The 103,836-nt window shown below is 40.6% G+C and overlaps 4 protein-coding genes across 4 annotated transcripts; 1 reads left to right on the forward strand and 3 right to left on the reverse strand.

Annotated features, from left to right (window-relative positions):
• The first annotated feature begins 11,191 nt into the window (after positions 1 to 11,191).
• On the forward strand, positions 11,192 to 26,375 carry LOC110984895 (mitochondrial substrate carrier family protein ucpB-like). Its single transcript, XM_022245512.2, has 6 exons — positions 11,192 to 11,400; positions 13,096 to 13,261; positions 13,725 to 13,864; positions 16,964 to 17,169; positions 19,311 to 19,476; positions 20,933 to 26,375. Exons 1-6 carry the CDS (start codon positions 11,310 to 11,312, stop codon positions 21,118 to 21,120), a joined length of 957 nt encoding a protein of 318 aa, XP_022101204.2. The 5' UTR covers positions 11,192 to 11,309; the 3' UTR covers positions 21,121 to 26,375.
• LOC110984894 (uncharacterized) lies at positions 25,809 to 62,192 on the reverse strand. The gene is made up of 16 exons (XM_022245510.2): positions 62,053 to 62,192; positions 61,066 to 61,182; positions 49,713 to 49,886; positions 47,137 to 48,126; positions 46,046 to 46,243; positions 44,057 to 44,149; positions 42,474 to 42,602; positions 41,552 to 41,788; positions 40,325 to 40,447; positions 37,890 to 37,998; positions 37,398 to 37,533; positions 35,392 to 35,440; positions 34,258 to 34,370; positions 32,274 to 32,420; positions 31,127 to 31,226; positions 25,809 to 29,778 (listed from the first exon to the last, which is right to left on the reverse strand). Exons 2-16 carry the CDS (start codon positions 61,180 to 61,182, stop codon positions 29,632 to 29,634), a joined length of 2,862 nt encoding a protein of 953 aa, XP_022101202.1. The 5' UTR covers positions 62,053 to 62,192; the 3' UTR covers positions 25,809 to 29,631.
• Positions 62,193 to 63,492: 1,300 nt separating this feature from the next.
• LOC110984915 (uncharacterized) lies at positions 63,493 to 76,628 on the reverse strand. The gene is made up of 7 exons (XM_022245549.2): positions 76,443 to 76,628; positions 74,223 to 74,304; positions 73,053 to 73,223; positions 72,372 to 72,465; positions 71,555 to 72,065; positions 68,766 to 68,918; positions 63,493 to 67,740 (listed from the first exon to the last, which is right to left on the reverse strand). The coding sequence occupies exons 1-7, from the start codon at positions 76,504 to 76,506 to the stop codon at positions 67,397 to 67,399; spliced, it is 1,419 nt and encodes a 472-aa protein (XP_022101241.2). The 5' UTR covers positions 76,507 to 76,628; the 3' UTR covers positions 63,493 to 67,396.
• Positions 76,629 to 83,612: 6,984 nt separating this feature from the next.
• Positions 83,613 to 96,525, reverse strand: LOC110984907 (uncharacterized). The gene is made up of 17 exons (XM_087136369.1): positions 96,128 to 96,525; positions 95,408 to 95,493; positions 95,164 to 95,257; positions 94,483 to 94,557; positions 93,668 to 93,830; positions 91,597 to 91,673; positions 90,862 to 90,945; positions 90,330 to 90,400; positions 90,038 to 90,115; positions 89,393 to 89,453; positions 89,023 to 89,098; positions 88,426 to 88,697; positions 88,101 to 88,122; positions 87,860 to 87,927; positions 85,795 to 85,875; positions 85,548 to 85,682; positions 83,613 to 85,226 (listed from the first exon to the last, which is right to left on the reverse strand). The coding sequence occupies exons 1-17, from the start codon at positions 96,509 to 96,511 to the stop codon at positions 85,077 to 85,079; spliced, it is 1,977 nt and encodes a 658-aa protein (XP_086992495.1). The 5' UTR covers positions 96,512 to 96,525; the 3' UTR covers positions 83,613 to 85,076.
• Positions 96,526 to 103,836: the final 7,311 nt, after the last annotated feature.

The following is a 103,836-nucleotide window of genomic DNA, read 5'->3' on the forward strand; positions in this document are numbered from 1 at the left end:
AGAAAACCAAACACATGTACTAACAAAGATAAGCAAACAACTAAATAACTGATTATATAGTCCTAGTCAGGGAAGAAAAGACTACTCCACTGCATATGTAAGCAATCATCACCACCTGACCATTTCACGATTAAGAAAGAGAAACCAAGCCACATCACGGATTGTTCATGAGGAGGGACTTATTTCACTCCATTGATGTACAGGTTGCCTTGCTTGAAGATTGATTGCTTCCCCTCATCATATAACCAAGTGTACAGGTATTCCCCACACCCATCATATAGGATTGATCCCAGCTTTTTTCTGAGATACTCAGAGGATGAAATTGATGATAGTGTGTGGATCTATTCATAGCCAGTGAGGAATGAAGCCTTTGGACAAACCCAACCATCCTTCCTGAGTTCACCGTCTTGATCAGACTGTCTAGACCATTCCAATACCTGCTGTTGCTTTTCGGGATGTTTGTAACATTAAAAAAAAGTGAAATTAAAAACGCACACCAGAAAACACACATCTGAAAGCTGGTGCCCCCCATATGATGCTAGTGCCCCCAGTACAATCCTAGCTATGCCACTGGTGCCCTCAGAATTTAAAATGAACTAACGGCAATTTTTAAAGATGCCTCTTTAGAAATATCATTGGAAAATGCCCTCTTCCTTGTTTTCTTCAACATGACAGCTTGCCTGGAAGAATTGTTCCAAAACGATAACTATCAGACTGGAGTATTACCATAGTTTGGATGACCTGTTACATCACAAATCTTGGACAATCTGATCAATCACAGGGCTTGCTCTAGGTAGCCTGCAATGGATTGTATGGGTGTTTCCATGTTACGGCGTGCTTTTCTTAAACGTTACAGCAAATCAAACAAAAAACTAGTGAAAAAATTCATTTGCAACAATTGGATGGGCTATGCATAAAAACCTGACTACAGACATAAAGTAGAAGTTTTAAAACACGTTTGTACTGATGAGATTTAAAATTTGACATTGCCAACTTGAGATATTTGAAATTGAATTTGGACAAAAATTGCTGTATCCATAGGGAAAGGTTACTATATGGAATTCTGGACCTTCCACCATCCAGCCATGGTTGAAAATTGTGTGTTTGGTATTGTAATAATTATGTTGGAACCTAACAGTAGGCCCTAAGTTCTCAAAGTATACTAAGAATATTGAATTGGGAAGAGGGCTGGTGACCAATACCCAGCTGGAAATGACAGATGCATCATTCCAAATCTTTCGGGGTTTTTTACCTGGCAGTAAACTGCCTCCATAAATTCCACCCCCCCCCAAAAAAAATTCTGAAACAAAGAACAACTTTTATTTAATCAGCTGTGGATGAAAATGAAATAAAAATATTGTATTTGTATCCAAAGGATTGGAAACGCAATCTGTGAAATATCTTTGTAACTCAGGAGTCACAGTGCTCTTAACAAGAAACTAAGGTTGAATGTACTACACATGCCTGAATCTCCCTTTAAAACATGCCTTCAAAGGAATCATGCCAACTGCACTTTATTCTTGCAGGACAAGCAACCCATTTCCTTTCTTTCTCTCTCCCTGAAGTTCCACAGCAATCCTACAAAATGATTACAACATATCAGTCTATTATTGTCAACAACCATATCTTGTCAAGAGGACATTTTTGACCAAACATGTGTCTTGCAACCGAATACGAGAATATCCAATATTATTTCAGGTTGAATGTTCCAATAATTGTCATAGCTTGCCAATTTGTCATAACTCTGGATTGGTTAATTTTTTTTACCAATCTGAGCAAAGCCACAACTGACACTTTCTGTAATGTCCACTGACAACATCACTGGATTCACTTACTTAATCGCATGTTTTCTTTACCTTTCCAGTTTTAGGGTTTCAGGATTCAAGCAACACACCAAGCAGTCATGTTAGTATTGAGACTGAGTATAGTCAGAGGGTACCTGGTCACTTCGGCACCATGCAAGCGCATCACCCACCAAATCAGGACCTAGCCAACTTGGCATCCCGCCAACTTATCCCTCCCCTCGGGCCTAGGCCCGTTGCCTTACCAGAGACGGGGGGGGGCTTCGTCAAACCCAAAAGTTGAATTTCTGGCACTGTGAACGCATATTTTTATACAAAGGCCTATCATAATGTGCTTTAGAGCACAACATTGAACAAGTTCCATATTTGTCGCGAACTGAAGGATGCATGTAAGACTTGTATAGGCCCCCCTCCTTCAGTTTTCAATATTCACGGCGTATTGTAAAGTGGTCTGGTAATGAATTTGCTCTTCACCCTGCACCTCGAATCAGGCGCTGAATCGAGCGAATGATATGAACATTATTATTAAAAAAATCTCAGAAAATCCCACAAAAATACAGAAGTTCTAAAAAAGTGATACATTCTAGTAAATCATTATAACCTCCACTCACCTAACTACAGATGGTAAAAAAGAATACTATAGGGCGCATTTCATTTTGCACTTCGAAAAAAATTTGGAGAATCGGACCAAATTAACATGTCATTGGAACTTTGTAGCGGGTATATGAAATCGACTTTTATGAATCAAAAAATTTAGAGTTTGATTAAATTTCACCTTTTGTGAAATTCGAGATAAAATATTGCTCCATACACAAACGTTAGAGGTGAAATTTCAAAGTGCCCATAGGTATGAGGGGCGAATCGTGTCAGTGAAGCGCGAAACACAATACCCAATCATAGTTCGGCAAAGGCTGGGAAGCGCGTAAGGAAATGACCTACCTGCATTTACAGCTGATTTAGAAACGAAGTTCGCATTGATGTACATGTATCTACAGGCGACGTTAGACCCTTGCTGTATGGTCAGACACACATTCTTCACGCTATACAAAGGTACGCAAAATAAAATAGCCTAGGGTATGTGGCAGCGCGCAAAAGTGCTGCGCAACAGTGAGACTAGGTGTTTGTAGGCGCACAGTGCGCAAGTGTTCTGCGAGGCGGTCACCAGGGGGCGACGCTTGGTCCCTCCGATGCACATGTACAGTTTACCACAGCGACGACATGTAATGCAATAAACCACGTTACTAGTAATGCATATATGATCCCTGCACATTCTGTAACTACCGCGGGGGCCGACGACCGATGTAAAACCTGCCCCTACATAGTTAACAGCCCATGATGTATAATGTGAGTTGCCGATATCGGTACTAGGCACTTCCTCTAGCTGCATGGCTCTTGCTGATGATGTCCTGTAGAAAGGTGGCGCAGTCAGAGTGATACGTAGAATTTTTCTTGAAGTGAGCCTTGAGAAGGTCAAAGCGTTGCACTGCCATCAATATGTTATTCTGGAAATCCCGCTCTGGCCCATGGAATAGTAAGGGGATTTCATAGTCACCATCCTTTCGTTGATGATCTTTGATGAGTGTTAAGGAACTGCATGCCATTCTGTGACAGGTTGGTTTCGTCTGGTTTCTTCTCAGGGAAGTTTAACTTCAGCATCTGTGAAAATTCAGTGATTTCCTTCACCTTCTTCTTGTCAGTGAGAAGACCACATGTTTACTTGTTTACTGATCATCTTCCAACAAATGATGCACCTTGCAGGTAACTGTCTTATGGCTGATGCGAAAAATTGACCATCACGTGCCACGGCGTGGCACGTGGGCAGAGCAGTTGCACCCAATTAGGAGATCTATTTCATAATTTGCTGTAGACATCAAGTTATTCGCTATTCCTTCAAGGTAACGCCATTTTCTGGCGATAGGCGTAGTTGGGATATGGCTACTATTAGCTGGTATGGCTTCTCTGCTTGATCTCACTGCTGTATCCTCTCACGAGCAGTCCATTAATCTTGTGGCTTGATACCTTTTGCTCCTTTGCAGTCATGGTAGGGAGCAGAAGTTGAACCTTCGGTCCATCCACACCAAGGGCATCGCATTTGTCTCCTAGGATAGGCCTAAATGTTTATGGGATATCTAATAAAGGCATAAATGTAGACTAGCCGCACATGCTCTGGTCGATCAAAATGGGAAATCAATACAGGAACAGTCATCGAGCTCTCGGGTTGCAATCCGTGATTTCGCCGAGGAGGTCCATTCGAGTGTTTGAGTTGACTGACTTGTGTTTGTGTTGGTGTCCTGAACCAGCGTTCCCAGTTCCCACTGGGCCTAACTCGAGCTTCCTTCTTAGTTTCGCCAAGGATGTAAGATGATGTTTGGAGCAGTTTCTGCGGGTCAGCCTTTGTCGGCAATACTTTGACATGTGCCCTTTTAACAAGCATCCAAAGCATGAACAAACTCGTCGCGCTCACCCACTTCTTTGGACCAATAGGTTAGCCTATGGGTCTTCTTGTATGGAAGTCACTCATTTAATTGATGCACTTGGTTTAATTCCCTGGCAAAAAAATCGCAAAAGGTAGGAAACTTTCCACCTTGTTCCTTCTTTGTCGCAACCTTTCTGGTCCATCAGCTTATTAACAAGTCACGGAGTTTTGAAACCATTTCTCTGTTCTCACGTTCATTATTGAGGACCTCTAAGGTGCCAATGCTTTTTGTGACAGTTTCACACTCTATCAGAAATCCGCGCAGTTTTGCAGGGCTATTCCGTCGGAATTTTCGGCCAAGAATCCAGTTATATTCCTTAAGGCATTTGCGACAACAAATGGGTCACCATAGCGTTTCTGTAGTAGTTTTTCTTTTCTTGGTCGTATGAAAAACTACTAGAGAAACGCTATGGCGACTCATTTCTGAGGTAGAGAGTAGCCCTCAACTGCCTTGCCGCACCTTTAGAGTATTTCTACAAGCAGTGGAGTTGCTCTCATAAGGGGAACCCACCGTGTTCAATCAATATTTCAAATGCATCACTCACGAACACTCCTGGCTCATGATGAGGCAGCTGGCGTAAGCTCAGTTGTTTTGCAAGGGATTTGGTAAAGTCTACCAGCTGCTGCTGATGTTTGCTTGACACTGGACTTGAGGTGTGACTGCGGGAGGTCGTGGATTGTTTGTGCTCCCCGTGTTACTCTGGGAGTTAACTGACTTCGTGTCTCCACATTCGTTTACTGTTGGTATGGTCTGGGGGTGCGTTGAGGGAGATCCTGTTATTGGCTGCTCAACGTTTGCCACTGGTTTTAGATTATCGAGGGAAGCATAAGACAATTCCGTTGGAAAATCGTGGTTTTCTCATATTTACTGGTGTCTTCATGCCAAGCGCATTAATTTTGTATACCATCAGAAGATGCTGCAGATTTGAAAAAAGCTGAGGAACTGTTTATGATGGCAGCATAAAGAAATATGTGTATCGTACCTTGATATTAATATTTCTTCATAGAACACCAGCAGAGCACGGTAATTCAAATTTAATTCATTCCATTAAGGCCATTAAATTAAGTCGACAAAACATAACAACACCTCATCAATACAATTTTAAAATTTGTCTTACCTTTTTTGCTTGTTTTGTACCTTCAAAAGCACTGAGGTGTTGACTGCCAGATACGTAAAACCGCAACTTAAAAAATATTTAGTGGTATACCTGAACTATACAAGTCTACGCTTTCAGGTTAGCAGTAGCAACTGCAAAATTGTTGACTTTGCTGGTAAACGCTGTCCGGGTAACTAATTGCTTAACATGTAGCTATTGCTTAATGTAGCTATTAACCACGAAATAAAAAATATCAATAAACTGGCCAGTAATTCAGTTTAGCCATAAATAAAGTCATTAGAGCGGTCTGCAGTCGGGGTTGCGGGGATCGAAAGTTGTACGTATACATTGCTACTTATCACTATGGGTTCCCTCGCTTCTGTACTTTCACCCATTGGGCCGTTAACAGTCAAACAGCAAGAAGTATACGAATACGAGAATGACAAGCAGAAAAGCACGAGTAATATTAGCCATTGTAGTATTTAAATATACAATGATTACAAACAAGTAAAACTTAAAAAAAAATAAGGATGTGAAAAGGATAATTAAACTATATATATGCTGTATTAATGAAAAATTCAAAAGTCTTCCATTATGGTTTGAAACTCTGTGCTATTGATTCCGGCTACCTTCTCTGGCTACCTTCAAGGTCAGTGTAGATTTGGTTCCCTTGTTTTCGATTTGAAAACGAAAATGAAAAAAACTAAGAAACAAATCGCGAAAAGAGCTTCATGTACGGACAACACTCAGTGCCTCTGTGCACAAATCTATGAGACCTGCCTGAGAAAAAAGAGTTTTCCAAGTAAATGTTTGGGAACTTTCCCGGCATAATTTCACTTTTGGGGACATGTTATCCCTTTCTAATGGCTGTTTTAACATTTTAAGGGAAAGTTAGTGTTGTTCGTATATGGAAAACCTCCGCCAGTACTGGTCCCAAGCCCGGAGATAGGTTAAGTGTGGGGATATATAGCTGCCCCACCCTGTAGAAACAACTCTTGCTATAGAAACGTCACGTGAGAGAAACAGATAACTTATTCTATTCGAGGAAAGGACATCTTTTAGAGGACGTATGAAATCGTGCGATGAAAGCCGAATATCGGAAGCCACAGGACGGATCCCCTTTCCTTTGACCAGGAGCACCACTTCTGGAACCTGGAACGTTAAGACCATGTACCACAGTGGAAAGGTAAGCTAGATTGCAGCAGAAATAAAAAGATACAACCTAACGCTACTAGGGATTAGTGAGACCAGATGGATACAGTCAGGACAGAGACGCCTTGTAAGTGGTGAGACGCTGTTGTACTCAGGACGAAGACTCCTCCCACACAGAGGGAGTCGCCCTACTTCTTTCTCCTACAACCCAGACAGCGCTCATACGATGGGAGGCACATGGATCGAGGATCATCAGAGCAGTTTTTGCCACCAAGAAGAAAAGAATCAAGTTGAACGTTATTCGGTGTTATGCCCCTACTAATGACAGTGATGAGGACAAACAACATTCCTACCATCAGCTCCAGGCCGTATTGGACAACTGCTAAGAGGGAGATGTCATCTTTCTAACGGGTGATTTCAACACCAAGATCGGACAGGATAACACCGGGTTAAGAGGTTATGGAGTGACATGATCTCGGTGAGATGAGCAACTATGGGGGTTGTCTGTAGTTGTTTGCGTGCCCTTAACAAACTTGTCATCAGTGGCAATCATTTTCCCTCACAGAAGGATCCATAAGGCCACATGGGTGTCACCGGATCACTTCACAGAAAATCAAATAGACCACCTGTGCATCAACAAGAAGTTCCGGAGGTCGCTACAGGACTGATAGTGAGGAGAGGGGCTGATGCAGCGTCTGACCACCACTTGCTCACCGTCAGGGTGAAGCTGAAGCTGAGGAGGAACTCCCAGGAACCACAGGCAGGCGACAGATCTACGATGACGTAGGACAACTGAGGGACGAGAGAGTGCAGCACAGCTTCCGGCTGACGCTTTCCAACAAGTTCCAGGTGCTGCAGGAGTTGATGGAAAAGGAGCAGAACCAGGGACGCTACCAAGGTTGCATGCGAGGAGCGCCCAGACGGTATTCCTGGAGAAGTGCTGAAAGCAGACGCGGATACCACTGTAAAGCTTATGTACCCGCTGTTTGGCAAGATATAGGTGGAGGAGGAGGAAATCCCAGCTGACTGGAGGGCTACATCATTAAGCTTCCAAAGTAGGGCGACATCAGCCAGTGCACCCTGTTGTCGGTGCCAAGCAAGGTTTTTTGGATAGGATAAAAAGCGCAGTCGACCTCAGCTCAGATCTATCAACAGGCGGGATTCAGGAAGAACAGATCATGCGCGACCTGATTGCCACACTACGCATCGTAGTGGAGCAGTCATTGGAATGGAATTCACCACTCTACATCAACGTTGTGGACTACGAAAAGGCATTCGACAGTGACTCTATGGAAACTCCCGAGGCACTACAGAGTACCACAGAAGATCATTAATCTGATACAGCACAGCAATAATAGGGTGAGCTGCAGAGTTGTGTATGAAGGACAGCCCACACGACAGTTTCAGATCAAGACCGGATGAGACAAGGGCACCCTCTGTCTCCATTCCTTTTTCCTCCTGATTATTGACTGGGTGATGAAGACGGCAACCGACCAGAAAAAGAATGGTATACAGTGGACAGTTTGGTCTCAGCTAGATTACCTGGAGCTTGCTGATGATTTTGCTCTACTGTCCCACAACCATCAGCAGATGCAGGACAAAACAACCAGACTCAAGGATTCCTCTGCACAAGTAGGCCTGAGCATCCGCCCAAAGAAGATCAAAGTCAGGAGTATGAACACTACGTGTACTAACACAGTATTGCTACAGATAAATGCTCTCGAGGAGGTAGACTCCTTCACTTCCTAAGGAAGTATCATCAATAGGGAGTGTGGGAGGGACAGATGCAGATGTTAAGTTCAGGATTGGGAAGGACCGAGCAGCCTTTCTACAGCTCAAGACAGCATGGAACCCCTGGGAACTTTCAACAAAGACAAAAATTAGGATTTTTAACTCCAGTGTGAAAGCAGTACTCTTGTATGGATCAGAAACAAGGAGGATGACAAAAACTACTCTTCACAGGATCCAAACCTTCAGCAACGGCTGTCTCGGGAAGATTCTGTGGATACACTGGCCGGAGAAGATAAGCAACACCGACCTCTGGGACAAGACAGACCAAACGTCAATGGTACATGAAATAGGGAGGACGTGCAAAATTTATATGTCTGGGGCACACACTCAGGAAATTAACACATGAAGTACAACACGAAAAGCGCTCACTTGGACACCCCAGGGAAAAAGGAAAAGAGCCTGGCCAAGAAGCACGTGGCGACGAGACCTCCAGGCAGACATTAAGAGGCTGGGTTCCACCTGGAGACAACTTAAGGCAAGGGCACAGGACATATAGCTCTCTGGAGGTCTCTGACAGACGGCCTTTATCCTGGAACTCTTTCCCAAATTGTTCGGGTAGTAGAGTTTCACATCCGTATGTAAGGATTTCCATAAACCTCGCATCTGCAGTGTACCACAGAAACCGTTGAACAGACTTCAAATGGGGGGGGGAACATATCCCAAACTTTTTTTTTTGGGGGGGGAGATTACCAATATAATCACCCCTCCCCTACACACTTTTTAACTCATTGACTATGCACACCCTTGAGTCTACACCACCGACTCCGTGTCCTTGCTTGCCGGCGGCGTTACGATCTCACCAGGGATGGAGGCCATGCTGTGAATACAGAAATCATCCCTACCACGTGACAAGAAATGTCCGTCCATGGCTAGGTCACCACTGGACTTGAACATACTCTAATTTTTTGTAAGAACCATTGAAAAAAGTAAAAAGGATAATCTTCCACTTTTTGGGATGAACAGCTGCAAGCCTGTTGCCTGACCAGAGATGGGGGGAGGGGTCGTCAAACCAAAAAGTGGAACTTTTGGCACTGTGAACACGTATTTTTATACAAAGGCCTATCACAATGTGCCTTGGAAAACAACATTGAAAAGTTGCATGTCTGTCGCGAACCAAAGGTTGCATGTAAAACTTGTGTACTCTGGAGTTTTCAATATTGAATAACTTAACAAAAATACATTGATTTCATCAAACCCTTTGAAACACCTGAAATGTGGATATTTACCGGAACTTCCAGACGGTACATATGACTAGAGATTGATTCATTAATATGTACAAAACTCCCACCAAACACGGAAAAATGTTCAAATCACTGCCACTTCAACCAAATTCAGTTTCTTGGGTTTAAATTTCGACCGTGTGTCCCATAAAACACTTCAATTTGCGACAGATGAATTGCACTTGAAAATTCCACCTTTTTGAGTAAATTTGAAATATTTATTTCGTGAAATTCTTGTGGGTACCACTTTAGTACCCCACAAGGATTAAAACTGGCCTTGTGGGGTACCTTCCATTGTTCCGGTACCCCACAAGGCACCATGTACAAGCGCACACAGACGCACCCCCCCACACACCCACACAAAAAAACCCACAAACAAGCGGAACTCAGAAGCTAGGGGGGGGTTTCGTTTGAACCCCTTGGACCCCCCGCCTTCGGGCCTGGTTGAGAAAAATGATTGCATCATGTCCACAACAGCCGGGAAATGAACCGGGTCTTCAATTGCAGTGCTGCACAATAATCACTAGACAATCATGCACTGCTCGAAGCTACGAAAAACACATGCAGTTTTTTTTTTGATCATTCTTGATCTGCCGATCTACCTCACCTGTACATTATTCAGCACTTCAGACCGTCCTGTGTTTAATTGATTTTGACAAGACAGATTACAACAGCTGCAATCTAATTTTTTTTTTTAGTTTCCTGGAAGCAGTGCACTCAAACATGAAAACAAGGGAATGGAATGAAAACAAGGGAATGGAATGATACTCAAACGGTTTAAAATGACAGATCCCCAAAGCGGCCAGTTTTGACAAATAACCACACTGCAATTAATGATGTACATATACACAGTGTACTACATTTAAATTCACTGCTTCATTGTACTAGGCCTAAACTGAAATTCACAACCTCACAACCTTCAATGTTCACTACTTCACCCATCTAGCGGGTGTCACGCCAAGCGGATCCCGCTAGTTACATCATCAATGTAAATTCCATCGGTCCACTGCCTTTCAAAAAAAGCCAACAGACGTGAGCACTCAGGGTACAGACGAACAGGAGCGGTTACAGTCGTACTGCGCTTCAAAAATCAGCCCAAAATAATTTTCAAAAATGTATAGTAATCGCTGCTAAATATTAAGTGCAATGTTTTGTATAGATAAATACGTAAAAGTTAGTTACCAAACAAATCTATATTTGCTTTCTTTTCGTGGAAAACGGTAACCACTTTTTGAACCGATTACCGAGGGCGTTCTCAGTGCGCACGAGCTCATTAATGTTTTGTGATCCAGCAGGGTTTTTACAATAAGGCATGCAATAATCAGGAGGGATCATAGAGATATTTCTATAAATTATGAATTTGGGACTGGTAATTTCCAGTTTTGGGTATTTCTGTCACAAAAAGCCCCAACCTATGGGCCTATTTCGGATAGAGGCTGGCAGCTTCATTCGGAGCCTAGCGCTTGGGGAAAGGCAAATAAAAAAATCACGTGGCAAACGCCGATGAAATTGAAACGAAAAGTGAAATTCTTGAATTTCCAGTGAAAAACTGCAGGCAAACCTCTTCACGAGTGTAACTGCTGATGAGAATGTCTGAGTCCTGTCTCAAGAGGGCGCTCTTCATTTCCACCTATTTCGATATCATCATGTGCTATCAGTACATGCACTCAGTACTGGCGAGACCACTGACACTGTGACAGAGTATTTTTGCTTATTTTCGACTGGGTTAGGTTGCAAAGAATGTCACTGTTTTGGCAGTTTCTAAGTTAAAATGACTACCACCAATACCACACATGCATCTCCAAGAGATAATGCACTGCGGTTTTGTTTTGCTGGCATTGGTGGCATGTGTGCATCTTTTGGTAAGAAACAATTTGTGACATTGTGTGTCACTCTGTTGGGTTGAAGCTGTGAAGGTCATCCAGTTTTGATCGTTGTTTTCAAATTGCATGTAACTTAAGGAAGGTGATTACGACATTGATTGATATCTTGCATTTTTTGTTTTTTCAAATCAAAGAAATTTTTTTCAAATTAAAGCCTTATTCCCTCGAAAACTGGCATGACTGGTCTCTGTTGGATACGTCACTACTAACCTTTACCTCCAGCACTGTGGGGTCCGATGTGGGAGCAGAACCAACTGTAGAGAGAACCAGCCAAGGGCATTGTGTATATGTATTAGCTTTGACACATGTCACATGTATTTTTTAAGCGACGACTCAAGCAAAACTTGAGATAAACATAAACAAATAATTTTTCCCCCTTCTTGGCTTTTTACTTATTTTGCGTATAGATGTTGGTCCCAAATCCTCACACTGAAACATTTTGTGGGGGAGGGGGGGAGCTGGCATATGTATGAATATGGACAGGAATTCAGAACAGGTGCCTGTGTCCGTGATCTGAAAATCACTATACCAAACCACTGCTGTACTGAACATTTTGTGTGGACGCTGTAGTGTTCATTATAGTGACTTTCCACTGTAGTTGTAGGCCTAATGGCAGAGTAAGTTGGCACTGTCAAAAAGGTCAAAATGTGTTAGGAGTTAGTACATACATGTAGCTATCTGTAAGGTTTGTATAAACCTTACAGTTCTTGAAGAACATTTCTAGCATGCTTCGAGTACCTACACATGTACATGTACAATCCTGCACTGTTTTGGCCGCCATTTCAACCATGTGTCTAGGAAAAAAGAAAAAGAAAGAAAACATACCCCTCACTGGCATATTATTTGATCAGTGAAGGAATTCAGAAAATTCTGACCAAAACAGTTGGGACACATCACAGTAACCCTCCCCAGGCATGCCTGGTTCCATGCTCCATTGTTACTCCTGAAGTTGAAGTACTGACTGTGTGATGAGAGATAACATTGAGCATTGAGCTGGTGCCAGGGAATGAGGGAGGCCCAGCAAGATTTTGCCAGGATTGTAGCCAGCTTGACACCCACCAACTCATCATCTTGTCAACTTGGCACTTGACCAAGTTAGTACAAATCCCACTTGGTGCCTGATTGTACCCTTTCTCCAAACAAAGCACCAGAAAACAGCACCAGACTACATGTACGTGTACATGTACATGTAGGGCCTACATCTTCGCAAGGCCTGTCAAGAAGTGTTTATCTGCAAACAGATGCAGAATTAGCGTAGGATTACTTGAAGTCACAAAATAATTTAAGTCTACTGACCACAAAAACAGACAGGCCAACAAACTTACACTCAACGTAGCAAACCACCCCAAACCTCAATCACAATTAAAAATGGTGCAGCCAAATCTACGTTTGCAGTTGGCCCATTTGGCCATACTCAATTTCCCAGGAGAGGGGAAGGATAAGTTGGCTAAGTCCTGATTTGGTGGTTGACGAGCTGGCATGGTGCCGAAGTGATCAGATATCCTCTCATATACTCAGTCTCAGTACTAACATAAAACTGCTTTGTGTCGCTTGAATCCTGAAACCCTAAAACTGGAAAGGCAATGAAAACATGCGATAACTAAGTAGGTGAATCCATTGATGTTGTCAGTAGACATTACAGAAAGTAACAGTACGTTGCTGTTGTTTCCAAAGCAACCAACCCAGTCGATGTGACCAAAGTTCGCATGCAGCTGGATGGTGAATTGGCCAATCAGCGTGGACAGCTCGGAAAGGTGTACAAGGCTCGTCACTACAAAGGCATTGTAAGGGGTGCTGTGACTATCGCAAGGGAAGAAGGAGTGTTGGCTCTGTACAAAGGGTGAGGAGTGGATGATGCTATCTGAGTCGAAAGAGACTCGCAGATCCTTCAAAATTTAGGTTTGAAAGGCTTCTGTAGGATTGAGGGTGGTAGAACCCAGCCACTGATACTATACATAGAATGTGTGCCAATGAGTTTCTTTGAAGTGAAAGATTTTAGAAAATCTGGGAATGGTACTGATAAAAAGTAGCTTCTTTCTAGTAATCTGCTGATTTGATTTTGAGCAAGCACTTTTTTTTCATGGTTTACTTGACAATTTATTGTAGTGAAGTAAACTCTAACCAACAGAAGTGCAATGGTATTGCGCCACTCTTTTTGGCAGTATATATCTTGTCATACTAGATTAGATCAATGAAATTGAATGAGAGAGCAAGAGGTCATCATATTATAGACACGTACTAACATGACATTTTAAAGTTAGTTTTTTAATATTTATCTTGTTTGCACCTTCTCCCTTTTACAGCCTGACCCCTGCGTTGTTGCGTGAAGCCACATACAGCACCATTCGCATTGGAGCCTACGAACCAATCAAAGTGTTGTTTGGAGCCACAGATCGTCATCACACACCATTGGCCAAGAAACTGGGAGCGGGAGCTACCTCAGGTATTTAAACAAACATTTATTTCAGTGAACTTCTGATGAATTGGTTTGTTCACAAATCTGAACCCGGGTCCCTTCATGTCATCACTGCGACATGATCTAGCCAATGAGAAAGCATTTGGGGAAAAAAGCAAACGTATATGCTAATCCTGTCACATTTTTTTTTAAATGAGGTTTTCGAAGAGTTTGAATAATGGAGAAGGTTCAGTTACTTTTAAAAGGTATGGTGCCATTCCCTTTCAAAGCTAAGAAAGTACTTACGGTTTCAAACTGTTGCAGGATTTAGAGAGTTTTTATGGCCAAAAAAAATGTGGAGGACGTAATGGCAGTTTACATTGTGGGAAGACATTCCCAGAGTTCAGTCAGACATGCACGGTAGGAACTTACATGTACAGTCCACTATGCAAAGTGCTGTCAGATTTTAATGATAAGGTCATTCCAAATAAATCCTTTTTTCTCTATTGCAGCCCCTCACCAGCTTCGGGCATTGAGGGGCACAGTAACAGAATGAATATAGGTTTTATAAATGCTCTTTACTGGTGGGGCGCAGATTCGTGCCGGGGACCTGGCCCCGTCGGGTCCCCCCTTGGCAATGGACAGTACAACTTTGGCCGAGCAGAAATGGTAATATTGATAAGAATAGAAACTTCATTTCTCATTTCAAGATAAAAAATGTTTCAAATTAATCAAAATAAGAAAAGTATGAACTTGTTCAAGATTGTTTCTGAGCAGTGCATTGTCATAATTACTGGACAATAGGGCCTTGCTGTGTACCTGGGTACCCGCAACCCATCCGCTGAGTACTCGGTTCCATTTTGTCGGTTTTTTTTACCCGAAACTGTCCTTCAAAACATCAACACAACAGACAAGCAAACTTTTCGTATTTATTTGCTGGTAAATTGTTAGAAAAGAAGTCGGAGTAAAATGTGTTTTGTGTCCATTTGACAATAATTCAGATCACAAATGAATCATCAAAAAGAACCAGTCACGACACGCTGCTCATGTAGCTTATATTAGGATGGCTGGCTTTGCCTGCCGACACTTTGGTCTTTTCACATCAGGATGACTCGTATGCATGCTGCATGAACCAAACCTAGCCTGATTGCTACCAAGGACATGTACCAAGGACCCAGTTGTAGCCTGTGTGCAGGCAGTTCAATTGCTGACTCTATGGCAGCCATGTGACCACAGAAGGAAAGGTCATGTGACTCCACATACTAAAACAATTCAAGTGAAATGAAGCCTCAACTATGCGCTGCTTGTCATGCTGTTACAGAGATGAAAGTTTTAACCCCCCTGGTACAACATTTAAGTAGCTTATTTCTTTTAAGGAACTTTAGGTAACAGCAAGATAAATCTTAGCAAAAAGAAACTATACAATGTATACCATTAGTATTTACAAATAGAAGGAAAATAACTGGAAGAATGTACCACTGCTGATCCAGTTGATTTTGATTTCTTATCTCTTGTGAAGGCTTGGTATGACTCCATGACCTGGGAACTTTTGTCCACTTGAAATTCGGATAACTCAACTTTTAAGCCGTTGCCTCTGATGTTCCAAGTTGTCGAGATATTACTTTCTTTTATTTCACACTTACAAGCTTAGAAATGAAAAGTTTAAGTTGGAAAATAGTCCCGTGCGATGTTCGTTCCTGAACAGGTGCCATTGAGTGTGCCAGAGTAATGCTCAATCCAGCTGCTAGGCAGTAGAGTTGGTGAAGCTGCAGTAAAAACTACTTGACTAACGTGTTGGACTTCATAAGAGATATTCCTTGAAAATCATATGTTCAGATTTGGACATTTCTTACCATATCAGTGCCTTTTTTTACACTCCAAGACAAAGTATTGGAATGATACATGTACTTGACACAGTGCCCAGTTGTGGCCCACTGACACGTGAGGGTTCCAAACCTGCTAAACCTCCACAAGCTAGTTCAGGCATACATGTATGTTTGTGTGTGCATAAAAGCAATGCAAGTCATTAGAGCATGCAGAAATTATTGTCATGGTGTGTGTACAAGTCCTCCATGTACATGGAGCTATCACAGGTATAACACCACCTTAAAAGCACATGATTTGTTGCAGTTAGGGGTCTGTTTGGTTTATACAGCTTGCATACGAGTGAACCTATTGTTAAAAGACCAAAGTGTGCCAGGCAAAGCTGGCCGGATTACTACAGGTAGGTTGCATGTGCAGTGTGTTGTGACTGGTTCTTTCCGTTGATCTGTCTGTGATCTAAATTGTCATTAAATGGATTCAAGGGATATTTTACTCAGATTCTGTTCTAACAATTTATTGGCAAGTAAGCAAAGGAAAAGGTTGCTTGCCTATCTGAAATGTGTTTTCTAGGTAATATATAGTGATAAACTTGACAAAATAGAACCAGGTACAATGCACCCATAATCAACGGTCGGGTAGCGGGTACCCGGGCCCTCAGTATGGCCTTACATGTACGTCTGATGTGAGCTTGTTAACCACTTGTCGCTGGGGATTCCGGTTTTGGACATGTATTCTTTATACGCCTGGTGGGGGTTTCCAAAATCAGACAAAGGGAACTGGGTCTCTAACAAAAGACCATACTCATAACAAAAGACCAGGCTGCTGGACATTATCAACATTTTTCACTCTCAAAAGTGGCGAAAATCCAGCCTTGTTTTGAAACTGTATACCAGGGTTTGGGGCATTGAGAGTGAGTGGATTACCACCGGGGACAAAAGCGCTCCACCACCGCAGCGATGAGACACACATTACCGCTGCCTGCTAATCTGGCCCCTATTAAAAGAGGTCAGCAGCGCATTGTGCCAGTTTTGTGAACAAAAGAAAATTACATACTAAACACCGCACAATCTGGGCTCTTTTTACAAGGCGGCAGGCCTGGCTGAAATATTCCAACGTCAATAGATATTGTCTGTCAGATTAGAGTACAACTAGACAGTCCTTTGTGTGGGTGTAAGTGTCCAGTAAATGAAGATATGAATTTTTAAAGATTTTTGAAAACAGAAAAAAAGAACATTATGCCGTCCCAGCATCATCAACATTCATAAATACCCCCGGCACGAAGCGGTTAAACATAAATACTGAAACTTGATGCATCCTTTGCAGGTGCAATAGGCAGCATGATAGCTGTTCCTACCGATCTCATCCGTGTCCGCTTACAAGCCCAGGGTCGTTTGAGCACTGGAGAGCAGCCCAGGTATCGGGGATTCACCCACGCCTTCACTGATATCCTGAGGAAGGAAGGCTTTAGGGGCCTGTACAGGGGGACCTCACCCACAGTGCAGAGAGCTGTCATAGTGACTGCAACACAGGTAGAAATTGTATTGCTTGCTAAGGTTAAGATTGGCGGGGGTTGGTAAAATCTGTCCAACTGCTTGTCGGTACTGAGTAAGGGAAATCAGATAGACCCAAAGTGCCAGCATTCTGTCCTTCAATGAAAGCACACAAAAGATTGACGTCAGTTGTTAAAATGACAGTAGTTCTCTCTGATTATGCTCACCTGATTGTGAATTGTATTAAAACTTCAAGGAAATACTTTAATTTACACCATCTGAACTTAACTTGCTTTCTTGATGTTTCGATGTCTAGATGTTTCCCTACATCAGATGTCAGCATCTGGCTGTTAGGTGGTGATAGCCAGATAAGGATTCCACATTTGACATGACATTCTTGGTTCTCCTGATTGATATTGTTTCTTTGACCCATCTACAGGGAGTAAACTATGCTGCTTCTCTGTGCTGATGTCCCAGTCCATAACTTGATTTTCCCAAAGTACATGATCTGTTATTACCAATTTATTGAGGATAAGTTTGCAAACCAATCCAAAAAAATAAGTTTATTCCTGCAAAAGCAGAAGTACTCTCCCTGTGTAGCCCCAGGGCCTGTGACTGGCCACAGGAAGGTCATTCAGGCCTATGGCATTCAGGGCGCATTGAAACCTCAGGCTATGATGAGAATCAACAAGTTTCCGTCTATTAAATCTGACGGGGCTTTCCACTCAAAAAATAGTTCCCTTGGCTTATAAGGGATTTCTCACATACACGATTTTAATGCAGAGATCCATAGATGATAGAATTACCTGTGCACAAGGACAAAGGAATACTTCACACACCATGAGCAGTCCTAGCATTTGCCATGATATGATAATGATAATGATAATCACTTATGCATGGTACCCCAAACATGAGCTCAGGAACACAGTGTGTCCCTTGCTGACTTGTATGACTCTCGATTTGGACTTGGGCTTGAGTTTGACTCGAGTCGTTTTTTTTGTGACACGGACTCGAGTCACTTTGACTCAGACTTGGACTTGAAGCTGCAGACTCGGAGTCAGACTCAGACTTGACCTGCATGACTTGTGACTCCACTGCAATTATATCATTGCATTTTTTTTTATAGAGCCTGATGCAGGTTTTGATTGGGGACATTGATGCCCTGAAGCATGTACCCTGCCCAAACTCGATACATGTTCTTCATTAATACATGATAATGTATTCGGTATCAGACTATTCTTGTCGGACAAAGACTGGTGCCCTGCCAAACAAAAGCTTAGAACGACGTGTATTGCTGTTTGAAGAATCTCAGTTGCAGCTGGTTATGGGTCAGATGATCTGATGTCAGTACGGTCTGTACTTATGTGAAAGCACAGTTGTGGCATCCATTCCAAAATAGTAAACTTTGGGTTATCATTTTTAAGAGAAATAGAAACGGAAGATTCTGCAGGAGAAAACTAAAGGAAAGAATGTTCCATGTCTGCAAATGAAACATTTGAAAAAAGCCTGAAAAAATTTTTGCAATACAACAATAAATGTGACTCGTGACTCAGACTTGACCTATGTGACTTGTGACTTGGACTCAGACTTGAACCAAATGACTCAGGACTCGGACTCAAGAGATGTGACTCAGACTTGGAATGGATGTTTTGTGACTCAAATACAAGTCTGTTCCCTTGCATTCAAGCTTTCTTAAGTGACTGTGTAGCCTCATTTATTGTTTCTGTGTAGAATCAATATTAATGAGCCTAACGTGATGGCATTGTGAGAGTTGAACTCCAAATTAGGACTGATGGATTTTCTTTGAACTGGGTGCCCATTTCCCATAAAATTGTCCCATTGTCCCTGAAACTGGCCCTTGTTAAAACCTGAAGTGTGAGGACTATGCACAAAGGACTATGTCACACTGCCATCCGTGTGCCCTTAAAATAAATCAGAAATGATTTAAGTGTAATTCTTTGGATACAGAAACAATATTTTTTATTTTCTTTTCGTTCACAGCTGATTAAACAAAGGCTGTTCTTTGTTTTCAGGAAAAAAGTTGTGGTATTTATCGAGGTGGTTTGGGGTAATAAAATTGAAAGATGTGGAATGATGCATCTGTCAATTCCAGTTGGGTATTAGGCACTGGCCCTCCTCCCAATTCTAACATTCTTAGCACTTTGTGAACTTATTGTTAGGTTCCGACATATGACCATACCAAACACACAATCCTCAACCATGGCTGGATGATGGAAGGCCCAGCATTGCATATAGTGTCTGCCATGACAGCGGGCTTCATGTGTGCTGTCACCACCTCACCCGTTGACCTCATCAAGACCAGGGTCATGAACCAGCAGATCAAAGGTCAGCATTTCAAACAAATTTGTTTCCTCCATTTTGTCACTGTAAAAAAGGTATACATGGCATACATTTTTTCAGAATGAATGTATACATGTATAACACAGCATCATGTTGTTCATGTAGCCTTTCGTATCATTTACATCACACCAATCCACCCTGACTTGAGGTGCACCCTTCAATGTTGATGATGCTGGGCCGGCATGACTATCATTTTTTCCGTTTTCAAAATCTTTCAAAAATTCATCATTTCATTTAACGATCGTTTATAGCCGCACGAAGTAATCTTTAGGCACTACTCTAAGTTGACAGGTGACCTTCATTGATGCCCAAGTATTTCAGCCAGGCCAGCAGCCTTGTAAACAGAGCCCAGATTGTGCGGTGTTGTATAACTGTCTTTTGTTCACGAACCTGGCTCAGTGCACTGCTGACCTCTTTTCAATAGGGGCCAGATTAGCGTGCAGCGGTACTGTGTGGCTCATCGCTGCGGTGGTGGAGCGCCTTTGTCCCCGGTGGTAATTCGCTGGCTCTCAATGCCCCAAACCCTGGTATACGGTTTCAAAACAAGGCTGGATTATCACCACTTTTGAGAGTGAAAAATGCCGGTAATGCCCAGCAGCCTGGTCTTTTGTTCGGACGGTACGGTCTTTTGTTACAGGGCCCTGTTTCCTTGGTCCGAGTTCGGAGACCCCGGCCACGCATATAAACCATACGTCTCCGATTCCGGAGTCCCCAGCAGGTAGTGGTTAAAAAATGTCCTCTTTTGTTGCCACTCGGAGTGGATAAGGCAAAATGAGTGGCACAGGGCATGATTTAGCTGATCTGATGTCCACAAGCTTAGTGTAGCACAGTTCAACATTCGCAGCTGTTCATAAATATGTCAAATTAATTGCTGAAAAGCATACTTGGTTTAAAGGTAGTTTTGGGACTAAACTTCCCGTGAAATCATTCTTCAGGCAAGCTGTCGTTTCGAAGAGAGTAACAAAAGAAGGTCTTTTCTAATGATAAGTCCAAAGATGCATTTTTAGAAATCTTTATTATAGAATGCCCAGACTAGCATTGACACGATTCACACACGTGGTTGTTATATTTTATTGGTTCAGTGTGTAATATCCTGCTGTTGCAGTCGGCCGAAGGAGAACGTGGCCCGGACACTGAATTTGGCAGCCATTTGAAATGTGACTCTGCAACCGAAATCAAGATGCTAGAATATTGTTTTTTTTCTTGGAATACACAGTGCTCACTGAGCGAAAACTTCATAAGATTAATTGTAAAGCACCCTTTTTATTTTGAGCACTTTTGTTACCTTTTACAATCAGTGCACAAATGAGATTGATGGACTGTGCGTTTCAGTCAAGTAATGGCCATGCTCCACTGTCTCATTAATCCTGAACAGTCTTGAGGGAGCTGGTGAGGTAGAAGTGTAATAATGATGCATTTTTAAATTCTGTTTTTAATGTAGGTATCCCGAAAAGTGAGAGAAGGTACCAGAATGGTCTAGACTGCTTGATCAAGACGGTGAAATCAGAAGGATGGTTGGGTTTGTACAAAGGCTTCATTCCAAACTGGCTACGAATAGGTCCACACACTATCGTCAGTTTCTTCCTCTTTGAGTATCTCAGAAAGAAAGCTGGAATCAATCCAATATGATGGGTGTGGGGAATACTGAAATACACTTGGTTATATGTCTGTGAAGCGGAGATGGACCACTTGCCAGAGGGATGAAGCTCAGTACATATTGTGTCATGCAAGCATTGAACACTCCATTAATGTGAAGTTATGATGAATGCATATGAGTGCATTGGTCCATACCATGAATGAATTAGTCTTTCCATTGCAGGAATGTGAATCATTCATTATGTGTTGTGCAACATGTGAATAAGTCTCTAGCATCTGATTACTAACTTACATACACATCATTTTCCATTCTCGCTGTGGAGTCGAATGGCAACAAGAAGTCTGTGCATGTTCAAAAATTCCTCTCAGTGTTTACAGCATAGATGATACGTGCCTTGCAGTGCCATCAATACAGCAACCCTGCACGGGGGAATTTGGTATTATATCAAATGGTTTGATTTGGTAGTTTTATTACACTGGGTGCCATGCCCTTGTGTGGATGAATAATTTATGTCATGTTATTGGCAATTCACAAATCAGATGACAAGGATTTATTCAAATGTTACATAAACTGAAACTAGACAAAAATCAATAAAGGCTTTCTTGTTTCTGCGTTATGTGTTGGTACTAGCATTAAATTATCTTTACATTTCAAAGAATGCAGGTAAGAGAAATATATTGATGAAGGAACAAACACAAGAACATGTATTTGCATTTTTATATAAATGTATGCACAAAATGTATGAGGTACATGTAATGCACAATTAATAGGGACATGTGGATTTTAGTCAAAGTTCAAACTGCATCACTCAAAAGTGTTCCAAAGAGCTCTAGTGGGTATATCTTTTTAGCTTTCAAATTCCCAATCAGGTGTAACAAAATTTGTAGAAAGCTTATTGTAACAACCTTGACTCCTTACTTGACGTGAGATGTTTTTAGTCTTGTTTTTAGTTTTGAGTCTAAGTAACCGAACTCAAGCAGTCGTTCTGGCCCAGTGCACAGACAATTCAGACTTAAAAGAAGTCTTTGTTGTCAAACAGAAGTTGGTTAAGAATACGAGTTTCTTTTATTCTCAAAACTTCGCCTCATGCAAAGCTCCTCACAGGCAAACAGACAGTTGGTGAGGAAAATCCTCCTGTTTGCTAACAAGTATTTCACTGCAGCAAAATACTTCACAAATCAAGTATTTTCTCAACACGAAAACACTTCACAGGCTCAAAGCATCGAAGCTGGTCTCATCAGACTTTAGCTCTCTGCTCGCAAAGTTCCAACTCGATTTCTCAACACACTTTCAGGGTTTTTATACTCTACAAATCAACTATATTAACATAGTTACTGAATATAAGTCACAAGTAAATTATGCAGTAAGGTTACATCACCCTGCTCTAAAGTGATGACTAATTCCATTGACCAATCAGAATAAAACCAAATGATGTGAACTCATGACAATTTCTTAATAAAGTTCCACCCCTTCATTTCAAAGCAATATTATTCCATGAAACAAGGAAAGTTGTGGGTACACTGGCCTCCGCCCCCACATTCCAAGTAGCTAACCAAGTTTTATCAATGGGTCAACTGGCCTTGGTGAACATCTGGTGTTTGACTCATTGACCACTACACTTTTCTGGAAACCTGTTCACAAAATCTCAACATTGTTACACTTACATTTGTTTTTTAATAATATAGATGTATGTTTATATTAAGGTATTACTTCATATGCACAAAGACCAGTCAACTACTCTACCTCTTAACCACTTGCTGTCGGGTGTAATTTGAAGTTGCATGACGTAAAACTGGGTGATTTTCAAAATTTTCCATTTTCAAAATTCTTCACAAAATCATAGCTTCATTTACTGGATGTTTGCACCCACACAAACGACTGTCTTGTGGCTACTCTTATCTAACAAACAACATCTATTGATGCCCGAGTATTTCAGCCAGGTCTGCTGCCTTGTAAAAAGAGCCCAGATTGTGCAGTGTTATGTAATTTTGTATTGTTCCGGGGAACCATGTGTTGAAATAGAGACGTTGTGGGGACCCAAAATGTTACTGGGACAAATTGTCCCCTCAACTCGGTCCCAACTTTCCTAACAAAGGAACCATTCCTCATAATTTGGTGAAGGCCTGAGCACACTGATCCTGTCTCCAGGGCCCAATTTCTTGGTGCTGCTTACCAGTTCGCAGAAAAGTCATGCTCTAGTACTGTAGCATTAACATGTGTTAACCGTAAACAGTGTTTCATAGTGGTGCTTGGCCAGGTTGTGCTGACGGTTGGTTGCATATAATGCAGAGATTTCCATTGTTACATCTCTCAGTTAAGCGAATATTCCATCCAAGGTAAACTTGCCTTTTGCTTTGCTTATTGTTTAGGGTCTCGATGAAATACTTTGAGCCACTGTTAGCATAAGATCAGGAACTTAGCAGTACATTTGGGCCCAGGTTAGTCTTCAGAATCCAGGGTAAATATTGCAACAGTAATGTTTGTTCCTTTTGTTCACAGAATTTGCTGAATAGTTGTTCCTAAGCTACCTCATGAAACTCTGAATTCTTTGAGAATTCAAACTATGTTAATGGAGCTACCTCAGTGTGTTACTTTACTTAGCCCAAGAAACCTCAGGCCATTTTGGATTTATATACTAATATTCATGAAATGTGGGCAGTTACACTTGCCATATATGTGTGTGTGTGCGGGGGGGGCTGCATTCTTAATCACGACAGGTTAATCACAGCATGGAGGAAGGACATAGACGGAGTTCGAACTGCCCAGACTGTAACATCTGGCCATTTACCGCTTTCTGGCGTGCCCAGTATGTCCATAGTCAGAGCGCAGCAAGCGCTTGCTAAGAACCGTCAGTTTCACAACCACAAAACCCCTTTGTACCCTATGATCGCCACTGCAGTTTCTTGCTGGTAATCCATACCCTTAAAACTTTGTGCTCTGAAGTCTAGGAAATTAAATATTCATGTCTTCGTTGGTGCTTGACATGATCTCACAACAGCATCAAACTAAATGCTTGTTTCAGGTTGTGTGCTTTAAATGGTTTTGTGCATTTATTGCCCCTATCGAATGCTTTCCTCTTGAGTTATTTTTGGAATAAATAGTAAAGTTGTTTACAAGATTTTGTGTTTTATTTGAATATTATTATATAATGTATACAGGAGTGTATTGTATGAGATCTTATGATCACTCCTTGTGATTTTGATATGAACTTAGCTTTCCATTGGTGGTCAACATGTTTGCCAGTCTTAGCCAAATTTGTACCAAGTCTTTGAAAACTGATGTTTTTGGGGGACAAAAATAAAATTACAAACATTGCATAGATAACGGAACAGTGTATCAAAACAAAAAAGTTTATTCTTGAAGGCAAAAGCAGGTCAAACATTAGGGAGTTTTCTTTCTCTATTTCCTGGTCACAGCAATAAGTTGTAATTTATTGCAAGCAAAATACTACAAAATGTTGCTGGGATATATGACCCTACTTGTCCAGCTAAGCTGCAGGCAGCAATCAGGTTTTTTTGGAATGTTTTTTATTATTCATCTGACTGGGCGGCGACGGTCATCAAGCACTTTGGAGTGCAAGAATCGTAACTCCTTCTGTGTCCTTCCTCTAGTAGTGTTAAGGCAACCTTTGTATCTTTAGTACAGTAGAACTGGCCAGTGCGTTAACTGCAAAAGAATCACTAAACTGTGGCCATATGTAACATACACATACGCACATATGGAAGCCTCCACGTAACACCATCCTTTTCTCAAGGCTACCGTGTTATTTGCAGCTGTAGTCGAGTAATTCAGACCCAATTTTTCTCGCAACTTCTGAGGTCAATTCACTTAAGTATTCAAATGTGCTGCATTATAGAGATTCACGTAATCAAGAAGCAGCATTGACAAGTCACATGGAAGCTCCTTGTGCCTTTGAGGGAAGTGCGTGCCTCTCATTCATTTGATGTGAGCACTGTATTCCACTGGTTGTGGGGCACTGTACCCTGCAGCAGCTATACTTGAGGAATGTAGCCAAAGTCAAGTCTTGGAGAAATGAGATGGAACCATGTCTGCATGTCATACTGCAGGTGGCATGCTGTTGGGGATTATGACAACAAATGTGCTTTGCCATTCCTACATCACAGGAAATGCTAGACTTGTTCAAACTCATGCCGAGAGCAACAATGTGCATGGAAGCCATGCTCCACAGAACACACAGAGCCTGCCTATGTGCAGTGCATGTACTAGCATGCGGTGAGATGTGCAATGAAACATTACTTGGTACTTTCAATTTTCCATGAAGCTTCCAGTTTATTGTTCATCATCAGTCTTATTTCTGATGAATCACAGTGTGGATCAGAATGCCATCACTGCCCGACAGGCTGTCAGTATTTATTTGGCTGAAGTAGTAGTTTTTCCCACTTGTGTTGCAAAAAATGCCCAGTGTGGATTTAGACTTTCCCTTTTTAACATGGTGTATATACAGTTGTAGGCTATTGGTATTTGAAACATATTGCATTTATAGGATTTTATTTTCATTTGGTTATTTTTGCATTGAAACTGGCATGCATAGGTGAAATATTTAGTTTTGTTTTGATATCAGAAATATTTGATCAAGATATGGAGTGAATGGAAAGTGATACTCCCTCAAGAACTAGAAAAGACTGTGGGCAGATGTATTCTACACAATAATCCCTGCAGGTTGCACTTTTGCATAAAGACCATTTTTGGCAAATACATGTACCTCTCCATCCAGCATCCAGTTTATTGTTCTTCACATAGTCTGCATATAATAAACCAGCTTGAAATAACACACCATCCCCCCAAAATCGCTCCTCTACCACAACTTTAATGTTTTGGAGCTGACAGAATCTGCTTTGTCACAAAGTAACTCCACAATAGTTTATACTTCACTGAATATGTCTTTTACAGGTTTTATGTATCTATATCTTAATCCAGCTTAATCAGTGGGAAATGGCATCACTTTGTATTGTTAACAATATTTAACATAAGATCATGCAAATTGATTTGATCATTAAAAGTGGGAGGCAATGTGGATTTGTATATTGCCGCTATTTACCTCTATAGAATGTTTTTTCTTGTTCTATAACTTTTAACTCATACAATATATTTTTGTTAACAAAATAGCACCAGGTTTACTGAAAATACATTCTGCTTTTGAAATCCTTGATTACATTGTTTTTTCATACAATTATGCTATACAGTTATTGAATTCTTTCTGAAGTGTACCTTAACTCGGGTCTCCCTTATGTCAATAAAGGCTAGGCCTAGCCCTTTACGATTAAAATATGGCCATTCTCTTCATACTTATTTACAAGAGTCAATCACTGTACATGACTTCCAGGTATATACACTATTTTACAGAATATTGCACATGGGGCACGTTTTCATTGCAAAATTGTAATTTCAGCATGAAATTGAACCAAAGAGATTAACAGTGGCAACAACTGCTTTAAACAGTGTTTAGTCTCATGAAAGATACAAATGTTATGACGTAACTGCCATTCATAAATACCTCAGACAGTCTCCCTATTCAACAACGAGCAACTTGACTTTGTATTCACATTTGATAATGCCTGCTGAGAAGTGATGATGCCTGCTGCATATATCACGTGCTAGCACCTGGATACGAGACACTTTAATCGACTCTGATTGCAAGAGTCTGTGTGTATGCGGCTTGCCACGCGCACGCCACGTCCATATAAGGAGATTCTTTTGTACATTTTGCACAAGGAATATATACTATAAAACGGACGGGGGGTATTTGGGAAAATGAAAGTAAAATTCTAAAACAAAATTGTTTGAAATCCATCATATATTGATTTTTTTTCCCTCTGACTGAAAAGATATTTTATAAATGGGAATAAACATGTGCTTGGCTGTCTTAAACTGATGTTTTAAGACCTGCGTAGGAGACCGAACACTGATAATGCCCTTGCCTGTGGCTCTGGCATTAGGTACGTCCACTGACTCCATTCTCCTGAGCTGGTCTGGACCGGCCGAGCACATATTAATTCTCTTAATTGTAGGTGTCTCGGGAAATATAAATCAGACACTTATTGTAAGGAAACGCAACCAGCAATGGGAAAAAGTTTCAAAAAATATAAATTTTATAGAGTGTTTACGGTATGCTCAACTGGCTATTACGCCGGTTTTAACCCTATCACTGTATTTTGAGTGTATTTTCCCTGTTTTTTGCAGCAGCCTAAAAATAAGATAAATGTTCATAACTTGGTCTGGTTTTCTTAAACTCAGGCAGACATTTAAAGAATAAGCTCTTTGCCGACAAAGCATTATTACAGCAGTAAATTCAGTTCAACCGTGGGATTGGACCCCAAATTAGTGTGAACTACTGCATTGCGGAACTGCTGCATCAAAATATTTCACAAAAGTAACATGCATAATGTCTACAACAAGAAAAGTAAGAAGCACTAACATGTGTCACTTGGCACTTGATTGGAATGGCTCCAGTGTGCCTTGCAAGAAGAAAAAAATTGTTGGTACAAAATTTTCTTCCAGTAGAAGAGCTGTCCACGATTTACTGCAATAATAGCGAGATCATTTAAAACAATGTAAAAATTACTTTTTAAAAGCTGCTAGAGTATTCCGTTCCATCAATACATTGTACATGTAAACTAACAGCTGGCAAGAAAGACTACTCAATCTGCTCTGATTTCAGCTGATGGAAAGAATTCCATATACGAAGTTCACTTTTTAGGAGAAATTTTTGCTCCAGGACAGATTTAAAAAGGGGCAACATTTATTTTGGGGGGATAGAGATGTGAAAGGGGGTTCAGTAACTTAGGGGGACAGGTTTAAAAAGAAGGGGCCCCACGCAATAAAACGGCAAAAAAGTGAGTCCTTTTGCCGTTCTTTTTTTTCCCTACTATATCCTCTACCGTTTCCTTTACTATCCAGTCCTTTTATTTCTCCACAGTTTTCCTGTCATTAGTACAAGGATTATTACAGTTAGTATACACATTTAATACATTTAATCCAAATTGTGTCGTAAAGGGGAAGCGAGCCTGCAATGAATTAGGTATAGAAATACAGCAGTCTAACTGAGCGCTTGTTGCCGGAGAAAGTCGATATGTTCCATATAAAGTTACGGTTGAATTAAGGAGAGGTCACGATGAGGTCAAGATGAATATTTAAAAAAATTAAATATTTATGAAACTGAATATGTAATTGTTCACAAATATTTGTATAAATTAGAATATTTAAATATTAATAAATGTGCTATCCGTTGTTAATATAAGTAGGTTGTGCCAAAGGAAATCAACTAGGTAAGGTACATGTCTGAGCACAATTGACTGTATGACGTGAGTTATCTCCGTCGTATTATGTAAAGCGAAGTATTATGTAAAGCGAAGTCTGCCCAGTACCCACACTAGTGGAAGCGACCAGTTTGGGTTCTACCTGGCCGAATACATGTGGCGCTGCCGACATGCAGGAGTAGACCACTTCAATCAAATCCTTAAGGATGTTCTTCTCCTGTACAAGCCTCCCCTCACATTTTAGAGCGCACAACATCTCGCTCTGGCTGTCAGCCTTGGCAGATAGCCACATAATAATCTAAAGACAGGTTTCAGCTCCCTTTTCCCCTTCCCTCTGTATAAATATGAAAAAACTCCAACTGACAAGCACTCTCTAAAAGAAATTTGCCCCTTTTTTCCTTCTAAACAAATTGTCCAACTTACAAACTGTCTGTAAAAGAAATTGGGCCCATGTTTTCCTTCTAACCAATTTTCCCCCAAGTAAAAATTGTACTTGTACAGTAGGGCACATTGCGCGGTATTTCGTGCACTGTGTAGATCCATCCAGACAGATGACGGCCCTCTGCACTCCTCGTGTTGCGGATTCATGCATAAAATTACCTCAATGCTTGTGGCAGCCCAACCCCTGTTACATAATGGTTCTTTCCGGATATGATTCGGTTCATGCGCACACGTCGTGCACATTCGCCATGTTCTTCAGAAGCAAAGATGGCCGCCTGTCGATGTAAACCTGGTCCATGTGTACCTCCAAAAGTGTGCCCAAAACTCCACATTTCTGTCCTATGATGTTCAGCTCTTCAATGCCTATTGGAATCGTCTTCATTCAGCGATCAAAGTAAGGATACTTTTGTAGTAATTACGCGATATTACAGTGAACTTCGTATATGGAATTCTTCCCCAGCTGATACATCCTGGGGACAACATAACGAAATAAGAATACTTCCTGCATACTGTACATTTCAGTGTTGCATGCAGTACATGTTTACATATACAGTAAGTTCTAGCCACATTTTACAGTTTCATTTCAAACACAGTTTGACTAGTGTGCATTGCCAATCACACATTGAATATCTTTTGGTCTGCGAGTGGGTTGCCCAGAGTCAAAAGGTTTGCTATTTGTTTCTGCATTTTAATGAAATGCATTCATCTTGAGCATGCGTGTAAATGAGCAATATCATCATATCTGAATACTGGCCCCACACCAAAAATGGCCCCGGTGGTTTTGACTATACACGCCGCACATCACAGCTATGTCTATGCCACCGATTACGTGTTCTGCCACTTTGTGAGGCTGGTCGCGCCGAGCTGTTTCCAGTCTTCTTTGGTGATGCACATGTTGTCAAAGGCCGACAGGGTGCCGAGTACTGTTCCTCCATTATATGCAGAATGGTAACGCTCTGGTGATGCATGGACCTGGAATGAACAGAGGCAGGTCAACACGAGCATCTTCACAGAGAATGTGAATGGCATCCAATGTACTCAAGATGAATGTTGACTCAGAGCCAAAATGCAGAGAGAGGATATCAAATGTTCATGACCCTCTCTAGGTAGCTCATAGGTCCATCCTATAAATCATTTGTTTGAAAGACAAATGTGAATGTTTCACCTGCAGCAAATATACATTACTTACCTGTTCCAGTAGTGTACAATTTCAAAAACTTACCAAGTAAGGTAAGTTTAATGGAACTAAGCATCATCTTAATTTGGCTTCTGATACATGTAATCAAAATTTATACTGCAGTCCGTGTATTACATGTGAATCCTTTTGTTTCATCATTTCACAGTCATTTCTACTTTTTCTGCTTCAAAAATCTGGCTGCTGATTATCTTTTTACTGTATTGGGAAAAAAAAGGTGATTCCCATCATGTTGGATAAAAATTGGATATGCAGTTGGAATTTTTTTTTTAATGGAACATTTTTTTGCAGCAAAACAATTAGGGTGGGGCAATAGTCGATTATTTTTGTTTGTAATCATTTGTAACGAGTAACGTGACAATTTCGGATTGAAGCCTATAATAGATGTGTGTTGATGTCAGCTTTGTATAATCACCGGCTGAGTGATTAAAGAATGTCTGAAGTAAGAAAGCAGAGGGTGGTAGGTACAAATAGACACAAATTAACCACGTTTTTCAAGATGAACCAGCTAAACAAGTTTTTAAAAAGAGTACACAACGATTTGCACAAAACTTAGGCTCTGGGGTTAATGGCATAAGTTAACACTTATCTTTTTTAATTCATTTTTTTTTACTAAAAAGATACAGGTTCTGAGCAATTTCTATTAGGTTGAATTGGGTAACTGCAAATACAGCTTTTTTGTCCTTGTGAGTTTAACAGAATCTTGTAGATTTTTTTATGTCATGAATGGGCACAAATTATTTTTTCCCCATTCTCAGTTTCATGCCTTCTATTCTGCCCTCTGAATAAAGGCTGGTTTCATGCAAATGCACAGTGAATATGACAGCCAGAAAGTGTCTGTGTCCAAACTTGCAAGAGGTGATGTAGTCAACTTCTGCAGATTTGTGGCTTAAATTCTTGCTGAAAAGTTAGCAGACCAGTGGCTCAATGGAAGTGGCATGCCATCAGTGTTACTGGTTAGCAGTCCTTAGATGTAAGATAGTACCATACATTGCTGGCTTCCTGAGATTCATGCAAACTAGCCTGGGGCATCCCAGAATTTCAGTTAGCATCCATGAGTGTCGCATAGCTGGGTTGTGTGAAGAGTGTGGAGGGGTGGAGAGGTACAAAGAAGAGGGGACCCACCTTGACAGGGGAGCTCTTGGGCAACATTCGGCAGAGCTCACTCCTCAGTCTCTCAGCTAGACCAGGTAACAAGGTTGTCCCCCCACACAGATACACAGACCTGAGAGGAGTTGTTCATTTATTCAATCAATCATGTTGTGTTTATAAGTAAGTGAAACACCTGTTCTTCAATGGCACCAATATTCCAATGATTCTTTACTATTTCATACCCAGATTTTTATCAAAGTGAACCTGCCCTGGACATGGAATTGTTTCTGATTGGAAGACACCAATTTTAAACGAAGAATGAGACAATGGCCGCAATGTGAAATCAAGTGAAACAAAACAAATCATGAGTCCCAAGACATACAGTACCTTTAACCTTGTCTTCGCCAAAAACTTGGGCCCCAGCATAGAACAATATTTGTAACAAATAATATGCTGTGTAAAATAGCAAAATGTTTGATGGATATGTGCTAACATTACATACCTAGTGTGGACTTGTGAACACAATGCAGGAAAGGGAGACGTTCTATGGACTTGAGCGAGGGGGGGGGGAGTTGGAATCCGCCCCAAACATTTTATTCTCAAATCATTGAGGTGCATTTTTTTCATATACCTAGTCTTTCGGATATTTTTCAATAATCTCTTGATCATGTCACAAATTTCATGAAAATCAGACCACGCAGTGACCATTTTTCTGGGGCGGGTTAATTAAAAGTATACTTTTTCAAATGACAAACTCTCAAGGATGCACGTTGGCCAACATGGCCTTGAACTTCAATTGGCAACAACAAAAAACTATATGTCAGATTACAATGAAACTTCACGTGTACTGAGTGTAATGAGTGTCCTTAAATAAATAAGATCAGACATGGGACAGCCAAGTTGGGGGGGGGAACAGAATCTGCCCCTTCCCAGATGAGATGGTCCGAAAAACCCCGGCTCTTAAGGGTCAACCTGTCATCTGCCACTACGATTGTATACAACCAGATTATAATCACATACTCTTCATGAAGCTATTCCAGAAAGTCATTGCCACAGAAACTTGTTACAGATCCTCCCCTATCAACTGGACACAGTTTTCCTGTTTGTAGACTTCTAAATGCTTCTTATAGTGTGACACTTTTGATGTTTACTACTCTATTTTTGGCATTGGTCTTCTCACCTGCACATCTGCTTTCTGATGTCATTACTGCATGCCTGGATGGCATTATAGACCAATGTATGCAAACCAGGATGATCTTTGCCCCAGACCTCTGGATGGAACAAACCCTCTGTGCTACGGAACCGGGAGTAGTCTAACTTGACAGATCTGTGAGAGGGAAAAATCAACTCAGGAGAGAACATCAGGAATTGTACACGCATAAATACCAAGGATACGCTTCCTGCATGCATAGAAAGTTTGGAAATGTGGTGCAAGTTGACCCAAGAGGTCTTCAACAGAAGGTATTTTTTAAGGAATAGGCCAAGGTTCCAGCAACTTTCATAGTCTGTTTTGAGCCAATAGGGATGATTCACAATGCATGTACAGTGCACTACCGAGAGGTTGCCACAAAGGGTCCATTTCCAAGTTTTGTTAACAAAAACATGGCATTTATCTATAGGTATTTAGGAGTCTGGGAGCAACATCAATGAAAAACATGATGTTGATTACACATTTGGCACTCATACATGTAATACATGATAACATCAGGTGCAATTCACATTCCCTAGCTGTGCAGCTGGCAAATAAAATTTGTCAATCTTTTCTCACCATGCACCACGAAAATTGACCTCTTCGTATATATGTACACTGTGCACTGTGTGCATATATAGCCTGCATTTGACTCATCAGGTTGAAGTTTATCTCTGATCTTCTTGGCATGAAATGACTGAGACTATTTCTATCCCCCCTCCTCCCCAGATGGGATACCAGCCCACCACAGGCTGCTCACTGGTACCCATTTATACTCTCCTGAGTGGAGAAAGGCAGGTAGGGGTGATGTGGTTTTAACACCCAAGGACACAACATGTGGCCAGCAGCTGGATTCAAAGCCCTGACCTCTGGTCATGAGTCACAGACCTTAACCACACTCTCCCCCTGGTCCTTTTGGGTGCATTGTCCTATTTTCAAGGCGAGGCAAATTCTCAGTCAGGCTGAGGTGTTTGAAAAGTACCCCTACAGTTTCCTTTGAAAAAAGGAGTTTATGTACATAAGGCCCAGGATCAACTCCCTAGATTCAGGGGCTTTCATCTGAGGGCAAAGCAGACAAAAATGCTATTGAAAAATTGTCCAAAGAGCCTGAGGAAGTGGCTGCTGACAGACTTGGGAATGTTAAAAAAATCCAAAAAGTTAAAAATTTAACTGGTTAACCTAGAAAAACTGGACAATTAATTGAAATCTGAAGGACCCAACAACACTTTGTTTTTGTTTGAGAGGCCTCAGAGACTTCAGTTGCTCGCAATGAGGCTCCGAACTTTGTTGATTTCACACAGTTTTCAATGGGGCTTGAATTTAGCGAAGAGCACCTTTAGGACAATATCCTTCCCTGGCTTTTCCAAGAATTATGAAAATCAGCAGTGTGAAACACTTTCTATGAAACATGACAAACAGGAAAAGAAAGACAATAAATCTTTAAAAATACAAAGCCCTCAAAATCTAAACTGAATTGGCCGTTAAAAAATGATATGATGTTTTACACCTGCACAGACTCTTACTATTTTTCCAGACTTGGAAATACAGCCTTTCTTGGTTCTAATAGAAACCTGCTAGAATGTGTCACTTTGAGTACACTGTGCCAACTGGATAATTGTTAACTGTTGACATCCTGCATGTTTATGTGTAGTTTTGGAAGCATTTTGGAAGCCTCTGAAAAAAAAACAACTCAACCATTTTTCAACTTCAATACAAAAAGAATTTAACTTGACGACCCCTTGTTGAGGTGGAATACCATTTGTGAATGGATGCTGGCCTTTTCCCACAATGCATGGTGTGAAAGTTGTCTCATCATGAGGACCTGTCGGTGGCACAATGTGCTGTGAACAAATCTTAGACTGGCCACATGATCTGCATTTTTTGTCTAGGGCATTAGCTGCCAACACACCTAGGTGTAACTTAAACTCAAGTCCATTTTGGATGCAGCCTTAAGAAGTGACCTTCTGACACTTACCTCGATCCATTGGGAACGTCAAACTTTTCTACATCGATGTAAGTGCTGCAGAGTTCAGGGTCTAGGGAGCAGAACTTGAACTCTGCATGATAGTCCTGAGCTACGAAGCAGGCCTGACAGGAGCAATAAAAAGGCACTACCTTCAGTCCACACAACTAACATGTCCTGTCGCCTTCAGGGTGTGAAAAATCACTGTCTTCTCCCTATGCTTTGTGAGCTGTAAAATATCAGTGAACTTACATGCAAGCCTTGTGTGACACATGATAAAAGGTCACTATTTCTTAACCAGGTAAGGCAGCCTCCTAAGGTACAAAGGCACTAATACTAATAGCAGAGTTTCATTACATAATCTTACAAAACTGACGGCATAATTTCTTCCATGACTCAAAGCTTTAAAGCACCCAACACTGTAATGTGATAGGGGACAAAAGTGGGAAAAATGAACTGCACAAGCACATATTGGGGGAACATGTGATAGAATCACAAATATGTACATGGTGTGATCTGCAAATGGTGAGCTTTGTCATTTTGGTGCATATCAATTTCAAATTGACACTGTCCTGTTTTCCAAACTGTTTGATTTGTGGTTCTAGACAACGATGATCCATGCTACCTAGAACCATCTGAAAAAGCTAGTGTCCAGATAATATTGAAGTTGATATGCACCCAAAAGACAAAGCTTACCATATGAAGGGTTTTTGCCTATATCACATCAAATAGGTACATGCTGCACATTCATGTATCATGCTGTGCATGCTGCATGTATTGTTTATGGGCAAACACCACTAGGAGCCCACGTTTTCAACACAGACATCATACATCATCTAATCATAGTCAAAATTTCTAAATGTTATGTATCATCCACTCATCCTTACGAATTGGGTCCCTGTAAATGGACCATACCCAGCAGCTTGTCTATGCAGGTTTCGGAGTCGGGGAAGGGGGTAACATGGGGATGAACATGTAGAAAAGACTTCTGACATTTGTACCTTTTAAAAGCGTAGCTGCATGCTTCCTGTTTGTAAAAAAAGAGGCATCAGCCTGGATACACCACTGATCACCCCCAAATGATGAAGCAAGGATGATTTCTACCATGTTCCTTATGCAAAATGGTACAACTATACAAAATCTCACCCTTTCCTTTAGATATCTTGCTATGTACATCTCAATCTCTGTGAAGAATCTGGTCGGAAGGGGGATAACAAAAATATTGAATATGGCCATGTAAATATGAAAATAAATAGTATGGCATACAGGCTAAAATGACTCTAGGTATGATTAAAAAGTCATGGGTAAGGAGATCCCATGATAGGCAACATGATGACATAAAGTCAGACCGTACAAATGATAATGTGCAATTTTGTTTTCATTTTTTTCCTGGGTTAGAAGGAACTCCTACAATAAGGGTAACGTTCGTATGTATACACATGGGATGGTAGACATTGATCAACCTTGAGCAATGGCAACACCAAGGAAACATGGCAACTTCTCTCCCCCGGAAATTTATCATCCGCCACGTAACCTTTAACAAGCGATGGTTCGAATTATGAGGAGTTCACCTCACCTCACAAGGAAATGATTAATGATATCTTGTGAAAAGCAGTGCTGCACAAAATGCACAGCTAATTCATGACAGGGAGAAACTGAAGTTATGAACTGGTGTTTCTTTACAAGGGTCATTGAAATGCCCTGCTTTTTCTGAGAATGACATGCAAACCATTTTTGTCTTTTTTTGGGAGAAATCAAAAAAGGAAACCAAAATTTTGTTAAAGGTCACTTTCAGGCAAAAAAAGCTGCCAAGGTATGATTTGATGCGTACAGAATTGCACAGCTAAGCGCAATTTGTGCTAGATATATGGGTGAGCTAAAGCCTTTATGCAGTGCCTCTAACAACATCTGTGAGCTTTCCTAATGAGTGGTTGAAGTATAATCTCTTTCCCACATGGAGTCAATAAATGACTAAAATGGAGTTAACACTCAATGAAATTGTTAAACCTCTGTCATGACTACTATATTTTCATTGGCTTAGAGGGATCACATGACTGACTATCATGTCACCCTCACCATTGGACATTATATCACAATGTGATATACCGGTACTGTAGTCCTCATCCAACAGAACAAACCACAATGCAGGGACTACCAACAGGACTATTCATCGGTACCTGATGGTCGTTTTCCAATACTAACTTCAACTGTTTTTTAACTAGCTGACGTTGAAGCTGTAAGCGCATTAATTAGTTTAATAGTGCCACAAAACATCAAATAAGAACCAAGAGAGCCAGAAATTACAGTAATCCTATTTAATTTAAACGCTTCAGGCCCACAATTGGGGATTGGTTTTGGGAACGAAGCCTGAGACCGAGCCCAAGTCGAGTATTGGAAAAGGGCCTATGGCTACTTTCACCATAGTATTCACTGCGAGCATTGAACTGGCACCATAATCAGCCACTGCAAGTTTTTGCCAACAGTTGAAGCTTGAGTCTTCGTAGAAATTCCTAAACATAATGTCTACTGAGCTTGAAAACACATGTAGATTTTCCTTCAAAAATCGTTTTTAAGATGTCAAGATAAATGGCTTTCAAGCAAGACACATGTGACCAACAATGAGTCTAGGCATATTATTCAACTTTCTGTGTCGTAGAAGACCGAGATACTCGTCATTTTGATTAAATTCAAGACCTCCAGGTGAGGAAAATATTACAAAGAATTGAAGAAAGAGGTATAACAACAACTGCTGGTGACTGCTGTAATATGAGGTATGATGTTTTAACAACCTCATCAGGGGCTCATTGTACCCTCGGCTTTGCCTTGGGTGCCATGAGACCCACATTGCGGCAGTCAGTAACTGTTAAATGCTGTGCTGACTTTGAGTAGTATCAATGTGACAAGCTAAATTTTAACACACACCAGGTTACATGTACAATTTCAACAGTGCAAACAACATCACACAAGGAAAGAAGTTTGACAAGTATTTTTCAAAGTTAATCCTGATGTATTTATGGGTAGATTGACTATAGTGTAGCCATTAATAATAGCCAGCATCTGAGTTCAGAATTAAGAAGACATGGCACTTTATGGGAGGCTGTGCCCCGAGTGATTAACTGCCTAGAGACTATGACAACTCAGCACTGACTCACCGATAACCGCCCTCCGTCAACAGCCGCTGTAAGTGCTCTGTGATCTGTCGTCCGCCAAACGGCAGCCTATACACTCCTTTCTGGATGATGTATCCATCCACAATGGGCACTACATCAATCCTCTCCCCAATGTTCACTACATTACCAAAAAAAATGATCAAGGAACAACTCAGAAACGGGTGATAAGCATGTAAGTTACATGTAAGTTGTGTCTGCCAAGTGCCTTGCTTAGGGACGCAATCACCATTCCTGACTTTCTTGAGACTCTTAAGAATAGTGATAAACTAATTCACTGACCATAACAAGAAGCCGATAGTATTGTTGTGCAACACTTGCATGGAGATCATATCATTCTGGTATTTATAACATGCCAGCATATTGCTACTCACAATGTAGTAATATGGGAAAAGTGCTACCTCATTTCCGGGCTTATAATCAAGGTTACTGAATTCATCCAGGCTTGAGGTCTTGGTCATGATTGTAAAAACCTACCAACTATCCCAGAGGTCGCCTTGTACGAATAGAGGGCCATCAATGCTTGCTCCTGAACAAACACGCCTTCTGGGTTGAAACGATCAAAGATCATCTCCACTACTTTCTCCTGTTAAGCAAATACCCAAAACATCTTGATTTCTTGACTTACTACATGCCACTTTCACCAGGATTCACAACAGATATAACAGCCTATTGTAAACTGCTGGCAAACCTTATCTTACCTGGGGTTTCTGTTTATGAATGATAAACAGAGGTTCTGATTTTTTTTTTTGTCTCTAAGAAACATTTTGCTTCAAAAATTGAAACAAACTAAACTTGTATCAATACTTAATACATTTGATGTTCATTTAACAATTTTTATTTAAAGTCTTTACTCTATGAAGTCTATTGGCAGTGACACCTATCTCATGTTGCCAAGTTTGTTTAATCCTCAGGAAGATATGTAACCAAAATGACAAAACTGTGTAGCTTATGGGAATCCACAAGTGACTTGCAGCAACCAAGACTTGGGCTCTAGAGGTTCTGAGCCTAAGATGTGTGGGCGGTCTTGGAGAAAGCTATTTATGGAGAATCAAATAAAAAAAAAGGAAAAGGGGAAAAGTCATCTTCACTAAAGGCAAACTTCAAGGAATGAACTATGACTCACTTTCTTAGGTTACATTTACAGGACCTTATGCGTGCTAAGGATTTGCCCGGCCGCTACAAATAGCCAACATAGTCACTATTCATAAAAGAACCTTTCTTATCTTTTTCCTTGTTTTGAGAATTCACTAACACCTTTGCAAAGGCAAACACATCTATATGCAGAGTTTTATGCAGTTTTGATATCTTCCAACTTCAGGTGAATTTGAGCTTGCTACTTTTTTTACAAGAGGTGATCGGAGTTTAACATTTTGGCATCTCCGTCTCTGATAATCAATATGACCTTCTAATTTCTGTCTTGCTAGACAGTTTGGATTCATTTCAAGAGATCACTTTATCGCCGACATAAGCAGGGTTTATTTTTAGAGACTGCAGGGATGACTCAATGTCGGCAGTCCATGACACTAGCTAGCACATTATCTGTTAACGGAGCATCACATCAAATTTTCCTGCAACAAAAATGCCACATAACACATGATTCAAGCCAAAATCATTTCCGTAGCCAGTGATTAGCAGGCTTCTTCTTATCTGTGGACATCACATAGATCTATAGATAGTATAAGCTGTTAATTTCTTTTCCGGAATGACTGTTTATTTCAACAGAAATGACTCAATGATGAAAATCTGGATATGGCAATTTGCTACAAGTCAGTGACCATTCCTCTCTTTAAAGCTCCCTCAAATGATGATGGTACTCAATATCTTGGCTGGTCTTAAATGTGCATTTAAGACCAGCAATTATCAGTGTTCATCCTCCTGAATCGGTCTTAAACATTAGTTTGAAACTGGCCAAGCGAATATTTATTCCTATTCATAAATACCTTGTTTTAGTCAGAGAATCAAAAGAAATCAATGAGATAGATTTCCATCGATTTTGTTCTAGAATCTTACTTTCATTTTTCCGAACACCCCGATCCATTTTATTGTATATTCCTTGTGCAAGCTGTCCAGAAGGATCTCCATATTTGGACTTGGGGCGCGCGCGTGGTGCATTCTGCTTGTTGCGTCACACACACACTCTTGACCAACAGGGATGGATTAAACTGTCCCGTATCCAGGTGCCCATGCGTTTTTACACAGCGGGCATTGTCAAATCTCAGAGGGCATTATCAAATGTTAATACACGGTCGCGTTGCGCATTTTTAAATAGGGGAAACTGTCTCAGACATTTATGAATGCCATTTATTGGGCAATCAGTTGTGTGCGTGTGGGGGGGTATATTGCACTGGATATGCATAAAATGGACAAGGCTGGGACGGCTACTGGTGTGCAAAACAATGCAGCCTTGGGCATGTTGAAACACGTCAGGGATCACATGCCTTAGTGCTGCACGCACAGCAGGATAGACCAGTTGATGATACTCTTACTTCTTCCAGCTGAATGCAGAGCTAATCTTTGCATTTTCCCTTAGAAACTAAACTTCAGTGGCACATCTTTTTGTTATTAGCATTTTCTCAACGGAACTGTAGCAATGTTGCAGTTGAGTCTTCCAAGTCCTTAACTTTAGTATCATAAAAGTTGATGTGATGAGAAAAAAAATTAAAGTATTAATGATGACAGAGTAGGGCGTACTTTCAATGAACTGAAATAATATAAGTTGGCTATGCAGATCACGCCTCTCCTCCATATGCTCCAATTCCATCACATAAACAGGAGCCCAAGTGCTTAAACAGCATATTTCATGCATAATTCTAACTAACTATGGCACCTTACATTCAGCATTCTAGTCACGCTCAGAAAGGGATGAGACTGCAGTAGTTGTGGGGTACATAACGAAGGAAGGAACGTACTGTGAGTTTTGGTCCAAGGTTGAAGGGCAGGATGACCATGAGTTGGTATGCGATTGGATCAATGCCAAGCTCAGTGAAGGCTGTATCCAGGAGTCCCTCCACTGTCTGCATGCTCAACTTGAACTGTGAGAAGCAAGATAAACAAGGCGTAGAAAGGTGGAAGGAAGCTGGGACTACTGCATGCAGGTTACAAATCAGGCATTCTGGACTACGGCTTGATGTGTGATAGTACATTAATGGCTGAAGTTGAAGCTAGAAATATCCCCCCCCCAAAAAAAGAGGAAAGACTGACTGTTTTAGATTCAGCCTAAGTTTTGACAGAGTTACTGAATACACAAGGCGATACTTGTTTGGGCAAGTAAGGCGTGGAGTAGAAATGGATAATTCTGCACACCTATGGGGTCTTGGCATGGCAGCTGGGTGTACTGTGCCACAGAAAGTGTTCAAACTGATTGCAATTTAGGCTCTTGAGAATCAATGGCAAAGAGGGAATGATTCATGAAGCATGAATCATCATCAAGATATTTTGTGTTAGGCAAGAAATCCTGAGACGAAAGACATCTGACTTATTCTGAGCACACATTTTATATTGAATTGTACATGCACACACACACATAAGTGTGTAAACGCCTTTAATCGTGGACTCGCTTTTGTTCATCTTTTGTTCATACTTTAACTTTTTTGGAAGACCTCCCATATGTTTTGTACACGTTTTCCAACAGAGGACTCTTCGGCTACCGTGGACCCTATTGTCCCCTATTGTTATAGGTCCACGATTGAAGTTGTCAATCGGGGACCCTCTGTCAATCAGGGACCTCATTATCCTCAATTGTTCAGGGTCCCCAATTGAATGCAGAAACAAACTCACACACACACACCGTGACACAAAAACCAAACAGACAAAACATATGTCTGATTAGCGGACCTTTGTTGACCTGAAAAATTACTCACTGACTGGACATATTACTGTCATGCACATGGCAATCAATTTCAACCCTGACTTCCTGGTTATTCCCTCATGATGAATATCATTTAAAGATCAACCACGATGCAGGAACCCAATATGACACATTCTCTGTCTTATAATGTTCAAGAAAGCACACAATTAAAAGCATCTATAGGGAAGTTTCACAAAATGAGCGGGTTCTACCTTTATCCCCCAGCCAGGAGATATGTTTTGAGGGATCTGGGAGAGTGAGGGGTCAAAGAAAAAGTCACGCTAAGAACCTTGGTCCGTCGCACCTTGACTTGTTCCTGCAGAGAGGGGTTCCTGAAGGGTGACGTCAGCTTGGACAGGCAGCGGACCTCGGGGGTCAGGGCTTCAAAGCCGTAGGCCACGCGATCCTTGTGCTTGGTGTTGGTGGCCACCACACAGGGGAAGAAGACTTGAGGGTTGGGGGAGTCACTGTCTGAGAGGACACCGGCACGCACTGAGCAACCACCCATGTCGATGATGGCAACATGCTGAAGTCATTGGAATTGGAGTGAGCAATAAAATAAAGCCTGCTTAGAATACTGTAGATCTGCTTTCAGGTCAAATGATATTTAAAAGCAGAAATAATTCAATTACATCTATTCTAACACTTTTTAATGCATGCAGGCAAATTCAGTTCCCGTACTTCATACACAGTTCAATGATGGACTTTAGCGCAGGCTCTGGAGAAGATGGACACCGGTTTAAAACTATTGATGCTCACCCTAACTTGCTAGGAGCAAGGTCCATGGGCATGCTTTCTCAGCTGCATTCTGGGACATCTTTTAAGAAAATGCAAGGATTATACATTGGCCTTTAGGGGGGTGGCCACGGGGAGAGTAAAAGAAGACCTAGCAGAGGTTTACATCCCCTGAACAACTCTTGAATTATTGGGGAAAATAATGGAATATATGGCTTTACCCGATAATCTAGGGTGACCGATTCTAAAGTTTTTGCTATCGACTCTAAGATGTAAAACAAAGAGAAGTGTTACAACATGTCTAAATCTTTGTGAAGAAAAGTGAAATGGATTTCTGAAGCATTCTGCTAATACTTGATGCAGAAAATAAGATCTAAAATGGACAAGTTGACATTCTGGAGGGACAAACAATCACTTGCTCTGGTCTTCTGGGAATTCTAGAGAGGAGTATTCAGTCATCAAAATTCCAGACTGACCTTTCTGATGGTTGGCACCGCTGGCGATTTGGGTGTTGGGCTATACACGCCACTCTCTGCATTCAGTATGACTTTCCAATCTTCAAATTCCATTCGGCTGCTGCATCGCAGCAGTAACACTCTGCCCCTCTGGGAGGAAGAAAAATAATTGGGTTGGACCAGTTTGAGGGCTGACGTGTGTGTCTAGTCTGACCACAAAGGGGCACTCACATTTCACTGAACACAATGCTAATCTAGTGTCTATAGTCTGAGTTCCAGACCTGACGTACTAGTAAAATATGGGTCAGGTAGCTGTCAGTGTTGAGTGACCAATCTGACAGGCATACTTACCGATTCCAAGAAGGTTTGAAGTTTTCCAAGCACGCTTTCATTAACCTACAGTTGTAATTGTTGATGTTCATGTTGAACATTTGCATCTCTGTGTAAAAGGGGTTGTATTTAAAACAAACAGAATCCTAAGTTTGGAGTTTTCATCCTAAAAGAGCCCGGGGGTGGGTGGTGGGTGGGGTGGGAGACAGATTCCCCTTTGACATTTTCTCTGATATCGTTTCAATGCATTTTGTTTGTGTAGAGCCTTTGGGAGTTTTTTAGTAATGTCTCTAGATAATTTTGACACCAGTTCTAAGACAATCCAACATACCAAATTGTCCATTTCTCCAAAATAGGTTTGATTTTTCCCACTGACCTGCTCAATGCAAGCAAGCCACCATGAATGACGCTGTAAATCATAAATGATGAAAGCATATGTCCGATTGAATCAAAACTTCTGCGATGTATTCATAATGAATTCTTATTTACAAATATAGGTGGTATCAAGTTACAAACAAATCAGGCATAGGACAGCCGAGATTTTGTAGGGGGCTCTGCATTCTGTCTGGGAGATGGCCTGGGCCTCTGAGGAAAAACATACACGCTATTTTCAGGTTAAATCACACCAGTAAAGAGCAATGCCAGAGGTATTGCCTTGTGCAAGTTATGGAACTCACCACCTGCATGTAGAAATAGCTTCTTGGATAGAGATTGTATCCTATGCCCTCACCAAAGAACAACACCAAAACCAAACAACTAAAACTAAAGAACCATACCCACAGCAACCAACGGACTATTCAGATTCTGCACAAGCTGAAGGTGCTGTTATAAATGTTCAAAAGTACATTAACCACACAAAACAATTAAGAAACCAAGGCCACAGCCAGTGTGCTTTTAACACCTGACTACGTGTCGTACTACTGGGACTGCCTGCTCATTAAGTATGCATCATTTTGACTCCCCTTCCCTTCGCCATCCTTCATGGTCAATAGCATCACATCCAGGAAGGTGCTTCAACGAAGACACATCAAAAGTTGTCAATCCTTTCCTCCCTACCCTCTTGACAACCCCTCAGGAGTTGTAAACCTAACAGGTTCAAGTGGGCCGTGACCTTAATGACAGGAAATCCCACTCCTCAAGAATTAACAAGGCGGAATTTGGCAGTTGTGAGGTTCTGCTCATCCCGGCCACCAGCAAGTGATGGATCCGGCATGTGGCTGTGTGTGGGTATTGCGCGGGTCTGTCTGCCTTTCCTTGCCACGACAGTGACTCACCAAGTCTGTGACCTCGATGCATTTGTTGCTGATCTCCGTAATGCGACCACCGACGAGCTGGATGTAGCCCAGGGATTTCTTGGCTTTGTGGTCCTGTCAAAGGAGTATCAAGAAGAAAAGAGAGCATTGTAATGCTCTGTGTTGCACTTGGACTCAAATGCTATGAGCAACTTGCCATTACTTACAATATATACTTGCAAAATCAAAGTCTTGAAGGCAAGGTGTCAGAAGTAGTATTCATTAGATTTAAAACATTCAGAATTGTACTTTAATCATATTACCTATGGCAAACCCAACAATACTCTTTGCGATTTAAGCTATACACCTGGAGGGGTAGGATAAAAGAAACAGGCATATGAATGGGCATGAACAAAAAAACCATGAAAATAATTTGTGATGAAATTAATCATGGGGAGACTAATGTGAGCGCGGAGCGTGAAGGCCTTATGGCATGGGGTGCGGGGCCCACTTAAGGGCCCCGGAAAATTTTGGATTCTAGATGCGCTGTGGAGCAATTCGAGGCAATTCATGGCCCCCTTACCTCTAATTTACTGAAGTAAAATCTTCTCAATTACAAGGACGTTTCTCATTTTTAAAAAAATTACTTTGATTTTGTTTTACTAATTAATTGGACTTGTAAAACCTGTGATGCAGTTCGTTCTTCTTTCACAAAAGTGTTTGTGGTGCTTGTAGTACTTAGCTGCATGCTGTATCAATGCTTTCCCTCCGGAAGTACCATACTTAATACGAACACAACACCACTCACACCATGCTTCTCCAGGGTCGTAAAGCTTACGAAAACAGTCGCCCACCACATGCTCATCTTCCGTTTCAGCCAGTAAATTTGTCACACCAGGACCAGTTCCACTTGTTTTCAATTTTGTTTCCTGACTGCATGTGTGTACAGTACATGAACATGTACCAATTTCCAAAAGCCACTTCCCACATGGCCAGCTGGCCATGCGGCCTCGAGCGCTACCAAGAATTTGTCTCTATGAAATACGGACCCATTTGGAGTAATGCACATGCGTATGTATGATAATTAGGAGAATGGCCAGTCATGTGAGAGGAATTAACCAATAACAGGTAAGAGTCTGATTTTTACAGGGTCGGATTTTTGTGGCGAAGCGCGAGCTCACGATAGCACTCTTAACTGGTTCTCTCCTTTGGTTACGAAAAGAGAATTCAGGTTTTGTGGGAAGCCGCAAAATTAGTACATATCGAAGGGTCCCGAAGCGTTGTCTAAATTGAATTGTTTCAAGGAACAAATTTCACTAAGTTTTAGGGAAGTTTTGAGCGCCGTGTGGTCAACTTACATTTACCCCCCTACAACTTGCCCCCAAATTTATTCCATTTTTAAACTGAACTCGAAGACCACAAATATGAAGGTGAAAAAAATGGAATTTCGGCCACTTAAACAAGAAAGATTCCCATGCCTGAAAGAAAAAACTCTACAACCTCACCAAGACTTAACATCAACTCCTGATATTTGAAAAAGAGGATTTAGTGTCAGGCTTGAAGTTGGGATTTGGATTCCACACTGACTTGGGTTGATTTTGGTTTGCAGTTTAAATGTGGGGCTCTTTCATATTAACTTCCTTCTTCACAGGTACCGGCAGGGTGAGCTTTTAATGTACTGGTCCATTTATCGGATAGACTTTGTTATCATGATACTCTGGAATCAGCAATTCAGTGCTTCACTGGTGATGTGCAACCTAGGCCAGGACTGGAAAAATAACGGGCATACGGAATCCACTGACTAGCAGCTACATCTTCAGGCATGGGTACTGTTGTAGGCTGTTTACAGACATATCATTCTGATGCTGCTGCACTGATTATAGTATAGAGCTACCAACAGTGATGCCTGCCTTTCCACTAGAAAATGCAGTGCAAGAGATCAGCAGTCACCAGCATTCTAACTGGATTAAGGAAGTGGGCATGCAGGGAATTCTAAGGCTCGGGTGTTGGGCACATTCGGAACATACCAACCTCGTAATAGAAGAGGTTTCCCTGTTTGGATCTGAAGTAGCGTTTCTTCCACTTCTTGATGAAGGAAGCCCTGCGTCTTCCCATAGGCAGCTTCTCCATGTAGCCCTCCATGCTGACCTCCCCTGCCCGGCACAGGGGGCTCTCCCTATCCTGCTGGTGCCGCTGGATGTTGGAATATAGATCCTGCACTATGGGAATCTGTATGGAGTTATGTACATGTAAGAATGTGGGAGATCAAGTTATACATATTTATTCTCTGCGCTGCTCTACACCTACATACATAAAGAGACAATCAAATCCAAACGGTAAGACTGGCAAGGCCTCAAAGTGATAGATTTTTCTGCTTTCATTGCGTATTTCTTTAAATTACATTTTATCCACGTACTTTATTCAATGTACATTTCTGAGAAGATAAATAATTCACTTTGCACGGGGAAAAATCACCTTCAATGAAACTGCAGTTTTAAAATCAGCAACCTTAGCATTATGAAATCCAAGCTGATTCAGCCAACTTTGTGTCAATTCTTCAGCACAACAATGTGGATGGCATATTAACCATATGAAAACCTGCCAAAATCACCATACTCTCCATTTGAATCACTGATAAATGTAGGCTCCAAAAGGAATATTTTGGTCTCTGTTACACCTGACCTGTCCAATTTGACTTGGGAATATCTCTGAAATAGATTTTAAACTATTTTAATTTGTTTGGCAGGTAATTTGCATTATTTAATAACTCATGGAAATTAAAGTGCATGTTAAATACTTACAAAATCCTATGTCAGGTATGAGAGGAACATGAAAGAAATTGGACCCAAACTTTATGGAATGACTCATTTGCAACAATTAACACTGTGCCGTTATGTGCTTCACAAATGGACTTGAAATAACTTAACTTTAGAAAAGATGTGACAAATACATGTAGGCTTATTCAATTAATAAAAATTAGTAAAAACCAATTTGTGTCCCAAATTTGGTGGTTTTTCGTATCTTTATCACAATAAGAGAGAAAGAGCTACAAGTTCATGTAGGATTGACAAAAATGTGTACTAGGATTTCAATTTTATCTTCCAAAGTATTTTCTTGCTTACCGGATCCCATTTCTTGACATTATCCCTTTCTTCAAAGTGAACAACCTCACTGGTATCACTGATGCCAAATATGATGGGACCATCATATTTGTATATGACCTCCTCGTGGTGGTTGGAGGACAGACTTCCCCTTATGCTCCTATCCAGATGTTCATCGGCCTCACAGCAGTCATCTGCGGGTGGGAATTCATAGATTGCTGTGTCGTCAGCGGTAGGGACTGACGAGTTCAGAATATGGTTGGTGCTGTTCTCATCCAGCCTGGCCGAGTTGTTCATGGGAACCTCTGTGTTTATGTACATGGAGGAGACCGCCATGTAGTTCTGGCCGGACTCTGGCCTGTTCTGGTGGCGGCGAGGTACCCGCAGGACTTCCTCATACTCTGATTGGTCCAAACTGTGTGTCAGTTGGCTGTGGTGGTGAGCATGGTTGCGCAACTTGGCTGTTGTGGGGCCATTCTGACCTTTGACCTGCCTGTCCATTCGTCTCATGGGAGTCTCATAGCTGCCATCATCCTCCAGCCTGGAGCTGTTGAGGCTGTACATGTACTCAGGCTCAGCAAGGTGAGGGTCTTCCTCTGGGACGTCTGAGTAGTCGCCGCTTCCGATGCGGAATGTATCGCTGGAGCTGCTTGTCTCCTGATAATTGCTCTTTTGCTTGACTGTGGGAACCTCCTCACTCAGGAGGTCATCCTTGCTCTTGCGGATGGCCTCCTGCATGGCCTCCACCTGGGCAGCCAGGCTCTGGACAAAGTCCCGGCAGGACTTAAGGTCGGTGGGCCTGGGTCCCTCTGGTACCACCTCCTCACTGATGGATTCTAGCTCGGCAAAGGTCTGCGTGTCTCTTTTGTGACTCAGGCAGCTGGAGCACTCCGAGGAGATCTCAGAGCCGTCAGAATCCTGATGGTCAGTCAGTTCATCCGAGCTCACCTCAGAGCTCAGTTCTGAGCTGCTCTCTGACTTCTTCTCACTCTCCCATTCTACGGTCATCAACTGAAATACATGTAATATAACAGAATGTTATCAACAGGATACATGCCGGTACATGTACATTTATACTGAGCATCTTCAGTAAATCTCCAATGAGTGCATATTAAACTGAACAATTAATGAATTCAATGCAAACTGCACTCGCAGAATTCAGCAGTCGTAATAAATTATGATATTCACAACAACTAATGCACTGACATGAATTCAAGAACACAATTCCCTTGATAGGTACATCAATTATCCATTTCCTCTAACATTATTAGAGAAAACTACTCCAACTATGAATTAAGTATCTTGACAGATTAATGTCTTCAAGCAACTAACTTCCTTGCCAGTTTGAACACTTTATGCAGAATAACCAGAGATAATGTAATTGAAGGACAGTGCACTCCATGATCCCCTAGGTGGATCCAAATAATTGTAATCAATCTGAGAATTTAAAAAAAAAACCATGTCTGTGACACTGTAATCAATGCTATTAATATACATGTACTATAGGTGATCTCTGAAGGCTTTCTAGCTCCATTAACCCTCATCAGTGAGGACGTCTTTGCAATGCAGAAGTATATCATTCTGTCAGGATTAGTTAATTGCATATGTCATTCCCACAATATATTTGCCATATTCAGTTGAAAAATTGAACATAAAAAGGTGATTTTGAAAAAATGAACAAAACCAACCAAAACCAAAAGGCAGATCATGGATTTCAGGACCTTTCCTTTATGGTCACATCTCCTTCCCCTTCTCCCTTCCATCCTTTTCATTGCATCAAATCAATGAATCATCATTGCAATGTACCACTGTCAAATGTGTCAAGCATTATGTGGAATTAACAGTCACCAAGACACCTGTTGGGCCAGGGGTTGGCCCAAGGAGGTCACTACGTGAGACAACTGCTGTATCAACCCACAGACACCTCTTGCTTTTCACTGTTATTAACCCCCGAATTTTACAGCTACAGTGGTAGTTCAAATACACCAGACTGTCTGTATTTCACATACTTTTCCTATAAACTCGAGGAAGTCTTGAAAAAAGTCAGAAACCTCAGCCTTCAATCCATTTCAAGTCAAAATTTCTGACTTAACCAGTCGCATAACTTGTAGCACTTGGAAAACTTCCTCTACTTACAAGTCAGAGTATGTTATTTTAGCACTCTAAACCTACTACCAGTAGGCACAAATTAATAAGTGCAGGGTCCATTAGTATTTGGAATGCCATCATAGCTTCAGTAATGTAATGATCAACTGACACTGATGTTTATGACGATACATGTACAAGACTTCGGTCATTTTATTTTGTAGATGCAAGTCCTACTTCCATGTACAAGATGACTACCTTTTGCTAAGTGTTGAGCCCCATTTTTATGAGCATTTATAACTGCACAAAGAATCTTTATCAAAGCAAACCTGCTGTGCACCAACAGAAACACTGAAACAAAGGTGTCTGGGGAGACATATATTTATCAGTGTAGATGGGATAGAGTTGGTCAAGAAAATGTTTCAGAGAAATCAGGACGACATTGTTGGACCTGTCGGTATTTATGTGCTGAATCTCCCTTGCTTTGGGCTTGCCAGTTGGGTCCAACTTACCCTGGACAAGCACTTGCGGTTCCGTAAGCACAGCTTGGCAAGCTTTTGCTCAGAGGATGTGAACTGGTTGTTGTTGTCCTCTTCGTCTGAATACTGTACACTGCTGAGACGCTTGTACTCATGCTGGAGTTTGTTGATTGCATCTTGTAAGACATGGGCTGCATCCTCAAGCTCCTGGGTAGGAAGAAACACAGATGTCAGAGAAAAAAATGAGAGTAAAGAAAGCTACCAAACTGGATCTTACTGTTTTACTGTTTTTAAGAGACAGCAGTACAGGAAATGGAGAGAACTCTTTTTGAATTAAATCTATCCCAATGTAAGGTCATGCAGGTTTTGTTTCTTAGTAATCTGCCAACTCCTGTTAATTTACATTTTACTGGTAATGGTGAGCAATTTGATAATGTACCTTCCTTGAAACTTCTTGGTGTTAACATATAAAATGATCTCAAGTGGGATCTACATGTTAATTATATTATTAGAAATGCTTCACGTAGGTTACACATTTTGAGTAAGTTGAGGAAGAATCAGGTGACAGCATCTGACTTACTAATGATTTACAAATTACATGTACATAGTTGTCCTTTATTGGTAGTTGGAGTTGTCACATGGTCTTCAGCGATCACAAATGCTATGGACCAAAGCATTGAGAGGTGCAGAAATGTGCTCTAAGTATGACTGCTTATCCAGCCACTTCCGTCAACGGTTCGCTTATTAAATTAATTTAACATTTTAATACTTATTTTCTGACCTTTAATGTAAACTGAAGAGTGTAAGTCCTTGGACTACCTGATCTGAATTGAATTGAAGTTTTGAGAGAAGTTAACAAATTAAACAAAATGAAAAACTACCCATGCTTGTAACCTGCAAATCACGAACACTTCATTTTGGGTGTAAGGTGGATGTAAAATATGAAAGATTGACCAATTTTTCATAATTTTACATCAGCAAACTCCACATGGAAGAAATAAGGACACTTACATGTATGCACCACTTCTGTTGCTTTCGTAATACCTACATGTACATGTATGTGCAAAAGTAATGGTTTCGTGCACACTAAAATGAAAATTTTCATATTCCACACCATATTAGTGAATATACTGCTTATCCTATGCACTCTTGTTTTGCACAGTGCAGATGTCCTCACAAGTAGCTGAAGTGGGATAAAGGAAATTAACGAGAGCTGCAATCAGCAGCGTCAGAACAAAGTCAGCATACATGTATGTCAATCACTAGCACGTCTTATGACGCCTTATGTAAGGAATACCATTTGTATCCCAAATCAAGCACCAAGCTATTGAAATCAACTGTGGCAGACGCCTTCCTTTCAGTCTGTTCACTGTCACTTTTCACCCCTTACTTTGTGTACTTGTGAAATGACTTGTGTCCAAACATACACAATTTTGCGATGAACCTGTGATTGAAAAGTGAGTGACTGGATATCAGCATTAACAATGTACAGAGTACAAGCAGCTGTGAGTTACCAGATCATACACGTCAGGTACACTGTCTACATGTACATGTTAACGCATACATTTTCCACAGATGCAAGGTCTATGAAATACTTTATAATACTGTAGGATATCCAACAAAAGTACATGTAGCCAAACGTAACTGAGTACTGGCAGATTCTACTGAGGTTCTTACCGATGCATTAAGAAGCACCGAGCAATGCTACCTATGCATGTACATGTATACATGTTTGTTCATGCAAACAATAAAACAAACTCTCTAATCATCCATGGGACAACTAAAAAAATGTACGATGTACATTTTGGCTCTACACACAAACAGGCACTAATCCAGAAACTGTATTGTAATAAATCAGTAATTTGTATAGACGTTTCAAGTAGGTGTGAATGCAACATTTTGTTTTCTGATCTAAAGCTACATGTAATGGTAAGTATAAAAAACCTACATGTACATGTACATTAACATGCATGTCTAACATCTGGTATATGAAAAGTTTGCAAAATCTGCATATTATCAAGCCTCGTCTAATGACCCAAAATATCTAGAATGATCACCATATGTCACCATATGGGAAATGTCTGTAACTACACACTAAAGTCTTGTACAAAGGATTTCACAGACAACTGCAAACATTAATTTTCTAACTTTCAATATACATTGTGCAAATTGTAGGACGCATTGTTTTGATGTGCATGTCAAAGAGAAATACCACCGAGGTTGAACTCACAATCTGTCCACAGCAAATAGCAAATTTAACAAATGTGCATGCAGGGTCAAGCAGAGTTTCAGTATCCTTTGTGCTTTATCTCAGATGTCTAATCTAAAGCTTGTACTTTTGGAGGTGATGAATGGCAGATTTGGGTAAGATAGATACCATAGAATGTTTCTACAAATGACACTGGGAAACCCCTGATATGGGTCCAGGTTCATTGTGCATTTCTGCTTCTTATCAGAACTGCCCAGAAGGCATGTTTGTACAAGTATTAATGACAAACGTGTGCTTCAGGGCTTCAATTTAAAAAAGAACCCGGATAACAACAAAAACGCAAAAGAGGACTCTGCTATGCAGTAGTGGCTAATGCCTGTTAATCCTCAAGATGAACTTTTCGATGTAACTTCAGAAATGGATTTTGGCATTAACAATATAAAAAATAACTGACATCATAACTGTGAACAGATTGTAAAGTAAAAGCTGGTGATTTGTCAAAACATCTATACATGTAAAGATTGCTTGAGACCCCCAAAATGCATCCAAGCTGCAGCAGTGCTTACCAGACTAAGCAGAATTTCAACAAAATTAAAAGCTATGTCAACTTACATGTATTGTGAAGAATCAGAAAACATCAATTTTAAGTTGAGAATTACTGAAATTAATACATATCAATTATTATTATATTTGATATTAAATACAGTGGTACAATAATTGATAATTGACTAGTTTTGAAAGGTGAAGAGCTTCAGAATAAGTTTGCTATTTAAGTAAGATTACAAAATGATTTTCAACTGTTTGAGTAGGTGAAGTACGAAAAGTTTACTTTAATTCTGCCCAAGAAAAAAATATCCCTGTCATATCTCAGCAGCAATGGAGACAAAGCAACAGCAAACCTAACATTAGTAAAGAAAAAAAAACCCACCACATTATCAATTAATACTTTTATAAACAAATAAGGGTGGGATGTTTTATGTTTAAACATTTGAGCAAAAAAAGTTCCAAATCCATTTACAGATTTTCCCAGAAGCTGAAACGGAACAGCCTCTTTAGAGGTTTGACATTTTAATTAACACAATCTGGCAAGTGTTTTCATTGTAATTAATGATGCCTGTAAAATGTAATTTGATTTTCAGAATACTTTACTTCTCAGTTACCATGAATTCCTCACTGGAATTTTGTGTCAACTCTTTACATTGTATAAAATTGGTGGTGTTTAAAGTTTTCAAAAACACCATGGTAAGAGTGGGACGTTTACACCTTTAAGCAGTATGGAAAAGTTTTCTAAACGTTTTCCAAATTAAACATAATTTTTCACCCTTTAGAAAGAAGTCGAAAAGTCAAAGGAATTGTGATGTTTCAATCTTAGCAGAATCTTTCTCACAGGAGAAAGAAGGTACGGTACTAGGATCCAAATCTCATGCCTTCAAACTTCCAAACTTGGTACTGGTATATTTCAGGTCAACAAACACTTTGCAGCAGCTTTGTACAAAATGGTATAAAGTTATGTACACTAACAACTTAATTTAATCCATCTTGATGTTGCACAAGACGAGATGTACTCATACAGGCGGAAAGAAAAGTCAGGCAAGAAATCCAAAGACAGGAAATCCAATTTCAAGAGAAAAGTTTCAAGGGGCATACACCAGGCTTAATAATAGTTACAGTGTAGATTAATTCCTTCCCCAGAGTTCTTGGGTGGAATTGAGAAAAACAATACAAAATTATACAACTTCAGTCTGAAACCCTGACTTATTTGGTGAATGCTCGAGCTTGGTTTTGAATTGGAAGAAGAATAACAAATTGTTCTTACCGCTTCTAAATCCTCATTCAGAACCATGACGATAGTTTTGATGTTGATCACCGGTAACCATCCAAAAAAGACTGTCGACTCAAAATTTGTCCAGTGAAATACCTCTCGAGTAATATTTTTCCATAAACACAAAGTACCTTTCAGGGCTTTACACTTTGTGGAATTTCTTCCTTTTTTTCCAATCCCAATTTGCTGATCTTCTTACACTCTGCTGATGTGACTTGAGTCCGTGGTACAGCCCTGATTGAGCGGCAGCTTGGGTCACGCTTTACCACTTTACTGCAAACACGGCTCTTATAAATATGTTTTTGCTGACAAATTTCCGTGTGGAGGAAGGGCCCTTTTACATTTGTGGTGCAGAGACGTGCCGAGACTGGGATATGAGTCATGGCTAATATTAAGAATGGTGGGGCCAGGCTGTATATTTCTCACCCAAGTGGGCTAATGCACAGTGATCCTTTTTGCAGTGCACTCTTTTATTCCTGTTAAATTTTCTTTTCTTTTTCAAGCAGAAGAGTGTGTGTATAGGCGTGGTAAGGCTTTGGGTGGTTCAGAAGCCTTGATGCCACTGTCTGACAGGCCAGCATCAGCTACAGCCTAAATGCTGAGTTGGCTCTGAAGAATTACAGACTGAAAATGCTGCATCATTTAATGTACGTTGCAAGTCCTCGGAAAAGATTTTAGTTCAAAGGTAATTTTAATTAGTCACTTGCAGGTAAAGTTAATTAATCTTTGGCAAGTGACATACCAGTACATTGGCCCTTTTCTATAATCTAAGTGTGTTCACACAAAAAGGACAGAAATGGGTCTGACTTCACAGTTATTCAAAACCTTGCCTTGAGTAAAATGTTAATCATACTTGATTCTTTCCCCATGAGACCAAGAAAACATCTCAAACTCAGGGAAAGAAATTTGTTTCATTTCATTGTATTAGAAACCCAAAGTCCTGAGACACACACACACATAAAAACTACACTGTTTCTAGCAACTCCATGTTTCTATATTGGATCAATGTCAAATTACTGTACATGTATATGTTTGACACTTGATTCAATATAGAAATACAGAGTGTATTCATTCCAGACCTGATCTACTGTAGCTTCAAAGGAATGAATGGTAAACCACACAAAATAAGTCATTAACCTGGAATCTCTGGAGAAACAAAAACTTTCCAACCATAAACATTACTACTCATATCATCAAGGTAAAGAAACACTCACAGGACAGTTTACTCCAAGGAATAACTGTGTTATTCCTTGCTAGAGGACAGAAAGTCAAAAGATGACTTATCTGACAGGTGCTCAAGTGTGCTGGACAGTGGGTGGGGCCTAATCCTGCCATGCCTAGAGTTTACTGGTGATGTTCACAAGTCTGCATGTTCACGTGCGACACCTCTGATGAATCAACAATATGCCTTATTCACTACACAAAGCAACACATGTACAAGTCTTTAAAGAGACATAACCGCTGTTTAATTCTCCTGCTAGAATGGGGGAAAACTATTTTCTTCCGCGATGAGAAATCTATAATGTACATGGATAGTTTTGTTACATGTACATGTATCTTATTCCTAGGATCAAAATTAAAGCAGAGCTACTGATTTTCATATTCCCATTTTATGACACTTTTTTCAAATTATCAGTTGAAAATTAAAGACAACGCCACTTTATGTTTAACCTTTTTGTTAATTAAGTAGTTTCAACTTGAAAGGATTAAACAAATTTCTGCCCAAAATTATGATGTAGAGTGTGAATACACCAGCAAAGAAATCTGTCCAGTTTTCAAAAACTTGTCTCCTCAGTAAACACGTGTGCACAAGAGGGGTCGCTTTTATTTACGTAAGGTGAATTCAAAACTCCTACAGGTCCATTTTTTTTTAACTGAGGTGAAAACGTACTATGAGTAATATCAGGACACATCAAAATAAGAGACAGGGCAAGAAAATTGACAAGACCCATTTGATCTTGACCCTCTAAGGTCATTTGTCAAATCATGATCAGAGAGATTGACTGTCTGGTCATTCCCGCAAGGCTGATCAGATGTCCCGTAACCAAAAAAAAAAAAGAAAAATAGATGTTAGTCATTCAATAAATTGTCTTTTTCCCTGGATTTCTTGTTTGTTTTGGGTGACTCTAACTTAAGGTGAAGACTGGACAGGAGGATTTGGACTGCTTTCAAAAATATATATCACAGTGATGAATCAATTAAAGAACTACTGTAGCAGCCTAAAAGCCAAAAGCTACATCCCAACACGACAATGGAATAATCCTGTGTAGCCCAACCCACTTTTCACATGGGAAATTAACAAATATGAAGCAAGATGTGAGACGGAGAGAACCCCCCCACTTTGTGTTGGTCATTGTTTTAATGGAATCCGAGGAATTCTTTTCAGACATCAAGGGGGGATGTGTTAGGTAACAATGGTCTAGAGCGTGTATAGCGATTGGCCCTGTTGAGGGGTACCCCTTGGTCTCATTTTTTGCTGGAAATAAATTAACACATGCTTCTCTCTGATGCCATATTGCTTTGGAGCTGTATGTGTCATATGTGAGTGCACCCATGGCTGACATTTGTGCATGGCTGTGATTGGTCAAAAGACCATGGGGCGGGGCTCAATAAATCAGTCTGGTTAAAGCTGACACAAACGCTGCAGATCTTTCCTAAGATAACAGTCAGGACATGGTGCGACTCTCTGCTGTGTAAACTGAAGTGCAACAATCACACGATAATAATGCGATAGTTACTTTGGTTTCCAAGATACTAATGGTGCCAACAAGATGTATTAAAATGCTTCAAACTGATTCAACTCAACAGTTTGTAGATACAAAAATTCCAAGATTGACGTCAACATGACGTCACTTCATGTATATACATGTATTTAGGAGTTTAGGTTTGGCTTACCCTGTAAAATTGATGAGAGTTTGCTTAGTATGTGAATGATGTCTCATGACATCACAAAACATTTGAACCCAACCTGCATATCTACTTGGTCTACACAAGGTTTTGAAAACAGAAGTTAGAAAAATGTGCAGGAGATCCGTTGAAAAGACTGTTAAAATTAGTAAAATCTAAAAATGCATTAAAAATATCACATTTTCCTTTGTGAGTGTGCCTGTACTACAATGTGTGTTTCGTCCAAGACAGACTTATGCTTCTGGAGATACTGGCTTGCAACTTTGAGGCGTGTCATGTGATCTCTGTCATTGCCACGATGACCTAACTCTACAAAATAATATATGTATGAAGGCTGATTCTCTGTGTATGTTTGATGAAGATGAAATATTGCAAAGTGTCCGAAGCCACCCGTAGTAAACTGTGTACAGTTTGTACTAAATATTCAAAATTTAATAATAAATCATGTGACGATAACCTAACTTCGCAAATATGATCTGGAGTAGAAGCTCTGCCAACCTTATTACTTTGACGTTGATCTGACATTATTAAGTAGGTGTATTAAATTATACTTTCTGATGATGTCATCATGATGTTACCAATTTTCAAAATTCGCCCACACATCTACTTTGCAAACATGTGCATAAGTACTGAAGGTCTTGGAAAATGAATTTTTTAAATTTCCTTCTTTCCTTCCAAAGATAAAAAAAATCTTAAAATACAAAAAATGAAAGAAGTTGTTAGATATCCAGTGATGACATCATCATTGTTTCACCTCAATTTTCAGGTCCTCTTGACATCATTTTTGTGAAAGATAATGTTATATTTTTTTATTAAAGCAACTTGAGCTCCAATAAAAGGAAAAATTTTACATGATTTTGATATATTTCCCCTTCTTTCAACAGAAAATCCATTGGATATTTAGTAAATTCATGTAATACATCTTCTTTGTTGAGTTTATATTATTGTTAAGACACGTACATGTGCATGTACAGTCTACATGTAACTGTTAATGATGAAACTAAGTAATTGAAACTGCTCTGTTGCTTGCGCATTTACACCTTAGGGAACTACATGCTTGTTTAGAGTCCTGTATATTACTGACTGGACCACACACTTACATGTGCCTACATATATTTCATCACTGCATACGTGTACAACCACACAGACCATGGAGGAAGGTGGCAATTCCAAAGTTAACTTATCATGCGGATCCACGAGGCATATTCACAGTGTGGATAAGCAGTGTTTATTACTGTTATGGGCCTTGGGTGGGTAAGGGATGAACTGCTGATAGCATCTTTTCATCATCACAGGCAGGTTTGGCTGCAGCAAGCTTGTTGGCACCCTACCAGATCCTGGCCAGGCCATGCTGTATACCCAAGGCATGCACAAAGCCTATGTTCTACACAACGCCCTAACAAATAGCGTTGTGACAGACGAAGATGCAAGATTGCAAAGTGACCAAAGTGGCACTGATAGAAATTGAGGAGACAATTGAGAAGAAAAGACAAAAACAGAACAAAAGTAAAGGCTTTTGCGCACGGTTGTGCATTAGGGCTGAGTCAATTCATTATTTGAATATTCGACCTAAGTTCAATTCAATCAATATCCAAATATTAGGTTGTACCGACTGGCAGGTTGATGATGAACAATCCACAAAATCAGTTGCAATAACGCATGTAAGGAGTATCTCCAGCCACACTTTAGCAAATTTAGAGACGAACAATACTTCTTGACATTTAAAATTTTTTAATGAATAATTTACTTCTTGAATTGTTGTAAGATTTCTGTTGCTTTTCATTTGAATCTGCTTGGAAAAAGACTCCATGGTGCAATTTTTCTCACTTAAAACAAAAGAAAATTTTTCTGTCATTCTCATGAATTTTGCATTTGAATATCCGAATTTGGAAAATAATATTCGAATATTCGATAATCAATTGAATATCCGGATATTCGGCACAGCTTTGTGCAAAAGTCAATAGCTTGTATTAATAACCAGCGATAGCAATTCGTGCTCAGCAGGTCTCGAGGCAAATGCCCCAAAACCTTCAAGCAAGTGCAGTGAGTTCCAACAAAAAATGAAAAATCTAATCTCTTGTTCCCACTCAGCACCAACAGTTCATGAAGAGGTAGCTGCTGCTTACATTTTTGCCAATCTGCACTTGCATGACATACCCACAAGGCAGTCCCTGCAGAACTACATGTACATGAAGTACAGTACCATGTTGACAAATCACTCTTAATCCAAACTTCAGCTCAAAAAGTCTGGATCATTTGTATGCACCTCCACAAAGTCTGGTACATTTGTCACAGTACAACTGGGCTCTACTGTATATTTGTGCAAACAGGCTTGAATCCCATCAGTGCTAACAATAACATGGGTTTTCCAATCCATTGATTTTTCTTCTGATTACATGTATGACTGTACCTGAACTTATTGAACAAGTTGGTCATACTGAATTCAAAGCAAGGTTAACTTTTTCATTTTGGGAAACTGAGAATAAAAATGAACACTAAATAAAGTTCATCACATATGACTGTCAATTATGCTGATGAATAATCAAAATTTGTGAGGAAGTATATCCTAATGTTTTAAGCCACGTAAAAAATGACACTGAGGCAAAGCACCCAAACTAGTCTGGCACCAACCCATTTAACAGAGAACAGTGAATAAGATATATAGATCCTGAGAACAAGATCAATGGTGGCTTCCCTGTTAGAAGGGTCTGTTCTCAAATGCCATTTTCCATCACCTTTTTCATATATTAATTGTTTATTCAGGCTTTTTAAAGCCTTAGTCAAGAGAGCAGTTACAAGAACTAATGTCATTATGAGGTTTTGTTTTGGTATTGAGGGCTAATTATTGTTAAGACTAAGTACATGAAAATGTACCAGTACTGCTTAAATATTATTCAGTTATTTTTGTGCAAACTTAATGCAATCAAATACAAATGCAATGGATTGTCTATATGAAATAAATTGTTTCAATTTACTGGAAGAATGACATTTGGGTGACAATGTAATACACCAGATCTGTTCATGTATACTTCTTATAATCATGGATAAAAACGATATTGGTTATCCTTTACATATGATAAACAGTCTACTGAAACAGATACCTGTAAATGAGAGTTCAATGACCTTTCTTTTCTCCTAGACTGGACATCTGTAATAATTTTTCACTGCTTACACATGATTATGGTTTCAGTTTTCCTCAACAATCAGTGATACTGAAAACCTTATTTCTAGGTTAAACGTTGAGCGCATTTTCTTTGAAGCCTGTTCTGAAACCAAAAGTGTAGCACAATGGACAGGCACAGAATTAACAGTGTAATGAAGTGAACAGCAAATCAGTAAGCAGACAAAACATGTAGGTACCATGACAGCAATGCAACAGGGAAAAAAACAAAACAAAACCAAACAAAATGAAACAAAACTACCAGTGCCATTAGGACAGAAAAGGCAATTTACATGTAGCATGCTTTGTAGTCTGAGAGGAAGTACACATATTTATTTTATTACTCTCTTCCTGGATCGTTATAACACAGACTTAGCAGTTAAGAATAGTATTTCTGAAATCAATGCACTAGTCACAAAAGACAAGTTGCATTGTGAAGTGAAGGGATTTATGGAAAGAACTGTTTTCTGGTGCAAGATACTGTAACTGGTTGGATGCTAGCACAAGGTGTATATTTAAGGTACATGTGAGTGTGTTGCCAAGTGCAATAATACATTTTGGAAGGAATACCATAATTTTGAGGTTGACACTCTTACTGTATATGACTTTAGAAAGTGAAACACTTTCAACACATTTACAATCAATAGGCCTACACTGATCGGAAGGAATTTCTCACAACAAACGATTAGTTCACACGAGGAAAATGAAAAAAACTCTGAAGTTTTGTCATCAAATTTTAGCCTGGATGAAATTTAGATCATTTCTTTAACAAATAAACTTGTTGCTCCGATCATCTAACAGAAACAAGAGCTTGACACTGGACCCATTAAAGTATGCAGGGTATACATGCACATGTATACAAGCACTAGGGGTTTGCAACCAACGTCTTCCCTCTACCCTGTTTTCACTTCCTGTTCCTCTCAGACATTCTCAGAAAACTTAGTTTCCCTTTCAAGACCAAGTACACAAGTAACTGTTACACATTGCAAATCATGTATACATAGTTTGTAGCAGTGTTGCAGCTGTCAGTTGCCATGTTATCAAATGGTGAACATTTACCAACTACAGGTACCGCGTACCTCTCCAAAAATAGGTGAATGCAAAAGATGTATTTACAAAACTACATGTATTATTTAATCTTTGAACACTGTAAACAATTGCCAGCTGGGAGCACATGTACATGTATCACTGCAGATACGTTTTAACCAAGTACATGTACATACAGGTATGTTGTACGCCCGAGCCCATGCACCCTGATTTATACGTTTGCCATTGTTTATGCACATACCCTTGGGCTCAGTATTTGGAGAACAGCATCAAATTCTTCATCTGTTAGATCCAGAAGGTGGGAACCCGATATAGTAGAGTTCACTCTTGAAACAATACGCCTGGATGAGCAGGCCATCTGTGGGTGAGAAGTAGACTACTGTACTGCACAGCAAAATGGGTGCCGCCATGAACTCCTGTGCAATTCTGATGGATACTGGTTAGTTAAACCCTGTCAATTGAATTGACCCAATCTAGCATTAGGCCGTTATCAGCCAGCACAATTTCATGACTAAAATTGGACTCACTAAGTCTATGGCTGGGTCCTGTGTAGCAATCCTGAATTTTAAAAGATTTAATGATGCAACAGGCCTAGGTAGATATTTGCACAAAATTTAGCAGTAAATTTGTAGACCACAAATTGAATGTTAAAATAAATAGCTGAGGCATATCAAATTTAAAAAAAACCTATTTACAGGTCTGGAACTGCCATCTTTGAGTTTGAGGATACTTTTCAATTGGTCACTTGCAAATTAAATTTCTTTTGCTGGACCTTTGCAATGAGATTTAAAGCAAAAATTTGTTCTGCTGGTTTGGAAAGTTTTGAGGGCTTTTTCTTTGAAATGGGGAGAAGTAAGTTTAAAATATATCGAATACTCTGAATCAATGAATCTTGTTAAACAATAAAACCTAGGCCTAACAGTAAGTCAGTATCCCCCACCCCCAAAAAAGAAACTCTGCGGTTTCGACTTGGAACAGAGCCTACAGGAAGGGAATTGGTTGCATCCCCTCTCCTTTCTTTCCTGAATTACAAGTGATTCATTTTGTGAGGCACTTTCCTGTGATGTCGCTTGAGTCATATTCCCATCGTCTGCTACAAACAAAAGCTTTTTCGTATTAAACAACCCCCTCACTCGTCTAGACTGAACGCCTTCTTCGTAACTTTCCAGAGATTATCCGATAAGAAAAAAATCTCCTTAAGGTTCCTTATTAAAAGGCGAAAACTTACCTTGAGTACACCGAGTGATCGTTGAAACTAAGCTTGTAAACCTATTGCAAGAACACCCGTAAAGACGCCGGGAAACTGTAAATTTTGTGGCGCGCTAAACCCCGCAACGAGGAAAAGCTGACACTTCGAACAGCGGCCATTTTCCTGCTAAAATTGAAAAACGTCTGCCGAGAAAAGTTTTCTTCGCCACGAGAGGGCGTACTGCAGAAAACTTTTGTAGTCAGAGGGTCAGAGTACCCTTTTCCCAGTTTGTAAAAATTTCATATTACTTCATAAGCTGAACATTTCAAATGTTTTTTTCTTGAGTTTAGTTTAAAAAAATCAGTGGTTCAGCGAAAGCATAACCCAACATAAAGGTATACGTCCGTTATGTCACTACTTGTATTCTTTTCGGTAATTTCTACAAGAATGACATTTTCAAGCGCAAATGGACGAAGAGAAAGTGTTTTTGTTTGGGGGGGGAGGGACATCAAATGAATTAAGCTCAGGTCGATGTCTTCAAATGCAGAAGGGCAGTAAGTGCCCGTCTCTGTTTATAAGGGTTTCTTGGCTCTCTTTCAGGAAAAGCAGGGGAGTTGCCAGCCAGACTTTCACTCTCCAAATCAAATCATTTCGCCGTTCATGACAGGATGTGTGGTTTAGAGTAATGCCGTCTGCCGACCTTTGTTCCATCCCTTGGACCTAGGTTCGTGATGATCTACTGTCTGGAATTTCCTTTTGTGATAAGTGATTGTATTGATTTGTTTGCAAAAATGGTTAAGAAACACCTGTTTTCCGAGAAACATACAGAATTTGCTGTTTGGTTGTTATCGTAAAGCTCAAGTGAAAGGGATATTGTGAATTGTGAGCAAATCGCAAAGAAAATTAAATGGAAGTCCCTTGTTAGCTGAAGCTCACCGACACATGAATTTGAATTTCTCAACGTAGAATCCCTAGTAATGTGTTCTAAACATGGAGGGGGGTGGGCCAGGAAACTCTTGATGAATTGGCCACTATCGTTTTGTATGGGAGGCCACAGTTTGCAGAAAAATTACCCATTGATAGGTTTCCGATTTTACCTCAATTTCATTTAAAATATATATCGTCCCATTCATTTCAAGGAGGGTTATTGTTCTGTTATCTGGTGTTTTGATAACTGCTTCGGATTTTTAACATCATGTGCATTATTCTGTAACTTTTGTACCGACGATCAGCCATAGCATCCAGTTGTAGAAAAAACACAACTGAGATGTAATATGACCAGACGTTATAGTTCACATCCTGTGAATCGTTGGCCAGGCCTCATAGTTCATATCCTGTGAATCGTTGCTACAGCACTGGTAGGTAGAACTTCACACACAAACTTTTTGCACATGACTGATTTTGTTGCATGACCGACAAAATGAAAGTGATATTTGTAGAATGGAACCTAATAGATACAACAAGCCATTAATTCACCAGTTTTTCTACAAACACAGTGTTTTTTCTTTATTCTAAACAATTACACTATAAAAAACCAAATTGACAGCAACCCATCATTAAATAATGGCCAATGATGCCTTCTGCTACCCAGCATATCAAGTTTGACACATAACTGTTTAAAATTTAATATTGACAAAAATCATCCTTCTTGTGAAACAGCAAAAACAGGGCATCATCCCTTTTTCACAATAATCAAGTAAAATTCTGTTCTGCTGCAAATTTGTCTGTACAATTCATAGATGCAATTTTCCTTGGCCTGTAAGACTTCACTATACTAACACACCCAGAATGGACGTTACATCTGTATTTAAATCAATGATTGTTTTTCACAATGGGCTGGGCAACTTCACAAGAGGTAGAACTAAGCTTTGCATGGGGAAAACCTTACAACACGTACAATACAAATTTTGCAAAGGCTTCTTCAAGGAAATAAAAGTGAAGATTTCCGACAAAATTTAACAGAAGCAAGCAGAAAATATCGTTCTGGAATTTGAGAATGTTACAATTTGCATTACATGACATTTGTAAACAATAATCTCCAAATGTGTACAAACAAAATAGTCCCCCCCCCAGCGGCAAATCATGACTACTGTGAAGGGTGACAGAGAATGTCACTGCTTAACATGAGTTTACAGTGGCCGGGGGGGGGGGGGCTTTCTAGGCTCACTTATGTGGGTTTGCAGAATTTGTATCGATATCAAAGATGCTGAACAACAATGGGCAATATGCCCATAACTGGGTGACGCTCTAGAAATGTTTGCACAAATCCTAAGGGAGCCATTACAACAAAACAAAAACCATACCCCCCCCAAAAAGCTTCAGGCATGGCTAATGGAGTACCCATAGCTGCAGGTGTTGAAATACTGGTGGGTATAATGTATATTCCATTGGAAAATTTTCATGGAACAGCCCTGAGTGATGTGCAACAAAAAATTATTGCCTTCATTGTCTAGGCAAGGGGAAAAACTAGGATTTTTTTTCTTTCTTGAAGTATGAAAGCCAGTTTCAAAACTTGCCAAAAAATTCACTAGGCCAGGAACTTGACTTCAGGATGTACAAAACATGTCTATCAAAACCGAGCTGTGCAAAGTAGCTGAAATTGTTTGGAGTAATGAAATCAACTGATGTCAAAAGGTAGTGAAAGCATTGGACATGAGAACAGCACTATGTCTGATGCCATAGAAGCAGTACATGTATGCTCCATCATGTAGGAACTACCCAAGTGTAGATGTGAATGAATCGCTGTCTGATGATCACATGAAATCTTCCAAAAGGAAGAAAAATGGTAACATAATACAACACAAACCCAAAACAGAAAAACACACACAAAACAAAAAAAGAAAAAACAAAACAAAATGAAAACATAAAACTGAAACATAAAAAAGAAAAACAAAGGAAACCAAAAGAAAACAATACTAAATAAAGAAAACAAAACAAATGCAGGGGTGTGAGTGGCCACTTTAAATTGAAGTTGAAAATAGTTAGCACAAGCTGAAATATTAAGAAAATTCCATACTTTGGTACAGACCAGGGGCACAAACTGAAATTCAGGGTCAACATCTACACCAAAAAAGCAGACATCAGCTAAAAAGCCGAATTTTCACTCCCTGCAAATGCTCAAGTAGAACATGTTTATGCTACATCATGAATGAACTACCTGAGTGTACAGGTGAATCGTTTATGAAAGGGCTAATGCACTCAATTGACATCACCAGCTGTCGGATAATCACATGAACTGATATCTTGGACATGACCCATCCTAGCCACACACTGAGCACCATTAGCACCGATCAACACCGCTTCAAAGTATCCAATCAAACAATGCACTGCATAAACAAAGCCAACATTCCCACTGGACCTTTCATGCCTGGTTTGCATATGCAGAGAGCGTGTAATGACCTTGGCAAAAAACTGGAACAAAACGGCACTTGAAACTCAAGAAGTGTTGTTTCAAATGCCTTTTTAAGGTGGCCGTACTATTTTCTTCAAGCTAAGCGTCATCATCAGGGACTGTTTGCTAATGCCGTATGCATCACGTTGCATTGATATGGACACAAGACTTCACAGGCATGTATCAGTCATATTTTTTCCCCTCTGAATGCACACTAATAAATAAACTTCACACACACTTCCGCTGTTACAACACTGAAAAACTGATCAGGTATTTCCAAACAGAAAAAAGAAAGTCTGGCACATTTTTGGGGGAAATATTTCAGCGATGTATTGCCATGTATTAGCTACACGTATGAACAACTATAAGCTACAAAATGGTCATTCTTTGGTAAGGGTAAGGTTTGTTGAGGGACGGGATGACAATGGGGGAGGGGGCACTTTAAAATTGGTTATAGTCTACCCATCTCAGGCATCACAGCGTATACTCAACTTCCTTATTGGTCCATCTTCATTAAGACCTAACAGGGGCCAGATTGATCTTTCAATTTCCTCCTAAGAACTCGGCTGTCCCATGCCGGATTTCTTACAAACTTAGTGTGTGTGTAAAGACACTCTTTACCATATGGTTTTGTCATTATGGTCATTTGAAGTTGAAGGCTACTCACGTGTCAGCTGGCATGCATTGAGCATGGCAGTGGAAAGGAACACATTTTGGCTGACCTTCCTCGTGGAAATGGGCCCTATGTGAGAATGGTATGTTTGATTTTCACAAAAATGGAGTCAAAATGACTGCAAAGAGTTACAAAAACCCCTCAAGGCTCCGCTCATGGAAAAAATGCACTGCAGTGAAATTGGGAAACTGTCAAGGGGAGGGCAGATTCTCTCCTCCCCCCCCGGTTCTTTTGGGTGAAGCGATGAAACTAAGATTTTCTGCAACTTTCGGGCCATAAAATGATAGCAATGCACATAGCACATCAAACATGTCAACAAAAGTGCTCTGTACACAAATTACATGGCAGAATTAACAGAATAACAAATTTCAGACATTTACGTGTACAATTTCACTCCACAATGTACTACACGTACAAGACTCTAAACACCATTAACCCTAACCCTACATAATACTAAAAATTACTACTCAGTAGTAAAATGTACCAAACAGCACTGTCGCTTGTATGAGTACATGACCTTATTGTTCACTTAAACCATAAAATACAATAGATAAGACAATGTACCATACAGTGATGTGGCATTATGACTGCATGACTTTATTGTTCTCTGTACGAGTAACAATGAAAGTGCCCTAGCTGGAAGTAGTAATTTGTAGGGCTTGGTCCTTCAGGCTCAGACTACTATGTAGTATTTTGTAGTACTGAATCCTGTTAGCCAAATGATATGCTTGGGGGTTAGGGTTAACTGTCTCACTGTGGAAAATGAAATATTTGTTAATCAAAATACATGTACATCTATGTCTATGACATAAAAGCACCCTTTGGAGGCCGAATTACAATTATCTGCTGAGCATTTCTTTCTCTTTTCCACTTTTGGTTACAAATGCTGCTCTCATTATTTACAGATAAATTACACAGGAAGTATGATACATAAGGACCTGCACTTGGTTACAAACAAAAAAACAAAAACGCTCCTTCGTTTTGAACACATTCACATAATAAACCAGATTCAGAAATCAAAGCCTTTGATTGCTTGGTGACTTCAATCAGTTGGCAGCTGTGGTCGCATAGGAAAGTAGATGAAAACAGCATTCTTCCCCTGTGACAAGGAGAGATGTATGGTCCAAATACATGTACCTACTACCGTGCATCTACATGAAACCTGGAGGCTCTATAGCACTGTTTAGTATTGTGAAAACCTGATACAAACCTTACTCTGAATAACTTCCCTTTTTTCAAGGCAGCCTCCAATGTGAGATTGGATTCTTGATGTTTCTCCTTCCGAGATTCATACAAATAAAAAATGTGCACATCAAAGCTCATTTGTGCTCCATGGGAATTTCTGCTTCAACAGCTGTCTCTTTTGACGTGCCATCTGACTGACTAACTTGCTCTGAAGATGCCGATGATTGACTGGCAGGCTCTTCTGAGGGGTCTTCTGTCTTGTCAGATGGTTCTACGGCCGCTTCTGAATGGTCTGCTGGTGTGTCCACAGTACTTGTAGCAGCCGATGTGACCAATGGGGACACCTGTTCTTCCTGTGAAGGCTGGGTAAAAATGGAATGAGTTTGATCTGGTTGGAGGGCTGATGTGGTTTTCGAGCTTGATCCTTCTTCAGTAGTTGACCCTCCCACATCAGTAGAGGAATCCACCAAGTCAGGCCCTGCAGATATTCAAAGTAAAAGATGAATATATGAACAAACTTCAATAAAAAATAAACCTCTAGTCTCCAATCTAAGACGAGCCAGTGACCCACATTGGCCAAGAAATAATTTGGTTCAGTAAGTTTTTTAATATAATTTTGGTGGACAAATTAAACCGGTGAACATGCTTGCCTGAAATCTGTACATAAAAAATTACAGTAAATTCTTGATATAAAGACATTTTTCAACAAAAATGCTACCAAAACAGCAAATTCTCAAGTCTCTCTTTGTTTTTATTTATTTGCAATCCTTTTCAACAACAACAAGCGCCTTGTAATAAGGCAATTTGGCTTGTCTCAGCAACCTTGTCTCACTGACAGTGGACTCCAGAGCAAATATTCTGCATAGCAAATAGTCCATACAGTCACGCGTATAACTGCTTATTTATGATGATGATTGCTAATGCAAGATGTGTCCATGATTATTAACATATACATGTACTTGCTGGAGTAGAAATGTTATGCTAATAACCTTCAAGCACATGAACCTTCTTACACAATGTACGTATTTGCAATAAGATAAAGTTCCTTGTAATCCACGGCACATGTTAACTGTTAGTGGGCAGAATTTTCTGCAGTATTCAATGAAGGTTAGGGCTGTGCCAATTATTCCAAAATTTGGATAATTGATTGATAATAGTATAATTGAACATTTTTTCAAAATCAAACACTTCTGAGGTGAAAAACTAGTGAATCAAAAAGGGAAAAAATGATTATTTCCTTACAAAATTGCCTTCTATTCATATTCCAAGGTGTTATGAGCAAACTTTAAAGCAGCTGAGGCATATACCCGCTAAGGCCCAAAAAGTACTGTTCTCCTAAAGTTTTTCTGTTTTGTAAAACCATGTATAGCCTGCTAATGCTTTATGGGAGGCAGATTATTCAATTAAAATATATTTGAACGGACCCAGCAATAGTACGGTTCTGTTTTTCGATAAGCAACACCATGAAATTGGGCCTACATGATGCCTAAACAATCAACTGACCTGTTGGGGCTGGAGTGGGATCACTTGCAGCATTAGCATCCTTTGGAGGTAGGGTGTCAAAATATGCAGGACCGGAGGGTAACGCTGAATCTGGAGAGCTGTCGCCGCTGTCTGCGCTGTCCATGGAGGAGCAGCTGTCATGATCCGCATCTCCTACAATCAACAATATTTCACAAATAATGAATATTTATGAGTGCGACAGTCAGGATCATTTCGTGATGGGAGAGATCGTTCTTTTCCACAAGGCAAAACAACTATGTAGCATTCATTGGTTTGTTTTACACAACAGCAGAATGAACCAATAGTAAACTTTGGGAACAAGTTGCAGTTTACTTTGTCAGTCCAAAGTAAAACTTTACCATGAAAATGGGAACATGTAACCCTAACACTCCTGAATCCTCCAATGTTAATATGATTTTGCACACACCTTAGGGAGTTAAGGGTAATATTCCTTAACTTAGTTCATTCATTCTTGGATAGACTCTCTTGTGTATCGTTTCATTTTCTCTCATTGTTTGACAACCTGTTTAGTCAACAATAATTCTACATTATTCCTTCAGCATTTTATTGTAAAGATTCATTATGATAATGCTTTGTGGGTTGGGTTTAAAGACAAGAACACTTCTGGGGCCAAAACCTAAATCCATACTGTACTTTTGTACCAGCCCCACGTTGACCGCCTCATGTCATGTGCAAAGCAGCTGTTCATAGATCATGCCACAGCCCCTGATCACAATCCCAATCTTCAGTCCTATTTTTCTAGTTTAAATTTCAACTAAAAAAATAATACCTAGGCTCATGAGCCAGCAGAACAACAATTCTTCAAAATCATCCCCTCCCCCCCAAAAAATTAAACTGGAACTTTGGAGGAACATGTGAACTTATTGCTATGAAACGCCATTCAATGACGGGTCTTAACAAAATGTTCAGTAGAGTGATCAATCAGTATAAACATTTTTAGTCAGAGGGACTCCAGCTCATTAAAAAGTACAGTGGCCTGCCACACAAATGTTTTTGCAAGAGTATTTTGGGCTAATAAGTGCAAGCAAAAACTATATCAAATTCATGCGTTTTGTTCAATGAATGTTTATTTTCTTTTCATGTTTCATCTTTTGGGTTTTTTCTCACCGAGGGTCAAATTGCAAATTCCTTGCGGTCATCGCTAAAAAACTCATGCGACAAGCAGTACTGTTACACTGGTTCCCGCTGCTTAAATAGTTCTGTTATGCCTGGCATGTTGGCTGCCATAGGAACCATTCTATAACAGTTGGCCATTGACTGATAATGTCTGATGTTGGCAATTGGTAAGAATTGCCATAAACAAGTCTTGCTGAAAGCATGAAACCTGCACATAATTATCAAAGTTTTCTGAGCGTTAAGTCACATACACAAGGGTCTTTCTGCATTTTCTTGTTTGATGAGGTAAAATCCCTTGTTTGTAGCGATAATTATAAAGCAAAAATTTCAACATCGCAGTTGCCAATTTGCATGCTGGTGCTCGGCAGCTGTGTATCTACATGGTCTGCATAGCAGACTTGTTACTTCAGAGGTAAAATTTCCCTCAATTTTCAGGTCATAATCATCAGTCCTAAACATTTTTCTTTTATTGACATCAGATTTCCAATGTTCGGTGAAAATGTACAGAAAATTCAAGAGCCAAGGAGAATGTCGATTACTGTTGGTATATCCGATTGTTTGGTATCGCAGTGTGCGTTATAGTGGCATTCTTCTGTACCAAACGCTGACGGCCGTCACCACCAACACTGCTTTTACATAGTGAGATGCCCTTTTAGTTTGACAGTGGCACACATTTCATGTGTTTATAAATGTCTAGGTGCCACACTTTCCCTCTGGAAGGCAGAGCACGAATGACAGAAAAGCTGTCAAATTGCCATCTGCGTCAGAAAAAATGTGGACAGGTTTATTCCAAAAATCTCCATGTACATAAGAGACTTGACGACATTCTGGTAGAGTGAATAAACAACAGGATTTAAAATTTAACAAAAAAAAGTTGCCAGTTCCAGATGATCCAGTAGCCCCGCAGCCAGTGAACTCGCCGCCAGCCAATGGTTCTGGAAAACACTGGAGGGTGATGCCTTTAAAATGTCTTTTTGAAACTGCCGAATCGCCCAAAATTAACTCTGAGATCAATCAGGTTTTCTTTGCGCACCCAACCCACTCCAACCCAACAGATGACAACCATGCTTGATGTCATCATAGGCAAAATGGAAGTTACTTCACTGCATAGTGGTGTTGTATTCGAGTCCATCACAAGTCCCTCATAAGTCATTCAGTCTTAAGCTAATTAACAAGCTATTCAAATGAGCTGTGACAAAAGTATTCTTTTGTCGTTGGTCACCCTGTTACTTATGACTGGCCTTGTGAAAGGACTTGTGATGGACTCGAAAACAACACTGCCGCATAGAGGACTGGGCACTGTGAATGCTGGCCTTGGCTCTAAGTAGTTAATTAGTTTACTCCTCCCAATGTGTTGACTACTAAACCTGACAATGTACAACTCTTGACAGCTGTTAAATTTTGTTGCTTAACCCTAACCCCCAAGGGTTGCTGGCCCTACCCTTCCGCATTCACACAAAGTTAAACACCAATATGGGACGGTATGAGGCTGTTGGACTTTGTTTTTCTGAGGTATGCCAAACCCAATGCAAAACCCAGCTGTTATGGGCCTACCAGGCCTATCCCCACAGAATTAAACACGTTACTTCTGTTTAATTCTGTGTGGTAGGGGAAGGAAGGTTAAGGGTTAATGAAAGCGACTGAATACAAACCCTTGTTGCCATCACTGTCATCTGAATCTCCTGCAGCTGAGGTATCTGCGACTTCCATTGGTTTACAAGCATCTGCTTCATTGTTTGTTGTTGCTGACTCTTTGCCGTCTTGGGGATCGCCAGCGATCAGAGGTGACTCATGATCACTGCTGGTAGTTCTTTCATTGGCCTGGTCCGTTTCAAGTTCCGCGGCCGGGGCTTCAACATTTTGTCCAGTGGAATCTACGCTCTGCTCCGGGGCGGAGGACACTGCGTCGGGGAGAGGCTGGGTACCAGTGGCCTCTTGCCCATTGGTATGGGCGATCCCGTCCGAGGGAGTGGTCCCATCCGACGGAGGCAGGTCATCCGAGGGGGCCGAGTCACCTGAGGCCTGGGAATCACTAGAGGGAGTACTTGTTTGTGTGTGGATGTCTGACGGGAATCCGTTTATCACGAGGTTGGGGTTCCGGATTTCGCAGGAATGGGTGATGCGCTTTCCAGTTGGTGTTACGGTGCTAACAACCTGTACATTCTGTTACATCACAAACAATACTTTCAATGTATGATTGAGGAGAGATTCCAAGCGTTTAAGAGAATTACCCATGTTTGACTCTTATCCCTGTAATTTTTTTACCAAACAAAGACAATGTCTTTAAGCTTTCTAAGATGCCTAGCTTGATGTTGTAATTATGAAAAAGCACAAAGAAATTGTTACTGAATAGTAAAAGATTCCAGAAATTTCCTTGGAAACATGCCCAAGGTTAGAAAAGGGTGAGAATTCTTCTTATTTACCGAGTACACCATGCATGCAGCAAGTGATTTCTGAGAATGTTCTTACCTTCTCTACTCCTCTCATGAATTTGTCGCTTCTCTGGTAGTAGCGTTTTGGATGTGTAAGTAACTCACACAGACGCTGCATGGTGAATGGAGCACTGAGTAAAACAACCAAAGTGCACGTGGGTGAGTTTTTAGATGGGGGAAATGAAAGAACAACATGGCCTGAAGCACTCCTACCTGCTTGTTGCACATCCCTCACTGGTGAGAAATGTACATGTAGGCTGAGACAAAAACTAAACACCACATAGCAAGTTCAAGTGACGACCACTTGTTAACCACTGCCCACTTTGGCCTGGTATGTGTGTGGCCTTGATTTTCAAGCGACAATAACAACACCGCCAAATGTCAAATTGAATTGAAACTCTCACAGATGTATTACTTAGGAGTGTCTACATGCAGGCCAACATTGCCAAGTTTTAAAAAAGATCTGATGTGCCAGAGCAGACTTCATTGGGGGGAGAGTGGAATCCCCACCCCCCAGCAGTGAGGTGGTCCAAATGTTCTCAGCTTTTTTTCCGAGTAGAACTAGTGATGATCAATTGAAACTCAGTAAATAGTACATCCATGCTTTGAAACAGTGCTTACACAGCATTACTTTTAAGTCATGGTAAGCACAACTTTCATGCTAACTGTTGCGCAGCGCTATGAAATAGGGGGATGTCTCACAGGTATGTGCACACACCTGTTGAATGCATGGAGCGCCCGCAGCAAACGCTCCCTCATATCATCAAACTTCACATTCTCTACATTTGGCAGCACGGGCACCTCCTCACAGGGGTTGGATTGTATGTACTCCTGGATCACATTCTCCAACTTGGTGACGACTAACGGCTTGAGCTTGCTCCAGGGAAACCTACATGTACCAGAAGGATTAATAAGCCTAGAGGTTAGGCAAATGCTGAACCCTTGCCCAATATACACTGCCCTACTAGTTTTGGGCTGTGGCATATAAAGTCTACATGCAAATGACATTCTCCCATAAATCATTTTTGGGACAAGTAATTTACATGTAGCCATGCAATATTCTGCATGTTATTGCAAGATCATGCGGGACATTGTGGTACATTGTGGCACCACAGCACCTAGATAATCAAAAGTTGCACTGATGCACTGTACATGCATATTCACGATGGTTGCAATATAATTACATGTAGACATCACACTGGTACTCTGCAATATATGCAAATGACCTTACAAGCAAATATTTACAGAGAGGAATGTGTCCCTTTGTGGCCACCAAAAAAAAAACCCTACATGTTTTGCTGTCTCTGAATGTCCAAACTTCATGAAATGTGATTGTAATTCCCATAATTATATTCAGGTTGCAACTGGCTTCATAAGAAATGCCAGTCTGAGGACTTGCTTTCAGGACAGTATCAAATACAAAACTTGATGAATGAAGTTGACTACAGTATGCATGTATGTGACTTTTTTCTTTGATCTTTTTTCTTTTTGTTTTAGGGAATCAATACATTGACACGTGTGCACTTACATTCGCCTTGAAGGCTTTCTTACATTCGCCTTGAAGGCTTTGCACAGCCAAAGACTTTGAGCAATCTGATGTGAACATCTGTTTTAATAGCCAGATATTTGCGAAGTACTCTCTTAGTATATTTCGAGTGTTTTTGGAGTGTGTTTGTCACAAAAGTTTGATTGAAAACTTTGTTGTATCAGAAGTTATCACTTTACTTTTTTCACGAACATCAAATTTTGCCACAGTCAGTTTGTGCCACTTTCATCACAACTGACTGCTCAATATTTGGTGGTAATTTATGTCACCAGCAAGTCCTCAACAACAACTCTGCCCCTCAACATTAATCTGACTTAAGTAGGAGTGTATTCAAACACTTACAATGGTTCTCCATTGCGAGCTATTCGGCACAGTAGCTGTTCAAGCTCTGATGGGATCTCGCGAGATGGTTTCCGTTCAAAGGCTGTGTACAGAGGCACAGAAAGAAAACTTAACAATTTGACAATTATAAATCACAATTTGATTACTATTGTCACAAAAACCAAATGTTACTTGAAAAGCAAATCCCCCAGGATTTCACATTCCTTTTGTGATTATGCCTGCTGAAGATCTTCACCATGTCATTTCCAGCACATCAACTCCGCTTGAGGTAAACTAACCACGTGCACTGTCTAACTTACAATACAAGCTGTTTCTTCTGATAAAAAGTACACCAAGTATTCCGACCAAGCAACAAATATCTACATGTATGTTTTTGCGACTACATACATGTACATGTACATGTATGTGTGTTTCATGTTTTCCATAGGTTTGTGCACAAATATGGATGAACCCACATTTCAGATGAGTACTGCACAAAGGTCATTTCCAGAAATTTCTTAAAAAAACCCAAATCCGGCCAGATTTCTGCACTCCCCGTTTGACATGTTTGGAAGGTTTATCAAAAACCACTGGAGCCCACAAATCAACAACAAATTTACAGCACAGGGTGTCACTCATTACATGTGATTCAAAGCACTTTTTTCATATTTAACAGTCACATAAACTTGCACATCGAACATTTTTAAAAAACTTTCCAAAAGCTGGAAGTCTGTTTTTTCTAGAATGAGTAACTAGGACCCTGTGAATCGCCTCTTTTAACATTCGGACATACATGTAGTTGGGCAATTGTAGAGTCCTAATACCCTTCATAGGCCTTCCTTTCCATTAATTGATTTCACTCAACATACATGTAGCTCGTACTCCAAATGAAACGGCCTTGGATTGACGACACTGTGACACTTCTTCTTTGTTTGGGGTCATTCAGCTTCCAAAATCATGACACACATTACATACATATAATTACTCACAATGCTCGTGTGATCCTGTAAACATGGGGGCTCGGACGATTCAACGGTTTGCCAACTTGACTGCGAACAAATTGACCATTGAGACAGCTCGACCGGGGGGACAACTCAACCATTTATGCCTCAAATGGACAGACAAGTTGACCGTTGAGACAAATTGACAGAGACAAGTTGACTCGTAATGAGTGCTTTTGTGCTTTACATCACTCACACCTTGAGAGATGGGAACAAATGCACTGCGTCACCTTATACTTATTATGATCCCACAAGGAACTTTTTTACCCCAATCCTAATGCAGCAACAACGTTGACAATCATCTTATTACTTAAATTGGTGTCTGAAGAAGGAATAATAAATCCGTGTGTGTCGCAAATTTCATTTTCTTGATAGACTCATTCTTTTAAAGATTTCTGAAACAATTGTTAAAATGTCTACTTTCTGAGTTTGGCCGGCCTCTAGAGGACCATTCACAAAAAGCATGCCGTGTCGGCGCATGCGGGCGGACGACTGATTCCTGTGCGCCGAAATTTTCAGTGTACAGCTTCGATGTGATCCCAGCTACTGGACATACCTCGCTCAGGAATCAGTCATCGGTGCCAAAGCGCCGTGACCTCAAAATCGCTATTTGAACAAGATGGCAACATCGTGCTCGACAACAAGACCATTTTCGATTTGAAGAAGAAATTTCTCTTTTCTTTCCAAATGATTATTATTGGAATCTCTGATTCTGACTTGATCCTAACCTGGGTGCATTAGACAGTATAAGGACCATTTTAGGTATGAATTCAGGGGATTTTGATTCAGGGAAGGCCTAGGCCTCGTAAGAGCTATTTTGAGGAAGCAAAAAACCAATAAGCCTTATCGCAAATACTGCATGGGTGATTTTGCACAATGGTAGAAACAGGCATTGGAAGGAAAAAGGGGCAATGTTTGCTCCTTTTTCCTTCCCACAATGCCTTTCCACCATTGTGCAAAATCACCCATGCAGTATTTGCAATAAGCCTGAGGCTTACGGAAGGTACTTGGACCCTCGCCAGTGCTCGCCCGACGATGTCCAAATGTTAAAAAAGGCGATTGTGGGGTCCAAGTTACTCGGACTATCGTTAGCCTAACGTTAGGATGGGCCTAGCGTACATTGACCATGCTCATTCATACTCATCTGCTCAAGCACTGTGTCAAGTCGCCTTCGTTTATTTTAACTCATGTTAGACCTAACTATATGATAGGCCTTTATCAAATAACGTGAATCATTTACCATTTAAAGCATCCAGATAAGTCTCAGTGTTCTCCTCCTTTTCATCCGGCATTTTGGCAAGCATAGTTTGAGATCTAAATGCCAAAAAGTGAGAAATGTTCTTTGATACGGCTTACTAGTTAATACTACCAGTTGACCGCTTACAGATGACGACTACAATGCAAATCTCGTACCGCGGATACTGTACATATGTATGTGTGTGCAACTGAACGAATTTCTCGGAATTCACCGAGGCGGGGATCAGACACAAAAAGGTTGGTAGTCGCGTTAGTCTTAAGCACGTACACACGCATGTCATTAGGGACCAATGATTATCCAAGGTCGGCTTTAGACTGGTCACTAACATTACTATACTGTTATGAAACTCGGCGGCGCGCTTCAGCTGCAGGGCCAGTGTGAACCTGTCGGCAGTAACGATGGGGCGGTGCTCGGAGGAGTTGCGGTTGAGTTTGATGAAGGGGGGAGGGTTCAAGAGAGTCTTTGTCAAAGAATGCGCCTTTTTGGCAAAGGGCTAGCAGATGAAAAAGGATCCCAGATTGAATAAAAATAGTGAAATAGATGATCAATGTAAACCGGTTGGCCTATGGTGAAACTATATCATAAACGTAGTCATAAAATTGTTGAATACTGTGATACTTTGGTAAAATTGAGCTTCACTGACATAGACTATGATCCGGCAGCCAGAACTAGCTGTCATTACTGCGGGGCCATCCTGGTCGCACGTAGGCGGTTCACGTGAGTTACATTTCTCTCTGACCAACAATCGCTCGTCAACCAGCGCCCGAACAAGGCTGGGAAGGGCTGATCGATGGCCTTGCATAGATCATAGGAAATACGTCACACGGGTGTAATCCCGGTGTCAGCTTCCTCATTGTTTCCTTGCAGTTCTGGTTCTGTCTTCTTGTCGATCTTGCTGTTGTAAAATTGGAGACTTCCCCTTCAGTTACCAACTCGTACAGGTCTGAAAGCTCCTTGCCTCTCTCCAAGATAGCTTCCGACAAAAAAGTAGGCAAGGGACATTTTATTTTTCATTGAGAGCGATGAACTGGTTCCACACATGCAGGAGTGGTACATGACATCCGTCAATGAGTTTCCTGATTGATTTCTTGTCCCCCTGTGCTTTGTCATGGTTACTGCCTTAATTTGATTGAGCTACCTCCAATGTAGCGCCCAAACACCTTATCAACTTTTGTCATAAGCTCCTCAGAGTTATCCACGACATTTCTCTTTAAAAAACACGTCAGCATACTCGCCAAATGTCTGACATCTGTCGTCTGAGGCTTTCCCAAAGACTGGATGATAGCTACTGCTATATCCACCAGGTGGGTGGATAAATAAAAACAGGTGTTTTTGTTGGTCATAAAGAATATTTTATAGATGAGTATATAAAGTAAGTAAGCAATCAGTAAATTTATTTATCAGACTTTAGCACCAATACCATAAGAAAACAACACCGGCCAGCAAAGAAAAGCAAGGACATCGGGAGCATGAGTAAAGCTTCTAATTTTCGTCTCCCAACACCATGTTGAATGAGGCCGAAGACGCATTTGCTTTTGAATCCCTCCCCCACCCTAAAAAAAGTTGGGTACGCCGCTGATGAGTTCATGGACATCTACCACAATACATGTCTTCAGATCAGTGTCTGAAACATCTGGGGTATCTCAACTCTAAATGACAAGATGCTTAACAGCTCTGCTTTTGGGATCGAGTTCATTTCACCTCCAGGCTTTGCCAGGGACAGAGAGAGAGTTCATGCTTGAAGACAGTTGCTATTTAACGGCACTGAACACTTTGAACGGTCGCTGCCAACTTGCTACTATCTGCTTTGATGGTCTTCTGTATATTCTTCTTTGCTTTATAGAGATCAGCGAATGTTTTGGTGCGATGTTCTTACATTGCATTATGAAAGCCTACCATTTTCTCGATGAGATGTTGCCTTTTATTGTTGATAAACGCTCATTTCCTCGTTTCTTAGCTGTCAGAAAGTCCCCCACCATGCAGAATCTGTGGTTGGCAATGACACTAGAGGGATGTCCTTTCTGTTCCAATCCTCGGCATCAACGTGGTTTTCACTTGGGACACACCAATTCATTTCAGTTGAGTTTCTTGACATCATCAATATCCCACCTTATACTCATGAGAATAGGGCTTATTGTTGAGGAGGCCTTGTATGTCCCGGGGGATTTGTGACCCTTCTGACCACGTGATGCAAAATCTGTCTCTGGCTTGATCATTCTGCGTGATGCCAATTATACCGTTTTGCATTTTACAGGTCCTGTTTACCCACTAATCAGCTAGAACCTGGATTAAATAACTTTCAGATCTCTTCACAACAAAATTGCATGGATCTCCAGTGCTATTTTCTCCTGAAGTTTCATATCTGCGAGCTATACGTGTCCCCACCGTGCATAGTTTGTTTCGCCGAATAACCCATCTCACTCAGCTCATGAAGTGAAGGCGGATCACCCCCATGTCTGTTAAGCACAGTTTGAAGTTGGGATCGTTAAGATTTTTCTTGCTAACTCTTTGATCAGGTCTTGAATGATTTATTTATGCAGCTGATCCAACAGCAGCTTACTGCAGTGGAAAGTTCTTCAATGTAACAACTACTGCTCTTTCTATAACATTTCAGCCACAGTTTGAGCACGATGCATGACTTTTTGCCACATGTACGTGACCATTTCTAACAAGGACGGACTCAAACATAGCTCATTTTATGTTGTCTTTGCGTTTGATGATATACACTGGTTCCAAGGCTGTTGATAACAAAATTCAGGTGCATACAAAGTTTAAATGTTTCTGAAAAACAAACACAACTCGAACATTTATAGTACAGGAAGCACTTTCCCAAAGCTGATGGGGAAGGGCTGATAGTTTGGCACTGTGATTGGTTACATTGTGCACGAGGCTGTGACCGCGGGGTCATCACTTCCTGTTAGCGAAGCGTGGTTAAAAATTATTGGTTCGCCAATAGCAATGTTTTGGCGCGGACAAAGTGTCGGGGAACATTGACAGTGTGATCATTGTGTGGAACATATAATTTTTCTTCTAAGTATCACTGATCACGTATCTTTTGGCGATATATTTCAAATCGTTGGTTATCTTGATCAATGTTGGATGAACAATATTGTTGTGAGAATATTTTCTGAAAAAAATTGATAACCGCCGCTTATAATTATGTAACGCATTGAGCGAGTTCGCGCGCCTGGCGGAAATTTACTTACAATGCTCTGCGCGTCGTAACGACTTGCGGTCACAGGTCGTGCAGGATGTAGCTAATCACCGTGTGCAAAGCCATCAGCTCTTCCCAACGGGTTGCACTACACCAAATACGCGCCCATAGAAACAGTGCAAAATCAGTCGGAGCGAAATAGCGCCGTCTGTTGACTCTCGTGAAGAGATTGGCCTCCGTTTGTTCACTGGAAATTTAAGATTATGGCCAGAAGATGACTTTTCGTTTCATTTTCATGGGGGTTAGCCACGAAAAGCTTTTTATTCGCCTTTCAAGGAAGATACCCCAAAACAGTAGTAAAACAAAGCGCTCATTTCCGAATGTAGCCGTCTGCCTCTATCCAAAATAAGCCCACAATTTGGGGCTTTTTGTAAAAGAAATACCCCAAACTGGAAACTATCAGTCTCAAATTCGGGATTTATAGAAAAATTTCTATGATTCTTCCTGATTATGGTCTGTTTTGTAAAATTCCGTGGGATCAATATTAATGAGCTCGCGCGCATAAATACAACGATTTGGTGGAATGCACCCATCGTGGACGACGAGCTGAATGACCAAAAGGGACTTGTAAATTGCCAAAATGCGCGAACGTACCCAGGTTGAAGCCTGTGTGTGAGTGTGGTGGTCCCGCAGGAAAGGTGTCTCCTCGGATAAGTCACAACAAGATTTAAACATAATGTAGTTTTTGCACTCAAAGTTATTTGAGTCAGGCTAGTATAAAGGGACTCGAGTCGACTCATTTGCTTGAGTTTTTGCATGGCGAAGATACATTTTCTCACTGTACTAATATGCTTTCCGTACGGGGTCAGTTTTGACATGTATAGGCTACATCAGGTTTTGTTTATTTGTTTTTTAAATAAAAATGACCGTCCAGGTTTTAAAATCCATATCACAAAGATTCTTTACTGCCCCCAGAAAGGTGATACACGTAGGCTAGTAACATTTCGAAGGTATTCAGCGCTTAAAATGGCCCTCAATTGTTCCTGTCCCGGCAGAATGCGACACTGATATACACGTATATATGTACATTAATATGGACGGTTTTATGAGCTACACAAATACGATTGGCATAAAATGACTGCCAATTAAGCAAACTGTTTTTTCTACATTGCTCTGCAAAAGACTTCATGTAAATTTTCTCAGCTTTTTAATACTGTCAACAGTCTTAAACACAAATTTTAGCATGTGGTAAGGGTGCCACTAAAGTTAACTGTGTTTGCATACTGCACGGGCAGCAATAGGACCTCCTAAATTGGAGACGGATTTTCACCTTTTATATGTAAACCACATGTGATAAAGACCAAGACCTACTGTGAGTGCAGGGCTACATAACCTTGTAATAAAGATTTTAAAATTCATCTCTTCAAATCTTTCCATTGTATGTAGTATTTTCCCCACTAGGAAAGTTGCTTAAACCTGCATCCGCGTTTCTCTCACCCTGTTCGATCAGCTATTGTTTCTCTTTTTCCTTTCCTTTTTGCATCCTGGCAACTTAGCTTGTAAATCCTGGGCGAGCAAAAGCGGGATTCTTCTATCTTCTATCTTTGCCACAACGAGTAAATACATGTGTTTTTCGTTCTAATAAAAATTACCGAGCCAATTTTTTTTCGGAAAAAAAAGATGTTTTGTCTACATTGATTTTAATTTTCCTTCCTTCCAAGGACGTCTAAAACCCCCAAAGTGTAGCCTAACTCTTATTAAACAATGGCCATAAAGCTTCAACGGAAAAACTTCCAATATTTTGCCCCCAGGCAAGTTTGTCCCCTCTAATGTGGTTCTGGATCAGCCTTTGATATACCGATAATCTTATTATTAGCACTTCCACTACACAGCGATTGACGCGTTCACCCTGCCACTCATCATGTACTGACATAATTATGCCTCCTAGCTGTCCACAAGGATTTTGTGTTCACTGCATTTCCTAAATTCGTAGAAAGAACACTGTTGTCACCAGCGCCTTATACATAGATGAGCACAAGGAAATCTTCAGCCTTCCATTATTTACCAACCAATTAATTGGAGTTTTAAAATATTCTGGATACGAATTCTGTAAGCTCACCGTCCTCCTTTTGGATTAATTCCGTGTTTTGTTAATTACTGTTCAGTGGCGTAGCTAGGAATTTACTAGTGGGGGCACAAAAGGGCACCAGTATCTGGGGGGTATGGAATTCCGTATCTGCCCTCGCCCGTCGTCCGTCGCATTTTGCTTTTTGTTGTGTCCCAATTCTGCCATTTACCAGTTCCAAACATGCCATTTTCCATCGTGCGTCGTCCGTCGTGCGTCGCCCGTCGTGCGTCGTCCGTCGTGCGTCGCCCGTCGTGCGTCGCCCGTCGCCCGTCGTGCGTCGCTCGTCGTGCGTCGCCCGTCGTGCGTCGCCCATCAAATGGGTTGCATTGGACATGCAAAAGCCGTTGTTTAACAAATGACAATGTGATGATTCCATTCACTTCTAAAGATCTTTTCCGAATAAGGCAAGTACAAATCCCACCTGCAAAGCATATACTAGTCACATAATTAATTCCAATAATGCTAGACTACCCCTGCCCCTTGACAAGAAAATATCGCCTCTCTGAGAATTCAACCAAGTGTTTTTTGGGGAAAAACATTTTCAGCAAAAATTGTTCCGGGCAACTTATCCACAGTGTTATTCTAATTTGCATACTGTAAAAATGTGCCGACTTGTTTTCATCAAATTCCAGGAAGAAATCTGCCAACCGATACAGATATTATATCTTGTCCTCTCAATTTCACCTTGAAATCCAGAAATACTAGACGTGCTGTGGATAACAAACTGTTTATTAAATGTATTGTTAAGCGGCAATTACCACTTGGTTTAAGTTTCAGAAAATATGACGTGTTGGTTTTTGTGGGTGTGTATGCCATGGTGGATAGACCAATGAGAACAGGTTGTCCAGCACATCAGCATTATTTATGGGGCTAACAAGTAACGTTACTGTTTAAAAGACTTCAGTGAGCCAACCTGCAAATAAAGTCATGTCTAATTTGGAGTATACAGCAGATAGGTATACCCGCCCTCAAAATAATGTTGAATCAGTTCCTCTCTTATGAAAACTATTGGGAATCAAACATTGTATATAATCTATTATTTACATTCCGTTCTGTGGGATATTGTGCAGGGACAGACAGAAATATCACATAAGCTATAGACTTAAAGTCTGGCTGTTAACGAGTAAATTGAAGTTACGTCTAGAGTAACTAAGTTATCGAGAAAAACAATCTACCGTAACAAAAGTCTATTTTGTTGATTTATTTATGTAACCAAAATGGTGTTATTTCATATACACGTTACTTAGCCGATGTCAGGACATTATTTCTTCTTTCAATTGGCAGTGGAGTTTGGCGCAACTGCAAAAACGAATACATGTGCATCTTCTAGTTCTATTGCTAGAATGAGAGTCAGGCATGGTGGATCGATCGAACAAGGACATGTACAAGTGAAACGATCAACGGTCAAAGTTAAAAATACCACTGCACAATCATGACAAAAAACACGGGCGACGCACGACGGGTGACGGACGACGGGCGACGGACGACGGGCAACGGACGACGGACGACGGGCGACGCACGACGGACGACGCACGACGGGCGACGCACGACGGACGACGCACGACGGGCGACGGCAGATATGGAATTCCATAGGGGGGGGGCGACCAGCTTTCAGTGGCTTTTAGGAGCAAGATTTCGTTAGCCTTATTCAATATCCATTCATCCGTTTTTTCGGTGGGGGGTGTCACAGCTACCCCCCCCCAAGTCACTGTAGCAAGAATTTTTGCGGGTTAGTGTTTGCCCCCCAGACAACTTCGACACAAAAGATTCAAATATAAATCTTCTCTTAAATTTAAATAAATTTATTATGACGTATAACTTACAACTAAATTCTATGGTACAACAAAACACACCAAATTAATTATCTGTTAGTATCTACAAATATTTACAAAAGTTAATAATGGAGCATTTCACGTAAGACCGAATTATGTCTATAATAGTCCGCGTTCGGAACACGAAGCAAGGTGTATAACTGAAAGAAGTTTAAATGGCTTCTGCATTGACTTCTTACTTGTAAAGAAATAAAGAAAATTATAATCATTTATTTTGTTTAATCCTTCGCTTATTAATTATTGAAACCTCACTAAGCCGGCAATCAGATTGAGAAAAAACCTCATTTATGTAGGGCCCACCGCGAGTAAGATACGCTTTCCGCGTCAAAGGCCGTCCCTTTGCCCGAACCGTCGGCCTGAACCTTGCGCCAGAACCTCTGAATAGGTAGCCGGAAAAGTGTCGGCGACGTCACGCTTGGCTAGGTTCTTAGTGGCGGTGACAGTCGGTGTTCCGGCTCGCCTACAGCCAGCCTCCGGCCTGTCTGCCCCAGGCAGTCGGTAGGGCAATGGAGATCACAATTCGGCACTTTAATCACTAGGGCTAATGGCTCATGCAGCCCTGGATGCCATATGAAATATGTAACGTACATTCGGATAATAATTCAAAAGCCTAGATTAATGCCGATTGAGGTAGTGATAACATTAAATACAAACAATTGCATGTATACGGATCGCCTAAAGACATCGCCCCAAAGTTACTGGATCATACCACAAATTTAGTCCACTTAGTCATTATGTAATAAAGAAATATTTATAATATCCCCATAAATCAGCTCCTGATTGAAAACAGTGCATCCTCTGTGGTCACTTAGATCGACTGGAAGTGGTACACGTACTCAACTAAAATTTATAACACAGGAAATAACAGAAAATTTCATAAAATCAGAACCTCAAACTTACGGTATGTTGGCAGATCGGATGCCTGGCTCTCTCGGAGACCATCACCGTACCGAGACTTGGTTTTCCGGTGGAAAATTTTAGAAATTTTGCTTATAGCAAAAATACTGCAGCCTTTATGTCCAGGCGATCAGTGGCAAAAAGCGCTTTTTCAAAATTTGCAGGGTGCAAGTCACACGTCGAAGGCATTAGAAAAAAAAAACAGTGTCGCGTAAAATAATAAAGAGACGAGACTTAACCTATGTATTATTTATTTACACGACAGGGCACTACAGGTACGAACGGTACACGCAAAGTACAACACACGGACGTTGACAAACACAAATCAAACCTGCTAGAGACACTGCGTCCATATTATAGTCCATATATAGGAACATCTAACCACCTTTGTTCAAGACGGCTCTGTTAAGCTCATTTTTAATTAAGTGTCCTTTGAGGCATTTTAATTGGGGCAGAGTCAATATTGAACAGTAACAGTGGCGTAGCCACCGGGAGGCCTGGGGGCACGTGCCTCCCCACAAATGCTTCATGAAGCATGAAGTAGGGTTCTTGTTTGCTGGGGCAACGCTGACGGGGTGGGGGCACCGGGGAATTTGTTATAGAGATTATAATGAATGATTAAGTTTATTGAATGTAACCCTTTCTGTCCGAAGTTTGTTCACTGTCTTCCGGAGAGTGACATCACGGTAATGTTTCCAGGAGAGCTCTTTCTCGAAATTGACTTGGAGTTCATGCACGCTGGCATACGGCGTCACCTGTCGTCAAGGATGATATAGAACAAGCCAAACTGTGATCCTACACAAACAGGGCTCACTGCATCTTCTCCATAAATGTCGTGTATCTCTTCCGCCATGCCTTCCATTGATACCAGAACCCCCATAATGTAATTGTCATTCATATCATCATTATTGTTTACTCTCATCAATATCGCCTTCGACGATTTCGTCAATCATTATCATCGTCAATCATATTCGTCATCGAAGTCGCCGTAACCTTCCACATGCCCAGCACACCCTCCCTTCAAAAAATCTTATCTTTTCTTTTCCACACCCGTGTAAATGATAAAAAATACCTACCGTAAGTCTGATTTGATGTATGAGATGCTCCGGCGCGTGCTCCAGAAAGAACTGCTTGGAGAGAACCACGCATTCCGCTCCATTACTGACAAGACTCACACTGGGTTGATCAGTGAACATAAGCTCAGCTAATCCCTGTGTTGGTCAAAGTAAGTTACAATTCGTTTGTCAGTTTTCTAAATGACAACTTGATAAAAATGGAAAAATACCGATATAAATGTTAGACGTACAGTCGGCTCTCACTTACGAAAGCACCCCCTTTGACAAGTATCTGGACGCAGACAAATACTGGGGATGCACTTGAATCGTTGCTCAAAACCGTATTAACCTGTAAAGATTGAAAATTGTTGCTTTTAGAAACAAAAATGTCATTTCTTTAAAACGACCAATTTCTTTCTTTGACAAGAAGTTGCAAGTGATTGGCACTGAAGCATTATCATTCCCGTTTGTAAGTTTTCTTTTGCTGTATTCAAAGCGTTGAAATGAAAGGAAATGATATACTGTCCAACTCGAGACAGATTAGAACTGGCCAGTTGGGTTCGAGGAGCTTTGATCGTAATGTAGGGCAGCATTTTGACACTGTGAACTTTCAACACCGTGAAAATGCAGTTTTACCATTAAATCACCGTGAATTTTTTGTCAAGGCAATGTAAGCCCGTTTTCACGGTGGAAAGTTGATCAGCTTGGGAGCGGATTAGCTCACAACAGTTTCACGGACTTTTCACGTCAACATATTGGTAGCTTATGGTCCTATTGTTATCCATAACGGTACACTAGTCCAGCTTCCCACCGTGGAAGGTGTGAAAACAGCGGATTAACTGTCGAAGTGTAATAAAAGATTAGTGTGATAGACAGCCAGAAATTAGCCCAGCAGTTACCAACAAGAGGAGCGATTGAATACCCCTGTTTAGGTGTGGGCCTACGGGAACCAGCGGAAACCTTGCACGAAGCAATATTGCGTGCGTGTTTTCGAAACCGTGATAGTGAAATGCGAATGGAACTTGTGAAAACCACAAAATTTTCTTTCCACATGTTGTGAATGTAAAGCAGGTGTTCTGTGAGGGAAAGACAGGATTGATTTTTCCTTTTTTGAGCTGTGAGAAGAGATGGATACACGTGCGATGGCTCAAATTTGCCGGATGCAGCTGAAAAGTTGATAAGCACATTTTGCTTATGTAGAACCATGGAGGAAGGACACAAGTTTTTTTTCAGCCCTAAAATGTGAAATGATTCATAAAATTCCACGAAACTTGGTGTTAGATGTCACAACACCCCCCCCCCTTGACCACATACAGGAGACATATGAATATTTCCAACTTTTGTGGGCAAAAGGCACATTGAGTGGCGAAGTTACCACATCGAATTATGGAATTGCCAAAAGACTGTGAAACTGTATACAAAGTGGTGGAATAACAAAGCCGACAATGTAGCATCAGAGCGAGCGAGGATAGCAACGGTGTGTACATCATTGTCCAATCCAGCATCGTGCATGGACAGGGTCTGCCCGTAACGTTTTTCTCACTTGCCAGCCGGACCAGCAGTGATGGCTTTTTACTAGTCCATAAGCAGAATCTTAACTAGTCCGCGTCTTCCCCCAAATTTCAACATTCTTTTTTGCACTAATGTTTTCTGCTCCAACATCAGAGTCATGCATAACAGTGTGTACTCGGTGCTGACTGTTGTTTAATTGTCGATGAGTAATCATAAATGGCCATGGGAATTATGAATTTCCAGAATATTCATGAGTATAACTCTACTCAAGCAAATAAAATATAAAGCACATATAATCACAGAAAATTGAAATAAATGTTTCTGCGAGGTGACATAATTTGTGGGGAGTCGTTTTGCTGAAGCCCATACAATGTTCTCATTCAGCTACAGGCCATGAAGTAGTGTATGAACAACCTGGCTGGGGTTACAAGTACATTGCAAGGATGCAAACATTGTAATTGGGGTGTCCAGTGTACATTTACACCTATCACCACAACAGTAAGAAGACAGGTAATGGTACTTGTTATGAGGGATTCACATAATAGGTCCGTAAAGCATTTAAAGGATTAGCCCCACCTCAAAGTTAATGAGGAAGGTCCCCTAGATAGGCTCACTGCATTTTCACGGTGTTTTCACTTGACCTCAAGGTGTCGGCAAGGGGTCACATCCGGAATGATTTTCACGGTGTTTTCATCATGTGAACTGCCATGAAGTTGCAGTGAAAAAACAATTTCACAGTGAAACTGCAAATTAACTGCAAATTCATGGTGCTGATATTCACAGTGTGAGGGGCTGCAATGGAAGATTTGGTATGAACGTACTAGACGAGCATTTAGATCATCTGCAAATGTACGACGTGGTCCGTAAATGGCCCTCTGGTATTCATCCTCTGTAAGAAATAAAGTAGAATGTGTGTGAAAATGAAATCCTTCATTCATTGCAATTCATTCGAAATAATAAGTCAGTAACATTTCCCTAATTTCTCTACGAAAATAACCTTTAGGCCCACTATAAATACTCTGGAACTTCATAAACCCGTGTAATTATCGGCTGAAAACTCACCTTTATCATCTGTCGCAGCATGCTGAAAGTAGGGAGAAAGGAACCTCACGATAATAAGAAATTACAACTTTTACATTTTAACCATGAAACTGTGCACTGTTAAACGTAATTCTACACAACTAAATGTTAAGTTCAAAAATTACTTTCAATTTCATTTTTTAGGCCTTGTATGTACATCTGATGTTGCCAAGGATTGAAGTAACTTTGTTCTTCAATGTGTGATGCCAGTTAAAAAGGTTATCAAAAAGCAGAAGAGTTCATAAGGTTTGAACCTGGAGTTCAAACGACCTTCCCCCTCTTCCTTGTTAAATGCCTCTTTTCTCACGTTCAAATCCTCTTCCTCCTGCTTCGGCATTGACGCATCGATGATTTTCCGTGACTCCATAGTGTCCATCATTGTCACATGACGGTCTGCATAGTCATGCTCCTCGCCAGGTTCTCTCAGTAGCGGCAGGTCCAAACCACGGCGGCTTAGAGATGGTCTGGTCGTCTGGAGGTTGCGCACCTTTTTTTGAAGGAATGAATTCTCCTTCTGTACGATCCTTGCTTCGTGACAGGATGGTGTCATGTCGTGAACTCGCTCAATGGTTTCTGAGACTGTGTTTAACAAAATAAACAGCTGACAGTGTGGAAACTCGAAAACAGCAATTAACAACCCCCCAGATTGCATCTGATTGTTTCTTTTGCGATGTTCATATTATTAAAAAAAATAGGAAAAGAATACATAAAGATTTTAGTCATTTTACCGCAGTCCAGTCGCTTAAAAATACCCTACGTGGGTTATAACCACAATACGCAGTACAAAATTAACCACTATTTTGCCCTAAACTTTGGATACAAATACATGGGAACCGAACCCTCTTTGCGTAAATGTTCAAGCTAACATGTCCCTTTCTGTCTTTTCCCATATCTTAAAAATTACCTTTCTTGCCTTTGTGCTTGCAGGACATCGCATTGGTGTTGGCTTTGCTCAATCTCATGACCACGGAGCAGCTTCCCTGACAAAAGCAATATTTTAACGAGAAAGTAACAGGAATTTCTCTGGCAAATAATGTTTTGATTAATTATTGCAATCTTCTTAGTTTTCTATTAGGTTTTAGACAGGATATATTCTTGGCCCAAGACTAATTTTGGAATATCCCCTTTTAACGCCCACACACACGGACGAACAAACAGTGGAAATATCCAGGCTTAAGTCGAGCCTAGAGCATCGTGCTGTGCCAGATACAAAGACCCAAAGACTTGTGTCATCAAAATAAACAGACAATAAAAAAGGAAAGAATGTATCTAACCGATTTGACGATGTAGATCCAGTCTGAGTACTTGCTGTCTCTCACCAACACTGTACCTCTTCTGGAAAACAAATTACATATTCTTGTAGGTGATCTTACGCTAGTGATTTCTTGTAAAGCTTTTTGGGAAGCAATATTTTAAAACCCCCACTGGCGCTGGGATTTAGTAAAGTTTTTTAAGAATGTATGTGATTGAATTTATTTGAAGAGAAACACCCCCCCACGGTAACAACATCCATGTTTGAGTGGCTTTAACTCAGGATACGTAAACCCTCACAAGGAAGCAAATAAACAGGAAGTGCTTCATTCACAAAATTTTGAAGAAGAGGTTGAACCCCCAGTGCCTTTTAAGGACGTTAGGGAGGGGCAAAAACTGGAGGGGTAATCAAACTCTTGGTGGCGCTGTTAATTACAGCGGTCAAAATGTCGGGGTCCGAATGTCGCCCGTATCATATAGCCTACTTCACTGCTTAAAGGTCAGTACAAGAAATTCTAAGCTGTTTGGTAAGCGTAATAAGGAAAATACTTTGAATGCGTCTAGATTGCCTTTTGGAAATCAATATAGCTATTTACCCGTTTTTTCAACTGATCAGTTTGATCTTTGGCGATACTTATATCAAATATCAATCAGTGATTAAAACTTACCTGAAGAAATTAAAGACACATTGCTTTGGTTGTAGATCCAACAGCTGTATTGGCCACCCTTTCAAGAAATCAATGCTCCTGAATGGAAGAAAGAAATGAGTCAAAGCCATGTGTAGTCAGTATAAATAGCGAAAGAAATATCGGCAGTGAAACGCTCAAATTCAGTGTATGTTGGTCTTTACCGATTATCGTTTTAGTTTTTGGAATTTATGATAACACAATACCTGGAGTTTGTTTAATTTGTATTTTCGAGAAAACACCACACCATACTATGTCTGCGCAGAGCTCTCACCGTATGAAGGCTAAGTGATCCGGATCAGTAAGTCGTTTTACTCCCCCTGACATAAAGATCCTCATAAAATCCTGCATATTTAAATATAGCAAAGGTTCACATTAGAAATAGCGACAAATTGGTATTCTCAACTAAACAGTGTGCTATTAAGCTCATAGGCCTACAAGAAAATCAACCTAAGTCGCATTTGGACCGGCGCCACCCAGTATTTGTGACTGCTCATGCTGGTTCATGTAGTATAATAATCAGATAGTCCTCAAGCAGGAGTTTGGTAAAGAGTGACCTTTATCTGGATTGTTTAAGAAAAAGAACTACAGCACCTATCACTACCTCTGTACTTTGCTTCTGATAATACAGATGTTGTTTCCCATAGCTGGTGTCTTTTGAAAGATTTCCCTGTTGTTGGCGGAACATTCGGACGATCTGAAATTTGTTCTGGCTCTGACCGATTTCAAAAAGGTCTGTGGTTTACTGAAGAACAAAATTTGAAGTTGCACATTGCGGGAGAAATGCACTGATACCGGTACTATACCTGAGTAGAAATGACAAGCAGTTGCAGATTCTTGCGGGATGTGACGGTTGAAGTTCGTCTACTATCATTTAGTATTGCTAGCTCCTAAAAGTGTATCACAGTCGAAATTTTCCAGTCATAAGCTTCTGTATAACTTTACCATGATTTCTCTGTTCATACCTGCACACGTACATGGAACGTCATATGATTCCAGAGGGACTTTTTGCATTATAAAGCATTGTTCACGGGGTTTATGCTCTGCGTTTGGTGAATATCACTCGAAGAATGAATTTTTTGAAAATAGAATGGGCACGGTAAATTTGTGGACGTTGAAAATAAGGAAATGCGGCGGTGATACGAGCAACTATTTCATGGGCGTAAATCCTAGGGGAAAGGGGTATATATCCTCCCAGTTTTTGAGGGAGTGGGCTATTGAATCATCCCCCTTTTTGTGGTGACTCAAAAATAAAGCGGATTGTGAAGAATATGTTAAACTTTCGAAGACTGAAATCACTCATAAAAGGGAAAACAGATTTAAAAAAACCATAAGTATGCCATTCATAATGCATGGTAGAGATGTGCATCAATATCATGAACATCGACCATAATATAGAGTCATATTGTGTCACTCACCCCCCCCCGCTTTACAGATTTTCATGGCTGGACAAATCATTCATTACCTTTCCCCATACCCCCCATTTTCAGCACAGATTTATGAGACTGAACCATTTACGGCTACTGTGAGTTAAAACTTACACCAAAGCTGTCTCCTCTTTTCAAGATGGCGACAGTCCGTTGTGTTAGCCTTCCTGGTTCCATCACAGTGACCACAACTGCATTAAATAGTGAATGAACTAATACAGAATCTTGTTTCATAATTATTGCTGGTTTATTACGTAATTGAGATTACCTCTGCAACACACGAGTGGATTGACATGAAGTCTTCAGGTTTGAAAAGATAACACTCTAAGCTTTGATTTGATTCCCCAAATCTACAATATCTAACTAATGTTTTTGAGACGTTAAAATGTTCCTTATGGATCTTAAAGATCTGCAAAGGCACCAAATGGTTAAATAGGTAGTTTGTTTTTAGCATACCGTCAATGAAAAACATATAGGCTTTTTGGGATTACAGAACCCATCGTTTTCCAAGCATGCATTTCCCACTTCTCAAGTAGTTGGGAGGGAGATGAACAGAGGATTACTGACCAAAATGTCGAAACTTTCTATGACAACTGGCTCTTCTCAGAGCCTACACCTCCCTACAAAAGAGATGCAAGTATACTTTGGGGTCAACTTTCATCCTGCTGTGTCATATAATTAATCACCAAATTTACATGCACATTATAGACATTTTCTGCCTATTAATTCCCTGGGTTCAGTCTTGTGTACTTAAACAACATACTCTGACTCACGAGTTTAAACCTTCACATTTTCTTCACAGAAGCCAGATAGTGCCAAGGGATAGAAGTTAGACCCTTGCTTGAAGAGCACGTTATATTTTTGTAATCATTTTGTGTCAGCCGCCATTCTTTCATTTGCTTTCACAAAGTGAAAGAAACTTGGAAATGCAATAATTTCATCCAGAGTTTTTCCAGCCGTTTCATCATTTTTGACTCAAACAACCATTGTCCAAGTTTCGAAGCAGAATGTTGCTTACTTTCCGTTTTAATCATAAATAAATATTGTGACAAAAGGCCCAATATCTGTGTGTGGTTCTTTGTTTTTACAATATGACAAAAGTCATCTGGTTAGCAGGGCGAAAAGGGGACCATACTGTTCTACACGAGTCAAAATGTACATGCGTGCAAACGATGTTGAGAAAGAACACAAGCATGCGCACGTGTTGAAATGTGACAATGCTCATTTATCGCGAATACAGGCTATGTCTTCTACGAACGCGAAGTTGCAAAACTCTGTACAGTGTAATACAGAAAAACAACAAAAGCCTCTACATTTTGCTGTTTTTCACGAAGTGAAAAAATTTCATTTATAAGTTACTGAGATCATTCCTCTGTACGTCTAAAATGTGGAGTAGCGATGAACAAGTTTACATTTCATGACGATGTAAACTTTCCCAAATCTGTAACAATAAACTAGTCAAAAACCAGTGAATGGCTTATTTTTGCATGCAGTCATCTCGGAATGTCCATTTTACAAGATACTGAAGTTTTTGTTTCTTAAGTAAGATTTGAAGCTCTGCATGGTGGGAGTGTTAAACAAAAAAGGCTTGCGGGTACACCATGTGGGAAATATATCTTTTGTGAAGAGGTGTGGTTCTAAAAAGAACCGGTGAGAGCAGGTCTCGACGTTTCGGCCAGTGTGCTATGGCCTTCCTCAGGAGAGAGTTTCTCTCCTCAGGAAGGCCAGAGCACACTGGCCGAAACGCCGAGACCTGCTCTCACCGGTTCTTTTTAGAACCACACCTCTTCACAAAAGAGATATTTCCCACATGGTGTACCTGCAAACCTTTTTTGTTTTTGTTTCTTGTTAAATTACAGACATACTATCAAGCTATCTGTCGGCCGTCACATAATTTTCTGGCGGCCACCTCTTATTATCTGGCAGCTGTCACTTCAGGCGATTGAAGTTCAGGCATCCAAAGAGGATTACAGAGCTTTTAAGCTCTACTCTAATATGTTTCTGTGTAGTAAGTGGCGGCTACCAGAAATTATTCAAGTGGTGGCCGGCAGACAATTATGCGGTGGCCGCTAGGTAATAAGTAGTGACCGTGAAAAATGGTGGCAAAAACATATTCACCCTCTGTTAATAGTTTGCGTCCTGTCCATTGGCAGAATTCAACTTCCATATTTGTTACTTCACTAACCTGAGCCAGAGCAAATGAAGTAGAACGCTTGAGGTTTGTGTCCTTCTCTGATGATGACTCGGTTTGGCCCGTAAGCCTCGTACCAACCAACCCTAGCCAGACTTTTCTGCATCCGTACAGGGTATGCTGCTATGGCCTTTAACCCACAGATAGCAATTTGAACCTGCGAAGGAGAACGTGCAGTGAGTAAAAGTCATCATTTTTACATTATGTAATATGTTATTGTCTCAAATCGGGGAATTAAATCTAAAGGTACAGTTCATCATTTGTAAATTTTATTATGTTCCTTTGAGGCACCAAAATTACCACAAGATAATTTGGCCTGATATTAGCCTATGTGACGGACACATCAGGAGGGCGCTTTTTGGTTTTGGTAAAATCTTTCGTGTTTGCTCAAAATTTTGCCTCTTCAAATAGCGCCCTCTCGTTGTGTCTGCCGTACGTCAAATAGGCTTATGGTGCGTCCTGGATAACATGTAATACATGGCCACTCAAATAAATATAAGTCCATTTGAAAATATTCAAGCACTTTTGGAATTACATTACCTCATGTAAGGTCAATGTTTGACGGGTTCAAACCACGTTTCCATTTCAGTGTCAAATTTGTGGAACACTTCAAGAGTTATCCCACTATCAACTCTCTTCGTAATACGCCACTGATATTGGCATCAGAGACAAACATTATAAAACTTTTTTAATGAAAAAGTAGAAAGAGAACTATAAATTTATTTTTAAAAATTGAGGCTTTATATTGGAAGCATCAGTTTGTTCAAATTTGTGACAATATGATAGTCAGTTTTAAATTACATTCTCACATAATGTATCTCTTGTACGCTTCGTTCATCTGGAGGGGCTTGTAGAATTTTCTGTGCCTCTTGAGGAAGTAGTTTCTGCAGTCATACAAAGAACATTGTTGTCAACAGCCTTTTCGGGTGAGAAAGTACTCATTATTTAAGGTCCGGAGGACGCAGGCAGCTTTCATACCAATGAGCCTGGTATTAATTTCTGAACCTATATACTACCACGCACATTCTGATTTCAAATTGGTGAATGAGCTGTAAGTAGTTGGTGGTGCTATAAGACACAAACTATATGATTATTCATTTCAAAACATTGGAAAGTCGCTGAAAAACTGCATTGAAGTTGCGAAACTGTGATGGACGTGTACAGTGTATAAACACTACTATACATCCAATTACTGTCAATTTGAATTTGAATTCTAGAGATTCTAGAAAATAACATTTTCAAATGGATCAAAAATTTTCTATTTAAACGAACTCGCTAATTTTTATCATCACCTTTAATTTGACAAATCTTTGAAAACATTATTACACATGCTGAGCCCGAATTAAAGTCTACTGTCAGAAAAACGCTTGTACCCATGGGAGTCACTAACTAGTGGATAATTTTTCATGACGCAGGTGTCACTGTCAGCCTGTACTCAACCCTAGCCGAATGATCCAGACTCAGCCATAATTAAGGGGGGGGGTAGTCACCTGTTTCTTGGCTTTGAATTGCGTGACGTCGAACAAGACGTCAGTGCTGTCACGTGTAGAATCTACTTGGGCGAAGGAAAGATGAGCCGAATCACTGATTGAGAAAAATAAACAAAAACCATGGCTTTGATTTCTTATTATTCAGTATCGATGTCTTTGTGATATTTCATTCGACTTCGTGAAAAATAAGGGGTGACAGCATTACAATTTTTGTTAACAGTGAAATGAACTTATTTAAACAAACCTGACTTCAATGTAATGCATACGGCATATACGTCGAACCAAGATAGCGAGCCACGCCACTCGGCGAAATTTTTGGTAAAGCATTTTCTGAAAAAGAAAAGATGACAGAGTTTATAAGCTGATATCGGCCTTTGCTATTAAACACTCTAAAAAAAACCTCCCAGGTCGACCTGGAATTGGTGTCCCGTTGGGCCTGACTGTTTATGGGGTCAAAAATCGACCCTCTCCAGGTTCTTCTGAGTGCATCAGACCCCTTTCTGATTAATTTTAACGCCCAAAAAGGGACATCTTTTGGCCAGGCTCAACGGGACCTCAATTCCAGGTCAATCTTACCCGGGAGCTTTAAGAGTGAAGCCAGTGAAAAGTTTAGCTGTGATAATTTTTTTTAAAATGAAGACTCCACAGTGTTCATTACGGAAGCGTATAAGGGCCACTTGCAATGAATTAGTATCTCGCCGCGGCGAGATAACTCGAAAAAAAAATTTTTTTGGCAAGTGGCCCTTATACGCTTGTATAGTTCATCAAGTAGTAAATTTCGAGGATTTTTAAATTCAAATGCAAAAAAAGAGAAGTAGTTCGTTTTCTGGTATTACAAAGGAAATGTGACGATACCTCCTTCCTCTAGGCTACCGAAGAGCTAAACCGTGTGCTGGAAATTGAGTTTACCAGTGACTTTGCTCTTGCAGTCTTTTAAAATTTGACGAATTCAAATTCAACATACCTTTCTGTCATTTCTCCACTTTCGTAACTTCCTTCTTCTGAGAGTTATCTCGGCTGTTGTCATTCCAACGGCTGTGGAGTCTGTTGAAGGAGTCTTTAGGGCAACAGCACCTTCAGCTCCAAGACCACTTGAGTTGCTCATGACTTTATTAACAGCCGCTTGCCAGTGGATTTTAGCCACGTTTGTAGAGTTCCTGTTCTGGGTCGGCGGTACCAAGGATGATGAAGTGGATGGATCGGGTAGGTTAGGAAGTGGATGGGAAGTTCTTGGACTTCTTCGTCTTCCTTTCCGCGCCTGATTGAGTATATCGACCGTTGCCAGCATGCTTTGATATCGTCGCTGCGGGTCAAGAAAGGAGGATACCGTTTCGCGAATGGGATCCATTGCACTGCCAAGTGTTGGACGTGTAATGAACCAAATCGGCTTTATGACTCAACAGCCGAGGCTTCTGACTCCAAACTCTGGTTACTATGGTCGGTCATTTGCTGATAATATTGATCTTGTCTGTTGCCTTATCATGTGCTTTACTAGTTTGGTCAATCACCCATTTGATGTTCACTCGCAAAGAGCTAAAAATATCTCTTGTGATTCCTCTTTTATCGCTATCCAGTATTGTATACAAAACGCTCTACATAGCAGATGCAGACGATAAGTAGGGATATCACTATGGTGTTGATATTTTATTCCGAGATAAATTACACAGGCTAATAACAGCTATGATAATCTGTCTGTTGGGCCGCGTGCCTTTGGCGAGGAAGCCACTGATATCTGCTATTACATCCGATAAAAGAGCTGAATAAATTTACTAATCACCCCCACAGACCGTTTGAAGGAAAATCTATCTGATCGAAGTCCATCTTTTATGACCATTACACAGTAAAAGCGCACAGTTTAAAAACGTTTGGGGAGGAATGGTAGGTTTTGTCTAAACGCCCAAAGCCAAAAGCAAACAGTTTTCTGCACTCATTTCCCGGCCTTTGGGTGCAGGTATATACAGTCTTGGTTTCAAAGCAGACCATGCCATGTTTTTCTCGTAGCGCTTATCGCAAGCTTGCCCTCATAACATCTCCAAGCAGAGGGCGCTATCACCACTATCCAGAGAATAATGGAAGGCATGCAGTCGCTATAGGAACCCTTCCAAGAACGCTGTGTTGTAGTGGTCAACACAACAAAGTGTACCAAATTAGACATATTTTAAATTGTCAAGCATTGAAAACCAACACATAAAAATCATCTTCCTGATGTATAGGTTAAAATACGTAAAATTTAAAGACGAAAGAATGACCGTTAAAACTTTAAACACAACATACACATACATAGGTGACTTTGTACAAATAATTGCAACCTCAATACAGTGTATGTAGAAAAGATGTAAATAAAAATGAATACAAAACACCTGAAGTCAAAGCAATTCAGTCCTGAGAAAAAATAAGAGAAGACAAAAGAGGGACCTCCCACTGTCTTCGCTGTAGAGGATCTGGTGCCACCATCAGGAAATGCTCCTCAACTTTACAAGTAATTGGCTACTGTGAATCTTTTTGGCGTTCATGACTGTTTTTTCGATAGATTAATCTTTTCATGTCGTGCTTATGCCGTTTCGACAGTTCAACTTGCCTTTTAGTTTTAGGCACGGCATAAGCACGACCGTGATTTGGCTCGGTAAATTGACTTCAGCATGGCGGAGGATTTTGGTTCCTACAGGGAGTACCGTGCTCAAGTCATTAAGTACGACAGAAGCACGCTGTGGTTTCAAACATCGTGCTACTGTAGAGTCGAATACAATTTCTATTCAAAATTGGTCCTAAACCTCGTTGGTAATTTGGGAATGCGCATGCTCACAGCGTGTAGCAGAATTGATAAATAATCATTAACAAACAAACGCAGTAGCAAATAGGCCTATGGCGACTAAAATGGAAATATCTCGAAACGCAGGGGGCAGATTGCTAGACGGAGCTCAGGGGAGATTGTTACACCATTTCTCTTTCAAAATCCTGCTTGATATAAGATAAACTCAAAGGTGACCTTTGAAAGTAAAATCCTGTCCGAACGTCGGGAATAAGACTCCCAAATGATATGGAACTGTTCACTTGGGTGATATTGTATTGAGACGGCACTGCAAGATCGCAGGAAACCATACTTTTGGGCCTGTGGAATAAAAAGGCCTCGATTGTTTTGGAGAAATAAAGTACTAATAGTGCTCGCCGAAACGAAATTCGTTTTCTTTGTGACTCAGTCTGAAAGATCGCAGGATCACGTTTCGTATTGTTCTGATCTGTTTGCTGTATTAACGGTCGACTGGGCTTTTTGAATTAAATCGACGTTTGAAGCCACTGACGTGCTTATGCCGCACTAACATCGTGGTCAAGTCAATTTTAATCAACGACGTTCGAAATTGGCTTTACAGGCCTAAAAATGGTTAAAAGAAGAGCTGGCGCTGCATTTTTGTTACAGCCTGCACAGTACGCACTCTTTCTGGGATGTCTCTGCAAAAAACGTCTTTCAGTGAGGATTATATCGCAGAAAGTCTTCCATCTTTAAACAGGTATTTAGGCCTATCCCATCTTTCCGTGATAATTTCTCACGGAAACTCAGACTGGCTTTTTGTTAATGCAAGCTGCTGTCATTATTGAAATGACACAAGTAAACAGTGACATTCCCGGATAAATGTCAGGAAGGCACTTTCAGGTGATATTAAAAACTCACACAAACCATTCCAGGGCATGACAGGTACACAGTACTGTTATGATGAAACTCCAAAAGGTACTGGTTTGATATTAACTTTGACAAGAAAGAGGATGTCTGTAAGTGATCCCTTACAATGCGAGTAATTGCCCAATGTCTAGAGTACTGTATGCACTTCTGCGGGACCGAATTTGATGATATTCGAATTGATTTTCACTGAAGAAAATGTGGCTGAATATACGAATCAGAAAGGATTGAAATACATCCAGTGAGCGATTACATGCACAGGGAAGCACGACATGTGCGTATACAATAAAAGGAGATGGATCACACGCACCTATACCTATAGACCTGAATGACGTCGGACTTCCCCAGGCAGCCAATTCACACAGTACACGCTTGGCCGCTCGCATGACGTCTTATAAGGCGTCAACTTCATTTGCTCGTCGCCCAGCGCCCGAAGAGGGCGGGAGGGGGGGGTCTGATGGTGTCGCACAGATTTTAGTGAAGGAAATACGTCACAGCCAACGACGCACAGAGTAATGTGGGTAAAATTTTTCCAGGCGCGCGAGCTCAGTCAGTGAGTTACCCAAGCGACCGTTATCAGTTCCATATTCCACAAGACGACGCCACGGCCTCCATATCCAAAGCATAAACGCAGACGTCACGGAGGACGCGACTTCTGTCAAGTCTACTGTACCTGCAGTGTGTGATATCAGAGAGTAAATTGGAAAGCTGAGCTCGCACACACGTACTGGTCAAGCAGAAATCAACAACCGGGATAGCACAATAACAAGAACGATATTACTTACAATAATATAGCAGTAAATTAGTTTTCTGGTTTATGCACTTTATACATTAAAGGTATATTCCGTTCATTTGCCACAATCAAAAGAGTGACTGACGGAATTTAGGTTGAAAAGCATACTTGGTTTAAAGATGGTTATGGGACCACTCCCTGTGAAATTTTTCTTTCTTGCAAGCCGTCATTTTGATGAAAACAATAAATATATATAATTTAATACAGCTCTATGGAATTGATACGTCTCTTTGCAATGTTTTGATGGCAAATATACCTCAGTTGCTACAATGAACTTCTTGTGAACTTATATATTAAAATATACTTTTGTCTTCGTCTTTCATTCCCGAAGCACTGAATTATTTCGTCTGATAAGGTATACAATTAATGTGGGAATTAACGTAATCAGTGTGAAGTGGTCGATGTACGAACGTACCCAGTCGGGAAGAGAAAAAAAATGTGTATGAAAAACTGTAAACAATTCTAAAACTTTCCCACCTTTCTTCACCCTAGCTTTCTTTGTAAAATTTCATAAAAACGTCGAATTCGTTTTTAGGCCTTCAAAGATCGTGCCAAAACGTACACAAACTTTTGTTCACGAAAAGAGCTCCAAACAAAGCTCACTAGTTTTGCCCACTCAGTATTTTCTATGTAATATTTTTCTGTGATATGTTAGGAATTGGCCTAATCCGTCATAAAAAAAGATGTCATGGCAATGAAGCAGCTAGTTGCATGGAACGAATTCACGTTGCCTTCATTATGTAGGCAAGCCCCCCCCACGAGTGAACAATCGACATGCGCAGCTCAAAATCTCTTCCCCCTCCAAGTGAAACCGATTGTCCAACCTAGTGTCCGTATGGTCGTAACGAACGCCGACGGCACTAGACGTCAAGACGCAGACAGTCGTGGAGGTGACGCTGCGTGACGTTATTCCACCCCCAAAAATAAACAAAACGGCTTCCAAATCTCGGTAAATCTTCGCATAAATGCCTTTTTTACAATACAATAGCGCCTCTTGTAGCCAAACTGATACACGTACTTCAGTGTAATGTATTTTGTAAATGGTCAGCTATTTTTTGGACGATTGGGGCTGCAAATGCCTATGTTTGTAATGAGGAGAAACTGGACAAAATGAGTGGTACTAAGCGAGAGGAAAATCGTTGTACGCCCTTCATGCCGCCGTGGGCGTTTGTATACATGTAGTGCGGCTCAGCAAGTCAAAGCAGACAGTCGTTAAAGTTGAACCGGGCTGAACTTTGCCGATACGTCTGGAGCTGCTTTGCGTATGTCTGGGTTATTGTCGACACTTCCGTTTGACATATCTTTGCTGCAGTTTGCGTCTTGATTGCGTTGCTCATGTGTTTCTGTCGTCGATATGGAAACCAGGCTTTAGGCCTATGTGTGAGAGGACCAATTGAGATCAATGGACAGGACGCACACCAACCTTGTTCCCATGGATACGATCTTGCCGCGTCATGTTGGTTACCACCATGCCTTGCGCGATTTAACCGCGTACGCAGACCATGGGGTGCATTCCACCAAATCGTTGTATTTCTGCGCGCAAGCTCATTATTTTTTGTGATCCCACGGGATTTTATAAATAATCAGAGGGGATAATAGGAATATCATTTCTATAAATCCCGAATTTGGGACTGATAGTTTCACACACCAAATTTTGGGCCAATGCTTCGACTGCAGAATTTTGCTTGGGTTGAAATGTGTTCATCTTCTACGAATTGGGAACGCGACTATTTTATCTGACCTCACAAATGAAGTATGAACCCGCCTTTATTTTGCAAACTTTCCCTTATCATGCAAGTAGAGACTACACTCAACCTGATCCCCCCAAACCTATTAAAGCAAACTTTGTGCTTTCAGATTTTTTTTAAGCCTTTAGGCATGTACTGCCGGCCTTCTATCATTATTAATTGCAATGTTTACCACCCGGGGCTGATCTTGATGTCAAAAGCGCGACATTTCTCTCATTTTTAATTTCATTTCATTGACATCGCAGAGAGTGTTATACGCTAAATCCACTACCCGGTGACCAAGTTTCAATACATTTATCGCTGGCCACGAAGATGTGAAGTTATTTTGTTATAAAACGTGAAGCGCCTTCAGGAAACGTAATCACATCACCAATATTTAATTACCGCCCCATCTTTCGAGTAATGGCAGTGTGCAACTCGGCTGTGCCGTCAATAATTCAAATGGGCACTTGTCAGCTCCGACTTCAATACATCTATTGAATTTAAATCAGGGCAAAAGATTTGATTGCTCCCCAGAACGAACTGTTTATATTTTCCAGGCTTGATTGACACTGTAGGGTCTCTTGCAGCGCAGATTACGATTATTACTTGCCGACAGTTTTTACATACGCTGGGGAAATCCGACTTGAATATAGGCTATATTTGTGGATTTGGAGTATTTTTATTGTCTGAATTTTCCACGAGGCATGAAGACTAGTCTCATCTCAAGAACTATTTTCCCATATCCCCATACGGTTAAGTAATATAAAAAAGGTCCCCAGCAGTGTTTGCATTTACTTTCATTTCCATAATGTCAAGTTAACGATGATAACAATACACCGGGAGATGATGATTGGCACGATTAACACGAAAGTGTCTCTGGGAATATCTTGTTCCGTGCACTTACTTGACGTTCACATCAGACGTTCATAACTGGTGTGCACAGCCACAGTGAGTGGCAGGGGGCAAGAAACGCTTCCCCTTGAGAAAAAAAAACCGAAAAACAAAAATGCCAAAAAAGGAGAAAAAAAGCGAAGGTGAAAAGGGTAAAAAGGGGATACAAATAATAAAAATTGCTCCAAAATACTATTGTTAATGGGTGGTCAGCTTGCTGTCAGTGCGTGCTTTGACCACTCCCAGAAGAAATAGCGACGCCCATGACAGCCACATGCAATTTAGTGAAATTTACCCAACTATAATTAAGCCGTTCTGTTACTGAGAATTAATGGTAAGGCATCAGGACCAGATGGGATATCAGCAGAAGCCACCAAGGCTAAAACAAGTGGGACTTAGAAGGAGGAACAAGTTCCAAATGACTGGAAAAGAAAGAACACTTATCAAACTTCCAAAATGGGGATCTTAGAGTCTGTATAATGACTACAGAGCGATAATGCTCCTTTCCTTTCAGCCCCAGGTTAGTCCAGAACAGAATCATTGTACAGAGGATGGAAGGGCAGCCAACATCAAGCTCCGTGATCAGCAGGTAGGTTTCTGCAATAACAGATCCTGTGTAGATCCACTCGTCAACTATTTACGTCGTATTGTGGAACAGTCTCTGCTGTGGAACTTTCCTCTCTATACAAATTTTATGGACTTCGAAAAGCCATTGACACTGTTGATAGGTAATCAATATGAAATTGATTAGGCACCATGACATATCCGAGAAGCGCATTTCCTAGGTTAAATGTACATATCAAGACTTGTCACGCAGAGTTGTACACTGGGGATGCTGTTACCCTTCTTTTTTATCTTAGCTATTGACTGCATCATGAGGACGACTATAAAGCAAACGGGAAATATTGAATAAAGGGTCACTCTGGTCCCATTACGATGATCTTGACTATGCGTTCATTGCACATGATTGTTTAACTATACACAGGAAAAGACAATCTTACCATCAGAGAAAGGAATTGGGCTCAAGATCAACAGGAGAAAAACCACAAATGAAGATCAATACCAAGGCCAACACCTTCGTGAAACTTGATGGAAATGGCATTGAAGAAGTGGATTAGGCCTAATCTGTGTATCTCGGAAGTGTTATTGATACACAGTGGGGCATGGACCAGGATGTCACTGCCAGGATAGGCAAAGTAAGAGCTACCGTAACCTTTGTCATGTTGAAAAGTATGAAGCTTCTGGGAAATTAGTATATCAACCAAGTTACAAATGTTTAACTCCAATGTTAAATCTGTCCATGAGACATGGAGATCAAATAAGAAGACACAACCGAGGCAAATCTTCCACATTAAATGGCCAGAGCTGGTCAAGAGACAGTGGATAGGCAGATCTTGAAAAGGAAGTTAGGCTGAATTGGTCATACACTAAGAAAACCAACATTCAATACCAAGCGTCAGGCACTGACATGGAATCTACGGGGAAAAAGAAGAAGAGGGCATCCCAGAAACAGCTGGAGGAGAGACACTGAAGAGGCGCAGTACCAGCTGGAAGGAGAAAGAAAGATGGCCCAGATGGGTCAGGTA

The sequence above is a fragment of the Acanthaster planci genome, linkage group LG04 (assembly GCF_054643075.1).
Source record: "Acanthaster planci isolate LZ-2023a linkage group LG04, COTS_SCS, whole genome shotgun sequence".
Taxonomy (NCBI): Eukaryota; Metazoa; Echinodermata; class Asteroidea; order Valvatida; family Acanthasteridae; genus Acanthaster; species Acanthaster planci.

Coding starts and splice junctions, on each gene's coding strand:
- LOC110984895 (XM_022245512.2), top strand. CDS start 11,310: ATGACTACCACCAATACCACACATGCATCTCCAAGAGATAATGCACTG. Junction 13,262..13,724: donor GTGTTGGCTCTGTACAAAGG/GTGAGGAGTGGA, acceptor TCCCTTTTACAG/CCTGACCCCTGCGTTGTTGC. Junction 19,477..20,932: donor CATGAACCAGCAGATCAAAG/GTCAGCATTTCA, acceptor TTTTTAATGTAG/GTATCCCGAAAAGTGAGAGA.
- LOC110984894 (XM_022245510.2), bottom strand. CDS start 61,182: ATGGCCTGCTCATCCAGGCGTATTGTTTCAAGAGTGAACTCTACTATA. Junction 42,603..44,056: donor GCATCGAGGTCACAGACTTG/GTGAGTCACTGT, acceptor TCTTCCTCCCAG/AGGGGCAGAGTGTTACTGCT. Junction 32,421..34,257: donor GACGTTCCCAATGGATCGAG/GTAAGTGTCAGA, acceptor TCCCTCTCACAG/ATCTGTCAAGTTAGACTACT.
- LOC110984915 (XM_022245549.2), bottom strand. CDS start 76,506: ATGCTTGCCAAAATGCCGGATGAAAAGGAGGAGAACACTGAGACTTAT. Junction 74,305..76,442: donor TTATCTGGATGCTTTAAATG/GTAAATGATTCA, acceptor CTCTGTACACAG/CCTTTGAACGGAAACCATCT. Junction 72,466..73,052: donor GCGCTCCATGCATTCAACAG/GTGTGTGCACAT, acceptor TGTTTTACTCAG/TGCTCCATTCACCATGCAGC.
- LOC110984907 (XM_087136369.1), bottom strand. CDS start 96,511: ATGGATCCCATTCGCGAAACGGTATCCTCCTTTCTTGACCCGCAGCGA. Junction 95,494..96,127: donor AGTGGAGAAATGACAGAAAG/GTATGTTGAATT, acceptor TTTCTTTTTCAG/AAAATGCTTTACCAAAAATT. Junction 87,928..88,100: donor TGCTGCGACAGATGATAAAG/GTGAGTTTTCAG, acceptor TATTTCTTACAG/AGGATGAATACCAGAGGGCC.